Below are 144,179 nucleotides of genomic sequence, written 5' to 3'. Positions count from 1 at the left end.
ACGCTTTAAAAAGAGCACTCAGCACAGCCCCCGCACTACAGGTGCCAGATCCACTTTCCCCGTACGCTATAGAGGTAGCAAGCACCGACCGAACCCTTTCGGCCGTGCTCCTCCAGGAACGCCACGACCAGTTACGTTGCATACGCCTCACGCATGTTAGACCCCGTAGAGCAAGGATTTTCTGCCTGTGAAAGGCACCTGCTCACAGTTTTTTGGGCAGTGCAATACTTCGCATACATTACATGACTCAACCCCATCACCATCCTCACAGAACACACACCGGCACAGCTATTGTTAGACTGCCGACTTAAAGATGGCACAGTCAGCCAAATCGAGCAGCCCGTTGGACCCTTCTTTTACAGGGACGGGACATCACAGTAAAGAGAACCAAAACCCACACATTCCTTGCCGATAATCTGCAGTATACAGGCACCCCTCATGAATGTGATATCATCACCACAAAACAGAGCACAGGCCCATTTATTCCCAAAACACCCCCCAGGAAAACAGGTAGAACACCCCAGAGACCCCAGTCCACAGACACATGCGCACCCCTAAGGATTTATGTGGATGGCTCATCCACAGTGTTAAATGGAGAGAGAATTACAGGTTGCGGTATATATGTCGAGGATGTGCAGGGACGCGCCCTAGATGAAATTTCCTTGAAGTTGCCAGGACACTTAGGCTCGCAGGCAGCAGAGCTGGCAGCGATTGTGTATGTTGTAGACCACCCAAACTCGTTCCCGACCCCAGCAGAAATCTATTCAGACAGCTTGTATGTCTGTAATAGTTTGACAGAGTTCCTTCCACTCTGGGAAACAAGAGGATTTGTTCCCGCAGACGGTAAACCCCTACCCTCAGCCCCATTACTCATCCATATCTTAGAGACAGCGAAAGATAGGAAATACGGCATAATTAAGGTTCGCAGTCATCACCGTTCTCCCCCCCCGGTAATGTTAAAGCAGACACCCTAGCAAAGACAGGCTCCAGGCATGGTTATTTCTGGAACCCCCCCCCCCCGAAAGCACCCCAGTACACGCAGTTCAGGTCTCACAGACCAACATTCAGGATTTAGCGAAGGCCCAGAAAGAGGACGAGAAACTCAGAGAAGTTTTAAAGGGAACCTTCTCAGCCCCGTACGACATGTTTAGAAATGCAATCACCACACACGACGGTGTGATTTTAAAGGATGGCCTTCATAATTTCCCAGCCAGGACAGGAACCAGATCATTTGTCAGTTCCATGACAATCATGGAAACCAAGGTATTGAACCCACCCTAGCCCACCTCAGACCGCTTTGTTGGTGGCCTGATTTAAAAACCGATGTCACACACTACGTAGAGAATTGTTTGATCTGTGCCCAGAATAATCCGGACAGATATGCTAAAAAGGCTCAACTTAGCCATACCCGACCCGTTATTGGAACCTGGACAAATCTCCCAGATAGATTATATAGGACCCCTACCCCCTTGCAGAAATGGTTACAAGCATGTGTTGGTGGTCATGGACACCTTCACAAAATGGGTGGAAGCATTTCCGTCAAGAACTAATACGGCCAAGACGACGGCTAAAATATTAACACACCACATCTTTACAAGATGGGGCCTCCCACGCAGTATAGAGTCCGACCAAGGCTCCCATTTCACCGGACGTGTAATGAAAAACGTCCTCACGATTTTCGGAATTACACAAAAGTTTCATATCGCATACCACCCCCAGTCAAGTGGCACAGTAGAACGAATGAATAGGACATTGAAAGCCACCCTCAGGAAAATGGTTCAGCAAAATAATAGCACCTGGGATTCAATACTCCCATTTGCTTTAATGTTTTTAAGAAACACAGTATCCACATCCACAGGTTACACCCCCCACACCCTCATGACCGGACGCCCATGAAAGGCATTGAGTATTTACTCGGGCTGGATTTGGCCAGCCCCGCAGTTACAGCCCTCACACATGGAAACGCGGTCACACAACCAGTATAGAACATAAAGGCAGCCCAACGCGCCGCAGCAGTGAGACTTGGAACCAGGAAGAAACAGAGCAAGGCCTGTTTCGACAAAACAGTACACACCACTGAGTTCACAGTAGGGCAACAGTTATGCTTTCCCTTTACAACCCCAGTTTATTCCTCTCCCCAAAATTTTCCGGAGTGTACTCCATTTCGAACAAAGTCAGCCCCTCAGTATACAAAATAACCTATCCCAATGGTAAGTCTGCGTGGCTTCATATAAACCAGCTCAAGGCTTATGGCTCACAGAATAACCACACACACCACATCCTGCTCGCAGCAGCAGACGATCACACCCCGACGACAGATGACGTATTCCTACCCTCCCCCAACCACTCCAGCCCGCCCTCAGACACAACTTCAACTCCGCCCCCAGAGGCATGAGTCCGCCTCTCCCTTCCCTCAACCAGCAGCAACAGCGACAGTGATAGCGATCAAGATGACGATAGCCACAGCACACCACGTTACTACTACACCCCTGCACCAGGCCCCACTCCCAGTGAATCTGAGCATGATTCTACCGACCCATTTGAAATCACTTGTATCAAAGCCCCAGACCCAGACCCACCGCCCGATGATTACGGATTGAAGCACAGTAGCTCCAACCTCGACACACGATTCTGGCACTGAGACAATTCGTTCAGGCTCATCCGGAATGATGAGATGGACCGCAATTCGCCCCAAGCTGCTTTCGCACGGTTACTACAGACAAGAGTTTGGCAGCCGGGAGAAGATGATGACTTAGAGTCTGACTCCCACCAAACGAATCCCTTTGCGACCCTGTTTCGCTATTGAGCAAATGATGGAGAAAAAAGGAACCGATGGAGAGATACGGTGTCCTTTCTGATGGAACCTGCACCAGGTTTGTTGAACGTTTGTTCATTAGTGTTATCATTAAGTGTTGTGTGTAAACCCGGAAAGTTTTTCACAGCCTCACGTCACCATCCCCTTTGACGGCCAATGGCTGTTAAGAGGATCCAGTTTGTCCCCAGAAACTAGTGAATGGAACAAGTTTGTCCCAGACAATAGTTCAGAGGAACTAGTCTGTCGACAGAACCCGACTCATAGTTGCTCTCCTACTTCGAGAGGCAGCCCCCCACAATGACCACATTCTTACTCGTTCTTGCCGGTTGCTCAGGCAGTGGAGAAATGGCACTGGTCTCCGCCCTGTCTGAGGACCCCCGCTCTGGTCAGCTACGCTCGGGTAGAGCATATATGGCATTGATCACTGTCCTACCCGAGGATTCCACCCATTTCTTACCCCCTGCGGCCCATATGCACCCCATTTAGGCTCGTTATTTTCAAAATTCTTTTGTTCGGTTTTGGCAACCCTTAGGTTGCTTCCTATGCTATTTCCATCCTCAAATGAATGAAATGAAATGAAATGAAAATCGCTTATTGTCACAAGTAGACTTCAAATGAAGTTACTGTGAAAAGCCCCTAGTCGCCACATTCCAGCGCCTGTTCGGGGAGGCTGTTACGTGAATTGAACCTTGCTGCTGGCCTGCCTTGGTCTGCTTTCAAAGCCAGTGATTTAGCCCTGTGCTAAACAGCCCCTGTGAGTTGTTTAACAACACTGGGATGGTAAATCTCACAGGCTGCGAGACGGCTCGCAGTCCGGCAGTATTTTCTTAGATGTCTTGTCCAAATATTCGTTTTTTTTAAAAAATGAGGGAGTCACAGATGGTGACCAATTATAAAGGGAAATTGGCAGTAAAGGACAGACAGACAGACATACGAGATCTTAAGCAAGATAATAACAGAAATTATGCTTGTGTTCACAGAATTCCAGAAATCCATGAACCACAGAGGAAGACAAAGAAGTCCGACAAAGATGAAGACAGCCTTCGTGTTCACATGGATCTGAGCAGGATCTCTTCAGTTGCGCGCGGACGCTACCCCCCTGACCACTACCACACAAACCGTAAATGACTCTTACCCCTGCAATACACGGAACCCCGAGGTAACTAGCCCAGCGACAGCTAGCAATACCCCGACCTGGTGTGATACGTTTATCACCTGGTACTCACTCTCAATTGTAGTCGAAGCACTCTTAGTGCTGGCGATACTTTGCAGTGGCGTGCAAACGTTTAGAGTCAGGAAATGGCAAAACAGAGCATATCGCTCTCGCACCCCGGAATACAGATTTAGGTCCCCCATTTTCGGATTTCACCAGACCCCCGAACCTATTGGGACGGATTAAAGAGCATACATTTTGTTTAATGTATTCTATGGAATAAAGAGATGTAAACCTCTGTGTCTGACTGCCAGGCCAGAGAAATTTGTGTGCTGCTATTTAGTACAGTTTAAGATGTATAGATTATTTTTATATTGTTTAAATGAGGATAGTTTATTGAGAATAGTTAGAGGTTCCAGTTTTTTATTTCTCTGTAATGCATGTATTAATGTCATAGCGACCCGTAGAATTTTTTGACAATGAATGTATTTTAAATGGTTTAGGTAAAATTGTGTTGCATAGGATAGGACAGTGTAGAGCCTAAGCATGGGTGCCCCGGGGATCAGAGGATGAAGACGCCATGGTAATGTGATCCTTCACACTTCGCGTTGAGGATCACAAGGAGGGCTTGTAGCCATCTGGGATGGCCACGTCCCGATTACAAAATGGACACTTGCAAAGACTGCAGGGAAAATTGGACAATGCTAAGAAACAAGCAGGTGCAAGCTCTGTCTGTTGATTGGAACCTTAAACGCTCAGACAGGACAGAAACTACCAAACGATTTACATACTAATGAGCCATCTCCGGGGACAAAAGGGAAACATTTAGATACACAATGTTAGGACAGACTCCCCGGCGCCAGAAGAAGCTAAGACAAAGCTGACTGACAGTCACCAGGAGATGCCCAGCGATCAGGGAACCACCCCTCTATTGGATGAAAATCGATACCAATGATTGAGAAAGACCCAATTAGTTGAGGCCAAGCTCAAGGCCCACCCATAAGAGCGCGAAGCCCTTTTGGGTATAAAAGGTATCCCCCAAGGGAGAACGCCCTCCTTTGACTTTGGCTCTCAGCGAAGAGAGAGACCTGCCTACCAGTTACAGCAGACCAAGTAAGTCCCAAGTCAACGCACGCTACGAGATAGACGCTCCTAGTTGCTACGCTGTAAACAGCTCAACCCAGCAGCCTCAGAACCGAGCAACGGCCATTGTTCCTCTGACTGAGTGGGCGCCCAAAGCTAAGTATAGGCCTTAGTAATAGTGGCAGTTTAGTTTGTAGAGTTTATGCATGAGTAGATTTGACTGTGTGTAAATAAATGAGCATTGCTTTTGAACTTACTAACTGGTGTATCGAGTCATTGATCAGTATTCGGTTCTGAACCTTGTGGCGGTGTCGAAAGATACCTGGCGACTCTTGAGCAAACGTGATTAAATAGAGCCTAATTAAGAAACAACCAAAAGTTAGCAACAGTACTGTGGCCAACGTGTCTCTTATCATAAATATTCCTTCCTATTAAATAAAGTTTACATGTGTACACACCTTCAAGACAAGAGGCGAGATTCTCCGACCCCCGCCGGTTGCCGACTTATCCACCACCGGAGATTCGGCGGGGGCGGAAATCGTGCCGTGACGGTTGGCGACCCCCCCCCCCCCGCGATTCTCCGGCCCGGATGGGCCGAAGTTCCGCCGCTAAAATGCCTGTCCCGCCGACATAGATTAAACCAGCTACTTTACCGGCGGGACAAGGCGGCGCGGGTGGGCTCCGGGGTCCTGGGGGGGTGCCCCCACGGTGGCCTGGCCCGCGATCAGGGCCCACCGATCCACGGGCGGGCCTGTGCGATGGGGGCACTCTTTCCCTTCCGCCTTCACCACGGTCTCCACCATGGCGGAGGCGGAAGAGACTCCCTCCACTGTGCATGCACGGGAATGCCGTCAGCGGCCGCTGACGCTCCCGCGCATGCGCCGCCCGGAGATGTCATTTCCGGGCCAGCTGGCGGGGCACCAAAGGCCTTTTCCACCAGCTGGCGGGGCGGAAATTCGTCCGGCGCGGGCCTTGCCCCTTAAGGTTGGGTGCATTCCGCGCCTTTGGGGCGGCGCGATGCCCGACTGATTTGTGCTGTTTTGGGCGCCAGTCGGCGGACATCGCGCCGTTTCCAGAGAATTTCGCCCAAGATTTGTAAGTTTTAAATACGCCACAATGGAGTGAAAATGTTCAGATGATAAACTTGTGTTTCACAATTAGAACAAAGAACAAAGAAAATTACAGCACAGGAACAGGCCCTTCGGCCCTCCCAGCCTGCACCAATCCAGATCCTTTATCTAAACTTGTCTTCTATTTTCCAAGGATCTACTTCCCTCTGTTCCCCGCCCGTTCATATATCTGTCTAGATGCATCTTAAATGATGCTGTCGTGCCCGCCTCTACCACCTCCACTGGCAAAGTGTTCCGGCACCTACCACACACTGCGTAAGAAGCTTTCCACGCATATCTCCCTTAAACTTTACCCCTCTCACCTTGAAACTGTAACCCCTTGTAATTGACGCCCCCACTATTGGAAAAAGCTTGTTGCTATCCACCCTTTCCATACCTCTCATAATTTTGTAGACCTCAATAAGGTCCCCCCTCAACCTCCGTCTTTCCAACGAAAACAATCCTAATCTACTCAACCTTTCTTCATAGCTAGCACCCTCCATACCAGGAACATCCTGGTGAACCTCCTCTGCACCCTCTCCAAAGCATCCACAATCCTTCTGGTAATGTGGCGACCAGAACTGCACCCAGTATTCCAAATGTGGTCAAACCAAAGTCCTACACAACTGTAACATGACCTGCCGACTCTTGTACTCAATACCCCGTCCGATGAAGGCAAGCATGCCATATGCCTTCTTGACCACCTTCAGGGTACAATGGACCTGAACTCTCAGGTCTCTCTGTACATCAATTTTCCCCAGGACTCTTCCATTGACCGTATAGTCCGTTCTTGTATTAGATCTTCCTAAATGCATCACCTCGCATTTGCCTGGATTGAACTCCGTCTTCCATTTCTCTGCCCAACTCTCCAATCTATCTATATTTTGCTGTATTCTCTGACAGTCCTCCTCACTATCTGCAACTCCACCAATCTTAGTATCATCTGCAAACTTGCTAATCAGACCACCTGTTCCTTCGTCCAGATCATTTATGTATATCACAAACAACAGTAGTCCGAGCATGGATCCCTGTGGAACACCACTAGTCACCTTTCTCCATTTTGAGACACTCCCTTCCACCACTACTCTCTGTCTCCTGTTGCCCAACCAGTTCTTTATCCATCTAGCTAGTACACCCGGAACCCCATACGACTTCACTTTTTCCATCAACCTGCCATGGGAAACTTTATCAAACGCCTTACTGAAGTCCATGTATATGACATCGACAGCCCTTCCCTCATCAATTAACTTTGTCACTTCCTCAAAGAATTCTATTAGGTTTGTAAGACATGACCTTCCCTGCACAAAACCATGCTGCCTATCACTGATAAGTCTATTTTCTTCCAAATGTGAATAGATCCTATCCCTCAGTATCTTCTCCAACAGTTTGCCTACCACTGACGTCAAGCTCACAGGCCTATAATTCCCTGGATTATCCCTGCTACCCTTCTTAAACAAAGGGACAACATTAGCAATTCTCCAGTCCTCCGGGACCGGGACCTCACCCGTGCTCAAGGATGCTGCAAAGATATCTGTTAAGGCCCCTGCTATTTTGTCCCTCGCTTCCCTCAGTAACCTGGGATAGATCCCATCTGGACCTGGGGACTTGTCCACCTTAATGCCTTTTAGAATACCCAAACCTTCCCCCTTCCTTATGCCGACTTGACCTAGAGTATTTAAACATCCTTCCCTAGCCTCAACATCCGTCATGTCCCTCTCCTTGGTGAATACCGATGCAAAGTTCTCATTAAGAATCTCACCCATTTCCTCTGAATCCACACATAAATTCCCTCTTTTGTCTTTGAATGGGCCAATTCTTTCTCTAGTTACCCTCTTGCTCCTTATATATGAATAAAAGGCTTTGGGATTTTCCTTAACCCTGTTAGCCAAAGATATTTCATGACCCCTTTTAGCCCTCTTTATTGCGCGTTTGAGATTTGTCCTACTTTTCTGATATTCTTCCAAAGCTTTGTCAGTTTTAAGTCACCTAGATCTTATGTATGCTTCCTTTTTCATCTTAGCTAGTCTCACAATTCCATCCGTCATCCATGGTTCCCTAATCTTGCCATTTCTATCCCTCATTTTCACAGGGACATGGCTATCCTGCACTCTAGTCAACCTTTCCTTTCAAGACTCCCACATTTCAAATGTGGATTTACCCTTAAACAGCTACTCCCAATCCACATTCCCTAGCTCCTGCCGAATTTTGTTATACTTGGCCTTTCCCCAATTTAGCACTCTTCCTTTAGGACCACTCTCGTCTTTGTCCATGAATATTCTAAAACTTACGGAATTGTGATCGCTATTCACAAAGTAATCACCGACTGAAACTTCAACCACCTGGACGGGATCATTCCCCAATACTAGATCCAGTATGGCCCCTTCCCGAGTTGGACTATTTACATACTGCTCTAAAAACCTCTCCTGGATGTTCCTTACAAATTCTGCTCCATCTACGCCTCCAACACTACATGAGTCCCATTCAATGTTGGGGAAGTTAAAATCTCCCATCACGACCACCCTATTGCTCCTATATTTTTCGATAATCTGTCTACATATTTGTACCTCTACTTCACGCTCGCTTTTGGGAGGTCTGTGGTAAAGTCCCAACAATGTTAGTGCACCCTTCCTATTTCTTAGCTCCACCCATATTGCCTCAGTGCTCGAATCCTCCATTGTGCCCTCCTTAATCACAACTGTGATATCATTTCTGACCAGTAATCCAACTCCTCCACCCCTTTTACCTCCCTCTCTATCCACCTTGAAGCATCTATACCCTGGGATATTTAGTTGCCAGTCTTGCCCTTTCCTCAACCAAGTCTCAGTAATACCAATAATATCATATTCCCAGGTACTAATCTAAGCCCTAAGTTCATCTGCCTTACCTGCTGCACTTCTCGCATTGAAACAAATGCACCTCAGACCACCTGTCCCTTTGCGTTCATCATCTCTTCCCTGCCTACTCTTCCCCTTAGTCACATTGAGTTTATTATCTGGTACCTAACTGGCTTTAGTTGCTGCCTCTTTACTGACCTCTAACTTCCTAATCTGGTTCCCATCCCCCTGCCACATTAGTTTAAAACCTCCCCAACAGTGTTAGCAAAAGCACCCCCATGGACATTGGTTCCAGTCCTGCCCAGGTGTAGACCATCCGATTTGTAATGGTCCCACCGCCCCCAGAACTGGTTCCAATGTCCCAAAAATCTGAACCCCTCCCTCCTGCACCATCTCTCAAGCCATGTATACATTCTGACTATTCTTGAATTTCTACTCTGACTGTCTCGTGGCACCTGTAGCAATCCTGAGATTACTACCTTTGAGGTCCTACTTTTTAACTTATCTCCTAACTCCCTAAATTCTGATTGTACGACCTCATCCCGTTTTCTACCTATATCGTTGGTGCCTATATGCACCACGACAACTGGCTATTCACCCTCCCCCTTCAGTATGTCCTTCAGTTGATCTGAGATATCCCTGACCCGTGCACCCGGGAGGAAACCTACCATTCAGGAGTCTCATTTTTGACCACAGAAACGCCTGTCTACTCCCCTTACGATTGAATCCCCTATGACTATAGCCCTGCCAGTCTTTTTCCTGCCCTTCTGTGCAGCAAAGTCAGCCACAGTGCCATGAGCCTGGCTACTACTGCCTTCTCCTGGTGAGTCATCTCCCCCAACAGTATCCAAAACCTGTTTTGGAGGGAGATGACCGCAGGGGACACCTGCACTGCCTTCCTGCTCTTTCTTTGCCTTTTGGTCACCCATTCCCTGTCTCCCTCACCAATCCTAATATGTGGTGTGACCAACTCACTGAATGTGCTATCCACGGCCTCCTCAGCATCGCGGATGCTCCAAAGTGAGTCCATCCGCAGCTCCAGAGCCGTCATGCGGTCTAACAGGAGCTGCAGCTGGACACACTTCCCGCACATGAAGGAGTCAGGGGCATCGGCCACGTCCCTGAACACCCACATTGAGTACGAGGAGCATAACACGGGTCTGGGATCTCCTGCCATTTTTACACTTTATCTTAACTGATTACAAATATAATATCAAATAATGAATAAGTGAAAGGAATAAAGATTTTACTTACCAATCACAATACTTACTAACACATGATGAGTTAAAGAGGAAAACTTACCTTCCCGACAGACCCCTGGCCACTGCTCCCGCCGAAAATCTGAAGGCCGCTTCTCCGGCAGCTGTGTCTCCGCTGCTCTCCTCACATTCTTTTATCCTGTGTTCCCACCGCTCTTCTCGCGCTCTTTCACTGTGTCCCCGCCGCTCTCCTCGCGCTCTTTTACCCTGTGACCCCGCCGCTCTCCTCGCGCTGTTTCACTGACTCTCCGCCGCTCTTTCACTGAGTCTCTGCCACTCTCCTCACGCTCTTTCACTGAGTCCCCGCCGCTCTCCTCGCGCTCTTTCACTGCAGGCTGTGATGCCATGGTTCAACTTCTTTCTACTTCTACCTGCCCTCAAGTCTCCCTCTTGATCTTTACTCGGCTGGGATCCTTACAGTGATTGTCTTTTTTTTGGTTAGAGGAGGAGGTTGGGAGGGAAACACTGAAGAAGTGTTTCGGGTTTAAATGTCACTTGACAACAGCTCCTCCATAAACCACCTTCAAGATACGGTGACCGCAATGCACTGATGCAAATTTCCCCCGCAACAGCCAATCAGCAGCTCTGCTCTACTGCCCTCTGCTGGATGCTTGCCTTGAGTTGAACACCTAGGCTGTTTTGCTCAGGTACACTTTTTTGATGCAGTGACCGCAATGCACTGAAGCAAATTTTCCCTGCAACAGCCAACCAGCAGCTCCGCTCTACTGCCCTCTGCTGGATCTAATTAGTTCCCTTCCAATGCAAAGCCATGCATTGACAGTGTTCATTCTAATGTTGATGAACCTGCTAGCACAGCCCAAACATAGAAGGTACGGTGGTTTCAACCATATCTGGGAGGACAATAAAACAGCCTAAACAACAGTCGGATAAGATATTTACTTGGGCAACTTGGCAACTTGGTTTGGCTCAAAGGGTGCTTTTTACATTAAAAATAAAAAACTCAATTCATGGTCCTTTAAATTTTGTGCTAAACCAGCCCCTCTCGGGGGAGGGGCTGGTTTAGCACAGGGCTAAAGAGCTGGCTTTTAAAGCAGACCAAGGCAGGCTAGCAGCACGGTTCAATTCCCGTACCAGCCTCCCCGAACAGGCGCCGGAATGTAGCGACGCGGGGCTTTTCACAGTAACTTCATTTGAAGCCTACTTGTGACAATAAACGATTTTCATTTCATTTCATTTCAATTTGGGCAGGTTTTGCTTCTGTTGCAACATCCTGGGCCAGTGTGCAGTCAACTCCAGCATCACTTGACCTGCAATCCCAATACGGTTGAAAGCAACTTTTATTTTAAAATATCCGAGGTCTTTGGCTGCCCATTAACTACAGTCAGCAGGTTTGTAAATTTAAGCACAATTTTTTTTTACTGTTAACAGTAACTATAATTAAATATGCAACAAATACAACTGGTTAGCTAGTATTTAATCTTTAACCCCTCCCCCCCTTTTTAATTCACCCCATCCTCTACACACACACACAGACAAACAAACACAGCGGGGAAAGCAGGGTGTAAAATAAGGATGAAAGTAAAAGGTTAAGAGTCTTTGTTTCAGATGGATGCCTTCCATTTAGTTTTTTCTTCAATCTAGGCTTTCAGGTAGGCGCTATCTTTTCTTTCACCTTGCAATGGTTTTCACTGTAGACTCACAGAGAGAACAGGCAGCTAGCATTCAAGAGAGAGAAAGACAAACTTCTTCTTTCAGGGTCCATAAGCTTCAGCCTTCAGGCAGTAGGCATCAGAGAGAAAGAGAGAGAGAGAGAGAGCGAGAGCTTCTTCCACCTTGATAGTCCATTGGCTTATCCTGGGTTCTCTCTGAAAAACCCTACCTGACAGGAACCAATTGCTGTCGGTTGCTAGGCAGAAAATTGTCCCTGCCAATCCTTTGGCCACCAGCCAATCAATCAAAATGAACTCTTCCAGCTTCTTGGGTGCCATAAAGTCTCCTGCCCAAAATACAAAACTTTACAACACAGTCTACTAGTTAGTTGATTAATTGTTTTCAGGTTGAGGGAGGGTGTGTTAAATGTTAGTTTAATTTAATGTAAATTATGCAGAACATTTTGAAAAAGCTAATAAAAATATATATGTACAAGGATTAAGAAGCTAAAAAACTTTGCTGACGATGGAGGCGTGCCAAATATTAGTCACAGGCATCAAAGAAAACAACATTTAAATGTAATTTTCAGAGGAAACAACAGTGAAAAGAAGGTTGCCATATGCTCTGCTGGAAAGATCTGGAACATTACAGGGAGCACTGTGGGTAGCAAATACCATGCAATAATAGTTTAGAGCTAGCAGTGCTCGAAAACCTGGAAGGAAACAGGCTGATCTCATGCGTGGCTAGTTTGAAAAAAGAAGCAAGGTAATGCTAAAAAGATGGGTCACATTGTGCTTACGCAAGCTCTTTCCATAGTACAAATGGCGGAACAGTATGATGAGAATACCGAGCAGTGGAGCTCATATACTGAACAATTGGATTATTTTGTCTGAGTGAATAACATTGCAGTATCGAAGTCCCACCTTTCCAGAGTACAGCGGGGAGGGAATACATTCAACCTCCAGGGGCAGCACGAGGCTAGCACTGTGGCTTCACAGCTCCAGCGTCCCAGGTTCGATTCCCCACTGGGTCACTGTCGGTGCAGATTCTGCACGTTCTCCCCGTATATGCATGGGTTTCCTCCGGATGCTCCGGTTTCCTCCCGCAGTTCAAATACGTGAAGGTTAGGTGGATTGGCCATCATAAATTGCCTTTAGTGACCAAAAAAAGGTTAGGAGGGGTTATTGGGTTACAGGGATAGGGTGGATGTGAGGGCTTAAGTGGGTGGGTGCAGACTCGATGGGTAAATGGCCTCCTTCAGCACTGTATGTTCTATATTCTATGTTCTAAGTCAGGTGCAGCCAGAAAACCCAGGCTAGAAAACGTAAGATAAGATTGTGGCGATATTGAATGACCACTTCTCACCCAAACCTTTGGTCAACACCGCGAGGTTCAGGTTCCATAAATGTAACTAACAAGAAGGTGAATCAATCACCTAGTCCGGAACGGCTTGAAAGAAATTAGCTGAATACTGTTAATTTGGAGATGCCTTGAACAACACCATTAGAGACAGACTAGCGTGTGGGTTAAGAAGCAAAACTTTCCAAAATAGGCTGTTAACAGAAAGCAATTTGACCCTAAATAAGCCTTTTGAAGTCATGATTTCTATGGGGTTAACAGCTAAGGAAGCCCAACAATTACGTTTGAACACTAGAATCCATAAAATGTCTGCTGAGACAGAGACACAGGTTCAAAATTACCACGGATGCACAAAAACTGGTCACGGAGCAGCAGATGGCAGGTGCAAAGGTACAAAATGCATGAATCATGGTAAAAAGGGGCATATTTAATGTCCGTGTTGGGGAAAGAAGAAACAAGTTCCTATCAAAAATATAAAAAGCAGGAATCAAGTGTATCAAATGGAAAAGCAATAGAAGAAATAGGATCCATGTGACACCGAAAGTGTGTGAAAAAGATTCGGATTCACAGAAAGATGTTGAACTGTTGTTGAACGAACTAGCTACTGCAGGCACAACAGGCCATTTACTGTGTGGCCAACCGGTGAAAGTGGAAGTGGACATTGGAACATCAATTTAATTGGTACCAGAAACAGCTTACGAAGGGAAACTATTTTTTTTTAAAATTACTTTATCAGAGTTACAAAGCCAGAGCTCAGAGTGTGGACAGGGGCAAACCCCTAATCCAACTCCTTGCCTGCTCCAAAAACCAATTCAAACTGAATCCAATTCATGGTCCCCACAAGAGATATCACTTCTAGGCATTACACCTTACCTCACGCTCATCTTAGCCAAATGGCCGAGAAGCGATCACCAAGGTAAACTATGACATATCATCTTAAAACCCTCAAAGATAATACTAAAAACCTACACTGACAAAGTGCTTTCATTGAGGGGCTGTATCAGTTTAAATGTGTAGCTAAACGGACTGACCGTAGACTTGTCCCTGCACGTCGTTAAAGGTTAGCCATCCTCCCCTAATGGTGAGGATCTGGCTGGAGAGAATCAAGCTAAACTGAACTGAGGTGAATCTCATGTCGGAGTACGAAACAAGTCTACTGAAGATTATAAAGAAATATGCCATTTACTTTAATGGGGAGCTGGGAAGTAGGAAAGAGATCTCAGTCAAGCCAAAAATTAAGGACGAAAGCCAAGCAAGATGCTTAAAGGCTCGGTCACGCTACCAGGCCTAAGGTTGAGGCAGGGTTAGAGAGGTTAATCAAGATGGGGATCATCAAATGTTAATGTAAGTGATGGAGTCACCCCGATAGCACCCGTGATGAAGACATTTGGCTTGCTATGCATATGCAGCGATTTTAAAGTCACTATCAACCCAGCACTGCATGCAGAGCATTCCCCTGAGCCTTTAATTAATAATTTATTCTCTGGGTTGGCTGGAGGCCAGAATTTCAGTATTCCCAACAATATTTGGCAAGCTTGACACACAAAGGGCTATTCAGATATAAAACGTTCCAACGTTCCAATGTGCCACGGGTCAAATTCTAAGCACACTAGAAGGTGCTACTTAGACGATATCTTAGTTCCTGGAAATTTAGAAGCTACACTCCAGAAGATCATGGATTTAGAACACGGGAGGATAAATGTGAATTCTTCAAACCTTCTACTGAATACCTGGGGGACATCATAGATGCAAAGGGACTGTGCAAATCACCTTCAAAAATAAAAGCCATAACTGAGGCACCTGCACCTCAAAACTGTCAACCAACTTTGATCGTTTTTGGGCTCATTAAACTATTTTGGAAGGCTTGCCCTAATCTAGCAAGTATTCTCAAGCCTTTACACAACTTATTGTGTCAAACAGGAAATGGGAATGGGTGGATCAGTGTGAGAAGAACTTTGTACATACTAAAGGGCACTACTAATGTCAGAAGTCCTGGCACACTTTGATCCAAAGTTACCCTTGCAACTGGCTTGCGACGCATCACCTTAAGAGATGGGAGCAGTGGTTTCTCACATCATGCCAAATGGTGAAGAGAAGCCAATAGCTTTTGCATCAAGATTCTTGAAAAAAGCAGAAAAGCATGAGACACAGTGAGAGAAGGAATCATTTTCAGAATCAAACATTTTTACCAATACCTAAATGGACGGAAATGTACTTCACTAACAGACCATCGACCACTGTCAACGATTTGGGCCACACACCGGTATTCCATTTCTAGCAGTGAGCCGGATGCAGAGATGGGCATGGCTGTTGGCAGCACGATAAAATATCATCAATCAAATCTCTTTGGCAATGCTGATGGACCCTCTAAATTACCTTGACCTGATGAGTTGTCAATGAACAGTTCGAGTGGTAATATTTTCTATTTCGAAGAAGTCGATAACACTCCAGTCACCACAGGGCAAATAATTCACGACTGTCAGAAATTCTGGACGTGGTACTTTGTGGTAAGGCTACGGGAGCAGAAGTAATGCAGATGTCTCCGAGGGTCCCACTCTTGAATTGGTTTTACATTTTGGAAGCTTGTGAGGGAAAGTTTTCAGAACCAAGAGCAACTCTGCTGTGCAACAGGTGAGGAAGGAGAAAGGAAGAGCAATAATAATCGGTGATTCATTTGTTCGGAGAACAGACAGGTGGCTCTGTGGCCGTAGATGTGTCTCCAAGCTGGAACGTTGCCTCCAGGATGGTATGTTGCTTCCAGGATGGTATGTTGCCAGGTCCAAGGATGTCACAGAGCAGCTGCAGGACATTCTTTTGGGGGAGGGTGAACAGTCAGATGACATAGTCCACATTGGATATAAGTGACTTAGATAGGAAAGGGGATGCAATCAGAATTTAGGGAGCTCAGCAGAAAATTAGCAAGTGGGACCTCTTAATGTAGTAATCTCTGGGTTACTGCTAGTGCCACACGCAAGAATAAAAGGATAAGGCAGATGATTGCTTGGCTGGAAAGATGGTGCAGGAGGGATGGCTTTAGATTCCTGCGACAGTGGGATTGGCCCTGGCGGAGATGACACTTATATCAGCCGGGCGGGTTGCACCTGAACAGAGCTCCTTGTGGAGCATTTTGTTAGTGCTGTTCGTGGCGATTTAAACTAACTCAGCAGCAGTGTGGGATCCAACAGAATAACTGGGTGCACAAAATACAGGGAGAGACAGATAACACTTGCATAGGGAATAGTAAGTTAATAGCAAAAGGTGGAGTGAGGGAGAAAGCAATGCAGTCTAAATCAGGGTTACTGTGCATGTATAGGAATGCACAAAGGTTAGCAAAAAAAGACTGGGAAGTTACAGGCACTGATTGTCTTGTGGAAATATGATGTTGCGGTGGTAAGAGAGACCTAGTTCAAGTGTTAAATATTCAAAGAACAAAGAACAAAGAAATGTACAGCACAGGAACAGGCCCTTCGACCCTCCAAGCCCGTGCCGACCATACTGCCCGACTAAACTACAATCTTCTACACTTCCTGGGTCCACATCCTTCTATTCCCATCCTATTCATATATTTGTCAAGATGCCCCTTAAATGTCCCTATCGTCCCTGCTTCCACTACCTCCTCCGGTAGCGAGTTCCAGGCACCCACTACCCTCTGCGAAAAAACTTGCCTCGTACATCTACTCTAAACCTTGCCCCTCTCACCTTAAACCTATGCCCCCTAGTAATTGACCCCTCTACCCTGGGGAAAAGCCTCTGACTATCCACTCTGTCTATGCCCCTCATAATTTTGTATACCTCTATCAGGTCGCCCCTCAACCTCCTTCGTTCCAGTGAGAACAAACCGAGTTTATTCAATCGCTCCTCATAGCTTATGCCCTCCATACCAGGCAACATTCTGGTAAATCTCTTCTGCACCCTCTCTAAAGCCTCCACATCCTTCTGGTAGTGTGGCGACCAGAATTGAACACTATACTCCAAGTGTGGCCTAACTAAGGTTCTATACAGCTGCAACATGACTTGCCAATTCTTATACTCAATGCCCCGGCCAATGAAGGCAAGCATGCCGTATGCCTTCTTGACTACCTTCTCCACCTGTGTTGCCCCTTTCAATGACCTGTGGACCTGTACTCCTAGATCTCTTTGACTTTCAATACTCTTGAGGGTTCTACCATTCACTGTATATTCCCTAACTGCATTAGACCTTCCAAAATGCATTACCTCACATTTGTCCGGATTAAACTCCATCTGCCATCTCTCCGCCCAAGTCTCCAGACAATCTAAATCCTGCTGTATCCTCAGACAGTCCTCATCGCTATCCGCAATTCCACCAACCTTTGTGTCGTCTGCAAACTTACTAATCAGACCAGTTACATTTTCCTCCAAATCATTTATATATACTACAAACAGCAAAGGTCCCAACACTGATCCTTGTGGAACACCACTGGTCACAGCCCTCCAATTAGAAAAGCATCCCTCCATTGCTACTCTCTGCCTTCTATGGCCTAGCCAGTTCTGTATCCACCTTGCCAGTTCACCCCTGATCCCGTGTGACTTCACCTTTTGTACTAGTCTACCATGAGGGACCTTGTCAAAGGCCTTACTGAAGTCCATATAGACAACATCTACTGCCCTACCTGCATCAATCATCTTAGTGACCTCCTCGAAAAACTCTATCAAGTTAGTGAGACACGACCTCCCCTTCACAAAACCGTGCTGCCTCTCACTAATACGTCCATTTGCTTCCAAATGGGAGTAGATCCTGTCTCGAAGAATTCTCTCCAGTAATTTCCCTACCACTGAAGTAAGGCTCACCGGCCTGTAGTTCCCGGGATTATCCTTGCTACCCTTCTTAAACAGAGGAACAACATTGGCTATTCTCCAGTCCTCCGGGACATCCCCTGAAGACAGCGAGGATCCAAAGATTTCTGTCAAGGCCACAGCAATTTCCTCTCCAGCCTCCTTCAGTATTCTGGGGTAGATCCCATCAGGCCCTGGGGACTTATCTACCTTAATATTTTTTAAGACACCCAACACCTCGTCTTTTTGGATCACAATGTGACCCAGGCTATCTACACCCCCTTCTCCAGACTCAACATCTACCAATTCCTTCTCTTTGGTGAATACTGATGCAAAGTATTCATTTAGTACCTCGCCCATTTCCTCTGGCTCCGCACATAGATTCCCTTGCCTATCCTTCAGTGGGCCAACCCTTTCCCTGGCTACCCTCTTGCTTTTTATGTACGTGTAAAAAGCCTTGGGATTTTCCTTAACCCTATTTGCCAATGACTTTTCATGACCCCTTCTACCCCTCCTGACTACTTGCTTAAGTTCCTTCCTACTTTCCTTATATGCCACACAGGCTTCGTCTGTTCCCAGCCTTTTAGCCCTGACAAATGCCTCCTTTTTCTTTTTGACGAGGCCTACAATATCACTCGTCATCCAAGGTTCCCGAAAATTGCCGTATTTATCTTTCTTCCTCACAGGAACATGCCTGTCCTGTATTCCTTTCAACTGACACTTGAAAGCCTCCCACATGTCAGATGTTGATTTGCCCTCAAACATCCGCCCCCAATCGATGTTCTTCAGTTCTCGCCTAATATTGTTATAATTAGCCTTCCCCCAATTTAGCACATTCATCCTCGGACCACTCTTATCCTTGTCCACCTTTCCTGGGTGAAAGGTGTCCAGAATAGAAAGGAAAGGAAGGAAAGGCAGAGGGATGTCAGTATTAGTTAAGGAGAACATTGCAGTGCTGGAGAAAAAGGATGTCCCAGAGGGTTCAAGGACAGAATCAATTTGGTTTGAGCTCAGGAACAAAATGGGCACAATTACATTTCTCGGTGTATTCTATAGACCTCCAACTAGTAAGAAGGATGTGAAAGAACAAATCTTCAGGGAAATTACAGACAGATGCAACCATCATCACTGGCATGGTGACACAGTGGTTAACACTGCTGCCTCATAGCAACAAGAACCCGGGTTCAATTCCAGCCTTGGGTTCTATCTGCGTGGAGTTTGCATGCTCTTCCCGTGCCTGCGTGGGTTTCCTTTGGGTGCTCTGATATCCTTCCACAGTCCAAAGATGTGCAGGTTAGGTGGATTGGCCATGCTAAATTTTTCCTCGTGTCCAAAAGGTTAGATGGAGTTACTGGGTTATGGGCGTAGGGTCATTCAGTGAGTGGATGCAGACTTGGTGGGTCGAATGACCTCATTCTGCACTATAGTGATTCTATGATTATCGAGTAGCTACAATGGGGAACTTTATTATCTAAATGTGGACTGTGGTAACATAAAGAGCAGAGAGGGCCAAAAGTCCCTCGACTGTGTTCAGGAACATTTTCAAACAAACCGTTTATGTTCAGTCCATCAAAAAAAAGTATGCAATGTTGAACCTGGTACTTGCAAACGAGGTGGGCCAAGTAGGTCGAGTGATAGTGGGAGAACCCTTAGGAGACAGTGGCCATTGTATTGTAAGGTTTAAGATGATGATAGTAAGGGACAATAGGCAACCCAGACAAAGAATAATTAACGGGGGAAAGCCAACTTCAATGGGGCAAGAACGGAGCTGGGCCGATTGGACTGGAATAAGAGGTCGGTGGGAAAAACCAGAGTTGAACAATGGGCTACCTCCAAAAGAATAAATGGTTTGGCCGCAATCAAGTTTACCGAACTGACTACTTGTAAAGTTATAGAACATTAGAATATAGATAGTTCTTTTCTGAGGCACTTCTCACTCATCTTTGTCAGTGGGTCACGTCACTGTGACATGTGTACAAGCTCAGTGGCTACTATTACAGTGTGAGAATTAACCTTTGCTCTCCATCTCCCCCCACACTCGCGTGGCAAGTCTTTATACCTACATTATTATATGCACATCCTCCTTCACCTCTCCCCAAACTCTCTACTTTTAAAGGGACAGTCTCTTCGGTGGTTTCACCAGTTTCCCAGAATGTGTGCGGAGTTCCGTTTGAAGTTATTGCGATCTGTTTGCTCTGAGGTCAATCCAGCAGGTTGTCACTCCTTGTTTCCCTGCAGGGGCTGTTTAGCACAGGGCTAAATCGCTGGCTTTGAAAGCAGACCAAGGCAGGCCAGCAGCACGGTTCAATTCCCGCAACAGCCTCCCCGAACAGGTGCCGGAATGCTGCGACTAGGGGCTTTTCACAGTAACTTCATTTGAAGCCTACTTGTGACAATAAGCGATTTTCATTTCATTTCATGTTCTCCTGAGAATTAGGATATGCAGCTCAGTGTGCTGATGGTTCTCTGGTCTTAGACGCTCCTGTTCCTTTTGTTTCTTGAGACAACATCTGTTTCTGCCTGGACAAGACTCGGTCTCGGTCGTTGTGATTTCTTCACTCCAGTACCTCCTTGCTGTCAGCCTCTTATCTAAACCTTTCGAGAGTAGGAAGGTTGTTGGTTGAAATAGCAGGTTTGATCTGCTTTGTGACTTACTTCTATTTGTCTGGCATGACCATGGTCTCCTACCATGATGTTTGGTATCAATGTATGGGTCCTGAAACCGCGGCCCATTAATAGTTCGCAGAGGGCAAAACTGTTTTACAACAGTGTGGAACAATAACGGAGCAGGGCTAGGCCAAAGTCTTCATTTTTTTCTTTGTAGATCCTTTATAGTACATACCCCTCTGTCAGCCTCTCCATTGGACCGAGGGTATTTTGGCAATCTTGTGACTTGGGCCAATCAATATGATGCTGCAAAGCATTGGAAACGGGCATTGATGAATTGTAGCCCAGTATCAAAGATGAAAAGGTCCAGAATGCTGTGTCTGAAAAACATTCTCTTCAGGGAGGTTACAACAGCTTCTGAGTGTCATGATATTCAAACACACACATCATGATAGACACACCAACAGACAAATCAGAACACACAACACCACAACCAATCATAGACAAAGACAGGGACAGTATAAAAGGACAAACACGACACCTGGTGGGCAGTAGATCTGGGGACAAGGACAACGACAAGACCTGTAATAACATCACAGACAGGGAGTCCCCACGTGCAGAGTATCAAGACAAAACTGTAGATAGTAAGTTTGAATAAAACAGCGTTGTACCAAACACAACTGTGTTGGCTCATCTGTGTGTCAGAACGCCCAACACCACATGGTACAGGAGTGGATCGATACCTGCAGACTAACCTGCCATTCTGGACATGGACCTCACCAATAAACCGCAGCCGTTGCAAGTCGCAGGGAACCTTGGTACCAATTGGAAGCTCTTCAAGCAGCGATTTGACCTGTACATCCGAGCCAACGAGAAACAGAGTGCCTCGGACGAAACAAAGATTGCAATGCTCCTCTCCTACGCAGGTCAGCACGCCATCGATGTCTTCAACTCACTGGTGTTCGAAGAAGGTGAAAACCAATCCAAGTATGACACAGTCATCCTCAAGCTAGACCAGCACTTTAATGTTGAAGTGAATGAAAGTTTTGAAAGATATCTCTTTCAGCAACGCCTGCAAGGTAAGGAGGAGCTTTTTCAACCCTTTTTGACGCACCTCCGAATTCTAGCGCTGTCCTGCGGTTACGGCAACACCTCAGAGTCCATGATCAGGGACCAGCTTGTTTTTGGCGTTGCCTCCAGTGGCCTATGCCAGCAGCTTCTTAAAATCAAAAGCCTCACCTTAGCATCTGCAGTGGAAGCCTGTGTCCTCCACGAGAATGCAACCTGCCGTTTTGCCCGATTTCAGGCGTGGCACGGAGGGGGTCCCCAGCCGTCGAATTGGCAAGCCAGGCCGCCCACGACGCCGAACGCATCCAGGCCATCGATTATCTCCCGACCCACGGCCCCGACGAGAGCGGCCGCTTCCCGCGCTTTTCACGGTCTCCCGCGCTTGTGCGCGCCAAAACCAACGGCAACATCGAGGGACGCACCGCGCAGGCGCGTCCAATGCAAGATCGCACTGCGCATGCGCAGTGGCGCAGCGAGCGCCGTGACGTCATGACGTGCGGCAACTGTGGAGCTGTACACTTAAAAGGGCAATGTCCTGCTAAAAACCGACAGTGCCTCCGATGTGGCAAGATGGGCCACTATGCTGCCTACTGTCGTGCGGTTCAACCCATGGATCCTACACATCTCCGACAACCTCGCAGACACATCAGGACCGTCCAGCCCACGCATCAAGACTTCCAGCTAAATGATGCAGATGACCAGGATGCCTTCCGGGTTTCCGTCATCGATGTAAACAGGGTCAATGCCATCAATCCGGCCGATGAGTGGAGTGCCACCCTAACGGTCAACCGATCGCACGTCACCTTCCGTCTGGACACCGGCGCATCCGCCAACCTGATTGCATATTCTGAATTCCAGGCCATGAAGGTCAAACCACCCATCACGCCATCCCGGCTCAAGACGGTTGATTATAACGGGAACGTCATCCCGTCCATGGGTTCTTGCCAGCTACAGGTAACTCACAAAACGCACACGGCCACACTCCCCTTCGAAGTTGTTGGCTCATCAAAAGATTTGTTACTGGGCGCACAGGCGTGTAAGGTCCTTCACCTGGTACAGCGCATCATGTCTCTCTCTCTCCAGATGAGATATCCGACTTCTCGGATGCTGAGTTCCACGCAAGTCTCCATTCCCTCCTTGCTCACAACTAGGAGGTATTTGAAGGCATGGGGACATTGCCATACACTTACAAGATTCGCCTCAAACCGGACACCATCCCGGTCGTTCACGCAACTCGCAGGGTTCCTGCGCCACTCAAAGACCGCCTCAAGTTGCAGCTGCAGGCTCTTAAGGACCAAGGGGTCCTATCCAGGGTCACGGAGCCCACGCCATGGGTCAGCTCCATGGTCTGTGTAAAAAAGCCCTCTGGCGAGCTCCGCATATGCATAGATCCTAAAGGTCTAAATAACAACATTATGCGGGAACACTATCCCATCCCCAAACGAGAGGAAATCACCAGCGAGATGGCCCAAGCCAAAATATTTACCAAACTGAATGAATCCAAAGGATTTTGGCAGATCCAATTGGACCCGGCCAGCCGAAGGCTATGCACGTTTAACACCCCTTTCGGCAGATTCTGCTACAACCGGATGCCATTTGGCATCATCTCGGCATCTGAGGTTTTCCACCGAATCATGGAGCAGATGATGGAAGGCATCGAAGGGGTACGTGTATATGTGGACGATATCATCATTTGGTTCACCACTCCGCAGGAGCACATGCATCGTCTACGACGCGTCTTCGCCCGCATACGACAAAATGGCCTGCGTCTCAACCGCGCCAAGTGTGCCTTTGGCCAGACTGAGCTGAAGTTCCTCGGGGATCACATCTCACAATCAGGGGTCCGTCCCGATGCAGACAAAATTAGCGCCATCACAGCCATGCCACGGCCGGCTGACAAGAAGGCTGTCCTAAGATTCTTGGGCATGGTCAACTTCCTTGGGAAGTTCATTCCCAACCTTGCTTCTCATACAACGGCTATGCGCCATCTCGTGAAGAAATCAACAGAATTCCAATGCAACAATCGCACCAGCTGGAATGGGAGGAGCTCAAGCACAAACTGGTCATGGCACCAGTGTTGGCGTTCTTCGACACGGCTCGTCCCACAAAAATCTCAACGGCTGCCAGCCAATCTGGTATTGGAGCGGTACTCTTGCAGAAAGATAGCACGTCGTCATGGGCCCCGGTTGCATATGCCTCATGAGCCATGACCCCTACGGAACAGCGCTACGCGCAAATAGAAAAAGAATGCCTGGGCTTGTTAACTGGATTGGACAAGTTCCACGATTATGTGTATGGTCTTCCACGATTCATGGTCGAAACTGACCACCGCCCCTTGGTCAACATAATAAACAAGGACCTGAACGACATGACCCCTCGCCTCCAGCGCATCTTACTTAAACTCAGGAGGTATGATTTTGAACTGATCTACACTCCGGGGAAGGATCTCATCGTGGCGGACACGCTCTCCCGAGCAGTGAGTACACCACCAGATGCGGAGGGGTTCGTATGTCAAATTGAGGCACACGTTACTCTGACAGCAGCAAATCTGCCGGCTGACGACCCAAGTCTGGCCCGCATACGCGCAGAGACAGCGACTGACCCCCTTCTACAGCGAGTGATGCGCCACATGGCGGAAGGGTGGCTTAAAGGGCAGTGCCCGCAGTTTTATAATGTGCGAGATGACCTTACCAACATTGACGGGGTCCTTATGAAGTTAGACAGGATTTTCATTTGGCACAGCATGCGCCAGATGATTCTTAATCAACTACACGAAGGCCAATTGGGAGTCAAGAAATGCAGACGGAGGGCCCGAGAGGCGGTATATTGGCCGGGTATTAATGGAGACATAGCCAACATGGTGCTCAATTGCACAACCTGTCAGAGGTTTCAGCCGGCGCAACCTCCGAAGACGCTTCTACCACACGAGATGGTGACGTCCCCCTGGGCGAAGGTGGGTGTTGACCTATTTCACGCGCTTGGCAGAGATGACATCATTATTATAGATTACTTTTCCAATTACCCGGAAGTCATACCTCTGCACGATCTGACGTCGTCCGCAGTCATTGGGGCCTGCAAGGAAACATTTGCTCGCCATGGCATTCCAATGACTGTCATGTCAGACAATGGACCCTGTTTCGCCAGCCGTGAATGGTCGTCCTTTGCCGCAGCATATGGTTTCACTCATGTGACGTCCAGCCCTCTACATCCACAGTCGAATGGGAAGGCAGAGAAGGGCGTTCACATTGCCAAGCGGCTCCTCTGCAAGGCGGCTGCTGCCGGATCGGACTTTAACCTCGCCTTGCTGGCCTATCGATCGGCCCCGCTAGCCACGGGTCTCTCGCCAGCACAGCTCCTGATGGGTCGCTCCCTCAGGACGACGGTGCCATCCATCCTGGCACCAACAACGGACCATGTTACGGTTCTTCGTAAGATGCAAATGCAGCGTGATCGCCAGAAAAGTCTGTACGACAGACGGGCGACGGACCTGCCCCCCCGTCCTCCGGAGACAAAGTACGCGTCCATCTACCGCATGGTGGCTGGTCAGCACCGGCCGAAGTTCTCCGACGTGTGGCTCCCCGCTCGTTCCTGATACGCATGCCGGATGGTTCAGTGCGTCGCCGCAATCGGCGTGCCCTTCGCCGACTTCCACGCTCGCAGCCACACTGTACACACACGCCGGATCCTCAACAGGCTTCCGAGGATGACTTCGTGGAGCTGCCGCAGATCACGCCCCTTCCATCGCCACCCATGGCCAGGGTGGTGGGGGATCATTCACTGTGGGGGAGGGGGGGCTCATGGACGGCCAAGGGAACGATTGGGCGTCAAGGACCCGTGAACGCGCGCAATCTCGGGGGCCTACATTTTTGGTGCAGCTCCACGTTGTGAGTCCACCATGGCCGGCCACTGCAGTCCTCCGCCGTGCACATGCACGGACTCCCGACTGGAAGTGCGGGGCCCCGTATCCGCAGCCGGAGCTGCGAGAAGCACTCCAGAGCCCTGAAAGCTCCCTGCAGAAAGTCCCCTGCAGGACGTTCATAACAGTGAAATGCCAGCGTTTTTACGCTGGCATGGGGACATAGCCTCATTATTGGAGAATCCACACCCTTGTTCTTGTTTGTAGACTTCACCAACTTTAAGCGTTATATTCAGCCCTATCCAGGCTTTCCTACTCACAAAGAGCTTTCTTGATTCTGAATATTATACAGTGTCTCAGAAATGTTGCTATCTTTGTACTTTAGGGTTGCATCAAGCAGACCTTTAACACTTATCTTGATTCCTCCGGAACCTTGGATTTGGATTGATGAAGATTGCAGGGTAATTTTTTTTGTAGCTATTGAACTCTGTCAAGTAAAACTGAGATTCCAACAAATTTCAATTCTGTATGATGTCCATTAACTTCTGCTCCAGCAGTGGCTGGCATTTTCTTATATTTCTCCGAGAAATTGATTTCTTGCTTTTGTTTGTTGCATAGAGCTTCCTTTAAAGGATCTATCTTTCTGTTTTGCAAACACAGATTTCTCTGAATTACGTGTTGTTTTAAAATAACCAATCGTGCCACACCCATGTTACTGTGCGGTTCAGATAGATTGTTATTCGCGCCACAGAAGGAACTCTTGAAAATGGTGGTTGGCACATTTTAGCACACTTCCTTGTTTGCTACCACAATGTATTTTCACCTTTGCACCCAACAAACGAAATAGTTTCAGTGGGCTGAAATCCTGTGGGATTTCTCTTTCACCTCTTACAAACACTCGGTTTTGCCTTTGCTCTTCAGCTTGTCTAGCCAGTTACATAGCTTCACTTGATTTACAATTTAAATTTTTTTTTACAATGCAGAAGGAGGCCATTCGGCCCATCGAGTCATAGTTGCCACACACCGGCGCCTGTTTGGGTACACTAAGGGAGAATTCTGAATGTCCAATTCACCTAACAAGCATGTTTTTCAGGACTTGTGGAGGGAAACCGGAGCAGGCACGGGGAGAACGTGCGGACTCCCCACAGACAGTGACCAAAGCCGGGAATCGAACCCGGGTCCCCGGAGCTGTGAACAACTAGCCTAGTGGTTAAAAACTGGGCGGCTTGGACAAGTTGGGCTGAAAGGCCTGTTTCCATGCTGTAAACCTCTATGACTGTATGAGTCTGCACTAGCTCTTGGAAAGAGCACCCTACCCAAGCCCACACCTCCACCCTGTCCCCATAACCCAGTAACCCCACCCAATACTAAGGGCAATTTTGGACACTAAGGGCAATTTAGCATGGCCAATTTACCTAACCTGCACATCTTTGGACTGTGGGAGGGAACCGGAGCACCCGGAGGAAACCCCCACACACACACGGGGAGAATGTGCAGACTCCGCACAGCAAGTGACCCAAGCCAGGAATCGAACCTGGGACGCTGGAGCTGTGAAGCAATTGTGCTAACCACTATGCTACCGTGCTGCCCATTGTCAAATCATTGTCAAATTGATGTCAAATCTTCCCAAGTTTGTTGAAATTCTGACAAGTTTTCTCCTCAAATGCCTACAACTATTCTATCTTGATCAAGTCATCTTTTAATGTCCCATATTCACAATGATGTGGGGATGCCGGTGTTGGACTTGGGTGGACACAGTAAGAAGTCTTACAACACCAGGTTGAAGTCCAACAGGTTTGTTTGGAATCAGGAGCTTTTGGTGCATTGCTCCTGCATCTACCATGGAAGGAGCTTGTGATTCCAAATAAACCTGTTGGACTCTAACCTGGTGTTGTAAGATGTCTTACTGTATTCACAATGTCAGCCCACTGGCAGAGGTGGTTTCTGAATGAATTGATTCCTTCATCTTGTTTTTAATGGCGCTGATTGAATTTTTGCCCTCTCTGTTGCAATGTTTTGACAGAGACTAAAGTGTGATTCAAAGGCTCTGAGGCAATCCTTGTATGGTACTGTCTCCACCCCCCCCCCCCCCCCCCCCCCCCCCTGGTCAGTGCGTCATCCACAATGTTGCTGATGGCATACAATGAAGTGCAAACCTGGTTTTTGCAACTTTTTAGTCACAAAATCTGGAGTGTTGTGATACTGGATGTATTGCCTTCTCCAGTTTTTCCATTGCTCAGGCTGGCTGCGATTCTCTGTTTGATATACTGAAAGAGCTATTGCTCACCCTGGGTCATCGTTTTTGTTTCCCATGCTGCTTCCTTGTTAGCCACTGGGCTACTGGGCTGTCCTCATGTTTTTCCTCACTGGTTTCATTGCTGAGTTAGTCTTCACCCCCTGCTCTCCATCATTGCTCCTCTTCAGATTGTTTCCTGCCATTTTTAGCATTCTTTGGTGGGTGTATCCACTGCTGCCACCATCTGCTATTGTAGGCTTGTGTAAGAAGACATTGGCATCTTTGCTGGAAGCAAAGGTCTTTACTTTTATTTACATAACTGACTATATACAAGATAACGTACCATCAGGACATAGTTACAGCTCCTTTCTTAGGATCTGCTCACTTGTCTATCTTTGTGAGTGGCATCAAAATGACAGAAGCACATGCTCAATGGATATTATTAAATTGGTATTTAAAATACCATGTTGTGTATTTTAACGCTGTTTGGATTTGAAGCATGCCACTTTCCTTATCTCTTAGTCAGTGGAAGTGATTTTGACTCAGCAACCGGGTTATAACAGAACGACTATATCAAACAAACACCAGAGACATGGATCACATTATCGAGCCCAACACCTTCTAACTTTATTCAGCGTCAGTCAAAATGCTGACTTCAATCATTGCCATCTGTGAAAATGATCACATTGCTACCCCTCAGTTACTTACTGTAATTGTGCCGCCATTTAACTATGAAAGCTTTCAACCTATTGTTTGTGCAGAACTTCTACGAAATCACACTCCTTGCTGGATGATGATTGCACCGTTAAACCTGTTGCACAGCACTCAAAGCTCTGTTGACACATATGCAAGATGTTTCAGAAATTAGCTACTGCTGGGAATAAGATTGAGCCTAATAAAGGCTCTCACTTAATTAAATGCTTCTGTGGAGATGGGAACATACTGTAAACTGTAATTTAAACAGATACCTCATTAATCAGGATATGTTTTCTGATGTTTATTTTTCATCTTCCCACCATCAAAAAACAAGCAATATTATGTGGGATAAATTGGATTTGAGTCCAGTACGTCTTCCAGTTGAACACTCGAGAAGGAATGAGCTTGCATTTATGTAGGACGCTAGCAAGTCTTTAGGATGCCCCTGAATGATTTGCGATCAAGCAATTACTCTTGTCATGCAGTCGTTATTATTAATTGCAAAGACAGGGCGGCACGGTGGTGCAGTGTTAGCACTGCTGCCTCACAATGCCGAGGACCCGGATTTGTTTACAGCCGCAGGTCACTGTCCGTGTGGAGTTTGCACATTCTCCCCATTTCTGTGTGGATCTCACCCCCACAACCCAAAATTGCGCAGGTTAGGTGGATTGGCCACGCTAAATTACCCCTTAACTTGGAAAATATATTAATTGCAACAATAGCAGAGAAAGTGGAAATAACAAATCTCACAACCAACAAACAAATGAATTGATAATGGGGAAAGGTTCATTCACATCACGCTGCTTCTAGCAGTGCTGTACAAACTAAATTGATTCACTGGAGAGAGGTAGCACTCTCGGGTCTGACTTGCACACAGTCCTAGTGGGTTTCCTCAATGAGGTCAATGAAGAATCCCGCATGGATCAGCTCGAGGTGCCTGTCCCTGGGGAATTCACTTGTGGTTGAGAGCGCCACTCAAACCGGCACTGCGTAAAATCATTTTTCCCCCCCAATTGCTTTTTGTTGGCATTGGCTGAGGAAGAAATGTGATCCTAGTGACGAAAATAACCGACTGCAATTTTTTCAGATAATGCTCTAGTTTTGTTTAACCTCCATATGAGAAATTGATGAGGCCTGAATTTAATGTTTCTTCCTCAGGCAGTACGCCACACCTACAGTACTAAAGCATCAGCCACAATTATATGCTGTGCTCTGAATGATACCTTTCTACCTCAAATTGAAGGGGACTGTATTATTATATGACTGGGGTCTTGGTGCCAATGATAGAAGAGAGGTGGAAACCATGTTGTTGCAAACGAGTGAACATTTAATGACTATTCACAGAAAGAGACTGTAGCAGGAGTCTATTGGAACCTTCGTCCAGTTGCATGTGATGTGACATATTCTGACAAAGCTATGAGCCACGTGCTGGTAAATGGGATTAGGTGAGTAGGTCAGGTTTTTCTCATATGTTGGTGCAGATGCGATGGGCCGAAAGGCCTCTTCTGCACTGTGTGATTCTGTGACATCACAGGTGATGCACTCTAGCTATTAGCATCATAGGTGTTAACCCTTTATACTAATTTTTTAAAATTCATTCATGGGGTGTGGGCCAGCATTTATTACCCATCCCTGAGGGTATTTAAGAGTCAACCACATTGCTGTCATTTGTAGGCCAGACCAGGTAAGGATAACAGATTTCCTTTACTAAAGTACATTCGTGAATCAGATAGGTTTTTACAACAATCGACAATGGCTTCATGGTCATCATTCGATTTTTAATTCCAGATTTTTTAATTGAACCATCTGCCATGATATGAACCCGGGTCCCCAAAGAATAACTCTGGGTCTCTGGGTTACTAGTTGAGCAACAATACCACTATGCCAACATGCCTACTGCATGTACTAAGTAAAGTCGCCATAGTTCCAGATGACCATAGGCTGCTTTCCCCTTTACAGGGAGAGAGCTGACTGGTGGTGATTTAACTTGAGGATCACCACATCTCAGGCAAGAGGCAAGGTTGGGAATAACCATGAATAACCTCAGCCGGTATGGGAATTGAACCCATTCCTGTTGGCCTCACTGTGCTTCACGAACTAGCTGTCCAGTCAACTGAGCTAAACCGGTCCACTACAAGTACTAGCAACTTTGTCAAGTCTAATGACAGGTTATATTTAATGGGAGGCAAACGTGATGAACCAAGTCCATGATACAGAGCATCACCAAACTGTGAAAGAGGAGGAAAAGTCACACAAACTTTTTCCGACAGTAAGAGAACACCATGCTGGAGGTTTTCATACCAGCAGATGTCAGAAAGAAGTGGAGTTTCACACTTTCAAGACTTGAGAAAAGAATTGAGTCTCAGCGGGAAAAGTTCAAATAGTCTTCATTTGAGCACAGTGAAGATGCCAGGACGACGGCTGAGAACAAAATATTGTGAGCTGGGCCCCAACTGTTTTCGATCAACAGCAATCACATGAATCAGAAACCCAGCGGAGGCAATCAGCTGTGAGAAAACGGCTGTAGACCTGCAAAAGGAGGTAAAATGGTTAAAGCAGTTTCAGCTGAAACGTAATAGAAGTCAACATTAAGAACTGGACGTGAGCAGGAAAATGGGTGGAATGGGTGCACTATATATATGTTATTAAATATGCGTGGACCCATTTCAAAATTGATTTAAGTTGATGGCACTCATCACATCAAACTAATGTGGAGCAGCAATGGAGTAAATAATGTAGAACAGTATTGCAAGTACAGTGTAAATAACAACATGTCATGTTGATGCTGTGCAGTCATGGTCAGACCGCATCCTCGAGCGCAGACAATTAACATAGAAAGAACCACAGGAGGAAATGAGAATCTTAATCTTGAAGGCGATGACAAGAGTTGATTTTTATAAAGGTGATTGTAATATCCCTCACGAGACCCATGGGGACGACCCGATTGATCGCTCCTTCAGGCTCGTGGAATACGGACTTCCCTGCTAATGGGCTGAGGCCTATCAGCAAGGGCTCAGACAATCAATTCTTAAATGCCGGCCCATTTGAGACCGGCATGATAGGTAGTTCCGGTTGGGATCTCTGTGCTGTGCACTGCGTTGTGGCCTTTTCTTTTGGCTGAAAATGAACCGCTGTTTCAATTCACCTTCTCGGGCCTCCTGAGTTTTTAAAGTGATTAAAAATGATTGTAGTGCTTAAAGGTCATAGATCATAGCATTCACGGTGCAGAAGGAGGCCATTTGGCCCATTGAGTCTTCACCGGCCCTTGGAAAGAGCACCCTACCCAAGTCCAAACCTCCACCCGATCTCCATAACCCAGTAACCCCACCTAACCTTTTTTTTGGACACTAAGGGCAATTTAGCACGGCCAATCCTCCTAACCTGCACATCTTTGGACTGTGGGAGGAAACCGGAGCACCCGGAGGAAATCCACGCAGGCACGGGGAGAACGTGCAGGCTCTGCGCAGACAGCGACCCAAGCCGGGAATTTAACCCGGGACCCTGGAGTTGTGAAGCAACAGTGCTAACCACTATGCTACCATGCCGGCCACACTTGAGATAAATCTAGAATACTACTTGAAGGAAGCCACAGAATTCAGCCCTTCGGTGAAAACATGACAAAGAAACAAGAAGAACCAGCAGTAATATAGCACCATTCATATCCACAACCAAAACAACAAACAACCATGGAGTTACTTTTGATATCTAACAACTGGTGTGATGAAGCTGAAGATGACAGTTGATTTGTGCATAGTAAGATCTCATGAACAGGAATCAGTTGAAAAATTAGTTAATCTGCTTTGGTAACATTGACTAAAGACTGAATGTTAGCCAGGGCACCAACAGAGTTCCAGGGCATCAGCAGAGTTCTTTGTTCTTCTTTGAGAGTGTGTTATGAGATTACATCTACCTAAACTGACAGATGGGGCCTTGGGTTCAACAAGCCCATTGAACCTCGGAGCAATGCAACACTCTCTCAGAACTGTCGCCTCAATCTATGTGTTGAACCCGTGACCTTCGACTTAAGAGGTGAAAGGACTACCACTGAACCAAGCTCAAACTAAGGACAACCTGAAAGTAATGTAAGGTGAACATCTTCCTGCAAAAAGGGTAACCAAAATGTGGAATCGTCTTCTGAGAGCATGTATGCCTGCAAATATCTTTAGTTTCCTCCAAGATTCAAATGTTGCACTCGGCAGGTTTCCTCTGGGATAGAGGAACCATTAGGTGTCCCTCATCTGTTTTTATCTTGTGATTTACCCATCCAGCCATCAGAGCAGGTTGAGAAATTAACATTAAAATCAGCAATGGAACAATTGAACCCCTGTGCAATGTGGAATCATAGTCCCAAAATATCGTGTCAATGACACTGCAAGAATATAACACTGACGAGCTGACAGAAGGCAAGATGAAGTTTCTCTCGAAACAAAACTCCTGTATTTTAAACTATTAAATTAATTCCGTTTATTGATTGAGCAGATGCTAAGCTCTGTTTCTGAGGGCCTATTAGTCTGCAAAGTATAATTGTGAAAGATCTTAACCACAACTGTCCACACAAAGCATTGCCTAATGATCTGTGATGAGCATCACGACATTATGGAGATATAAGTGCCATTACAGACACAATTATCGATGAAACATGGCATTGAATATATTTCCAGAGATGGACTCGGGGGAAAAATGGATTCCAGTTCTATTTTCCTCTCCAGAAAGCAAGCAATTCCTTTCTTACATATTCAAAATGCTGCTAACACCATATTATAAATTAAGCCACACTGCATTACTGCTGACCTCGGTGCCCTTCATTCTTGATTTGGCAGGATAAGAACATTAAACTTAAGGCACTGCCAGAACAGGAACTAATGTCGATGAGTGTGCAAAGGAATAATGGTCGAACAGGATCCAGAAAGTTAAAACTAAAGTTACGATTTCAAGGAATACACATTACATTTTGTGCAGTAGAAAGCAAATGGGTTGCAAGGAACTGATTCATTCCTATCGTTGTACATATGGTGAGTCCTCAACGCACAGTCGAATGTGGGCATGCAACAAAAAAAGTCAGGCATTTCTCACGAGGAAGGGAAAACAAATTTGGGGTAATGGTCACCCAAGATCAAATCCACTGGTGGCTAACTGTGGACTTTGTGGCAGATTGCCATCCTCTGTTACCTATTGAGGCTCGCCATTCCAAGGTAACATATCACATTTCACTTTTTCGTACTAGAATCTGGTAGGCGGAGGGAAAGATGTGACTTTCTTTTAGGAATTTTAGGCTTTAGTACAGGACGGGGTGAGATTAATAGCAGGCACATTGCTTTGTAGACGTCACATATCAGCTTTTCCATGCCGGACCCAAACAGATTCCACTTCCTCAGCATCCAGGTGTGCGGCCACAGACAGAAAGTTATTCAGGCCAGTGCCTGATATCCTGGCAGCAGTCAGGCTGGCTGCCTTCATTCTGCAGAAGCCTACAGTGCCGGCATTTGAACCACCATGGAAGACTAGAGTGTAGTTAATAGGTGACAAGGGCTAACCACTTGTGATATGGCCGTTGACTCCTGTGTGTAAGTGACATACATGTATGCGATAGATGTTCATAGAAAACCATTCTGCCGCACACAATGTAATACATGGGATCAATGATATTCTGGAACAGTGCTCCTGGTGTCTGGACTGCTCAGTAGCACTCGGCACAGTAGATGTCAAGATCTATGTCGGGTGAGTGCATGTAGGCACCCTCCCATTGATTCTGTCTACACCTCCCGCTGCCTCAGGAAGGCAGACAGCATTGTCAGAGATCCCTCATGCCCAGGCTTTGCTCTCTTCCAGACCCTTTCATCAGGCAGAAGATATAGAAGTCTGAAGACCCGCACATCCAGACATCGGAACTACTTCTTCCCCACAGCTACAAGACTCCATTCCGTTGGACTGATCTGTTCCCAGTAAGAACACTATTCACGACGCCCTATGCTGCTCTTGCTCATGTATTTGCTTTGTTTGGCCCTTGTTCCACACTGTAACCAATCATTATTTGTCGATGTACTTTGTTGATTATTCTTTTTGTCTACTGTGTATGTACTGTGTACGTTCCCTTGGCCGGAGAAAAATATTTTTTACTGTACTTTTTGGTATGTGACAATAAATCAATCAATCAATCTCACCGGCATGAGCCTTTCCAGCCTTTGTCACGTGCAATACGGTGAGCAGTTGAGGAGCAGGAGCATTGAAAGAAAGAGAAAGGGATGAGGTGACTGATGCACGATCAATAACTACTAAAACGAGGTTGTAGTACAACTGAAGGCTTTAATAAGCTAGAAGTATTCCCCAGCAGCTCAGGTACAGAATGAGGGCTGCTGGAACGGCCCAGGTTCTTATACCCCGCCTATCAGGGCAGAGCTACCATACACTACAGCCAATGGTAAAACGCCTAGGTTTAACCAATGGCACTTCAGCCTCTCAGGTACCGTAATACCTGATAATACCACATTCACCCCCTGTTAAAAAAGAGTCCGGCGGGGGGTGGTGGTCAGCAACTACAAAATGTAACATGGTTTAATCAGTTATGGAGGTACCGTGATACCTCCTTACAGTGTTTAGTGATTATTTACAAGTATGTCAGACATGTACATTCAGTGTCTAAAATTTACAGATCAGTTAAAATGTTGCAATCAGTCGGTCGGGTGCCCTGGTCATCCTCTGTGATCGTCTGAGCCTCGGTGGTGACTCCGGTGGGGGCGCGGGCATCTGCGACTCCAGGAGCGTGGCTTCGGCCTCCATGGCAGCTTCGTCACCCCTAGACGGTGCTGGTGGGAAAAACGGCTGACCCAGGAAGGGGGCGTCTGTAGGGGGCGTCGGTGGGTGGGGGGGCCTAGGCAGTGGCGGCGGGAGGACTGATCCTCCTGTAAGGTGCTGCAGTGGAGGGGGGGTGAGACTGGTAGCTGGGATGTACGTGGGGTTCCGGCGGGCGCCAGGTCCCATAGGAAGACCGTATCTTGTCGGCCGTCAGGGAACGCCACGTAGGCGTATTGGGGATTAGTATGTAGCAGGTGTACTCTCTCGACCAACGGGTCCGAATTGTCCGCCCACACGTGTTTTTGGAGCAGGATGGGTCCGGGTGTTGCCAGCGAAGTCGGGAGCGAGGTCCCGGAGGAGGACTTCCTGGGAAAGACAAGGAGACGTTCGTGAGGTGTCTGATTGGTGGTCGTACAAAGCAGTGACCGGATGGAGTGGAAGGCCTCCGGGAGGACTTCTTGCCAGCGGGAGACTGGGAGGTTCCTGGACCATAGGGCCAGTAGAATGGTCTTCCAGACCGTTCCGTTCTCCCTCTCTACCTGTCTGTTTCCCCGGGGGTTGTAACTGGTCGTCCTGCTCGAGGCGATGCCCTTGCTGAGCAGGAATTGACGCAGTTTGTCGCTCATAAAGGAGGACCCCCAAACACTGTATATGTAAGCGGGGAAAGCGAACAGTGTAAAGATACTATGGAGGGCCTTGATGACGATGGTTGCGGTCATGTCGGGGCAGGGGATGGCGAATGGAAACCGGGAATACTCGCCAATCACATTCAGGAAATACGTGTTGCAGTCGGTGGAGGGGAGGGGGATTTTGAAGTCCATGCTGAGGTGTTCAAAGGGACGGGAAGCCTTAATCACGTGCGCCCTCTCTGGCCGGTAGAAGTGCGGTTTGCACTCCGCGCAGATTTGGCAGTCCCTTGTGGTCGTCCTGACCTCCTCGATCGAGTAGGGCAAATTGCGGGTCTTAACGAAATGAAAAAGCGAGGCGCCCCTGGGTGGCAGAGGTCCTCGTGGAGGGCTCAGAGGTGGTCCACTTGTGCGGTGGCACATGTGCCGCGGGACAGGGCGTCAGGAGGATCGTTTAGCTTCCCGGGACGATACAAGATCTCGTAGTTGTAGGTGGAGAGTCCGATCCTCCACCTCAAGATCATGTCGTTTTTTATCTTGCCCCGCTGTGCATTATCGAACATGAAAGCCACCGACCATTGGTCAGTGAGGAGAGTGAATCTCCTGCCAGCCAGGTAATGCCTCCAATGTCGCACAGCCTCTACTATGGCCTGGGCCTCCTTCTCGACTGAGGAGTGGCGAATTTTGGAAGCATGGAGGGTATGGGAGAAGAAGGCCACGGGTCTGCCTGCTTGGTTGAGGGTGGCCGCCAGAGCTATTTCGGACGCATCGCTCTCGACCTGGAAGGGGAGGGACTCGTCGATGGCATGCATCATGGCCTTTGCAATGTCTGTTTTGATGCGGCTGAAGGCCTGGCGGGCCTCTATCGACAGGGGGAAAGTTGTGGATTGGATCAGGGGATGGGCTTTGTCTGCATAGTTGGGGACCCACTGGACGTAGTAACTGAAAAACCCTAGGCAGCGCTTCAGGGCCTAGGGGCAGTGAGGGAGGGGGAACTCCATAAGGGGACACATGCGTTCAGGGTCGGGGCCTATAACTCCATTTCGCACTACGTAGCCGAGGATGGCTCGGCGGTCGGTGCTAAACACGCATTTATCCTTATTGTAAGTTAGGTTAAGGATTTTAGGGGTCTGGAGAAATTTTCGGAGGTTGGTGTCGTGGTCCTGCTGGTCGTGGCCGCAGATGGTGACATTATCGAGATACGGGAATGTTGCCCGTAAACCGTACTGGTCAACCATTCGGTCCATCTTGCGCTGGAAGACCGAGACCCCGTTAGTGACACTGAAGGGAACCCTTAAGAAGTGATAGAGCCGCCCGTCTGCCTCAAAAGCAGTGTACTTGCGGTCACTAGTGCGGATGGGGAGCTGGTGGTAGGAGGACTTGAGATCCACCGTGGAGAAGACCTTATAATGCGCGATCCTGTTTACCAGGTCGGATATGCGGGGGAGAGGGTACGCGTCCAGCTGCATAAACCTGTTGATGGTCTGACTGTAGTCGATGACCATCCTATGCTTCTCCCCGGTCTTTACCACCACTACTTGAGCTCTCCAGGGGCTGTTTCTGGCTTCAATGACCCCTTCCCTCAGCAGTCTTTGGACCTCTGGCCTAATAAAGATCCGGTCCTGGGCACTGTACCGTCTGCTCCTGGTGGCGCCGGTTTGCAATCCGGGGTGAGGTTCGCAAACAGGGAAGGAGGGGCGACCTTAAGGGTCGTGAGGCTGCAGACAGTAAGGGGGGGGTATAGGGCCAGCGAATTGGAAGGTCAGACTTTGCAGGTTACACTGAAAGTCTAAACCCAGGAGTATAGCCGCGCAGAGGTGGGGAAGTACATAGAGGCGGAAATTTTTGAATTCTCTTCCCTGGATTGTGAGGTTTGCTCGACAGAACCCCTTTATCTCCACTGAGTGGGAACCGGAGGCCAGTGAGATTCTTTGATTAACAGGGTGGATAAGGAGGGAACAGCGCCTGACTGTATCGGGGTGTATAAAGCTCTCCGTGCTCCCAGAGTCGATCAAGCAGGACGTCTCGTGGCCGTTGCTGAAGACAGTCATCGTTGCTGTTGAGAGTGTTCGAGGTCGAGTTTGGTCCAAAGTCACCGAGGCCAGACGCAGTAGTTGTGGATTTTGTTCAGGCAGTGCATGGTCGGCCGAGCTGGCGTCCTGGGGCCCCATCCAAGATGGCGTCTCCCATTGGTCGCACATGGTGGCCGGGTGTGCACAAAATGGCAGCGCCCATCCTTCCAGCGTGGTGTCCGAGGGACAAGATGGCGGCGCCTGGGGTCCGTCCGCACGTGGCCCTTGGATATGGGGGTGGTGGCGACCGCTGGCCGCACGGGGCCCGTGGAGAAGTTCGCTGTGGCAGTCCGGAGTCGCCGCTGGAGACCACGGCCACCGCTCATGCCTGGCAGACCACCATGAAATGGCCCTTTTTGCCGCATCCCTTGCAGATGGATGTGCGGGCAGGGCAGCGCTGGCGGGGGTGCTTTTCCTGCCCACAAAAGAAACAGCGGGGCCCATCGGGGTTGGCAGGCCGCCTTACAGCGCAGGCCTGTGGGGAAACGGGGAAGGTCTTTGGGTCGGCTGCTGCAGGATTCCACGCTGCTCAGGGGGCCACCGCGCGGTAGGGCACGTAGGCCCGTGCGTTCCTGGAGGCCACGTCCATGGACCCTGCAAGAGCCCGTGCCTCCCTAAGTCCCAGGGTGTCTTTTTCTAAAAGGCGCTGGCGGATTAGTGAAGAACTTATACCTGCTACAAAGGCGTCCCGGACTAGGAGTTCTGTGTGATCAATTGCCGAAACTTGCGGGCAGCCACAGCTCCTGCCCAGCACCAGTAGCGCACGGTAGACAACAAACGGGGGTTTGTTGTCTTGTTGCAAGCAGGTGACGAGCGTAGATCTGGTTTACTGGGCGAATATAGTGTCCTTTTAAAAGTTTGATTGCTGCATCAAAATCTTCCGCCTACTCGATGAGGGTGTAGATCTCTGGGCTTGCCCTTGAGTGCAGGACGTGCAGTTTCTGTTCCCCCGAGGGTGTGCCTTCAGCCGTCTCCAGGTAGCCTTTAAAACACGCTAGCCAGTGCTTGAAGATCGCCGCTGAGTTCGTCGCATGGGGACTGAGTTGCCGAGACTCTGGCTTGATTCGGAGGTCCATCCTTTCTACTTAAAGCTTATTAAATTGATGCACGATCAATAACTACTAAAACGAGGTTGTAGTACAACTGAAGGCTTTAATAAGCTAGAAGTATTCCCCAGCAGTTCAGGTACAGAATAAGGGCTGCTGGGACGGCCTGGGTTCTTTCCCACACCTACCAGGGTGGAGCTACCATACTCTACAGCCAATGGTAAAACCCCTAGGTTTAACCAATGGCACTTCAGCCTCTCAGGTACCGTAATACCTGATAATACTACAGCGACCTGGCAGCCTCTTATTGCCTGAGCTCCCTGTGAAGATCTAATGTGATTACAATACCAGTAACTGCAAAATTAAGTCCCCATTCACCTACAGTCTCACACATTACCTTCCCCCTGTCGCTGACCACCACAGCAACCACTTAGCTCCAAACAAAAATCAAACCCACAACAAAATAAATATTCCAAACCCAATTTATAAAAGAAACCATGCATATTGCATACAAATGTGAAAGAAACAACCTTGTTCATCCCCTTAATCTTTGCCTTTGCCAGTCCCAGTGTTCCCATGAATTGCCATACTAATGACTGGTGAAAGACTGCAGACTGCAGATGGCCTTATAGGAATACTTAGAGCAGCTCTCAGCTGAGAAGGGATGGCTGTGGATGGGCCTCACCATCCTGGCGGGGGTGGCAGCATTTGCAGATAACAGCAAGGGCCCCGGTAGAGCGGCAGGGGGACAAAGACAAATGTTGTCAACCTGAGAGCAGACAGTAGGTCTGTGCTGTTGTTTGCCACGTCACTCCACTGGGGCAGTTCGTCAGCAACCCGAGTAATGTGCCGAATAACTGAATGTTAGATTTCTCAGTGAATAGTAACCTAGGCCAGTGAGTGGGCTGCAGGAGTGGCCTTCCTTCATCTCAGTGAGCTGCAGGATTGAAATCAGGCTTGTTCACTATGACCCCATGAATAAGATTAAATGCATTTAAAACACACCGAATATTTAATAACGACTTATAGAAAATGCTTAATCGCTTATATATTCAAAGAACTCTGATCAACTTCCAATGCTAAAAACAAAATAAATGTGTACTCTCCGGACACAAAGGGAGTGCACGGCTCTCACAGACAATGTTGTTTGCGAGCAGCGTGCACCTCACTTCACTTGTCCTTTCTTTACGTGCAGATCACTTCAGTCATACTGATCGGAAAAAGACAATGTGGACAGAAACCAGGAGAATGTGGCAACCCTGCGCATCAACAACGGTCAACAAAATGTCTTGTGGGCAGCACTCAGAACCCAAAGGGGCCACATGTGGCCCAGGGGCTGCAGGTTGCCCACCACTGCCCGACAAGCCCTGTTGCACACTGTATTCTGCAGCAATGATGGCACTCGTCTGAGCTTCCACTATGGAACTCAGATGTTGGCTGCTGCTGTAATGAAAGCAGTAAAATTGGCCGTTAGACACTGCATATGGTCGTGCCCACAAGTATGCAAATATAGATGGCGATCACCTCCTTTGTCCAAAGGATGAGCTTCACGTTTTGCACAAAACCCTGTGCCAAGTTGGGGCTGGACTCTTCCATGCTTGTTGACAGTGACTGTGGGTTTCCTGACAACCATCCCAATACACCAGGCATACCCATCAGTGCCTCTCTGTAAGCTTCCCCAAAGGCCTCACCCTCCTGGAAGATGGCACCCAGTTTATCATTGTGCCCTGTCCTGGTTGCTGCCCACTGGTGTCGGGTGAGTTAAAACATGGGCGGCACAATAACACAGTGGTTAGAACTGTCGCTTCACAGCTCCAGGGTCCCAGGTTCGATTCTCAGCCTGGATCACTGTCTGTGCGGAGTCTGCACTTTATCCCCGTGTGTGCGTGGGTTTCCTCCGGGTGCTTCAGTTTCCTCCCACAGCCAAAGATGTGCAGGTTAGGTGGATTGGTCATGCTAAATTTCCCTTCGTGTCCCAAAAGGTTAGGTGGGGTTACTGGGTTATGGGGATAGGGTGGAGGGGTCGTAAGTGGGCTGTTCTTTCCAAGGGCCTGTGTGGACCCGATGGACCGAAAGGCCTCCTTCTGCACTGTAAATTCTATGTAAATCCTGCCTCCAATGTATTAAAGGAAAGACTTGCATTTATATAGCAGCATTCACAGCTAGCGATTATCCAAAACTGATTTACAATCAATAAGTATGACATAACTGCTGGAATGTAGGAACTATGACAACCAGTTTGCATGTAGCAAATTCCCACAAACAGGAATGTGATAATGACCAGATAATCTGAATTGAGGGATAAATATTGGCCAGGAAAAATCCCCTGCTCTTCTTTGAAATAAAGCCATGAGAACCTTTGCTCCCCAACCTTTAGTGTTTTCGGCTCACTTTAAACAAGACATCCTTGCTTTAAGGGTTCTGGGAAGTTATGATGTTGGGGTCCTGTTGATGAATGCAGTCAACAAACAGTGCAGTCAATAAACTGTACTAAGTCAATCATTCGAATGAGCAGGCAGCAGAAAAAAGCTGCACTGCCTGCACTTCAATCAGCAGATGTGGGTGAACTGAGCATCAAGATGCCTCTATCCCTTTTCAGGACTGGTTAATTTTGCCCCCAATATCTGCAGAGCCACTCTGAGCTGGTTAGCTGTCTGGTCAATCAGTCAGGAATGGTACATGTCTTGAAGATCTGGAAATAGCAGAGGAACATATAAGTTAATGCATTAAAAAGCCACCCTCCTACTTTGATTTCTTGCATTTTTACTTCTGTTAAAAAAGTAATTACAATTTTCAGCCCTGACTGTCAAGGAAATATACTCTATAGATCCAAATTTAATTAGTAATGATAAGGAGACAAGTCATTTCTTTTTAAGTACTATGATATCAGTAAGTGCAAAAAATTTACTAAATCTCTCCGGAACCCAGAAGAAATGTTGATGACAGATGACTTGAGCAATTAGTTCTAATCACCAAAGGTAAATTCAATTCCCTCAAGGCCGAAATTATTTCTATCCTGTAGAGCTGAGCAGCGTTAATTTCTAAATTATGAATTGCTAGAGCGCATCCAAGATTAAGCAATATCTCCTGCAAATAAACAGGTTGATTCAGGCTCTGTCACTTCGTTTCTACCCGACAAACTTAAAATTCTGCATCACTTGAGGTAAAAGTCAATACTAAACCATATAATCCCGACAGTGCTGAAGGAGGCCATTCGGCCCATTGAGCCTGTACCGACCCTTTGAAAGAGCACCCTACCTAGGCCTCTCCCCTGCCTCATCCCCGTAACCCCTAAACTGCACACCTTTGGGCACTAAGGGGCAATTTAGCATGGCCGATCCACCTAACCTGCACATCTTTGGGCTGTGAGAGGAAACCGGAGCATCAGGAGGAAGCCCACGCAAACACGGGGGGAGAATGCACAAACTCCACACAGATAGTCACCCAAGGCTAGAATGAACCCGGGACCATGGCACTGTGAGGCAGCAGTGCTAACTACTGTGCCACAAGGTGATACTTCTACACCTTTCAGCTCAGGACTGAGCTTTCCCTTTATCAGATGAAATTGAAGTGCAGAAAGTTGCCATTCATCCCACTGTGTCTGTGTCAGCTCTTTCAAAGAGCTAACCAAATATTCCCACTCCTGCTCTTTCCCCTTAGCCCAGTAAGTTTGCGTTTTCATGTATATCTCTAACTCCCTTTCATTGCTACTGAATTTGCTTCCACATAATCCAGGTCCTAACACATTGGACGGGAGTTTCCGACCCATCTCACCGGCAAGGTCTTCCAGCTCCAGCGGTAGGTCAGGCAAGCCACGCAAAATGCCAAATATGTAGGCGGGTCCAGAAGGTCCTGCTATTGGCCAATGAAATCACAGCGGGGGGGAGAGACTGATAAATTCCATCCACTGTGTGAAAAACATTCTAATTATGTTTCCTCTGGTTTCTTGGTCAATTAAGTCAAATTTAGCAAAATCTAGGAGGGTAAAGTTGAACTTACATTGCCCCAAGATTGAGAATCGTAAAGCATGAGATAGCTGTGGTGATATCATGATTGTGTTGTAATTCACCGACTGACAACTAGGAGTCTTATTAGTAGAAAAGTGAATGTTAGAGTTAGGTGACCTTAGACTGACTGGAGAACTGGGAGAGAGAGGTTGCTTGTGCACGATCATACAGTTGTCCATCTGTTGTTTTGTACATAGTTGACCCACAGTTAATATTAATAAATCATTTCTAGCTTTAGCTACAAGTATTCTGTAATATAAATCAGGATATCGAACAAGAACATTGCAATTGTTGCAAGTGAACTTCCCCCTGTTACGCAGTCTAGGTCAAATATAGCATTGAAGATTTACACAATGGATCTTAGCATTCTTAAAATTTCTCCTGGCTCTTCTCCGCATTTCCATACCGTGGCTGTCACAGACTTGCTTCCACGAAGACCCGCAGCCCAAGATTATTGTCAGTGGTGCTTTCCTGCACCATTTCCCTGCTTCCCTGTGGTGAATCTGTTGAGGAGCCTCGCCCCCATTAGATGCATCTCACTGACAATCAGCAGGACTTGATCAAGTGGCTGGGTGAGAAATCACAACCAAAAATCACAACCCAACCCTGGCATCATTTCAATATACTTCACAAAGCAGGTAAGGGAAGAGACGAGATCAATCTCTACCACATCCTCAAAAATTAGATCAGTGTCCTTCAACAAGTCTAATCTCGATCAAATAACGTCCAGAGAAATAATTTCCATTCTCCTTTCATGAATTAATTTTAAGAGACAATTATGGCAAAGAGAACAACTGAATGATCTGAAATATTCCTATTCTGACCAAAGTAACAAACAACATCTTGTCAACAGTTTATTGCTCTGCTACAGGAATCCTCCGTCTGTGTTGAATTATTGAACAAATAATCTCTCTCTCAAAGGATTAGGAAGGAACTCTGACAGGCTCAATTATAAATATTGCCAGGAAATATGAAGTTCTGGTAATAAAATGAGATATGAAAAGATCGCACAAACCTTATTACGCAAAGTAGGTTGTCCCCTAAGTGAGGCAGCTAACACAATGAGCATTCACAATACTGTTACATAAAAATCCTCCGCACAAACAGTTGCTGATTCTATGGGCAAGATGTATGTCCCAATATAAAGACACTGAGGGGGTGGGGAGGTTGTGGGGGGCGGGGGGGGGCACGGACACATTATTTCTGGCCACCAGTCAGAACCATCCCGCTCACAGCCCATTTCTAGAAAGGATGGATTGGAGGCAGAAGGGGCTTTGCACGAACAAACGGCGAATAGCTTACACAAAGTATTTAAAAGGCCAATTAAGGCCATTGATCAGAGGAGGACCGGGCTTTTCCAGTCAGCGTGTAGGCTCACAACGATGTAGGATTCCATCCAGGTAGGAATAAGCCTCCAGGCCGCACACTGGGGTGGGAGATTCAGTCTCCAGGATGACTCCCAGGCTTCCCGCTGCCGTACCCGTGGCAGCTGCTGCTTCAAGACACCCCGTGGAGGGGTTTGCTTTCTCTCTTTTAAGTGCAAAGGTAGTGCAAAGAGGGATTCCTTGTGACCCTCCAGCTTCAAGAGCCTATCTGCCATTCTTACTTGGATGGTGAGCATACCCTGCGGCCGCTAACTGGCCAATCCAGGCAAAGTCAATGTCGGATAACGACTCCTCATGCTCTGCAGGGCCGAGACATGCACTTCAACCCAACATCTGGGTCCCGACCCAAAATAAAAAACCCTGCCCAATGTTTGCAATATGATTTGCACTGGTCAGGGAAAGGACTTGAGTAACCAATTGCCCATAAGACCATAAGACATAGGAGCAGAAGTAGGCCATTCGGCCCATCGAGTCTGCTGCGAGTCATGACTGATATGATAATCCTCAACTTCACTTTCCTACCTTATCCCTATAGCCCTTGGGTCTCAGAGGTACAGAGAATACATAGAAGATAGGAGCAGGAGAAAGACTTTCGAGCCTGCTCTGCCATTTATCACAATCATAGCTGATCATTCAACTCAATAGACTAATCCTGCTTTCTCCCCATAGCCTTTGATCCCATTCTCCCCAAGTGCTATATCTAGCCGCCTCTTGAATATATTCAATGTTTTAGCATCAACCTGTGGTAATGAATTCCACTCCGGTGCTACGGTGCCGGTGCCACATTGTAATTTATTTTTTTAATTTATTTTTTAAAATTTAGAGTACCAAATTCATTTTTTGTCAATTAAGGGGCAATTTAGCGTGACCAAACCACTAAGCTTGCACATCTTTTTGGGTTGTGGGGGCGAAATCCCCGCAAACATGGGGAGAATGTACAAACTCCACACGGACAGTGACCCAAAGCTGGGATCGAACCTGGGACCTCGGCGCCGTGAGGCCGCAGTGCCAACCCACTGTGGCACTGTGCTGCTCGACAGTGTAATTAATTAATGGCAGAGCCTCTACAGCCCTCTGCGGTGAAGAATTCCACAGATTCGCTACCCTCAGAGAGAAGAAATTCCTCCTCCTCTCTGTCTTAAATGGACCCTCCTTACTCTGAGATTATGTCCTCTGGTCCTAGACTTTCCCACAAGGGAAAACAACCTCTCAGGGCTACCCTGTCAAGCCCCCTGAGAATCCTACTTCCTGCCCATCACTCTATAACGTGTTTCACAAAGAATTACATCAAAATGACAGCACAGAAACAGGCCCATCGGCCCAATTCGTCTCTGCCAATGGCGCACGAGCCTCCTCACTTTACTTCATCTCATCATGTAAATACATCCTGCTCTTTCTCCCTCACATATTCATCAGACTCCCTCTTAAATGCACCTCTGCTTTTCAGTTCAACCACTCCTGCGGTAATGAGTTCCACATTCCAAGCATCCTCTGAAAAATGGGCCGGATTTTCCAGCCTTGCCGTGGTGGGACCCGTCGCATCCCAAACGTCTGTTGACTTTCGGCGGGACTGCATGATCCTGGTGGCTGGCAGGGTGGGAAATTTCCACCCCAGGTTTTTTTTCCTGAATTCCTTATTTGGTTTATTTGTAACTCTCTTATATTAAGGGCCATTTGTTTCGGATTTCCCACAAGTGGAAACATTTTCTCTATATCTATCCGATCAAAGCCTTTTGTAATTTTAAAGTCCTCCGTTTGGTCACCCATTTATTTTCGAGAGAAAAGAGCTACCCCCCTCGCCTGCTCAGTTTCTCCTGACAGGTAAAGCCTCTCCATCCTGGTATCATCCTTGTAAATCCTGTGAGCATCCTCTCCAGCAATTCTAGCTCCTTTGCCTGTGAATTGGAGACTAGAACTGGGCACAGTATTCCACGGCCACTCAAACTTTGCTCCCAAAAAAGTTAGGCATAACTTTGCTTCCGATGTGGTGCGGAGGGGTGAATGAAACACAGAGCACAAGTGAGCAAGAGTGGTTGGTGATACTGAAATCCGAACGCAGGCATTGCAGACCAAAAAGATCAAAAGGAATAGCCTCTCCTGTAAAGGAGCTGCTCATTTTCAGCTTATGAGCCCCCACTCCCCGCACGTCTAAGAAAGAATGATGCTTCTCGAGCATTGTTCGCCCAGGTGTAAGAGGTTGTGCCAGACAAGATGCCGCAAATGCTAGTTCAAATGGAGGAAAGGTCACCTGATTTAATAGCCGCCAAGCCTGGTGGATGCAAAGCTACTTACTCACTCTTCCTGAGTGAGACTGTTTTTCTTCTGTTCCGTTTGGACCGAAAAGTATCATGGCCAAAATAACAAAGCAATTAGAAATGCTGACTTGCAACCAAGTTTTTTTGGTTGCCAGAGCTGGTGATGACAATGGACAGGAGACTCATGAATGTACAGTGATTATGATAAACTGGCACATGTTTATGGTCCAGCACCATTTGTGCCTTTGTTTCTTGCAACTCTATACGTTCTCACTCTTCCTCCTGATGAATGGTCAGGCGTTGGCCATTTTGAACGCCCATCAAATGGATCCTCGGTTACAATGAGTTTTGGAAGTAGTTTTGGCATTACGTTTTGAATGAAATTGTGTGTTTTGAGTCTCAAAGGTAATGTCCTTGCTGCTGAAATGGTGCCTGCTGCTCCAAACCAGTGCTCCCTTTTATTTTCCCTATTCATTCACTTGATGTGGCAGCATTTATTGCCCAAGATTAATTGCCCGTAAACTCTGAAGCCATTTCAGAGCCATCCACATTGCCGCAAGCCTGAAGTCACATGTAAGCCAAACCAGGTAAGGGAATCAGTGAATCAGATGGGGCAGCACAGTGGTGCAGTGGTTAGCACTGCTGCCTCACGGCGCCGAGATCCCAGGTTTGACCCCATCTCTGGGTCACTGTCCGTGCGGAGTTTGCCCATTCTCCCTGTGCTTGTGTAGGTTTCTCCATCGGCGGGATCCTCTACTTCACTGGTAGCGCACTCACGCCCATGGATTTCCTGACGACATGCAGGTGGCCACAACGGGATACCCATTGCCTGGCTGCCGGGACGGAGAATCCCGCTGCCGGTGGGGGTGCGTCACACCAGAAAATGGGCGTGGCAAGATGGAGAATCCCGCCCCATATTTTTATTAAATTTAAATTTCATGATTGGCCATGTTGAGATTCGAACCTGTGACTCCAGAACTTTGCCCTGGGTGTCTGGATTACTGGTCCAGTGACAATACCACCAATCCAACACCACCCCATTTGCTGAACGTTCAACTTGTACCCTTTGAGGGACTACTCCAGGTACTTCAAATTTGGCCCTCCTGTAAGATTTCCCGTTCACCAAGAGATAAGAATAGTCGGACCCTCGACTCCTTTGCAAGTCATTCTCACCCACTCACCCAATACACACGTCACTCCACCCTCTTGTACATTTTAAGAGGCTATTTACACATGGGAAGTGAAGTGTTGGGTACTCTGAGACACAGACGAACCAACACGGTTGTGATTGGTACAACGCAGTTTTATTTCTTTTAACTATTTATATAACAGACTCTGGTACTCAGCACATGGTGATTGTCTGAGTGTCTGGCTTGGAGGTCCTTGCCCTGAGCCGTCTCCTGCTGGACTGCCCAGGAAGAGTCGTGTTCCTTGTTTTGTACTGTGTATGCTCTCGTCTATGATTGGCTGTTGTGTTGTGTGTGCTAATTGGTCCATTGATCTGTCCATCATTATGTATGAGTGTATGAATATCATGACATCCCCCCTTTTTTACAGGATTATGTGCCTACGTGGTTATAAATAGAGATGTGTACTGATTGCAGCTAAATGTGTGTGTGTGTAATATTTGCTGCATGTACATGGGGCTTAACTATATACAAGGGGCGATGTCAGGTGTGACATAATAACGAGGTTGTACCATAAGAAAGAACGTGGAAATGTGGAACGATAAAACAAATTCCTGTAACGATAAGAACATAAACACGTTAAAACAGTGGTTGCATGAGTTCAACGTGTAAACAGTCTCATAAGTCCAGTCTAGTAGGTGGGCACCGAATTCGGGTTGACCGCCTCAAGGGTGGGTCTGGAACCACCGGCTGAGGTGCGGGCCTGGCCACGGGCGGTGACGGAAGGGGCAAGGTAGCAGGCGGCTCCACGAAGTCGCGATCAGGAACCACAGGAGGACACGGTGTCAGTGTAAGGTCTCGTTGCGAGCGTGGAAGTAGGCGAAGAGCCCGGTGATTGCGCCTACGCACGGATCCATCACGCATGCGAACCAGGAACGATTGGGGAGCCACGCGTCGGAGAACTTCGGCAGGTGCTGACCAGCCACCTTCTGGTAGGTGGATGCGGACTTCGTCTCCAGGGGCCAGGGCGGGAAGATCAGTTGCCCATGTGTCATATGAACTTTTCTGGCGACCGCGCTGCAGTTGCATCCTGTGCAGTACCGGAGCATGGTCTATTGTGGGTGCCAGGATGGAAGGCACAGTGGTCCTGAGGGCGCGACCCATCAGCAGCTGGGCTGGTGAGAGACCAGTGGCTAGTGGGGCCGAGCGATAGGCCAGCAGGGCGAGGCAGAAGTCCGACCCGGCAGCAGCAGCCTTGCAGAGGAGCCGCTTGACAATGTGAATGCCCTTCTCCGCCTTTCCATTTGACTGGGGGTGCAGAGGGCTGGATGTCACGTGTGTGAAGCCATACGAGGCAGCAAACGATGACCATTCCTGGCTGGCTAAACAGGGCCCATTGTCCGACATGACAGTCATCGGAATGCCGTGGCGAGCAAAGGTGTCTTTGCAAGCCCTGATGACAGCGGATGACGTCAAATCGTGCAGGCGTATGACTTCTGGGTAGCTGGAGAAGTAGTCAACGATGATGACATAGTCCCTGCCGAGCACGTGAAATAGGTCCACACCCACCTTCGCCCAGGGGGACGTCACCAGCTCATGGGGCAGAAGCGTTTCAGGAGGTTGCGCCGGCTGAAACCTTTGGCAGGTGGGACAGTTGAGCGCCATGTTGGCAATATCGTAACTGATGCCCGGCCAGTATACCGCCTCTCGGGCCCTCCGTCTGCACTTCTCGACCCCCCGTGGCCTTCGTGTAGTTGGTCGAGAACCAGCTTGTGCACGCTGTGTGGAATCACAATCCGGTCCAGCTTCAGAAGGACACCATCAATGACGGCCAAGTCATCTCGGACATTGTAGAACTGTGGGCACTGCCCTTTGAGCCACCCTCCCGTCATGTGGCGCATCACACGTTGTAGAAGGGGGTCGGCCGCAGTCTCTCGGCGAATACGGGCCAGACTGGAGTCTTCAGCTGGCAGATTGCCGATGTGAAGGCCACCTGCTCCTCGACCTGACATACGAACCCCTCCGAATCTGGCGGCGTGCTCACTGCTCTGGATAGGGCATCCGCAACGATGAGTTCCTTCCCTGGGGTGTAGACCAGTTGGAAGTCGTACCTCCTGAGTTTAAGTAGGATGTGCTGGAGGCGAGGGGTCATCTCGTTCAGGTCCTTGTTTATGATGCTGACCAGGGGGCGGTGGTCAGTTTCGACAATGAACCGGGGAAGACCAGATACATAATCATAGAACTTGTCTAAACCGGTTAGCAAGACCAGGCACTCCTTTTCGATCTGCGCGTAGCGCTGCTCTGTGGGGGTCATTGCTCGCGATGCATAGGCAACTGGGGCCCATGGCGCCATGTCATCCCGCTGCAGGAGCACTGCTCCAATGCCAAATTGGCTGGCAGCAGTCGAGATTTTGGTGGCACGAGACGTGTCAAAGAACGTCAATACCGGTGCAGTGGTGAGTTTGAGTTTGAGCTCCTCCCATTCCAGCTGGTGTGTGTGTTGCCACTGGAACTCTGTGGACTTTTTGACGAGGTGGCGCAGAGCTGTCGTGTGGGAGGCAAGGTTGGGAATGAACTTCCCCAGGAAGTTGGCCATGCCAAGGAAGCGTAGCACTGCTTTCTTGTCTGCCGGCTGTGGCATGGCTGTGATGGCGCTCACCTTGTCTGCATCCGGACGGACCCCTGACCGGGAAATATGGTTCCCCAGGAACTTCAGCTCGGTTTGGCCAAAGGAACACTTGGCTCGGTTGAGGCGCAGGCCGTTTTCCTGTATGCGGGCAAAAAAGCATTGGAGACGATATATGTGCTCCTGTGGTGTGGTGGACCAGATGATGACGTCGTCCACATATACGCGCACCCCTTCGATGCCTTCGATCATCTGCTCCATGATCCTTTGAAAGACCTCGGATGCCGAGATGATGCCAAATGGCATCCGGTTGTAGCAGAACCTGCCGAAAGGGGTATTGAAGGTACATAGCTTTCGGCTGGACGGATCAAGTTGGATCTGCCAAAACCCCTTATAGGCATCCAGTTTCGTAAATATTTCCGCCTGGGCCATTTCAGTCGTGATCTCCTCCCGATTGGGTATGGGATAATGTTCCCTCATGATATTGGTATTGAGGTCTTTTGGGTCAATACATATGCGGAGCTCGCCGGAGGGCTTCTTGACACACACCATGGAGCTGACCCACGGCGTAGGCTCCGTGACCCTGGATAGGACCCCTTGGTCCTGGAGATCCTGCAGCTGCTGCTTGAGGCGGTCTTTGAGTGGCGCAGGAACTCTGCGAGGTGCGTGAATGACCGGGATGGCGTCTGGTTTGAGGTGAATTCGGTAGGTGTATGGCAGTGTTCCCATGCCCTTGAATGCCTCCTGGTTGTGGGCGAGGAGCGATTGGAGCTGTGCATTGAACTCTGCATCCGGGAAGTCAGATGTGCCATCTGGAGAGAGAGAGTGGACTCGTTGCACAAGGTGGAGAGCCTTGCATGCCTGTGCGCCTAGCAGGGAGTCCTTCGATGAGCCGACTATCTCGAAGGAGAGTGTGGCCGTGTGTGTGTTGTGTGTCACCTGGAGCTGGCAGGATCCCATAGCCGGGATAACGTTCCCGTTGTAGTCGACCATCCTGCACCGGGACGGCCGGATTGATGGTCTGACCTTCATGGCGTAGAAGGCTGACCATGCTACGAGGTTGGCGGAGGCGCCAGTGTCCAGGCGGAAAGTGATCGGCGATCGGTTGACCGTCAGGGTGACACACCATTCATCACCCGGATTGATTGTGTTGACTCGGTTCCCATCAATGACCGCAACCCGGAAGGTGTCTCGGTCATCTGTGTCATTGGCCTGGATGTCGTAATGTGGGGGCTGAATGGTCCGCACGTTCCTGCGAGGTTGTCGGCAATGTGGAAGATCGACAGGTTGAGCTGCTCGACAGTAAGCAGCATAGTGGCCCACCTTGCCACAGCGTAGGCATTGTCGGGTTTTTGCGGGACATTGCCCTTTTAAATGTGCAGCTCCACAGTTGCCGCATGTCGTGACGTCATGGCGTTCGTTGCGGCACTGCGCATGCGCAGTTCGGTCTTGCGCCGAGCGTGCCTGCACATCACGTCCCTCAGTGTTGCCGTAGGTTTTGGCGCGCACAAGCGCGGGAGGCCTCAAAAGCGCGCGAACCGGCCGCCCTCGTCCGGGCCGCGGGCCGGGAGAAACTCGATTGCCTGGACCCATTCGGCCTCGTGGGGCACCTAGCTTGCCGATCCGGTCGCGTAGGACCCCCTCCGCGCCGATTCGGTCGCCTGAAATTGGGCATAGCGGCTAGTCGCATTCTCGTGCAGGACACAGGATTCAACTGCAGATGCTAAGGCCTTTTATTTTTAAAAGCTGCTGGCGTAGGCTGCCCGAGGCAACCCCAAAAACGATCTGGTCCCGGATCATGGACTCTGAGGTGGTGTCGTAACTGCAGGACTGCGCGAGTATGCGGAGAAGCATCAGGACTGACTGAAAGAGCTCATCCTTACCTTGCAGGCGCTGCTGGAAGACATAACTCTCAAAGCTGTCGTTGACCTCAACGTTGAAGTGTTGGTCAAGCTTGAGGAGGACCGTGTCGTATTTTGATTTGTCCTCACCTTCCGCGAACACCAGGGAGTTGTAGACATGGATGGCGTGCTGACCTGCGGTGGTGAGGAGGATGGCAATCTTTCTTTTGTCCGAGGCGCTCTGTTTTTCGTTGGCTTCCAAAAAGAGTTTGAAGCGCTGCTTGAACAGCGTCCAATTTACGCCAAGGTTCCCAGCGACTTGCAACGGCTGCGGTGTGTTGACGGTGTCCATGGCGCAGGATGGCAGATTTGTGGGTAGGTTTTAATTCACTTCTGGTACCATGAAGTGTTGGGTACTATGAGACACAGACGAACCAACACGGTTAGCGATTGGTACAACGCAGTTTTATTCTGTTAAACTATTTATACAACAAACTTGGTACTCAGCACATGGTGACTGTGTGAGTGTCTGGCATGAAGGTCCTTGCCCTGAGCCGTCTCCTGCTGGACTGCCCAGGAAGTGTCGTGTTCCTTGTTTTGTACTATGTATGCTCTCGTCTGTGATTGGCTGTCGTGTTGTGTGTGCTAATTGGTCCGTTGATCTGTCCATCATTATGTATGTGTGTATGAATATCATGACAGGAAGCATCACAGTCAGGTCTCACTCTATCCTCAACCAGCATTCAAGTTCCTGCACTTTCCAGCCCTGGTTACTGGGTAGCAATTCAATGAATTTTTATTTTCTTCCCAGCTCAGGGAACACACAACTCTGGCTGAAATCAATTTACTCAGCAGAGGCTGACAGGCAGATTTCTCCTGTGAGCTGCTTGTGGTAACATTATCATCATAGGCTTTCTAATCATACTAAGAGCTGGCAAAATGTGCCCACAGGAATAAAAGCTAGGATTTCATGCCCATTTTGTGAATCAGAAGTCAACGAGAGTGAAGAAATATCGGTGATGACCAACATGCTGTACAGAATAAAAGTGTTGAATACTCCCAAATCAAAGGCTCGATCAATCAAATGCAGAGCCAGAAGCTCCTGAATGTTTTTCCAATCATGTGTCTTCATGTCTAAAGTGGGGGTTACTGGGTTACGGGGATAAGGTACATGCGTGTCCTTGAGTAGGGTGCTCTTTGTAAGGGCCAGTGCGGACTTGATGGGCCGAATGGCTTCCTTCTGCACTGTCAATTCTATGATTCTATGATTAAGCCCGACTTAGGAAGACCCCCCCATCCCAGCCGTCTGCTCCCCCACCCTGTCGCGTTAGCGTGTTGTGTAAATTTTTTACATCACTAAGTTCAATCGCCCAGTCAGTGCCACTTCATCTTCAATATGGCACGTGGCTTGTGTTTTGACCTCAGGTCCCTGCGGGAATCATGTTGAGGCTTTTATGTTAATTCCCCTGCAAATCTTTATCTGTGACTCGATCCGAAACCCAATTCTCAGGAGTAAATAAGAGTGCTCCGTTGCAAACAGCGAACCGCAAATGTTTTTCTTTTGACAGTCTACATCTACTAAGGTGACCCCATCATTTCTCTTGCATGAGTTCCAAACGAAGCCACCGGAAATGCATTGATAGCCAGTTGCCAACTGATATGGTCAATGTCTGTTCAGGAGAATGGCCCTACAGCAAGAAAAATGTCCCTTTGTCTCAGCAATCATAATAAGAAAGCACTGTAGAATGGATGAAGAAAGTATTGTTCTTTAAATTACGAACCTCATGAAATGGTGTGCAGTAGTATATCAGTGATTCTGAAACATTCACTGTCTGAGGGGAAAGAAAAAATATTTGCTCTGCTTCTGAAAACAATGTAGGATAGAAACATTATGGACTGAACTTTACTGAAAAAAATAGCAGCACCTCGTTGCATGGGCGGCATGGTGGCACAGTCGTTAGCACTGCTGCCTGACAGCGCCAGAGACCCGTGTTCAATTCCCGCCTTGGGTGACTGTCTGTGTTTTTCACTTTCTCCCCATGTCTGCTTGGGTTTCCTGCAGGTGCTCCGGTTTCCCCCCACAGTCAAAAGATGTGCAGGTTAGGCAGATTAGCCATGCTAAAATTGCCCCTTTGTGTCCAAAGGTTAGGTGGGGCTACGGGGTTTCAAGGGAGTGGGCTAAGGTAGAGAGCTCGTTCAAAGGGTTGTGCAGACTCAATGGGCCGAATGGCCTCCTTTTTCACTGTGAGAAATCTATGACTACGACTTCTATTTCATGACTTGAAAAGTGCATGATGTTATCCATCTCGCAATAAGCCAACAATTTATGGTGAGAAAGAGATAATCTTTGAATGGAAAATTGCCACAATTTGCTTGGATATTCATTCCACTGCACCATTTGCTTTCGAAAAGCAGCATTCACCTAGGACCTCCTCATGATTTCCATGATTCTGCATTTTCAGATTAATTGCACTGCGAAGATGCCACAGTAAGTTAAGTCCAGTAATTAATAGCGTAAGTATCCTTCAGCAATATGGTAATTATGGATGATGAGTAATCAATCTGTCTAGCTCAGGAAGTGAACACTTCAAAATACAGAATCTCCATCCTTTAAGTGGTAAATTGTCATTGGAGTTTTAAAAAATTGTCAAATTTTAAAGTTGACATGAAGAACGGGATTCTCCAGTTGCCAAAATCGCGTTCGCCGATCGGCCGTAGAATCCCCGTTTCTGCTGAAATCGGACACACAGACATTCAACCAATAAGCCAGTAATATAGGACACGACCAATGGGCAGTCAAGACACACACAGAGGTGACACTACCACGGGGGGGCATTACACCAACCCATATATAAGGACACAGCACACATGCTCAGCCTCTTTCCAGTGGAGACACTTAGTGAGTACAGACAGGGTTGATTGAAACACATCACACCCACCATGCGGATTGTAGCAGACTGGTTAGTTAGCCTGAGTAGCTATAGCAGGATTAACAGGAGAGTCGAATCTAAGTAGGAGAATTGTTAATTGTTTAATAAATGTGTTAAAGCTTTCTCCACATCTGAACCTTCCTTTGTCAGAGTGCACATCAAGGAAGCAGCTTATGCTACGTCAAGAGCATACCAAAACAACACTAGGGGGAAAACAAAATGGAGGACTGCATTCATGTTCTGAAGCTGTTGAGCTCAATATTGAGCCCAGAAGGCTGTAAAGTGCCTAATCGGAAAATTAGGTTCTGTTTCTCAAACTTTTGTTGGGCTTCACTGGGACACTCCGAGTGGGCAAGGACAAGGGCAGAAATGTGAGCATGAGAGCAAGGTGGTGAATTGAAACTTCACGCAACTGAGAGGTCAGAGTCATGCTTGCAGACTGAACGGAGGTGTACTGCAAAGCATTCACCCAGCCTCCGTTTGGTCTGCCCAATCTTGAGCAGATCACCATATCGAGCAGCGAAGTACAACTAAATCACTAAGATTAAAGAATGTGCAGATCGAACCTATATTCAACAGAGTGTAAAAGAATGAGAGGAGATTGTTTGTTGCAAAATGGGAGATTCTAAGTGAGTTTGACAGGGTAGATGTTGAGAGAATGACTTCCCCTCATGAAGTCATCTAGAATGAGGGAGAACAGTTCCAAAAGAAGGGATTCTTGTTTAAGCTGGAACTGAGGAGGAATTTCTTCTCTCTGGGCCATTATAATGTGGAATTCTCTTCCCCAGAGAGCAGAGGAGGTTGGATCATTGAATATATTTGTGGCTGTTAGGCAGTTTTTTGATTGACATGAGAGTCAATGGTTATTGGGTTTTATAACCCCCATGAGGACCACGGGGAAACCATTATTGATCTCCCTGTACTCGTGGAGTACGAGAACTCTTGGGAGAGGGCGGAGGTCAACCACCTGGGTCTTGTTTTGAGCAAAGGTTAAAAGCAGGCCCAGATTAGGACCTGGGGAGATAAGTCCTCACAGCTAGGATTGCACTAGGAGTGAGATGCTGCGTTATGCAGACCCTTGTAAATGCTGGTTTACCAACAGCCTCCTCTGCATCATTATATGGGGGCTGTCAGCAAAATGAAGTTAAGGCCACAATCAGATCATCCATAATCTTATTGAATGGCAGAACAGGCTAAAGGATCTGAATGACTTACTTCTGCCCTTATTTCTTGTCATGATATCCAGATTAACATATCATGGTGCAATCACACACACACACTGATGGACAGGTAGATGGACCAACCAACACACACACAACATCACAGCCAATCACCAGTGAGAGCACACGCACTCTAAAACAGGGAACACCACAGTTCCCACTCATTCTACCAGGAGATAGCTCAGAGCACAGAGCTCACAGCGTGCCACTCAGACATACACCATGTGCTGAGTGCCTCACTAAGAAAGTGCTAGGGCTGGGTCCACAGGTTAGCTGGTGAAGTACGAACCACATCCAGAAGTTATTAGTTATTATTGTACAGAATAATAAAACAGAGTTGTACCATCTACAACCGTGTTGGTTCGTTTGTATATCGGAACACCCAACATGACATTTCTTATGTTCAACATCCACTCCAGGATGTGTGTAGCGTTCACCCAAATCGGCGACTGCAAAGTAGAATTGGCAAAACACGATCCTTGGACATTCATGAACTAACACGATTTGGCTTATCTGCAGTCGTAAATGAGGATTCCTATTTCGGTTTTATTACTTCAGTAATTCTTCCAACAATGACAAATAATATTTGGGTGAATTTAATTTTTTGAGCAAATATTAATGGAGCAGTCCCGCATCTTTTGGCTTACTTTGACAGTCTTAATCTTCCTCCCATGACTATCAATCCAATACACGTTAACTAACACATCCAGTGCCAACTACATTATGGTCTGTTAACACTGATTATTAAATACTGGGTAAATTCCAGAATTTGTTATTTAACTGGTAGCCGTGAAAAGGTAGAGGTCCAATAGGGAGATCAGAAGTGGTGGAACGATGCATCTCCTCCGTTTGAATCTACATAACAGTAAGTGTGTATCAGGGAGGGTGTAAAGAGAGGAGCAAAAGAAGAGATAATAACTGGAGGACAAGTAGGAATCAATTCTACACTCAACAGTATTCCTTCTCCTTGTTGTTGGTGGACAGACAATAAAGAGTGCTCGCTCCCTGCTGAAAGATGTTTGCTCAGTGAATGTCACAGTTCCAGCGGAATAAGTATATTCCTATCTGACAATCCGCATGTTCACAACGCTATGTGCAGCTTTTGACCGAATGCCCTCCTGCACTTTTTTTAAAAAGCTGTCCTTGGGATGATTAGAGCTGGAAGACCACAATTATTCGCCAGCCCGAGCTTCCCGTTATGATCCCCTCAGTGCAACGATATGTGTGTTCATCTACTGTATAGTACGACCAGCATTGCCCTTAGTGCTGCCTTCTTCTGCATAGAGAAGAATACCTACCGAGCTAATGGATATCTATCTTTAAAGACACAACTGACAGTCTTTGCTTTCATGTGTAATTTAACCTCACATGAAGTGCCTTGGCCACAGACTGTTCAAGGGCTTACTGAGTGGACTGAAATTGGCAGCTGTACTTGTGAATAATGACTTCAGTGTTTCTTATCTGGATTTTCCTTTATTGGCTTGCTCATCGATTCTCAATAATATTCTTCATTTCCCTTCATCTTGAAATTCCCAAATTGCAGGGATGCATTGCAAACTTGTATACAGTGCTGGATACATGTCTATGTGTAGTTCCCCAAAGCTGATTTCAGCATCCAGATTAAGCTGGAATCAACTTGACAGCTGAGTTCATTGAGGAATCAGTTTAATACTTCAAGTCCTTGAGGAATCAAATTGATATCAGAGAGTGAGATTTCCTGGCAGAGGAACGCCTACTTCAATTCACTTTGAGCTTAAGCCTTCACACCTAACTCACATTCCTTAGGAGAAGTGACACCTTTAAATGATTTGATTGTTATAAATGGCTTTCTGTGCAAAATGGCAGCATGTCTGCGAAGTTCCAGGCGGGCAACCGCACGGAAGCGATGACTGCAACAAAATCTCAGATTTATTTAACCTATTATTCTTTTTTTTAATATAAATTTAGAGTACTTAATTTTTTTTTTCCAATTAAAGGACAATCCCCCTAACCTGCACATCTTTGGGTTGTGGGGGTGAAACCCACGCAGACACGGGGAGAATGTGCAAACTCCACACGGACAGTGACCCAGGGATTTGAACCCGGGTCCTCAGCGCCATAGGCAGCAATGCTAACCATTGAGCCACGTGCCGCCCCCTTAACCTATTATTCTACACCGCTTACTCCCTGAAGGGTCTCCCGAACCCAGCCCATACTCGTAAAAGCTGTGCCGTTGTCTGTAACTCTTACTCCCTGAAGGATCTCCCGCACCCGGCCAATACTTGGCCTGGGGTATTTGTGTCCCAGTGGCCTCTGGAGTAAGGGGCTTGCTCCGCCCCATCATATCGGGAGATCGTACTCAGGTGAAGCCACAGGGGCTCTGGGATTACAGACCTGGTGGCCTTCGGTCAGGTTATAACATTATCCTTACTTGTGGTCATCCAGACTGCCCTCCCTAGCCTTGTCACACCATATCCATAAACCTGCAGCATGTGTTGCACACAATGCAAATTTGTTGCTGCCCCTTTCGGCCATTTGCTTTTCACTGTAGATCATGCCCAGTAAACCTTGGTTTATGCCACCAATGTTGTACCTCTACCTCACAAAGAACTTGCACCCCTTATTGCAGGCTTGGTCCAACAATGTAATGCTTATTCATGTCAAGTGTTTTTTTTTTAGCTTCATGAAAAATGAAATGAAATGAAAATTGCTTATTGTCACAAGTAAGCTTCAATGAAGTTACTGTGAAAAGCCCTAGTCGCCAGTTCGGGGAGGCTGTTACGGGAATTGAATTGTGCTGCTGGCCTGCCTTGGTCTGCTTTCAAAGCCAGCGATTTAGCCCTGTGCTAAACAGCCCAGTTGACATAAACTCAGCCGAAAACTCTGCTGTCATCATCCTAACTTTTACCAATTTAGCAGTCCTTTTTAAAAAATAAATTTAGAGTACCCAATTAATTTTTTCCAATTAAGGGGCAATTTAGCGTGGCCAATCCACCTAACCTGCTCATCTTTGGGTTGTGGGGGCGAAACCCACGTAAACGCAGGGAGAATGTGCAAACACCACACAGACAGTGACCCAGAGCCGGGATCACACCTGGGACCTTGGTGCCGTGAGGCAGCAGGGCTAACCCACTGCGACACCGTGCTGCCCAATTTATCAGTCCTGTGCGCGCTGATGTGCGATGGTTCCCAGAGTCTGGCAACTCCACACTATTCAAAATCTCAGCCTCATTAATTTTCTTCATTCTGTCTTGGGATGCAGGCACCATTGGCAGTGCCAGCATTTGTTGCCCATCCCTAATTGCCCTTGAACTGGAGTGGCTTGCTGAGGCCATTCCAGAGGGCAGTTACGAATCAACCACATTGCTGTGGGTCTGGAGTCACATATCGGCCAGACCGGGTAAGGATGGCATGGGCGGGATTCTCCGTTGCCCGACGCGGATATCATAATCGGCGATCTGGCAGAGAAGCTCTGTTTACGACTGAATCGGGGAGGGTGCCTGTTTTCGGATGCTCCGCACCCTCCACAACGGCGTCATCGAATAGTACGCCGCATGCCGTTGGGACGGCCTCAGGACGTTACCTGAAGGCCCTCCCCCGATGCTCAGCCTCTGATGGGCTGAGTTCCCGTCCGCGCGGGGCACGTGTGCTCTCAGTTTTCGTGAACCCGGTGTGGCGCTGGCGGACTGTGTCCAGCGCCACCACAGTTGAGCGGGAGCCGTGCTGCTGGCCGGCGGGGCTTCAGCAAAGGCTGGTGGGACTGGTGGGGGGGTGGCCCGGGGGTGGTGAGGGGGTGTCCAGGGGGGCACTATCTGGCAGGTAAGGTTCGCGGCGGCCGGTGCCATGTTGTACGGTGCGACTGCTGCAGGTCGTCGCCGTGCGCAAGCGTGGCCATGGACCCGGCAATTCTCCAGGCGTTTACATCGGGAAGGTTGTGCAATTTACGTAGCACGGCTGCTAGCCCCTCACTGGTCGGAGGATCGATGCGGGGCCGATTCCAACTTTTTCGCCGTGAAACCAAACACATCCTCCAGACATAACCCCTAAATCGAAGAATCCAGCCCCATATTGCTTTACTGAAGCACAAATAAACAAAATGGGTTTTTAATAGCAATCAATAATAGTTTCATGGCCACCATTACTGAGACTAGCTTTCAATTCCAACCTTTCATTAATTTGAATTTAAATTCTATCATTGTGGGATTTGAACTCATGTGCCAAGAGCAAGAATCTGGGCCTTTGGATTACTAGTCCAGTGACGAGTCTATTATGCCAAAATCTCTGCCTTTTATTAGCACTTTGAATTCTACCACGATTGTGTCCTCCAGCCTTTCAATGATTTGAAATCTCTGCCCTTTTCCAATGTGGCTCTCCACACATCCCAGACTCAACCCTTGGCAGCCTTGCCTTCAATTCTCAAGGCTCAAAGCTCTGGAATCCTCTCTGTAAATCTCTCCACCTCCCTTTCCTCCTGTGAGAGGTTCCTTAAAACCTATCTCTTCAAGCAAGATTTTCTTCACCTGTCCCTACATCTTCTTCTGTGGCTCTGTGTTAACATTTTCTTTAATAATGCTTCCGTGAGTCAGGTTGAGACATCGTTCTGTGTTAAAGTATTGTATCAAGCATAGTGTTGTGATTGTTCGGTAATATTACTTCAGCTCATTGAGTATTGGCTGCACAGCTCGGTGCACTTCTGGGGCTCCCTGAACCACAAACCACAAGGAGTGATCGATTGATGGTAGTCTTGTGTCGACAAGCCAGAATTCCCTTAACGTCCAATTTTTTTCAGAAGAGCTCTGCCTCATTTAAACCTAACCCAGACCTCGATAGAATGAACAGGAAACCAGGAACTGTTGAAAAGAGATAGATAGAGGCATTTGTAATGGTTTAATGTTGCTGAAAAAAGAAAAACTTTTTTGTCAAAGCTTTTAGTCTTGCACTCATCAGGACATTTCGCAAGAATCCAAATCCATGGAAGCAATAAATGTATACTGTATGAGAAGGGAGTGCTGATTGGTTGGCAAATGAACTCTGATTGGTAGAGGCATTGCCATGCAGAATTCACGGTTTGATGGTGCTTTCAATAATCTTCATTAGTGTCACAAGTAGGCTTACATTAACACTGCAATGAGGTTACTGTGAAAATCCCTGAGTCACGACTATATGGCACCTGTTCGGGTACACAGAGGGAGAATTCAGAATGTCAAATTCACCCGACAAGCATGTCTTTCCGGACTTTTGGGAGGAAACTGGAGCACCGGAGGAAACACACACAGACACGGGGAGAATGGTCAGACTCCACATAGACAGTGACCCAAACCAGGAATCAAACCCGGGTCCTTGGCTGTATGAAGCAACAGTGCTAACCACTGTGCTACCATGTTGGTGTTGTTTTAAATTTAAACCAGACAGCTTGACTCTGATTAGTCAAGGAATTGCCCTGAGAAATGAACCAGGGAATGGCTGTCAGTTATTTCAATTGGCTGAAACAGGCGCAATGTGTGTACATGTTCTTGCTGCCTGAGTATTAATGTGTCTTCCAGTATGCGCAAATGTACCACACTGTGAACCTGTGTTAAGTTTATTGTCAGCGGAATTTTTAAGCGCATTGAGGATGAATATTCAAAGTTTAATATTCAAAAAATGTTCATTCATTTTTGTTCTTCATTATATTATTGGTAAATTTATGAGAGTTTTGAAGGTGTTTAACTTGCTAAAAACTAAGTTCAGTTTATGTGCTGGAGATCTACTAAATTGATATGAGGGATGATAGACTTCAGTGAAATGAGGAGACGAGAGAAGCTGGGATTGTTCTCCTTAGTGGTGTTAACAGAGGTGTTCAACATAATGAAGAATTTTGATAGAGTAATTCCTCAACTGTTCCCAATGACAGTTGGGCAGTTATCAGAGGGCACAGATTTAAGACAATTGCCATAGAAACAAAGAGGAGAAGAGGAAAATAGTTTATTTATGCAGCGATAAATGACGATTTGAAATGCACTGGTGGAAAGGATGGTAGAAGCAGATTAAAGAGTAAATTCCAAAAGAATATGCGATAGGTGCCTGAAAAGGAAACATTTGCAGGGCTATGGGAAACAGAATAGGGGAGTAGGACTAATTGGAGAGATTAGTTAAAGAACTGGCAGAGGCGTAATGAGCTAAATGGCTTGCTTGTGCTGGAAGAATCTATGAAGTTGATGAGCTATGCGACTAGGCAACTTTTCGCAAAGGAAGCTAACCTTTACACCGTATTTCTTAAAGATACTTAGGTTGATGACATCATGACAACCTCCTTCCATACTGAATGACTTGGCGGGCACTCTGCAAAGAGTCAACTTCATGTAGCCGTTACAATTATTGGCCAGGGTCACGAGGGCGGCACAAAATGTTCGTCACTCGCAGTTCGGTGCCTGGAGGCATTGCTTCTCATCAGAAAATTTAATTTGAAGCATCTAACCATGAAACGGATTGTGCAAATAATAAAAACATTGGCAAATGTTGACATTTGGGATTTCCTCTTTCAGACTCTGACACAGTTTTCTTCCTTTTGCTAAAACTTCAGAGTTGAAAATTAATGATAGAGCAGATCGCCGGACACAATCAAAACTCTCCATTGTGCACCCAGCAGGTATTTTTGTTGCTGACAGTCTCTATTATTAATCTGATGGGATGCTGCATTATTTAAATTACACCTCCTGAATTCTTGCACTGTAAAAATACTCTGCACCCTTCGCATATTTTGATTGAGGACTGGGTTTTTTTTAAGAGTCAATTTATTATCAAGGCCTTTTTGGTATTTGGTGGAATATTAATTCAATGGTCCAAATCTATCTATCAGCCTCAGGACCACTGCGACCGGTGCCGATCAGATTGAAAGCTGCCCTCTTACCTGGAGATATGTAAAAATGCCAGACGTCCGATCCACAATGCAGAAGAACTCCCTTGGCGCAGGAATCCTTGGAGCGACCAGTGAAGAGAATCAACATGGATGGTGCTTTTGGGACACTAGCTGCTGCAAGATAAGCCTAAATGTCCAATCGGAATGCTAGTGAATGGGTGGTTGTCAGGAAATCATTTTTTTTAAATTTAGGAGCTATTTAGCGTTGTCAATCCACCTACCCTGCACATTTTTGGGTTGCGGGGGTGAGACCTGTGGTGGTATGCATCACCGTATATACAGAAGGGGTTAATGTAATGTCATGGGTCAGGGTTTAGAGAATCCCAAAGTGTATCATGGAGTTCACCTGACCTACAACTTTTAATAGATTGTGGTATGGGGAGCACACGGCTCACTCTACAGGTATGGTACAGCAGAAATGGACCAGTATTTTTTAAAACAGTAAAACAATGTTTATTCTATGAACTCAAGTTAACCTTTTTAAAACAAACAGTGAATATCTTAGCAACCATTAATTCAAAGATAACCTCCAAAGAATACAACACTAAGTAACCTGTATGCTGTCCTTTTACACCCAAAAGACTTAACAGACCTTCAAACAGGAGCACATCAGGGTTTACATTCAATACTGAAAACATTTATAATTCTGAATTTACCAAATGATTAAGAGATTGTTCTTCATGGCAGAGAGCTCAACAGTACAGCTGCTTTTTCTGACTTCAGCTGCAACACACTGAAAAATGAAACCAAAAAGACAGACACACCCAAGCTTTTCACAAAGTGAAACTAAAAAGCAGAACCAGAGCTCAGCTCCACCCACTCTCTGACATCACTGCAGTAACATGAGCAGCCAAACATTTCTTAAAGTGACATTCTCATGACAGTAAATATACTACAATTAAGTAAAATAGAGGGAGCACCGGAGATGTCATGATATGCAAACATGTAGCTAATGAATACTTAGAATAGGACACAACCAATGAGCAGTCAAGACACCCAGAGGTGGCATTATCATAAGGGGGCATTACACAACCCATATAAAAGGACCGGGCACACATGCTCTGCCTCTTTTCACAAGCGACACTTAGAGAGTAGGACAGGGGCATATCAGAAGCATCACACCCACCATGTGGCTTAGAGCAGACTGGTTAGTTAGACTGAGTTACTATAGCAAGATTAGCAAGAGAGTCGAACTCATAGAGAACTGTGCTAATGGTTCAATAAATCACATTGAACTTCCTTCAAAGTCCAGAGTATCTTTTGGTCAAAGCTGCATCGAATTGCAGCCTGTGTTATCCCAGAGTACATAACACATCAAGACCCACGCAGACACGGGGAGAATGTGAAAATTCCACACCGACAGTGACCCAGGGCCGGGATCGAACCTGAGGCCTTGATGCCATGAGGCAGTGGTGTTAACCACTGCACCATGCCACCCTGAATATCATGATAATATGAAAAACTCCAGGAAATCCAGTCAGTTGGAATGTATTCGGCTCAGTACACTATTTAAAGATGGAAGCTGTCTCGTGGCAGAGACAGTTTGGCTAGGTTCATGGGATGAGTGCTTTTGAGGTATTGATGTCAAGCAACCCTGCGAACAGATGTTTACCTCAGGCAAGCTGTTAACAATGGAGAATAGAATGTCAAGGGATTTGTGTAAGAGGAGGTGAGGTGCAAATTTGTTTGCCAGTGAAAGAAGTGAAGTGTGAATTTTACAATCACATTCTAAAAGATGGCCTCACGAAATGAAGATAATCAAGTGGGACATCTGGAGAGGTTGGTTCCGATAAGGTAAGATCAATAAGGAAAAAGGTATATCAGGAGCAATTTTAACCTCTGTAAGTTAGCTGTGTTGAGAACTCAGCCTGCAGCAGGAAAAGCTGAGTGAACTGTGTGTCTGTAGAAAAGCATGTTTAAAGAACCAGTTGTCCTCCCACATCAGAAGCAACCCTGAGATAGATGGAAGTGCCTGGTTTTGTAACCAATAATGACATTTGATTTTTATTTTTATTTAAAAATCTATAGTTATTGTCCAGGGAGGATTAGCTCTGAAGGGAAATAATTTGGAACTGGGTAAATTTAGGCATACTGTGTAGAACAATTGAGTTAGTTAAGTGTATTTCCAGTTGACTTTCTGGTTGTGTACTTTATTTTTTAATGAACATTTATTTTGTTTAAAACCAGCACTAAGACATCTGGGGCATCTTTCTGTGGTTTTCATATCTTTCCTCACATTATTCTAAATTGCAAAAAATACAGTTGAGAGCAGATGTTTCAAACTTCCCTTCTGGGATTTGGAATACCCAAGCATTTAACATTAGCTGTGCTCTTAATTGTTGTAACTAAACATTCGCTAATGGGCAGGGTGATATGATGGCTATGTGGGTGAGGTAAATGGGTAAGTGAATAGAATGGCAGGTGGGTGAGCTGGTAGGGCAATAGCAGTTGGCTGTGGTGGATCAGATCAGGAGGTGTTATCAGATGGGTCTTGGAGGATAGTCCTCGCAGAACACCGGGATCTGACCGTATCGCAAATATGCCCTCCCGGCAACCCCAATACCGCAACTCCACCAGACACAACCACATTCCACATTTCTCTTATCAAACCCCAGGACCATCCAACCGTAGCCGCCTGTCATGTAAGGTACACTGGCATAACACTGGCTGCAACTGGATGCAGCATAGATCAAATAGATGCTCCAGACCTTCAAGTTAGTTCAATCAGGTTTATTGAACTAATAGCACAGTTAGCACAGTTCTCTGTGAGTTCGACTCTCTGCTAACTTAAGTGTGGTTACTCTGTCTGACTGAACCAGACTAGCTCTTAGCCACGTGGTGGAGGTGTGAGATTGTAACAACACCCTTGACTGACTCTCTAGATGTTCATCAGTGGAAAGAGGTGGAGTGTGAGTGCCTCGTGTCTTATATTGTCAGATCCCACACCTGAGTGTCCTGCCTGCTGATTGGTCATTTCCTGTTCTCTGTGTCCATTAGCTGCTTGTCTGTGTATCATTATGTGTGTGTCCGCATATCATGACATCTCTCTGTTTTTTTAATGTTTGGATGACATATGTGAACGTATATACAAGAAAAGGCCAATATTAACATATATACATGCAGTGGATGTGAACATATGTACATGTGAAAACAGCTGTCTAATGCAAGAACACAGAACATAGCAAACAGAACAAATGTTCATAAGTCCAGTCTCTGTGACTTACGTCTGATCCTGGTCGACCGCCGGAGAGGTGGGGTGGGGGCGACAGCGCCTTGATGGGCGGGATTGAAGCCTGACTGGTGGCCTCGTGAGTCGAGGTATCTGGAGGTGGCAAAACAACAGAAGGAAATGGAGAAGAATGTGGTTGCGGGCAGGAAACTTTGCGCAGTGCCCGCCTGTTTCGTCGCACAACAGAACCATCAGCCAGACGCACAGCATATGAGCGGGGGGCAGCCTGTCGAACAACGACAGCTGGAGCTGACCAGCCTCCATCAGGGATCTTGACCCGAACAGTGTCGGACGTGGATAACATGGTCATATCGGTGGCATGAGCATCATAGCCCTGTTTTTGCCGGTCTCGGAGTTGCTCCACCTTCTGCAGCACCGGGAGGTGATCCAGGTTTGGCACGTGTATGGCTGGAAGTGTCGTTTGCAGGTCCCTGTTCATCAGGAGTTGAGCCGGCGACATGCCAGTGGACAGTGGGGCCGCCCTGTACGCAAGCAGAATCCGCGGCCTTGCAGATGAGCTGCTTCACTATGTGCACCCCTTTCTCAACTTTTCCGTTTGACTACGGATAGTGTGGGCTGGAAGTGAAGTGTTTGAACTGATACGACTGAGCAAACAGAGACCATTCATGGCTGCTGAAGCACAGGCCATTGTCACTCATGACAGTGAGTGAGATACCATGCCTGGAGAACGCCTCCTTACAGGCCTTGCTGACGGTCCGAGATATGAGGTCTGAGAGCTTCACGACTTCAGGGTAATTGGAAAAATAATCAATGATTAACATGTAATCACGACAATTTGCATGAAAGCGGTTGATGCCAACCTTGGATCATGGAGAGGTTTTGATTTCATGCTGCTGAAGTGTCTCCTTACTCTGCGCTGGCTGGAAGCGTTAACAGGTAACACAGTTAAAGACCATGTTCGCTTTGTCCTGGCAGATCCCGGGCCAGTAGACAGCCTGCCTGGCTCTGCGTCTGCACTTTTCCACACCCAGGTGGCCCTCATGGATTTGACGGAGCACCAAGCTCTGGAGACTGTGTGGAATTACAATCCGGTCCAGTTTGAGGAGGTTGCCACCATCATGTCGTCCTTTACATTGAAAAATTGAGGGCACTGCCCTTTTTGCCAGCCATTGGCGAGGTGCTGCATAACACGCTGCATGAGGGGGTCTTTGGCTGTCTCCTCATGGATAAAAATCCCCTTCTCATCAGACGCCGGGAGGGAGCCAGCACACAGCTGCACCTGTGACTCAACCTGTGATTCAGTTTGCCGGATGACGTTCAGTGGTTCACTAGGCACAGTGATAGGGCGGGAAAGAGTATCTGCAATGATGAGCTCCTTGCCAGGCATGTAGACAAGGTCAAAGTCGTACCTTCTGAGTCTGAAGAGGATGCGCTGCAACGGAGGCGTCATGTCATTAAGGTCCTTGTGGATATGTGGTCCAGGGGCCTGTGATCCGTCTCGACTGTGAATATCGGCAGGCCGTAGACATAGTCGTGAAACTTGAGAATGCCAGTGAGAAGGCCCAGGCATTCCTTCTCGATTTGAGCATACCTTTGTTCGGTGGGCGTCATTGCCCTTGATGCGTAGGCAACAGGTGCCCAGGATGAGGTGTCATCGCATTGCAGCAGGACCGCACCGATGCCATCCTGGCTCGCATCTGTCGAGATTTTCGTTTCCCTGCCTGGGTCGAAAAATGCCAATAGGGGTGCAGTGGTGAGCTTGGCTTTCAGCTCCAGCCACTCTGCCTGATGGGCCACCTTCCACTCGAAGGCAGTGGACTTCTTCACTAGGTTTCGTAGGGCGATGGTGTGTGAAGCCATGTTTGGGGTGAACTTGCCCAGAAATTTGACCATGCCCAGGAAGCGTAATACCGCCTTCCTGTCTTCCGGGACCTTCATGGCTGCGATGGCCTTGACCTTGTCTGCACACGCCCTGCTGAGAGATCTGGTCACCAAGGAACTTGAGTGTCGACATGTCAAAGCAACATTTGGCCCTGTTCAGCTTCAGGCCATTGGCATGGATGCGGCGGAATACCTGCTGGAGACGAGAAACATGCTCCTCAGGGGTCATGGACCATATGATGACGTCGTCCACGTACACACGAACCCCTTCGATGCCGTCCATCATCTGCTCCATGATGCGATGAAATATCTCCGATGCCGAGACGATGCCGAACGGCATACGGTTATAGCAGTATCTGCCAAACGGTGTATTGAAGGTGCAGAGCCTTCTGCTGGACTCATCCAGCTGGATTTGCCAGAATCCATGTGACGCATCTAACTTTGTGAAAAACCTTGCATGTGCCATCTCACTGGTGAGTTCCTCCCGCTTCTGGATGGGGTAGTGATCACGCATTATATTCTGGTTGAGATCCTTGGGATCAATGCAGATGCGCAGGTCTCCAGAGGGTTTTTTAACGACCACCATCGAGCTGACCCAGTCAGTCGGTTCGGTTACCCTGCAAATGATCTCTTGCTGCTGCAGCTCCTTGAGCTGTTCCTTCAGGCGCTCCTTCAGCGGAGCCGGGACCCGGCGTGGTGCATGGACCACTGGCTTGGCATCAGGTCACAGTTGGATCTTGTACCAATAGGGCAAAGTGCCCATCCCGTCAAACACATCTGGATACCGAGAGAGGATGTCGTCAATGCCAGCTTGAAGATCCACGTTGGAGGATGTAGTTGAATAAACCCGCTGCACCAGATTTAGCTCTTTGCAGGCATGCGTGCCCAGTAGGGATGCCCTGTCTGGCTTGACAATTTCAAACTTTGGCCATGCATGGGTGCTCCGGTTGGAGACCATTAGATGGCAGGACTCCAGTGCCGTGATGGCATTACCATTATAGTCCAGGTGCTGGCAGGCTGCTGGAAGTACCTTGGGGGGCTTCTTGATGCGTTTGAAGTCTGCCTGTGAGAGGAGGTTGGCAGAAGCACCTGTGTCCAGCTTGAACTGGATGGAGCAGCGGTTGACCTGCATCACCGGATGCCATTCATCCTTCGAATCCACAGCAAGGATGGACTGAATGCGAGATGAGTTTGGTGTGGCAGGTTCACATGTAGTAATGATGCCCACTCAGTAGGCGGACTCCAGGCACTGGTCCTCTGGATCCGTTGTACTGCCAGGATCAGAATCCTGTAATCGTCATTGCACATTCTGGACGCGCCGTTGTCAGAATTGGGAGCGCTGGCCTGACAGGTGGTGCAGACCTGCACAAGGCTGCATAGTGTCCAGGCTTCCCGCAGTTTTAACATCGCCTGCCTCTTTCAGGACAGTGTCCCTTTAAGTGGGTATTGCCGCAGTTCGGGCACGTCATGACGTCGGCGTCGTGACGCGGTGTACGTCATCGCACTTGCACAATGCGCTCGGCAGACGTCTGCACCTGCGCAGTGTTGGTGTCGGCCGCTTCGTTATCCCTTTCGCATCGCGCATGCGTGGGGCTCAGGGAAATGCACGCGAGATGGCTACTGTCTTCAATGCTGAGTTGCTGCATCCGGGAGATGGCTTGCACACTCTCTGCCTCGTGGGAGGCAAGTTTCTCATTGTCAGCCGATTTGTATTGGGAATACCGATTTTTTGCATGCTCTTGCGCTGCACATGTTTTAATCGCGACTGAAAATATGCTTGATTTTTAAGAGTTGCTCTCTCAGAGGATCAGAGTGAACTCCAAACATGATTTGGTTTCTATCATGGAGTCAACAATATCACCAAAGTTGCAGGACAGCGCTAGCAGGCGGAGGCTAGTTAAGAAGACACTGAAAGATTCATCTTTAACTTGAAGATGTTGTTTGAATATGTAGCACTCGAAGATTTCATTGCTGTCCACTTCACAGTGACTATCGAACTTGCCCAGGATGGTCTGAACTTTGTCTTGTCCTGGCCTTCGGTGAAGTTAAATGAGTTGTCGAGTTTGATGGAGTGATCACCCGCTGTCGAGAGGAGAAGCGCGATCTTTCTTGCATCAGACGCACCCTCGAGGTCTGAAGCTTCGATGTACAGCAGAAACTTTTGCTTGAATGCCCGCCAGTTGGCACTGAGATTGCCGAAGGTCCTGAGCTGGTGAGGAGCCTGAATCTTCTCGATGGTGCCGGGTTACATTTGCTGGTCATCCCGGAATGGACTGAGGTAAACCACCTTAAATTAGTCGTCTCCTAATATCACGTTGTGATAGGTACACTGGTATAACACTGGCTGCAACTGGATGCAGCATAGATCAAAAAGATACTCCAGACCTTGAAGTTAATTCAATCAGGTTTATTGAACTAATAGCACAGATAGCACAGTTCTCTGTGAGTTTGGCTCTCTGCTAACTGAAGTGTGGTTACTCTGTCTGTCTGAACCAGACTAGCTCTTAGCCACGTGATGGGGGTGTGAGATTGTAACAACACCCTTGACTGACTCTCTAGATGTTCATCAGTGGAAAGAGGCGGAGTATGAGTGCCTTGTGTCTTTCATAGTCAGATCCCACCCCTGAGTGTCCTGCCTGCTTATTGGTCATTTCCTGTTCTCTGTGTCCATTAGCTGCTTGTCTGTATATCATTATGTATGTGTCCGCATATCATGACACCGCTGACCGAGGAAGCAAAAGAAACACGGCGGTCTGCAGGTGAGACTGAAGCAACACGGTTTCAAAACTCCTCTCCCCAGCATACTCCTGACAAATGTCCAAGCAATCGAAAGCAAGCTGGATGAATTTAACACCAGACTTACCTCTCAGAGGGAAGTAAGAGACTGCTGTGTGCTTTGTTTCACAGAGACATGGCTCACTCCTGCCTCACCGGACTGTGCCACCAGGCGGACTGCACCGTATCATCAGGCAAAGCGAAGGGTGGAGGGGTTTGCCTCCTCATCAATTCCTCCTGGTGCTTGGATGTGGCGACCCTGGCGACTTATTGCTTCCTGGACCTGGAATACCTGACCGTGAAGTGCCGCCCATACTACCTTCCACATGAGTTCACTTCAGCCAATATCACTGCTGTCTACATTCCACCCCAGGCATAAGTGCAGAAGGTGCTGGACAAACTGTACACAGTTATAAACAACAACGAAACAGAACACCCAGAGGCCTTGTTCATCGTGACCGGGAACGTCAACAAGGCCAACCTCAAGAGTGTACTGCCAAAATTCCACCAGCATATCTCCTGTCCCACCAGCAGTGACAACACTCTTGACCACTGCTACACAAAAATCAAGGGTGCCTACCGTCCATCCCCCGAATGCACTTTGGAAAATCAGACCATAAGACCGTGTTCCTTCTCCCGGCATACAAGCAGGAACTTAAGTGGGAGAATCTGGCTCAGAAGGTCGTGCAGTGCTGGTCCGAGGAAACAGAAGAGCTCCTACGTGATTGCTTGGAGACAGTGGACTTGTCCATATTTAGGAACTCAGCGACCAACCTAAATGAGTATGCCACCACCGTCACAGACTTCACAAGTAAATGTGTGGGCGTCTGCGTGCCAAAGAAAACAGTACGTTCGTTCCCCAACCGGAAACAATGGCTTAATCGGGAGACTGACTCCCTACTGAAGGACAGGTCTGAGGCGTTCAAGTCAGGTGATCCTGACCTACAAGAAACAGGTAGCACGGTATCACAGTGGTTAGCACAGTTGCTTCACCGCTCCAGGGTCCCAGGTTCGATTCTCTCACTGTCTGTGTGAGATTCTATGAAGAAATCCAGGTACGGCCTCCGCAAAGCCATCCAGGATGCCAAGAGAGAATATTAGATCAAGCTAGAGTCACAGACTAACGTTTACAGACTCTCGGGCTCCAAAGCGAAGCCAAGCAGTATCTCTGGCACCAGCGTACTCCTCCCCAATGAACTCAATGCATTCTATGCTCGGTTCGAGCAGGAAACCATCAATCCATTGTCAAGTGCCCCAGCAGCACAAAACACACCCATACCCACCTTCACAGCTTCCGAAGTCAGATCGGCCTTCCTGAAAGTGAACCCTCGGAAGGAGACCGGTCCGGATGGGATCCCCTCCCCACCTGCTTTTCTTTTTGCATAAAGTGTCAGATGTTCTGCTGAGGAAACCTGGCCACCCTGGTTCCCAGTCAAAATGGCACTTCGCCATTAACACTCTTCCTTTCTCCTCAAATGCACTCTGACCAGCTGAGGGGAAGGGGGAGGAGATGGTGATCTGCATAAGGTTGGTATGTGGAAGAGAGTGATGGGAAAGCCATCATAGTGTGAAAATACAAGACATGTGGTTCTGCGGTGCTACCAATCTCGGAGAGAAATCAAGGATGCCCCAGATTTTGAATAGGCCTAACATAGAGAAAATATGATGTGGAGATGCTGGCGTTGGACTGGGGTGAGCACAGTAAGAAGTCTTACAACACCAGGTTAAAGTCCAACAGGTTTGTTTCGATGTCACTAGCTTTCGGAGCGCTGCTGCTTCCTCAGGTGAATGAAGAGGTATGTTCCAGAAACATATATATAGACAGATTCAAAGATGCCAGATAATGCTTGGAATGTGAGCATTAGCAGGTGATTAAATCTTTACAGATCCAGAGATGGGGGAACCCCAGGTTAAAGAGATGTGAATTGTGTCAAGCCAGGACAGTTGGTAGGATTTCGCAGGCCAGATGGTGGGGGATGAATGTAATGCGACATGAATCCCAGGTCCCGGTTGAGGCCGCACTCATGTGTGCAGAACTTGGCTATAAGCTTCTGCTCGGCGATTCTGCGTTGATGCGCGTCCTGAAGGCCGCCTTGGAGAACACTTACCCGGAGATCAGAGGCTGAATGCCCTTGAATGCTGAAGTGTTCCCCGACTGGAAGGGAACATTCCTGCCTGGTGATTGTCGCACGATGTCCATTCATTCGTTGTCGCAGCGTCTGCATGGTCTCGCCAATGTACCATGCTTCGGGACATCCTTTCCTGCGTATTGGAACTGTCGATCAGCAGCTGCCACAGCAAAAAACTGCACCGACCTCCTCAGAAGACAAACATGGGACACAACTGACAGAATACCCTTCGTGATCCAGTACTTTCCCGGAGCGGAGAAACTACGACATCTTCTTCACAGCCTTCAACACGTCATCGATGAAGATGAACATCTTGCCAAGGTCATCCCCACACCCCCACTACTTGCCTTCAAACAACCGCGCAACCTCAAACAAACCATTGTTTGCAGCAAACTACCCAGCCTTCAGAACAGTGACCACGACACCACACAACCCTGCCATGGCAATCTCTGCAAGACGTGCCAGATAATCGACATGGATACCACCATTACACGTGAGAACACCACCCACCAGGTACGGGGTACATGCTCGTGCGACTCGGCCAACGTTGTCTACCTCATACGCTGCAGGAAAGGATGTCCCGAAGCGTGGTACATTGGCGAGGCCATGCAGACGCTGCGACAACGAATGAATGGACATCGTGCGACAATCAGCAGGCAGGAATGTTCGCTTCCGGTCGGGGAACACTTCAGCATTCAAGGACATTCAGCCTCTGATCTCCGGTTAAGTGTTCTCCAAGTCGGCCTTCAGGACGTGCAACAATGCAGAATCGTCGACCAGAAGCTTATAGCCAAGTTCCGCACACATGAGTGCGGCCTCAACCGGGACCTGGGATTCATGTCGCATTACATTCATCCCCCACTATCTGGCCTGCGAAATCCTACCAACTGTCCTGGCTTGACACAATTCACACCTCTTTAACCTGGGGTTCCCCCATCTCTGGATCTGTAAAGATTTAATCACCTGCTAATGCTCACATTCCAAGCATTATCTGGCATCTTTGAATCTGTCTATATATATGTTTCTGGAACATACCTCTTCATTCACCTGACGAAGGAGCAGCGCTCCGAAAGCTTGTGACATCGAAACAAACCTGTTGGGACTTTAACCTGGTGTTGTAAGACTTCCTATAGAGAAAATAGCTCAATAGGGAAGTGTTGATGGCTGCAATTATGAATTGCACACTATGCAAATGGACATATTATTTTTCTGTAAATATTCATCATGGATACAACTATATTAAAATGTATACACTACTGGGCAAAAGCTCCTCTTTCATCAGTGACCTGCTGGTACATTTTTGCTAATGACGGCTGGCAGACTCCCTTCCTTGTGGTATAGCTAAGACTGGGAATGTCCTTGAATATGTCAAGCCACACCCAGGTGTTCAGTGAACATCAAACGCTGGGGAAATGAGTTAGCCCCCTGCATTTTTTTCTGAATAAGATCCTTTGAGGCTTTGAACCACAAAGGTCAGACCTGTTGGCTCAAAGACCAGATTGTCTGCACACACCGTACCTGAGCTGCTTCCTGCAAGAGAGTTCATGGTAACCGCATTATATGCTTAGTCAGTCCATTGGAATGTTTTGTTACTTCCTACTTGCATTAATGCCTTATAGAAAGATGCCAGGTGCATGGCTAAGAGTGGAAACAATTACACTTCTATTAGGTCTCCCTGCTCTGTTGGTTTAAAAATGGATGAGATTTCCAGTAATGTTCAAATACCGTGCTTCATTTTGCATACAGAACAGACATAAAATACAGATATATCCCAGTTAACTAATAATTAATTATTTGGAACACAGTTGCATGCTATCATTAGTGAATGTTTTGAATTATAATGTAATCAATCCAAAGTTTATTAACTTAATAAAAGCTGTCATAAGCAGAAAATCCAACTTGAATTAACAGCACAAATGAAAATCTGGCTCTGTTTCATTGAGACGTCTTCCCACCAGAGCCGGAAGGTTGTTCAAGTCTTCTCTCTAGAGCTTGAGCAAGTCTTCTTTGCTGATTTTTCAGACATAAGACAGATACTATGTCAACTCCAGCATTTAATAGGTCAATCCAAGGATAGGATTTGGAGACGTTAGCAATTTGAACTAAGAGAGGGTTGAATCACAGAACTTAGTGGTATTGTCACTAGACTAGTAATCCAGAGACCCAGGGTAATGCTCTGGGTACCTGGATACGAAGCCTACCACAGAAGATGTTGAAATGGGAATTCAATAAAACTCTGAAATTAAATATCTAATGATGACCTTGAAACCATTGTCGATTGTCCGTAAAAAAAAATCTGGTTCACTAATGTCCTTTAGGGAAGCAAATCTGCCATCCTTACCTGGTCTGGCCTACATGTGACTTCAGACCCACAGCGATGTGGTTGACTCGTAAATGCCCTCTGAAAAAGGCCTCAAAGGACACCCTCATAAACATTGCATCCCTTGTTGCGTGGCTGAGCACAATATAGAATCAGAGGGAAATGCTCTTACCCAGTAATGGGAGAAAAAACCCAACTGCTGTTCTATAAAAAGGCATGGATGGAGTTGACTCAGCAGGAGACCAACAGGAACCTGGGGCCACACTCCTGGATTTAGTACAGGAACAACTTTAATGACCTAACCAGGTCATAAAGGAAAGTTGCACACTCACCAACATTCTGCTGTGTACATTATCCCGTCCCTTCACTCTGCCTCATGCTTGCTTCATCACATCTAGGCACCTCCCCCCCAACTTGCCGCGCAAGTGTGTCCGCCCTTCTCTTTTTATGCACTTCCCTACATACTCATCTGTCCATCCACCACTGCCACTCACCCTGGTCCTTATGAAAGTTGACGCTTCTCCCTGATAGCCACCCCCAGTAAATGCACTGCCTTCAACTGGATCAGCAAATGCCACTGCGCTCACTGTTTTGTCGTCCGGCCCCCATAAGTTAGAAATAATCACACTTTACACTCAAAATGTTGGCGCTTCATCAAGTCCTTCTGCTCTCCATGCAACTGGTGAACTAATAGACTGAGATGTCAATACTCGGCACATGACTGCAGGGCAATAGTGAATCTGGCACCCCAGGGTGCATGATCACTGGACAATTAGTTCCTAGCTCCTTGCAAATAATACAATATAATACTCACTCGTTGGTTTGTTCTTCCCCTGTTTCAAAAAAAGAGAGTGCCACACATAAGGGGTGGTCCTCTATAGATTGCACAATTGAAAGCTGCAGAGACGGAAGTGCTTTAGATTAGTACCATTTAGGTATCCCTAACCAGTGAAGATGGAGAGATAGAAATCTCCCAGCCACCTGGTGACAAAAATAAATATCAGCGACCCGCATGTCACACAACACTCCCAAGTCATTTGACTTCTTTTTAGCAGTGTGTGACCTTCATAATACTAAGTTGCATCATTCATATCCTTGTTAGTACAAGTTCATAACATTTTAATCTGCCGGGACCTTGTGTGCAGTCGCAGCCAGTGGACCACCTGGATGACATGTCCTCAAGGGACTGCTTCCTTCAGAGGGTGCACCACTGCAGGAATCATGCACCAGTGGAGATATTCGTACTTTGGAGGGAGCAGTCAGGCAGAAGGTTGGGTTTTCACTTGGCGCCTCATACTTCACAAATCAGCAGGAACGTTCAAGGTGTTGAGGAAAGCTGTGGAGAGTCTTTATTTCAGGGGCAGCCCTCCTAAATCTCTACTTAACCGGACACATGCTGTTTGATGGAGACCTTCAATGAACAGGAGACTCATTGAGGAGCAACAGAAAAGCTGTGGTGTCCTGGAGGGTCTTCCAAACACGTTATGCATGACTACAAAGGGAATGGAGGGGTCGGCCTTACGCACAAATAGATTGTTGACATAGCGCACTGCGAGGATGTTTCCTTCTGCTAATGGCTAAGGCTGTGGAACTTCAATCATTGCAGTCACTGAGGCTTGACTACGCTGTGGATTACCAAGCTGCATACAGTCAATGGCAGTCTGTACACCGGTGGGCAGCCAGGGAGAAAAGCAAAGCCTGACTGGCATTGTCACAGAGGAGCTTAACATTAATTTGTTGGCCCTGGCAAAGAAAGTCATCAGTAAGCTACCTTGAGCATTTATGTCCAACTGGCTGGGAGATCCGGGATATGGCTCAGGCAGAGGAAGATTTTGGGAGGCAAATAAGTTGATGGTGGCGATTACTTTCACAGCCACTGGGAATGTGCATCTATCAGGTTCAGCAGCCAGCATGCCTGTCTTCTATGAGGGGATTCTGTTGGGACTTATAATTTTCTATACATACACAAACCACCTTCCCAACAATTTAAAAATCAGGTTTGACGATTGCAGATGTTTGGGTGTTTTACACATCAGGAAAATCTCAAGAATTCCTCCAAAGTGCACAACAAACCCTTTCCGAGTGGATGTCACGATGCGAACAATTTGCATTTACTGCTGTTGTACGTCTGACTTTTAAGAGGTTCCATCCATGGATAACTGATTAGCCTTCCTGCCTTCTTTTCAGTGGCAAGTTTCAGGATACATTTAGATGTCAGGCAAAAGGTCATTGATATACACTGACATAAATACTCAAACTGCTAATTCTGGATGGGAGTTACACGCACTCAGCCGTACATCCCTGAGTTAAACCTGCAAGTTGTCAAGTCAACAGCACGGTAGCATAGTGGTTAGCACAATTGCTTCACAGCTCCAGGGTCCCAGGTTCGATTCCCAGCTTGGGTCACTGTCTGTGCGGAGTCTGCATGTCCTCCCTGTGTGTGCGTGGGTTTCCTCCGGGTGCTCCGGTTTCCTCCCACAGTCCAAAAATGTGCAGTTTCAGTGGATTGGCCATGCTAAATTGCCCTTTGTGTTCAAATTTGCACTTAGTGTTGGGTGGGGTTACTGGATAGGGTGGAATGTGGGTGAATTAAGTGGGGTGCTCTTTCCAAGAGCCAGTGCAGACACAATGGGCCGAATGGCCTCATTCTGCACTGTAAATTCTATGATTCTGTGACGCCATCTTCTGGATGCGATCACATTTTCACCAAAATGTATTCCTCCTCCTGCATCTGAAGCCACTCTTCGATGTTCAGATCACAGCACTGGTATAATCAATTATAATAAACAAGGGCAGTGGAGATATCACCTATATGTGTGCCACCAAGACTAATTCAACTTTGTGTCAAAGTAATAAACAACTAAATCATACTTCCAAAGTTAAAATATTCATGGTTTTAATGGAATATAGACTAGATCTCTGCATCTTTAGCAGATGATTACTTAATGTACCCCATGCACCCAAGTATCAATGGATGCACGCAGCCATCCACAATAACATGGCAATATATTTATTCAGCTCAACTAATCCTTGTACAAATGAGGACACAATTATTTCATTGGTGCAAGGGTGTCTTGAGAATACTAACATTGTATTTTTCACAATCTATGAGACGTAACAATCCGGCATAATAAGCTTGATTTGTTAATTAGAAAACATGACAAAGCTCATGCAACTGCCCCTATATTAAATTTATGCAAGATATTTTTACAAGTTTGTTTATGGAGCAAACGTAATATGTCAAATTACTCTATTATGTTACTGCATACATGTCGCGGCAAAAAAACTTTCCAGTATAACCATTGCAATTATAGAGTGTCAAATCAAGCTGAAAGTCAGAAAGTGCTTTACATAATGAATTATCATTGGAGTACGGTGATGTTTATGTAGATAAACACAATATCCATCTGTGTAATTAACAGCCACGGACAAGTAATCCATGTATCTTCCTATTGTGGAAATGAAAAATTTGGAGGAGCGTAAATGGGCAGCCAAACCCATACAATCCAACCTACATCATCACGAAAACTTAAATTGATGCATAATAGGGGCTGGTTTAGCACAGTGAGCTGAACAGCTGGCTTGTAATGCAGAACAAGGTAAGCAGCGCGGGTTCAATTCCCGTACCGGCCTCTCCGAACAGGTGCCGGAATTTCGGCGACTAGGGGCTTTTCACAGTAACTTTATTGAAACCTACTTGTGTCAATAAACAATTATTATTAACAGTGTCACTACTGAGCACCATGTTGCATTATGGGTTTGTTTGTGGTGTCTCATTTATGAGAAGCTTGTATATTTAAACATGAAACATATATTGTTAATCTTTAACTATTTAGAGACCCCAGATAATTCCATGCATTAAGCTATCCCATGCGGGTTGTTTCTAGAGTGTTTTATGAGTCTATTACCATGTGACTCCAAACATCATATTATTCTCCAGTTCAACATTAACCCTTGCTCTGCCAGCAGCTTTTCATTACAACGCCATGCAGGCACATAATATAACAGCGCCTTTCTTCTCAAAGTAAAACTTTCCTCCCTTCCAGCAATAAAATCTTTACTTGCGCTTCCTTCCTGAGCCTCTGCAATTCTTCCACATCTTGGCTTGTCACATTTGAAGGAATGATAGTAGTATGCAGTGTTTCTGGCACTTGTTCATCTCCTTTTGATTGGCTTCTGATTATTTATGAATGCCAAACTTGTCAACCTTGCCCCTTGCCTGGGTGTGTTGATCCTCAGGTTAAATCACAACCAGTCATCTCTCCCCTCAAAGGGGAAAGCAGCCTATAGTCACTTGGGACTATGGTAATTTTACCTTAACTGCACTCCATCAAGTTGCGCCTCTCTTCATAACAAGTTTGTTGTAACCGCCACGAGACCCACAGGAACGACCTGATTGATCTCTCTGTGCGACTTATGGAATTAGAGCTCCACCATGAGGGGCAGAACTCATCAATTTCTCCCAATGAAAGCCGGCCCAGAAAGGCACTGGCATCTTCGGATAGTCCCAGTTGGGACAAGTTGTGCTGTCCTCTACTGTCCGGCCTTACTTTGCACCAGAAATAAAACTTCCTGGGCTAGCCTTTGCAGGACTTCTCGTGACTACTATATTGGCGAGGAGGACAAAACAGGACTACAAAATGGCACTGCTGGACATCCAAACCACGGCTGCATCTCATTACAGAGGAGCAAGGTTAGCACTGATTTTAAAATGTCACTCTTCGGGAGGTTCAACGCTTTTGATGTGAGTATAGAAGAATGAGGTGTAGGACAAGCTGGGGGATAAGGCGTTATGGGGAGAAGGCAGGAGAATGGGGATTAGAAACACATCAGCCATCATTGAATGGCGGAGCACACTCGATGGGCCAAATGGCCTACTTCTGCTTCTATGTCTTATCGTATTAAGCAGGGGCTAGGGGAACACCAGAAAGTGAGATGAGCACCAACAGGGTGACAGGAGCATCAGGGGGGTGAGAAAAGCAGTGCAAGCAGGTGCAAGAGAAGTAGCAGCGGGGTGGGAGGAGCAGCAGCGGGGTGAGAGGAGCAGCAGCTGGACGAGAGGAGCAGCAGCGGGGCGAGAGGAGCAGCAGTGGGGTGGGAGGAGCAGCAGCGGGGTGAGAGGAGCAGCAGCTGGATGAGAGGAGCAGCAGCGGGGCAAGAGGAGCAGTGGAGCGAGAGGAGCAGCAGCGGAGCGAGATGGACAGCAGCGGGGCGAGAGGAGCAGCGGAGCGAGAGGAGCAGCAGCGGAGCGAGATGGGCAGCAGCGGGGCGAGAGGAGCATCGGCGGGGTTATAGGTTTGAGACTTGTATGTTTAAGCATAAATCATATCTTGTTAATCTTTACTGGTTTAGAGATCCTCGATATTGCGATGCATGGTGCTTCTTCATGCAGGCACTTATTGAGTGTTGTATGAGACCATTATCATGTGACTCGATACATCATGCCATGGCGGAGCTCTGCTCTACTCTCACATTAACTCTTGCTGTGCCAAGAACCTTTTCATTACAATGGAACACAGGCACATAATACAACATTAATGATCCCCTAAATGTGTTGTCAGACTCAGTTGATCTTTGAATTGGTAGAATTTGCAAATATGCCAGTGATAAATATTTCAGAGGACCTCACGGCACACAAAATCAATAGGAACAGGCTATTTTGGTGCAAAAGAAAATCACTTTTCAAGTTGTGAATCAGCTGTTCACATCTGTCCAGTAACAGTAAACTTTCATATCTGCATCTGAAATGTCTATTGTTACCCTCCTTTCCTGATTTGCAGCAAAATTCAATATGTATATATATATACACAAACAAATATTTGCCTTTTGTGATCACTGTGTCCAAAGTTCATAGCAAACTCATTAGAATCTTGACTTTGCAAATCATAAGCCTGCAAGCTCATTTTAAATTCAACCATATAGTAGGAGATTTCTTTCCCTTCTCATGCTTGTCATAAGGCTGGAATGAACTCACAGTTTTGTCCAGCAGTTAAGTTACCAGAGGTCAACTTAGTGCAGAGCTCCCATAAGTGGATATATATTTCTTAAGTATCCAGCTTTAAGAACAAGCTGCATAATATGTGCACTGCTGTTAACTGCTTCTGTAAATTATAGAGTGGGAGGTTTATTTTTGTACTGTGGCCCAGATTTATAGATGCATTGCTTGAAAGGATAGATAAAAATGTTGCTGACGCTGCCATGGTGCGATATATGGTTATGCCATCAAGAGATAATGTGAATCAAAATGTCAATTTTCTTGTATCCCAAAGCATGAGCAACATCGGATGTCACGAAAAACACATCCGTTACAGCAACTTCTCTAGCAAAATAGAAAGGGGTGCTGATGTGCGATTTACAATAAGCAAACTAAAACTCTACTGCTCATCATTCCATGGAAGCACACACTGATACAATGTAACCTCGATGTGCTGAACAGTACAAGTGACCTTAATTCCAATGCAAAGACCTCTTCACGATGAACAACTGGAATGTAATTATTAATTTAAGCCCCCGATTATTGGATTCAAGGATATACATGTTGAAGTGAAACTGCAGTGCAAAACTACCTCCGATTTTAAATGGAACCATTATATGACTGGAAAATGCATTGGATTCGCATAGCATGTGCTATTTATCTAATAAATGGATCCGCTGTCATTTCCGAAGATCCGGTGGATGAATTTCACATTCAGCAAGTCTTGAATGTGCAGAATATATCTTATTTATATTTCAAAGGAATATTTTAAAAATGTATTCTTTTGCGATGGCCAGAAATTTCACGTCAATTCAAAGGGAATTCAAACTTCATTCTCGATAAACAAAATACACCCATTTAACTCTGAGCATAAAAAAGATGCATTGTGCAGCCAATGCTTCCAAATTATATTTTATTTTCTCCTTTGCTACGTACATTCACATGGACTGCTGGGAATTTCCAAACGATTGACTTACAGTTTCTCTGGCAATGAGAATATTTTGTTTATTAAATGGTCTACAGTAACAAAGATTTAAAAATCAACTACGCAAGATTCCACATATCGCTTTAACCATTGAACAACAAGGAAACGTCACCATTTCATATTGTTACCAATGCAAAGCTGTATCAGCTCATTTTCACAGAAAAAGTCAAAAGCATGGTATCACCCGTCGCAGGCTCCTAACAGAAACGGAGGATGAGCCTGAGAATGTATTATCATGTCCAGAACCTTGACTTAGAAATGATCTGTCCATCAATGTGTGAATTATTCCACATATCAGTGCCATTCTCCGTCCAGGAGCAGCAGCTGTGCAGGCCCCTCCCACGCCGCCCAATTTCACCCAAACCAAATCCTGGTATCCACATATTCCACTGACGCTCAAGGTACAGTTGAACATCTTTAACCCAGCGTGTTGAACCCACGGTGAGGTGCCAGTTACACAGAACACTCACCACACCACCAATAAAAGCAACAGCAATCTGTGAAAACATTTCTTCAATGGCGTTAGCAGGTGGCCCATTTGGATCAATGTCGCACACCAGTGTCTTCGTGCTTCAAGCCAGATTGCCTTCTGGACTCATATATTAACCTGAACCCGGTGCTCCAGGACCCTTATCTTAGAAAAAATTGTCCTCCTTTTCGGCTACAGAAAAGGAAGGAAACAGCAACAGCAGCCTCCAGGCACCTGCAGCCACCAGCAGGAGCAGCATTGACGATGAGAGCAGGGGGTGAGCTTATATAAGGAAGCAATGGACTTGATGGCTTCTTTTCCTTCATTCTGAGAAGGAATCGCACATCAGCTAACAGAATGAAAACTCTACAACTAATTTAGTCACAACCAGGGAACAAGCAGCAGTATGATTTGAAGCAATTACACACAGAATCTTAAATGCTTGGCAGATATCTATAAGGGTATAATTTTCTTTGTTTCTCCTTGGAGCTCATGAATAAATATCATTAACAATAAGGTTCTCTGCAACAATTCCTGAGGACATTTCAATCGGCAATTCCAATTAGAAGTCAAATTATTGTAATTAACCTAGGTCCTATTTTGCAATCAAATCATTATTCAATTTGTAATTCTCTTTATAAGTTTTGATTTGAGATTGCTCACAGCCTTGACCGTACCCTGCTTAGAGAATTGTCTTCATTTTGGACACTGCCTCTCAGGAAGGATATACTGCCTTTAGAAAGAGTTGCAGTGTAAATTCATTGGAATGATACTGAGTCTCAGAAGATTAAGTTAAGAGCACAGGTTGCATTGGATTCTATTCTCATGACTATGGAAGATTGACGGACATTCTGATTGAAGTGTTTACAGTGATAAAAAGATTTGATCAGTTCGGTGCAGAGAAGCTATTTCCCCTGTTGGCAGAACCCAAAATTTGGTGGGGAAAGTAATCTTGAAACGAGAGCTCGGTCATTTAGGAAGTAAATCAGAAAGCGCCCTTTCTCAGGGAGGGAAGTAGAATTGTGAAAGTCTATCCCACAAGAAGCTGAGGATGGTGCTACAATTAGAGGTTTGGAGGCTTGGATGGGCCACAGCAGACAACTCAAAGCACTGGACAAGTAGCACCAGTGGTTCCTTTGCAAGATCCTTCAAATCTGGTGACAAGAAAGGTGATCCAACAAAAAGTGTCCTCTCCTAGTCCAACTTAACCAGCATCGAGGTGCTAATCACTCAAAACCAGCTCTGCAGGATAGGATATGTTGTTCGTACAACTGACACCAGATGCCTGAAACAACTGCACTACTCAGAACTGGGTCGCAGCAAGTGGACAGCCAAAACACTTTGAGGATGTACTCAAAGAATTCTTGAGGAAGTCAAACATACCCCTTGACTCATAGGAGTCTCTAGCTTGCGACCAATTGAAATAGGGAAGCCAAATTTCAGGAAGACATCGAACACGACGAAAGACTTTGGCTGGGAGTTTTCGCTTCCGTCTGGGGAGGTGTCATGGCAAGTGGGAGTGGAAAATATCGTGAGATGTAAAAGATCAGCCTGACGTCAGCCGAGAAACAGAATCCTATAATTCGCTCTGGATTCAATGGCAGAGTGTGTTTCCCATGCTCATTGTCGGGATTGCCACTTAAATATTTAAATATCTTGAACACTCATTATAGAACCTGCTCGAAGCTATCTTCTGTCCAAATTGGACCAAGAGCTGATGCAGTGTCTGATTAGTCTGATATGTTTCACAACTGATATAAGTGACCTTCACCTGGCAATCAGCACTTCACTCATGACTTTGGGGTTTGTTCGCCTACTTTTCATCGTGTAGCACTCGCATCGCCTTGACATTGCACCAGGCTTCGCAGCAGCATCACGTCACTCTCAGTGGGGTATTGCGTGCAAGATTTTACCTACCTGTATGGTGAGTATACAGGGCAAAGCCCCCACCAGAAGGGGACAATAGAGGACAAGACGTTTTGGAAGTGACTGCAGGGCAAGTCCTCCATTGGGAAGGGGGAAATAGTGGACAGAGGTTGTGGATGATGAGGCCTCGGGATTGCGGCCGACCCTTAAGATGGCACAGTGGTTAGCACTGCTGCCTCACAGTGCCAGGAACCCGGGTTCATAGAATTCACAGTGGAGAAGGAGGCCGTTCGGCCCATCGAGTCTGCACCAGCCCTTGGAAAGAGGACCTTACCTAAGCCCACGCCTCCACCTTATCCCCGTAACCCAGTAACCCCAACTATCCTTTTGTTTTGAACATTAAGGGCAATTTAGCATGGCCAATCCATCTAACCTGCACATCTCTGGACTGTGGGAGGAAGACTGAGCCACCCGAAGGAAACCCACGCAGACACGGGGAGAACGAGCAGACTCCGCACAGACAGTGACTCAAGCCGGGAATCGAACCTGGGACCCTGGAGCTGTCAAGCAACTGTGCTACCGTGCTGCCTCCATTCCAGCCTTTGGTAACTGTCTGTCTGGAGTTTGTACATTCTGTCTGTGTTTGCGTGGGTTTCCTCCAGGTGCTGCAATTTCCTCCTACAGTCCAAAGATGTGCAGATTAGGTAGATAGTCCATGCTAAATTGCCCCTTAATTTCCAGAGATGTTCAACTAGACTACGAGGATACGGTTGGGTGGATGGTTGAGTGGCCCTGGGTGGAGTGCTCTTTCAGAGGGTTGGTGGAGAATTGATGGGCCAAATGGCCTCCTTCTGCACTGTAAGGATTCTATGATTCTATGATGTGACCTTGCTCAGATAAGGCTCTAACAGGAGAACGGTCCTGGCATCAGATATTAGAAGGTGTTGCTTCTCCATGTGTCTCTCCAGCATGTCACTTACTATGGCAGCCTAGTGGAGGCAGGCGATGCTCTACAATCCTCAGTGCACCAGTCGCTATATACCGTCAGTCTGACAATCCTCGGCAACGTGATCTATCTCCAGAAATGGGACAATGCATTATGACTCCCCTCGATGGAGATACTGAGGTGCCACTTGCACAAAGGCAGTCAAGGGCATAAGGCCATGAAACATAAGAGAAGAAGTAGAACACTCGGCCCATCGAGTCTGCTTCTCCTTTAATGAGATCATGGCTGATCTGATATGATCCTCAACTCCACTTTCTCACATTTTCCCCTTAACCCTTGAATCCCTCACTAATTTAAAAATTGTCCATCTCAGCCTTGAACATACTTTACTACCAGCCTCTACACCTCTCTGCAGTAAAGAATTCCACAGATTCACTGCCATTTTATTATGCTCTCTGGTCCTACACTCTCCTACAAGAGGAAACATCCTCTCAACATCCACACTGTCAAGCCCCAAGAGAATCATATATGGCTCAGTGATGTCAATTCTCATTCTTCTAAACTCCAATGAGTACAGGTCTAATCGACTCAACTTCTCCTCATAAGAAAATCCCTCAATACCTGGGAACCTTCTCTGGACTGCCTCCATTGTCAGAATATCTTTCGTTAGATATGGGAACCAAAACTATTCACAGTATTTCAGCTGTAGTCTAACCAGTACCTTGTATAGTTTTAGCAGGACTTCCCTATTTTTATCCTCCAGTCCCTTTGAAATAACAGCCAACATTCCATTTCCCTTCCCAATCACCTGCTCAAATTGCACACTAGCTTTTTGTGATTTATGCACGGGGACCCTCAAATCCTTCTGTGCTGCAGTTTTCTGCGGTCTTTCTCCATTGGAATAATATTCAGCTCCTTTATTCTTCCTACCAAAGTGCATAACTTCACATTTTCCGACATTAAAATCCATCTACCTAGTTTTTGCCCACTCACCTAACCGGTCTATATCCCTTTTAGACTCCTTGGGCTGGATTCTCCGATTCTGCGGCTATGCCCGTAGGATCCGTTTCGTCTTATGACCAGAAAGTCGATGCCGCCCCATAAAGCCCCCAGCTTTACCCGTGGATATGGTCGCGGAATGGCCGAGTCCGTGGCTGCGCATGCGCACAGAGGCGGCCTGTGGTGGCTGCGCCGCACAACATAGTGCCGGCCACGCGTGGACTCAATTGCCAAAAACAGTCCCCCTGTACCAGCCTCGTCACCCCCAGACCACCCCACACCAAGGCCCCCCCTGCCCCTGCCTAAGCCCCCCATGCCAGTGGAACGGCTCCCCACAACTCTGGCGGTGTTGGACACAGTCTGCAGCAACCTAGTGAGGTCCCTGAAAGTTGTGAGGACAAGTGTCCCACGCCATCGGGGATTCGGCCCATCGGGGGTGGAATACTCCTCAGGTATGCCATTTTTGAGGGGGAAGAGCATCGGAAAAACACCACCGTCCCTGATTCCAGCGAAAAAATTGATTCTCCGGCTGATTGCCAAATGCGATTGCGGGTTCGGCGATCAGAGAATCCAGCCCTTTGCGTTATCCTCACCACTTGCCTTCCCACCTATTTTTGTCTCAACTACAAACCTGGTAATAGTACATTCACTTCCCTCATCCAAGTCTTTCATATATATTGTAAATAATTGTGGCTCGAACACAGATCCATGTGGCACTCCACTAGTTACAATTTGTCATCCTGAAAATGCTCCTCTCATCCCAACTCTCTGTCTCCTAACATTTAGCCAATCCACCAGCCATGCTAATATACTAGCCCCAACACCATGGGCTCTTATCTAATTAAGTAGCCTCTTATGTGGTACGTTATTGAACACTTTTTAGAAATCCAGGTATACTACATCTACTGGTTCCCCTTCATCTACCTTGCTCATTACTACCTCACAAAATTCTAATCAATTTATCATGCATGATTTCCCCTTCATGAAGCCATGCTGACTCTGCTTGCTTATATTATGTATTTCTAAATGCTCTACTATAATAGACTCTAACATTCTTCCAATGACACAAGGTAAGATAATTGGCCGATAGTTACTCGTGTTCTGTTGGCAGTTTTCCAATCCTCTGGGACTTTTCCACAATTTAAAGATTCTTGGAAAATTGCTACCAGTGCATCCACTATCTCTGTAGCCCCTTCCTTTAATGTCCTTAGATGTTATACATCGGATCCAGGGGAACTATTAGTCTTTAGCCCCGTTAGTTTCCATGAGTACTTTTGCCCTCGTGATTGTTATTGTATTTATTTCCTCCCCACACTTTTGCCCATTGATTATTTAATATTTTTGGAATGTTATTAGTGTCTTCCACTATGAAGATTGATGCAAAGAATGTGTTTAACTCATCTGCAATTTCCTGGTTCCCCGTTATTATTTCCCCAGTCTCATTCTCTAAGTGGGCCTATGTTTTAGGGGCTGGTTTAGCACACTGGGCTAAATAGCTGGCTTTTAAAGCCGACCAAGGCAGGCCAGCAGCACGGTTCAATTCCCGTACCAGCATCCCCGAACAAGCGGTGGAATGTGGTGACTAGGGGCTTTTCACAGTAACTTCATTTGAAGCCTACTTGTGACAATAAGCGATTTTCATTTCATTTCATGTTTACTTTGGCTTCTCTCTTTCTTTTTATATATTCTAAAAACTTTTTCTGTCTATTTTTATATTACTTGCCTGTTTACCGTCATAATTTATCATCTTTTGTGGTTTTTAAAACTTTTCCAATCCTCTGGTTTACCATTAACCTTGACCACATTATATGTTTTTTCTTTCATTTTAATACTATCCTTCATGTCCTTGGTTAACCATTGTTGATTTATTCCTTTTCTACAATCCTTCTTCATCACTGGGATATTTTTTGGGACTCATGAACAATTTCAGAAATGCCTGCCATTGTTGATCAACAGTTTTTTTCCACTAAACTCCTTTCCCAGTCCACGGCAGCCAAATATGCTCTCATACCTTTATAATTACCCTAATTTAAGTTTAGCATAGTTGTTTCTGACCCAGGTTTCTCACGCTCAAATTGAATGCTAAATTCTATCATGTTGTGGTCATTGCTTCCGACGGGGTCTTTTGCTCTGAGATTGTTTACTAAACCTGCCTCATTGTACATTACCAAATACTAAATAGCCCGATCCCTGGTTAGATTCAGCAACATATTGTTCCAGGAAACTGTCTTGAACACACACTATGGGTGGCTTTCTCCATCCCGCCATCCCCGTTTTCCAGCACGGCGCGCTCAGCCAGCAGCGAGATCCTCTGTCCCCGCAGCCTGCCAATGGGGTTTCCCATTGTGGGCCACCCCATGCCATCGAGAAACACACAGGTAATATTTTGAATTGATCCCATTCTAATAAATATCAATATTTTTCCATTAAAGTTGTCAAGCAAACAGAACATAATTTTCACGATTGGATGTCGGGCCATTTTCTGAAAAATAAGAATGAAAAATATACTGCCTGTTGCCCTGAATTCAAAAGATGCCCAGCAGTACACCCCTTATTTCATTTTTATCGACCTCCTTTCCTGAGTCCGTGTAATATACAAAGGCTGCAGGCTGGATTCTCTGTTTCAGCGGCTAAGTGCCGGGACCGGCGGAGCATGTGTGATCTTTTACGGCTAAAATATTGGCATGGAACCCTCACCGATTCCGGGACAGGTGAGTGGCTAGCACTGGAGCTGGTGAAGCTCCTGTCTCCCATGCCGAAAACAGCTGGAGAATGGGCAGGTCCCGGGCCGCGCATTCGCACGGCTGACGACCTGCAGCGGTCGCGCGGTGCAACATGGCGCCGGCCGTGAATGGACCCAATTGGCCATCGACCTGGCCACCTCCCCCCCCCCCCCCCCCCCCCCACTATTTCCTCCAGCATCGCAGAAGACACCCCCAGCCAACGACATGGATCCCGGGTGAGTGTGGCAGCGCTGGACACAGTCCGTAGACGTCTTGCTTTGAGTGGTGAATGACTTCACAAGGGTGCTGTACAGGTTCTTCACTGGGGGCACAAGTCGCATTAGATAAAACATAAGTGTGTTTACAGATAACATTTGGTCCATGTCATATCTTGGACTGGTTTTGTTTGTTGGAGGGGGTGTCATAGTATTATAGAATCCCCACAGTGCAGAAGGAGGCCATTTGCCCCTTAAGTCTGCATCGACCCTCCAAAAGAGTACCCTATTTAGGCCCCCTCCCATCTCTCTAACACCACCGAGAGGTAGAGAGGAATTTTTCCAAGTTTTTATTCTCGTTACTGGCACGAGGTTTTTCCTTGGGGTTTGTTCTTTACAAGAGATTAAGAGAGGGTTGAGCAAGAAGCAGGGATGTGTGGTGGAGAGGGGTGGGGGTAGCCCTGGACATCCAACTACACTGGAGCGAGAGGGGCAACGTTGCTCAAGGAGGGAGTCTTTAGTCCGCCTAGTGCGAGTGTGGTTTGGTCTTGGTGGATTAGTTAGTCCTTCCCTCCCCATCGGTTTCATATGTTGTTAAATTTGTAATGGAGGTCTTCAAATATAATTTACAAATAGAGTGTTTGTAAAATTAGCACATTGAATGAAAATCGCTTATTGTCATAAGTAGGCTTCAAATGAAGTTACTGTGAAAAGCCCCTAGTCGCCACATTCCGGCGCCTGGTACGGGAATTGAACCATGCTGCTGGCCTGCCTTGGTCTGTTTTCAAAGCCAGCGATTTAGCCCTGTGCTAAACCAGCTCCTACATTGACTGGTGTGATATTAAAACTTTAGCCTTTATCTGGGAGGGATTCAAAGCAACAGTGGCTTGTGACTATGACATGAGGCTGAATGGCAATTTGCACTGATGGGTGCGACTTTGACAGACTCGGGCATGTTAACTGACACCAGTACGAAAGGGACACAAGTATTTGCCAAACGTTTCAACATCATCATTCGCAGCGAAAGCTTGAGGAAATTCAGCCCAATTTGCACACAGGGAAGGACAGGCTGTCACTTCAGTTAAAATCTCAAGTGACAGTGGGACATGACAAGCCCAAGGTCAGCTGCAGAATATGTCACCGAGAGGAGTCTTCCTGGAGACGAGACTAGAATCAGCTCACCAGATAAGACAAGGTGGCGAAAGATACTTCAACTGAAAGACACAAAGAGTCCGATGTGTGCAATGCCACTGAACTCACTGACAGAAAATCATCTGTGTTTGATTGTCAGTTGACATCGCACAGAGTCTATTACTGTCACTGCGGGACAGCATCCAATAACGATGGGGCCCTTGTGATTCAGAAAAGGTGATGTGACATTTCAGGCCGACCAATCTAAACATAAATCTATTGATTCCTCGAGGTGCAACCTCAAAGATCAACACTGGGTTATGTTTCATGAGACACGTGGCTGAAAATATGGTTCATTCAATTCACCTCAGCCCAGTTTCTAATTTTCAGAGAAAAACAATGATCGATAGCACCTTCCCCAAATATATTGAGCCAACTATCCTGCTTGTCTGATATTCTGATAGTTTCAATGTTCATTTTAAACCTTAAGCAAGTTACCAAATAATTACAAATTGCCTGCTGCTGAGTCATCAGAAAAGGTTTGCATTTTATGAAAAGCACAGAAACTGTTGTATGAGGCCATTGACTAGCACCCGCTATTTGTTCGACTTACAGTGGCCAATTTAATATCCATGATATGTACAAGTAGAAAATAACACGGCGACTTCGATACAATATTTATGATGAGTGAACTGGACAAGCAATGAGATACCTCCTCATCCAATCGGATCAAATATATCGTGAAATCAACAGCGTAGGGTCTGAACAAGGAAATGTAGGTTAGAACGGATGTATGCAATATCGAGTCAGGTACAGAAAGTGAGAGGAAGAAATATTGGTTGATGAGAGAGAGAGAAAAAGAAACAAAGAAAACTCACTTTTTTTAATGTTGCATTTAAAAATCTTGTCAACAATAAACAACAATGGAATGAAATAAGACGACAGGCAGGATCTTGATCGAATTTGGTAAAGAATTGGGTCAGAATTTGGTAAAGTTGTCAGGCTCAGACAGAAAACTGGTGTGTAGCTCTCCAGTTGCACAGACCAGTTTTTTCTCCAAATATTGTGCATCTTAGAGCAAAAGCAAATGAGTGGGTGTGGTTTATGCCATTATGCTGGCAGAGCGTCGCCTCATCGAGATGGTTATCAGCTCCAAAGACATCGGGACGTGAGCTTTAAAGGGCACCCTGTTCGGGGCTGCAGCCTAACGGCCCTCAGCTCCCATCACGGAAATACTGTGGGCTGTCCCAACATTCCCGATATTTCTTGCTGGTATTCCATCGCCCCCCACCGGCAGTCCTCGTTGGAACTCCATCTCTCCCGACACTCATCCCTATCGGTGGAGGGTGCGGACAATGGAGAAACCCGTTGACAGCGCCGGGGCTGGAAGATCCCACCACCAGCCAATGGTAGCCCATCTCACCACTGCAAAACAGCAGTGGCGGGGCTGGGGGAGGGCGACTGGTGGAAAATCCCACCCCATAGTTAACTGCTTGCTAGGAATTGTAGCCCAGAGAGTTGTTTTGTTTTTGGGAGTTAGAGCTATATTAATTTAAACACCGGTTTAGCTCAGTTGGCTAGAAAGCTGGCTCACGATGCAGAGTGAGGCCAGCAGCATGAGTTCAATTACAGTACCGGCTGATGTTATTCATGAAGACCCCGCCTTCTCAACTTTGTCCGTGCCTTAGGTGTGATGATCCTCAGGTTAAATCACCACCAGTCAATTCTCCCCCTCAAAGGACCAAGCAGCCTCTGGACACTAGGATTATGGTGATTTTGCCTTTAATAATAATCTTTATTAGTGTCACAAGCAGACTTACATGAACACTACAGTAAAGTTACTGTGAAAACCTCCTAGTCTCCATGCTACGGCGCCTGTTCGGGTACACTGTAGGAGAATTCAGAATGTCCAATTCACCTAACAAGCGCATCTTTTGGGACTTGTGGGAGGAAACCGGAGCACTCGGAGGAAACCCACGCAGACACGGAGAGAACATGGAGACTCTGCACAGACAGTGACCCAAGCCGGGAATTGAACCTGGATCCCTGGCGCTGAGAAGCAACAGTTGTAACCACTGCGTTACCATGCCACAGTTTGCTGACTTTGCATTGTAAAGTTTGTTTTGTTTGTTTAAAACCATGGAACTTTGCGGCATTATTCAATCAGTAAGTACCTGAGATTTTAAACTTGGTTGACGTTCAACAAATGTTACCAATCCCTAGACGAATCATAGCAACACTCACCTTTAAAATGCTACTTAGATCTCAATAGGAGATGAGCTCCAGCTATGACAAGTTTAGTCCATCTACTGTGCAAATATGCAATTGAATGCTGAGCCTTGCAGAGAGATGCTATTTTCCTGAGAAACATCTCAGGAAAACTTTTACGATTTCTGCATTTAAGTGTCTACCTGGCCTTGCCTGAAGTTGCTGCAGCATTGTTAAATAAATAACAATGAGGGCTACTAGCCTCATCATGTTTTTGGACAGGAACGTTTGGGCCATTACCTTTCACTGCCTTAGGACATCCCATGGAACTTTACAACTAATGAAATAGTTTCTGAAGTATAAGGGGCAGCACGGTAGCACAAGTGGCTAGCACTGTGGCTTCACAACGCCAGGGTCCCAGGTTCAATTCCCTGCTGGGTCACTGTCTGTGCGGAGTCTGCACGTTCTCCCCGTGTCTGTGTGGGTTTCCTCCAGGTGCTCCGGTTTCCTCCCACGGTCCAAAGACGTGCAGGTTAGGTGGATTAGCTATGCTAAATTGCCCTTAGTGTCAAAAAAGGTTAGAAGGGGCCGTTGCGTTACAGGGATAGGGTGGAAGTGAGGGCTTAAGTGAGTCTGTGCAGACTCGATGGGCCGAATGGCCTCCTTCTGCACTGCATGTTCTATGTTACATAGACTATAGTTCTATAGTCACTGCTGTAATGTAGGAAATTCGGCACCCAATTTGCTCACAAATAGCAATGAGATAAATAATCAGATCATCCATTTCTAAGTGATGTTCATTAAATATCAATAACCACTTGATCATAAGGAACTTGAGTATTGCTGAAAAAGACACATTGTCAGCCAATCTGCAATCTCTTTGCATGGATTATACACTTTACATTTGGTATTGTTGGAAATTGTCTTGATGAGTGCAAGATGAAAAGCTTTGACAATATGTTTCCTTTTTCAGAAATTCTCATATTAAGTTTTGGTCAGGACATCAGGAGAGCTACCCTTCACTACTTTAAAGGCACCATGGGATCTTTTTACATCCACCTGACAAGGAAAATGAGATGTTGATTGAATGTATCTTCCAAAAGATGGCATCTCTGCCAGTGCAGCACTCCCTCAGTACTGTACAACAGTATCAGCCTTGAATTTAAGTTAATCTCTGTATTGGGACTTAAGCCGACACACTTCGGAGTCAGGTGCAGGTGTGCTGTCACTGAGCCATAGCTGACACAAAGTTTTAAGTAGAACTACTGGACTGCAATTATTTCCAACTCACATGGAGCTGCCCAATGATAGAATGTCAAGTGACCTTAGGACAACCTTTGGCCTCTTTGCAGTCCAGATTGGACTGATTCCTTTTCACCTGTCGTACTGTGCCTCACGCCACCACAGGTGCTACACCTACCAAACTGCTGATAGACAGGCGCATTAGAACGCATTTACACAGGTGCCCTTATTTGCGAGATGAACAAAGGACAAAACAGGTTTCGCAGTCTAACGCAATTTTATTCACAATTCTATAACTCAGGAAAATATGACTCAGACTCACAGCTGAGCTTTGGGTTTTACCCGCGCGAGTAAAGGAGGCTAGCAGGCTTCGTTCACTCGATATTGATGAATTCTCTGAGTGCGAAACGCAGAGCCCTTTATTCTTGCGATGGTTGTGCCTGAGCAACTCCCAGCTTCTCTCTTGAGATCTGTTCGATGCTGCTTTCTTATACTGGGAAGCTTGGATTGAGTCATATGTATATGCCTATTACTGGCCATTGTCCGAGCCAGATCCCAACTGGTTAATGGGAAAGACAGGATACTCCTGTTTATTGATGGTGGTTCAATCAAGACCCATTGTCCTCTGAAACTCCCTTTATCTGACCAGCCATCAGCTCATTAAGGAGTCTGATGGCTTCTTTTGTCTGTTATTCATCCTGCTGCAAATTTGATCACCTGTATTTGGATGTTTGTTACATATTCATAGACTTGGAGTGGGCATTTAACGTCCATATAGTAATAACAGATTCATGCCTTGACTTGAGTGCTTTTGCAGCCAATATCGATTCCAGCCAGGGTTTCATGGGGCTGTTTCTGTTTCTGGCCTAAAGGTATCTTCTCAGCCTGATTTCACGACCACAATAGATAAGAGCATGTAAAAACCCTACTGTTCACTTCCAATATTTAGACTATAAAAAGGATTTTTAGAAACATTGGATTCACAGTAGTATTTCTCGAGGGAAAGGTATAGCTGCTGTAACATAGCAATGATAGTTCTCCCCTTAATTGGAATGGAGGTATCTCTTGGCAGCTTTCTACCAAGGGATTTCAGGTAAATACGACTTTAAACATTGATGGAGATCTTAAATAACTCTCTGCAATTTTAAAACATGGATTCTCTAATTATGATCAAAAGTGAACTGCATATTCAATTCTTTATTAAAGTTTTATATAATTCAGAAAATATATTGTCTCATAAAGCCTTCTGTATCTAAAGTCAGAAAACTGGGGCGTCATTCTCCGACCCCCCGCCGGGTCGGAGAATGGCCGTTGACCGCCGTGAATCCCGCCCCCGCCCCCGCCGAAGTCTCCGAAGGGAGAAAAGTCAGCGGGGCGTTTATGGCGCCGCTGCCGCGGAGAATGTCACGGGTCTGCGCAAGGCAGCCGATTTTCGGCCTGCCGATATTCTCCCTTCCGGATGGGCCGAAGTCCCGTCGACGTGATGACCGTTCACGTCGACGTGAATCAAACCTCCTTTTCATCGGCGTGACCCGGTGCTCCAGGCTCATGCCGACCAGCGAGGAGGTGAGTGACGGCCTGGGGGGTTGGCTCTGGGCAGGAAATGGCGTGGCCGCAGGCTGATTGCGTGAGGAGAGGTGTGTCTCGGCTTGTGTGTGTGTGCGGCGGGGGGGGGGGGGGGGGGGTGGTTAGAGTAGGCTGGGCTCCGGGGGAGTGCCGGGAGGGGGTCCGTGCCGGGGTGGAGGTTGGGGGGGGGTCCGTGCTGGGGTGGAGGTTGAGGAGGGGGTCCGTGCCGGGGTGGAGGTTGGGGGGGTGGGGTCCGTGCTGGGGTGGAGGTTGGGGAGGGGGTCCGTGCCGGGGTGGAGGTTGGGGAGGGGGGTCCGTGCCGGGGTGGAGGTTGGGGGGGGTCCGTGCTGGGGTGGAGGTTGGGGGTTGGGGAGGGGGTCCGTGCCGGGGTGGAGGTTGGGGGGGGGGTTCCGTGCAGGGGTGGAGGTTGGGGGGGGGTCCGTGCTGGGGTGGAGGTTGGGGAGGGGGTCCGTGCCGGGGTGGAGGTTGGGGAGGGGGTCCGTGCCGGGGTGGAGGTTGGGGAGGGGGTCCGTGCCGGGGTGGAGGTTGGGGGGGGGTCCGTGCTGGGGTGGAGGTTGGGGGTTGGGGAGGGGGTCCATGCCGGGGTGGAGGTTGGGGGGGGGTCCGTGCCGGGGTGGAGGTTGGGGGTTGGGGAGGGGGTCCGTGCCGGGGTGGGTGATGGGAGGGCAAATGAGTTGGTCCACCTGGCCAGGTGCCAGCCTCCAACAGTTGGACCCATGCGGTCCATGCCACCTGGCTGGGGGGAGGAGGGGATATGGGCAATGATGACATGTCGTCGTTCCCCTCCCCCCACCAGGCCGTCATGTTTTCAGACCATCCAGCGATGTTGGCCGCCGTGGTGGCAGCAGCTCATGTCTATGTTGCCCTGGATGAGGAGGAGGAGGAGGAGGAGGAGGAGCGTGCCAGAGAGGCGGCGCAGGCTGCCGCAGAGGGGCAGGCGGCAGCCGCCCAGGCTGGAGGGACACCTGACCGACAGGACGAGGAGGGGGAGGAGGACGTCGTGGCCCCACGGCAACGGAGGCACCCGAGGGCGCCCCGTGTGTACCGGCCCCGGCAGTCATACCAGGACCTCACGGACCGGGAATGCAGGAGGAGACTCCGGATGAGCCGGGAAACCGTGGCACACATCTGCCACCTGCTGGCACACCTGTCACCGCGTGGCACTGGCGGGGGACACCCTCTCCCCGTGTCCGTCAAGGTTACGGTGGCCCTGAACTTTTATGCAACGGGGTCATTCCAGGCACCGAGTGGGGACCTGTCCGCAATATCGCAGACATCGGTGCATCGGTGCATCCGGGCAGTGACAGATGCCCTTTATGCCATGGCGCACCGCTACATCCGCTTCCCCGTGGACTGGGCCAGCCAAGATGCCCGGGCTGTGGGCTTCTCTGCCGTTGCCGCGTTCCCCATGGTCCAGGGCGCGATCGATGGGATGCACGTCGCCGTGCGGCCACCTGCAGAGAACAGGGCCGTGTTCACTAATAGGAAGGGGACCTATTCAATGAACGTACAGGTGGTCTGCGACCACCGCATGATGATCCTGCACGTCTGCGCCCGTCACCCAGGCAGTGTACACGACTCATTCGTGTTGTCGCGGTCATCCATCCCCGGCATGTACGAGGGACGCCATCCCCGGCTGAGGGGCTGGTTGCTGGGCGACAGGGGCTACCCATTGCAATCGTGGCTGATGACGCCTATATGGAGGCCACGCAATGAGGCAGAGAACCGCTACAATGATGCCCATGTAGAGACAAGGGGAGTGATCGAGAGGTGCTTTGGCGTGCTGAAGATGCGTTTCAGGTGCCTGGACCTCTCTGGTGGCACCCTCCAGTATCGGTCAGATAGGGTCGGCCGCATCATTGTGGTGTGCTGCGTCCTGCACAACATAGCCCAGCAGAGGGGCGATGTGCCGCAGGCAGAGGAGGGCGGAGTGGAGGAGCAGCAGCAAGAGGCCCAGTCCTCCCCAGATGAGGGGGATGGGGGCAATGGTCAGGGCAGACGGGGTAGACACAGGCGGGTGGCTGTCCACCGTTACCGGCTGGCCCAGCGGGCACGGGACAGACTGATAGACGCCCGCTTCACTGACTAGATGGGCATGGGAATCGGGTAGTATGGCCACAGACCGCACACCATGACAACAGCCGACCACCCACACCCCCCACCCATCCACCCACCCAGCACCCTCACCCCCCTCCCCAACCCCACACACCCCACCCGCATGCACACCACTCCCCCCCCCCATTGCCGATCCACCGGCGGCACAACGGGCCCGGCTCACCCAGTTGCGGGTGGACGCGTGTCTATCGCAGGCCATGGAGGATGATGACAACCCGCCTCCGATGAGCTCCTGGCTTTACATCGTTGGACTATGTCTGACCCATGGCCACAGTACCACCATCCATCCGGACCATCCCTGCATGCGGCTGTGACACTGCAGCGCACGGTCCCGTCCTCTGCCCGGAGGATGTTGATGGCGGCCCAGGGGGAAGGGGGCAGACTCACCTGGGGCTGAGGTAAGACCACCCGTCACACACACACTTGCGCTCAACGTACATGACACGCCCGCACACTTTGGACAGAGCACAAAGGCAGCTTCGGTAGGTGTAACATTGACTTTAATAACCAAAGGAGTACATGCACGTGCCCTAGCCCCTAAAACTCATCTGTGCCCTGCACCCGTGCCAACTTACTCAGTGTCTAATTGTTTGGCCTTACGGGCCCTTTGACTACGTCTACGTGGTTCCCCAGACGGTACAGCAGAACTGGAGGTGGACTCCTGTGATTCCTGCCCTCTGACACCGGATCCCTTTGGCAGCCGTTTCCTGCGGCGTCCTGGCCTAGATGGGCCAGGCTGCGGCCCGGGCGACTGGGATGGCGAGCTGCCAGCCTGTCCTGCTCGTTGCCCACCCGATGCACCTGGGACGGAAGGGGGGGAGTCCGAGGTGTCGCGGTGTACCGGGACCTCCCCTACAGAGGGAGCCGGGACGGACCACACCACCTCCTCATCCCTCGGGGTGCCCGATGGCCCCCAGGCCTCTACATGGGTGGGGGATGCGAACGGACTGGCCATCCGACGCGCCCCCGACATCTGGCGCTGCCAGTCCTGGAGGCCCGTGCTGGTATCGACAGGGGTCTGCAGGTTTGCAGCCATGGAGCCCAGGGGGTTGTCGAAACCTGTCTGCGACAGTGCGACGCCAGCTCGCACATGGCCACTGGCGCCGATGCCCTCAGCGATGGCCTGCTGAGACTGGGCCATGGCCTGCAGAGACTGGGCCATGGCCTGCAGAGACTGGGCTATGGCCTGCTGAGACTGGGCCATGGCCTGCTGAGACTGGGCCATGGCCTGCAGAGACTGGGCTATGGCCTGCTGAGACTGGGCCATGGCCTGCTGAGACTGGGCCATGGCCTGCTGAGACTGGGCTATGGTGTTGAGCGCCTCTGCCATCTGGCGCTGGCACTGGCTCATGGCCTCCTGTGAGAGGGCAGCCATTTCCTGGGCCACAGACGCCGCCTGCACGGAAGGCCCCAGGCCTCGCAAACCGTTCCCCATGTCTGACACCGTCGCACCCATTGCCTCCACCGCGGACGCCACCCGTGCGGTGTCAGCCTGGGTGGCACGCATGACCGGGACCACTCCCAGCTCCTGGACGCGGGTGGACTCCTCCACCTGCGACCGCAGCCGCCGCACGTTACCCTATTCGCTCGTCTCCGTGTCGGTGGTTGCATCGGATCTATGTGTGGGTGTGGTAACTGCAGGAACCCGGGATCCATCTGGGCGGCAGATGTTCGCTTGCCCTGGGCTGCCCTCCGACCGCCCGGTCCCTCTGCTGCTCCTACCTCCACCTGCTGTACCGGGACGGCTGTGTTGTGCGCACCAGTGAGTGTACCAGACGCCTCATCACTAAAGTGCCCAACCGTGGTGAGTGTTTCTGCGATGGTGGAGGGTGTTGGTGACAGCAGTGGCGTTGTGTCGTGCTCTTCGTCCCACTCTGAGTCCATGGCACTTTGGGGTGGGGGTTCGTCTCCACCCATCCACTCTGAGTCACTGTCCGGTATTTCGTCTTCCCGGGTAGGGGTGTCCCGGGTAGTGCTGTCCCGGGTAGTGCTGTCCCGGGTAGTGCTGTCCCGGGTAGGGGTGTCCTGGGTAGTGGTGTCCCGGGTAGGGGTGTCCTGGGCAGTGCTGTCCCGGGTAGTGGTGTCCCGGGTAGTGGTGTCCTGGGTAGTGGTGTCCTGGGTAGTGGTGTCCTGGATAATGGTGTCCTGGGTAGTGGTGTCCTGGCTCGGATGTGACGGGGGCCTGTGGCTGCCCCCCTCATCGCTGGGTGGTCGCTCCCGCACGTGACGGGGGTGTCGTCTCCCTGTTGCTCCAGGTCTCTCCGTCTCCCGTGGTGTGCGAGGGGCATCCTGCGGGCGTCGCATGCTGGAGGGTCCGGGTCTCTCCGTCTCCCGTGGTGTGCGAGGGGCATCCTGCGGGCGTCGCATGCTGGAGGGTCCGGGTCTCTCCGTCTCCCGTGGTCTCCGAGGGGCATCCTGCGGGCGTCGCATGCTGGAGGGTGCGGGTCTCTCCGTCTCCCGTGGTCTCCGAGGGGCATCCTGCGGGCGTCACATGCTGGAGGGTGCGGGCCTCTCCGTCTCCTGTGGTCTCCGAGGGGCATCCTGCGGGCGTCGCATGCTGGAGGGTGCGGGTCTCTCCGTCTCCTGTGGTCTCCGAGGGGCATCCTGCGGGCGTCGCATGCTGGAGGGTGCGGGTCTCTCCGTCTCCTGTGGTCTCCGAGGGGCATCCTGCGGGCGGTCTGCATCTGCGGGGATGGGTGCCTGGACGTTTGGTCCTGCGATACACAATGAAGCATGCATGGTTAGACATCAGGCAGTGATCAGGTGATACGGGGGAGGGGGATATAGGGGAGGGGGGATATGGGGACGGGCTGTTGGTGGCTCACTTGCTCGTGGGGCCCCGACCTCTGCATCAGCAACCTCCCGGTCCTCAGGTCCGCCAGCCAGTTCCAGGGCCCTTTCCTCGTGTACGGTCAGTGGCCTCTCATCAGCGGGCCCTCCTCCAGTCCTCACATGCTCCCTATTGTGTGCGCGCTTCTCCTGTGGGGGGGGGGGGTGGTGGTGGCAGGGGTAAAAGGCAACAGTGTTAGGCAGGTATATGAATGCACGCCATCGGTTGCGCGTGCATTGCAGAGGTTAAGGTTAGGGCTGGATTCACTTGGGGATATGGGGGATATGGGGGAGGGGGGATATGGGGGAGGGGGGATATGGGGGAGGGGGGATATGGGGGAGGGGGGGATATGGGGGAGGGGGATATGGGGGATATGGGGGAGGGGGGATATGGGGGATATGGGGGAGGGGGGATATGGGGGAGGGGGGATATGGGGGATATGAGGGAGGGGGGATATGGGGGAGGGGGGATATGGGGGATATGGGGGAGGGGGGATATGGGGGATATAGGGGAGGGGGGATATGGGGGAGGGGGGATATGGGGGATATGGGGAGGGGGGATATGGGGGAGGGGGGATATGGGGGAGGGGGGATATGGGGGAGGGGGGATATGGGGGATATGGGGGGAGGGAGGATATGGGGGAGGGGGGGATATGGGGGAAGGGGGATATGGGGGATATGGGGGAGGGGGGAATATGGGGGATATGGGGAGGGGGGGATATGGGGGAGGCTCACCCTGCCTGCTCTGACGAGGTCGTTCACCTTCTTGTGGCACTGGGTGCCTGTCCGTGGTGTTAGGGCCACAGCGGTGACGGCCTCTGCCACCTCCCTCCACAGACGCCGGCTGTGGCGTGGGGCAACTCTGCGGCCGTGCCCGGGATACAGGGCGTCCCTCCTCTGCTCCACCGCGTCCAGGAGCGCCTCCACATCGCGTGACTCGAACCTCGGGGCTGAGCGACGGCCAGCCATCAAGTCGGGTGTTGCGGTCGGGTGTTCCGGTCGGGTGGGGGGGAGCTGCGCGGCCTTATGAGCCGTCACGCCGTGCAGCACGTATGACGCTGCACGGCATGAACCACTGCGCAAGCGCGGATCCCGTTACGTCGCTGCTAGCCCATTTCGGGCCGGAGACTATCGGCCCATTTTTATGACGTGACGCAAGTGGGATTTGCGCCGTTTTTTGCGCCGATCGGCGGAGTTTCCGCCGATAACGGAGAATTTCGCCCCTGATTTCCATACACTCTTCAGTGTAGAGATACATTGTTGAGGCAAGATGCCTGGACCCTTATGATATCCAGTTTGTTATAGTCAGCCTTTTTAACACGTGTTAGACAATCTGGAAGATGGTAATATTCCCAGGTGGTTCATTTCCATCAAAGATAGTTAGACCAGTTCTATAGACCCAGGTATGTGTCTGTGGGACCTGTCTTTCTCAAACGTAGGCGAGAGCGATCATCCGAGGTCTATTGCTGATCTGGACTAGTCCCAAAAAGGGGCTAGGATTATAATCCATTTGCTCAAGGAAGTCGAGAAATCAGTGGTCTAATAAATTACTAGGATTACTGAGGTGCCGTCCTAGAGGAATGGCAGTGGCTTCATGGAGCACAAACCTCCCCACTGAAAGTCAACAGTTTTCCATCAGCTTTGCTGTAGCCATTGGGTTAACACTCAAGGAGAACTTTTAACTTACAAAACCGAAAGTGGTTGGTGATCCCATGAAATAAAGCTGAAAGGGGCACTTGCTGCTGCTGATGTTGGAGTGTTGAGCTCCAAAAATGGCATTAAATCATGTTCTGCCAGCTCTACATACTTAGATCATTGTACGTATGCTAATGCCCTCTCCAGTATGGTGCCCAATGTGGTTTTCCTCAACAAAGTGTGCACTCACGCCATGGATGCCATTTTGGAGATCTAATGGCACACGTAACCACTAAAGAACAGTCATTAAATGCTTTATTTCTTACCTTACATCTTTCATTCTGCAATAACTATTTCCACTCTGATTGAATAAAATATTCATTTTCTTTTGAGCAGATAGCTGTTAGAAAATATGCAAGTCAGTGCTGAGTGATGCGCATTGCTGAATGCAGTCATGTTCTTTGAAAGCACAATCCAGAAGCTGTCATTCCCCCAGCCGCAGGGATAACAACACCCCGGACGAGATACTCCCTTCTGGGGACTAAGTCCTGTAGCCATCTAAAATGGCCAGCTGCAAAGGACCATGGGAATTGTGGTCGACTTGGGATACAGCCTCTGTGTATTGTGCAAAGAAGCCAGATCTGACAGAAACTTGCACCGATTAAAGGTCAATCACCATTTCTCCAGGACAATAGAACTCGAATCAAGGAACGGCAATGGTAGCAGACTAACCGGCGCCACTTCCCCTTATTTGGACAGACATACGTGCCTGGGACAATATCAGCTAGGACACGCCCGCCATTGAGGTATCCGCCCCATAATTGGCCAGGATCAATGAGGGTGATCGAAACCCTATCGATCCATTGGATCTGGAGTTAGGACCACCCTAAAGAGCGCAAAAACCCAGGGGAATAAGAAGAACACACGGCCTCTTTTGGACCGGCCTCTGTGCGACCAATTGCAGCAAATCAACCAGCCAAGTTCAAGAACCCGCGATCGCTAGCTGAAGGACGAGCCCAGCCGAGACAAATCTGATGACTTCCAACCGACCCACATGGACACAGATGAAGGCCTTATCCCCCGCACAGAACCAGTTACCCCGAAGTTAAATAAAGGTCATCTTAGTTATTAGGTATAGTTTAGTGCGTAGATGCGTGCATCATTGCATATAGAAATAAATCTCGTGTTTATTAATAAACTGTCTTTGAACTAATATACTGGTTGTGTGGTCCTTTAGCCAATATAAGAAATAGCTTGTGGTTCACATAGAAATAAAGAAGTCAACAGTCTCCACGCCCGCCAGAAAACGGGCGAGAATCACTCCGGACATTTTCCTCGAAGGTCCGGGATGATTCTCCATTTTCCAAGGGGCTAACAGAGCCCCGCCGTGCGTCCTGCAGCTCTGGCTGCCGGCGGGGCCCTGCAAGCCAGACCACGCGGCCCCGCATGCGCACGGCCACTGCAAGCGGGTCTGCGCATGCGCACGGCGGCCCACCTCGATGTGGGCGCCGCCATCATGGCGGAGCCACACAGCAGGCCCGCGCGGAGGAAGGTAGGTCCCTCCCAGATCGCGATGGCCCGCAGATTGGTGGCACCCGATCACGGGCCTGGCCACCGCTGAGATACCCCCGCCCCCTAACAGGACCACCACCGTGGCCGTGGGTCCCAGCTCCCGCCGGTTGGTACCACATGTAAATCATGCCGGTGGGAGTTCGGCCAGTCGACCGCCGACAATCACCTCAGGGGCCTGTTTCAGCAGCCCCCGAATGGCGCCGCGTTGACCCCGTGCGCGGGACTGGCGGGTCCGTGGAGAATCGTGAAAGCGCTGTCGCGCCAGATTTCCGAGGTGAACGGCTATTCTCCGCCCCCACGCGGGGCGCGATTCCAGAGCCGAGGGTGAGAGAATTCCACCCCCCTTTTTAGAAGTCCTTAAACTCGTACAACTTCAGAGACCTCTCGAAAACATGCCATTGCATGATACTAATGGCGAACCTCATCACTTGAGCCTCCTTGGTTCGACCTGTGCCATTTGTTACTCTAATTATGCAATCTTATCTATGGCATTTGCTCTGCCAAATTGTATGGCAGTTGTCATAATGGCAATATTTTCTAATTCATTAACTTGTGATCGAGCCAGCAATTTCTGATTATTCAAGCTTCATTTGCAGATATGGAATCTCCCAACGGATTTGGAGATTAAGAAGAACTCCTTTTAATGACTTTCTAACTGCCTCACAATCAAGTCTCATTGCGCCAGGTCACATGCTCTTGATTCATTCCCCTCAGGCGATGCGTTTAGTTTCGCACAGCATCTGACAGACTTCTCTTTCAAAACGAATGAGAGCAAAACTCATTGAAGTCAACAGAATAAGGAATAGAATTAATCAGCCTTCTTATTCGATAACGTTGTAAAGTAGGCAGGCAGTAGTAGGTAAGCAGTAGGTAAGCAGGCAGCACGGTGGTGCAGTGGGTTGGCCCTGCTGCATCATGGCGCTGAGGTCCCAGGTTCGATCCTGGTCACTGTCCGTGTGGAGTTTGCACATTCTCCCCGTGTTTGTTGAGTGATTTTAGGGGCTGGTTTAACACAGGGCTAAATCGCTGGCTTTTAAAGCAGACCAAGCAGGCCAGCAGCACGGTTCAATTCCCGTACCAGCCTCCCCGAACAGGCGCCGGAATGTGGCGACTAGGGGCTTTTCACAGTAACTTCATTGAAGCCGACTTGTGACAATAAGCGATTTTCATTTTCATTTCTCATTTCAAGTAGCCTTTTTTCTCTTCGCAGGAAGATCAGCAATTTCGAAAGGTAGTTCTCCATTTGCTATAATGTGGAATGCACTAAGATTATTTACAGTACGATTCATTGTTCAGCTTGCTCATTCAAGGAAAGATTAATGGACGTCCCAATTTCAAACCATTTTGCATGTAAAGATTATTTTGTCATAGAATTTTTTTTTTCATAGAATTTACAGTGCAGAATGAGGCCATTCAGCCCATCTAGTCCGCACCGACTCTCGGAAAGAGCACCCCACCCAAGCCCACCCCTCCACCCCATCCCCATAACCCAGCAACCCCACCCAACACGAAGGGCAACTTTGGACATTAAGGGCAATTTAACAGGGCCAATCCACCTAACCTGCACATCTTTGGACTGTGGGAGGAAACCGGAGCACCCGGAGGAAACCCACGCACACATGGGGAGAACGCGCAGACTCCGCACAGGCAGTGACCCAAGCCAGGAATCGAACCTGCGACCCTGGAGCTGTGAAGCAGTTGTGCTAACCACTATGCTACCGTGCTGCCCCAAACGTGTTGCTTGGCCAATAAGGAACATGATCAAAAGGCTCGTCCGGGATTTGAACCCGTGACCTCTCACATTCTCATGTAGCACAAACCCCCGATGCGAGAATCTTACCCCGAGACCAACGAGTCAGTAAAACAGCCCTGGGCAGTATCCCAGTGGTAAACGGTTACCACATTTGCATTGTGCCCAGTGTTCGTTAGGCTGAGGGGGTTAACACACGCTTCCCACTGAGTCCACTCACCCTAACTTTGCCAGCTAGGGTCTTGGGATGAAGTTACTAGGAGACAACTTTGAATACACAACATTACTCATTGCCCATAGAACATAGAGTGCAGAAGGAGGCCATTCGGCCTATCGAGTCTGCACCGACCCACTTATGCCCTCACTTCCACTCTCCCCGTAACTCAATAACCCCTCCTAACCTTTATTTTGGTCACTAAGGGCAATTTATCGAACCTGGGACCCTGGCATTGTGAAGCCACAGTGCTAATCACATGTGCTACCGTGCTGCCTTTTGAGAATCTCTTGTATTTTCGTTTTGTCACTAATAATGTACTAAAAAGGGACCTCTCAGAGTATGGCGGGAAAGCTGCTTCATTCGTCAAGTTACCACATTTGTTTACAGTTTCCCAATGGACTGGTTGATAAAAACATTTAATCAATAACATATTGTGCAATATGGGTTTGACTCTTAAGTTGGACTGAGCCAACTCATCACAGCCAGGCCAGTGGGCGAAGAAATATAATTGGCGTCAGTACCCCGTGCTCGAGGCAGAAATAATTAGCTGAGGTTGCCTCTGAGCAATTCCTGCTGGGAAGTGCGCCTGGATGTCTAGTTAAGACAAAATCAGGGTCAACACTGTTTCTTCCATGGGTGGCTATCACACCAGCTAGCACTGTAGGGACTGAGATAATGGATATGCCAGTATAATCACTTCCTCTGTAACAAAACCCCATTAAGTCTCAACACAACAAGAAAAAAAATGGAATAAGTCACCACTTCAGCTGAGTTGGTATGAATGCAGAATTTAAATAAGGAAGGTTTCATGTTTGGGAATTTCTGGGAAATGTTTTACCTCTTCTTCTGCATAAAGGATTTGGAGTTAGGGGGTAAGTTAAATACTTTCCTTCCTTACAGCCATCTGCATTCACACATTTCTGAAGTGAAAGATTGGTGAAGTGATAAAGAGTTTTGAAGCTGTTTCCCCAAAGACTGGAAACAAGAAGAAACATTGTAATTTGCCTCAGGAACACCTCTCATACCTGATGTGTTCTCAGGTCGGTTTGTTCTCCAGCCCTCTCGGGTTGTACACACAAGGAGCTAAAAGTCAAAGATAAATATACTTGCAGTCATCCGGCCCAAGAGTAATGCCTGCAAGGTTTCACAATCATCTGGACTCCCAACACTAAATCACTGCTGGCAATGATCTACTAATCTCTTCTCTATGATATCAACAGGTTAAACCGGTCTTCATGCAAGGTTATTACTTGGTACAAATATCCTACATAAAAGAAAGTTCATTAATGACTTCAGTTTTGTTGTACACCATCATTTTGTTCTTCCACTTATAGCACCCCTCAACAAAATTCTCAAGATTGAAAGCAGCATGGATTCCAGTCCTGTGCCCCAGTGGGAGTCTGCTGGTCACTGCACTTTACTTGGAACTAATGTTATTGACAACCTGCCATTTAACAACCCACACTAACTGTGATTTGCTGATCATGGGCTCCCCCTTAGCATATCACTTAAAAAATAAATTTTAATATAATCATCCTGTATTATTGCAGTAAACCACTGTTAGTGCATTAGATGTATTGTGGTAAACTGTCCATGTACTACATGTATTGTGGTAAACCACTGCCTGATGGCTCCGCCTCCCCTCGGGTTCGGTATTAAGGTGGCTGACCTCCGGCCCTGCCCCAGTTCAGGATCAGTGGCCAGGAGGCCACTGTTTAGCTTATTAAAGCCACAGTTTTGTTCACTACTCGTCTTGTGTTAATTGATGGCACATCAATTTAATAAGCTAAACTTTTAAGATGAATTCATCACTCAAGCCTGATCGCCTGGAGCTGGACCCACAAGCAGCCGACGCCACTGCGACATTCGAGCACTGGCTAAGCTGCTTTGAAGCGTACCTCGGATCCTCCACCGACAACGTCACCAACCTCCAAAAGCTTCAAATACTCAACGCACGGGTGAGCCCGCAAGTTTTCCTTCTTATCAGAGACGCCCCCTTGTATACGGAGACGATAATGCTGCTAAAGGGACAGGACATAAAGGCAGTAAACGAGGTGTACGCCAGGCACCTACTTGCCACGAGGCGACAACGTTGCGGAGAATCACAAGCCAAATTCCTATGTGCCTTGCGGGTACTCGGCCAGAACTGTGCTTGCTAGGCGGTATTGGCTGTCCAACACACGGAGCTACTGATCAGAGACGCCTATGTCGTGGGCATTAAATCCAATTACATCCGCCAGCGCTTGTTAGAAGAGGGTATACTCGGCCTCCCAGAGACAGTGCAGCTCTCAAACTCACTGGAAGTGGCTTTCCAGTACTTGGAGGCCTACACCTCAGACCACGCGGCACGCTCGTGGACATCGTGGGTGCCGCCATCACCCGACTTGAGTGCGGCGCAAGCCTGTGCCTCGCAGCAGCCCGCCAACGCCGGAAGCCCAAAATGCTACTTTTACAGCCAGGGTAAGCACCCCAGACAACGCTGCTCTGAATGGAACGCGATTTGCAACGGGTGTGGGAGGAAGGGCCACTTCGCCAAAGCCTGCCAGGCCCGACCTGTCCCTAAAGTTCCTAGGCCCAGCAGCGCTGCCTGTTATCTGTTGGGACTGCCCTCATCTGCCGCGCCATGTGCTACCCGTGGGGGCCGGCATCTTCGCTGCCATCTTTGATTCCACCCGCCATGCGCTACCCATGGAGGCCGCCATCTTTGACGCCACCTTCGATGCCACCCGCCATGCGTGACCCATGGGGCCCGCCATTTTGGAACCACTCCGCCGCCTTCCAGGACCCCTGCTCACCCGGTCATACGCTGGCCACCGCTATCGCCGACTGGCCCACCCACCACCTTCCGAAGCTCGCCTCCATCACACTCGACCAGTCTCAGCCTCATCATCTCATGAAATCCACGATGACCGTCCAGATCAACGGGCACGAGACGACCTGACTCTTCAACTCCGGGAGCAGACAGCTTTATCCACCCAGATACGGCAAGGTGCTGCTCCCTCCCAATTTTACCCGCGGCCCAGAAAATCTCCCTGGCTTCCGGATCACATTCCGTAGAAATCTGGGGTCACGACCCTTTCGGTACAAGGCGTAGAGTACACTAACTTTAAACTCTACGCCCTCCCCCATCTCTGCGCTGCCCTATTACTGGGGCTCGACTTTCAGTGCCACCTCCAAAGCCTTACCTTAAAGTTCGGTGGACCCCTACCCCCCCCTCACCGTCTGTAGCCTCGCGACACTTAAGGTCGCCCCACCCTCACTCTTCGCTAACCTCACCCCAGACAGTAAGCCCGTCGCCACTAGGAGCAGACGATACAGTGCCCTGGACAGAGCCTTTATCAGATTGGAGGTCCAGCAACTCCTACGAGAGGGGATCATTGAGGCTAGTATCAGCCCCTGGAGAGCCCAAGTGGTGGTCATCAAGACTGGTGAGAAGCACCGGATGGTCATCGACTGCAGTCAGACGATCAACCGGTCCACGCAGCTCGATGCGTACCCCCTCCCCCGCATATCTGACATGGTCAATCAGATTGCGCAGTATCGAGTCTTCTCCACAGTTGACTTGAAGTCCGCTACCACCAGCTCCCTATCCGCCTGGAGGACCGCCAATACACTGCCTTTGAGGCAGATGGCTGCCTCTACCACTTCCTCAGGGTTCCCTTCGGCGTCACCAATGGGGTCGCTGTCTTCCAGTGAGAAATGGACCGAATGGTTGACCAGTACGGGCTGCGGGCCACTTTCCCGTACCTAGATAATGTCACCATCTGCGGCCATGACCAGCAGGACCATGACGCAAACCTCCAGCATTTCCTCCACACCGCCAAGCTCCTTCACCTCACATACAATAAGGAGAAATGCGGTTTCCGCACAACCCGCCGAGCCATCCTTGGCTATGTTGTGGAAAACCGAGTCCTAGGGCCCGACCCTAACCGCATGCGCCCCCTCCTGGAACTTCCCCTCCCCCACTGCCCCAAGGCCCTGAAGAGATGCCTGGGGTTCTTCTCTTATTATGCCCAGTGGGTCCCCAATTATGCGGACAAGGCCCGTCCACTCATTAAATCCACTATTTTTCCCCTGACGGCTGAAGCCCGCCTGGCCTTCAACCGCATCAAGGCAGATATTGCCAAAGCCGCAATGCACGCTGTGGATGAGTCCATCCCGTTCCAGGTGGAGAGCGATGCATCGGACTTTGCCCTGGCCACTACCCTCAACCAGGCGGGCAGGCCCGTGGCTTTCTTCTCCCATACCCTCCATGCCTCTGAAATTCGAATATTTAATAATACACAGCGGGGCAAAATCAAGAACGACAAGATTCTGAGGTGGAGGGTCGAACTCTCCACCTACAACTAGGACATCTTGTACCGACCTGGGAAGTTCAATGAGCCACCAGATGCCCTATCCTGCAGTCCATGTGCCAGCACACAAGTAGACCGACTTCGGGCCCTCCACAATGACCTCTGCCATCCGGGGGTCACCCGTTTTTTTCATTTTATCAAGGCTCACAACCTCCATCGAGGAGGTCAGGACCATGACCATGGACTGACAGGTCTGTGCAGAGTGCAAACCGCACTTCTATTGGCCAGACAGAGCGCACCTGGTAAAAACCTCCCGCCCCTTTGAGCGCCTCAGCATAGACTTCAAAGGGCCCCTCCCTTCCACTGACCATAATGTGTACTTCCTGAACGTTGTTGACGAGTACTCACGATTCCCCTTTGCCATCCCATGCCCTGACATGACCTCTGCCACCGTCATCAAGGCCCTGCACAGTCTCTTCACCTTGTTCGGTTTCCCCACCTTCATCCATAGCGATCGGTGTTTCTCCTTCATGAGCGACGTGTTGCGTCAGTTCCTGCTTAGCACGGGCATCGCCTCAAGCAGGACGACCAGCTACAACCCCTGGGGAAACGGTCAGATGGAGGGGGAGAACGCGATGGTCTGGAAGGCCGTCCTTCTGGCCCTACGGTCTAGAAGTCTCCCAATACCCTGCTGGCAGGAGGTCCTTCCCTATGCGCTCCAATCCATCTGGTCGCTCCTATGCACAATGAGACCCTTCACAAATGTATGTTTGCCTTCCCTAGGAAGTCCACCTCAGGGGTCTCATGCCTGTCCTGGCTGACAGTCCCAGGGCCCATCCTCCTCCGGAAGCATGCGAGGCGTCAGAAATCGGATCCCCTCGTCGAGAAGGTCCTGCTCCTCCATGCCAACCCACAATATGCTTACGTGGCACATCATGACGGGCGGCAGGACCCAGTCTCCTTCTGGGATTTGGCACCTGCAGATTCCCCAGCGACCATCACCACCACCACCGACCCTACACCATCTCCCTCCACCACTACCCGGCTACTTTGAGATTTGGCACCCGCAGGCCCACCGGCGACCATCACCACCACCCCCGTCCCTACCCACCCCCCCCCCCCCCCCCCCACCCCTCCACCGACTCAACTACTGGGCGAAGAAGAAGACAACACACTCCCGGACGCGCAGGTCTCGACACCAGTGCACACACCACAGCCGGGACTGAGGTGATCACGGCAGAAGGTCAAAGCCCCCGACAGACTCGACCTTTAAGTCCACTTCACTCCCACTGGATTCTTTTTTTTAACAGGGGGTGAATGTGGTAAACTACTGTTTGTGTGTTATATGTATTGTGGTACTGTTACTATACTACATGTATTGTGGTAAACCACTCCCTGATGGCTCCGTCTCCCCTCGGGCTCGGTATAAAGGTGGCTGACCTCCGGCCCTGCCCCAGTTCGGGATCAGTGGCCAGGAGGCTTTCTGTTTAGTTTATTAAAGCCACAGCTTTGTTCACTACTCGTCTTGTGTTAATTGATGGCACATCAATTATCAAACTCAACGATTATATTTCATAGGTTTATACCTCTGACTGTAAATTTAAATCTCATCTCATCAGAGTCAAATGCAGTATTTATGTTTATTTATCATTTTGCGTCTGATGGGGACAAGAACACTGAGTTGAAAAAGAATAGCTGCGGGATTGTCCGTTGACAGAATCCTCCGCTTCGCCGGCAGCGGAGTGTTTGGTACAAATCGAGTGTTTGGTACAAATTACAAGGAAAAGATTTAACCAGTTGACTTGAAGATGTTTAGAATTGCACTGTAAAGCTCTGGGGCGGCATTCTCCTGCAATCGGCAGGGCGGCCCGTACCGCCGCCAAGAGCGGCATGAACAACTCTGGCGTTGTGCCACCCGGAAGTTACGGAATACTCCGCACTCCCGGGGCTAGGCTGGCGCTGGAAGGGTTGGCGCTGCGCCAACCGGTGCCGAAGGGCCTCCGTTGGCCAGCACGAGTTGGCGCATGCGCAGGACTGCCAGGGTGTTCTGGTGCATGTGCGGAACTACTGGTTCCTTCTCCGTGCCGGCCATGGCAGAGCCTTACAGAGGTCGGCACGGAGGGAAAGACTGCCCCCACGGCACAGGCCTGCCCGCAGATCGGTGGGCCACGATCGTGGGCCAGGCCACCGTTGGGCCCACCCCCCAAGAGGACTCGGCCGGATCACCCCCCACCCCCGCCCCCCAGAGGACTCGGCAAGCCGCCAGATCCCGCCGGGATGGACCATGTCCAATCCATGCTGCGGGACTGGCCGAAAACGGATGGCAGCTCGGCCCATTGGGGACTGGAGAATTGCCGGAGGGGCCGCTGCCAAGGGCCCCTGACCGGCACTGCGCGGTCCCCGCCCCCGCCCGAAGACCGGCGCCGGAGAATTTGGCAGCCAGCGTCGGAACGGAGGGGCGGGATTCACGCCCCCCACCCCCCCCCCCCCAGCGATTCTCCGAAAAAGTGTGAAACTTTTTAATAGACAAATGATGGATAATTTCCCAGCAACACCATATTTACAGTGCTTTCTACATTCACTGTTGTAGTTGTTAATTCTTGGAGTTTTCAGTGGTTCACTGAAGCCTACTGAGTTCATGTATTGCACTTTAAATACCTTAGACTGTTTCTTGTCTTGCTAATTGTCATAAACTACGTCCGCATGGGACTTCTGAGTTGGGACAATTGTATTCCTTGTGTCCTTTATGGTATACAATCTTCCCCGCTAAGGAGTCAGGGGAAGTTTACTTGCTATTGCATATGTCAGCCAGTCGGGGACCGGCCACTCAGACCTGATTGGGTATCACCGGGAATAGTACACCTGAGGCCTTCTAAATAACCTTTGATTCCTTTATTCCACTCAGTGTAGACACCGTGAGCGGGATTCTCCGACCCCCCGCCTGGTCGGAGAATCGGGGGGGGGGGCGGCGTGAGTCCCACCCCACCGCCCCGACGCCGGCTGCCGTATTCTCCGCCGCCGGTTTTCAGGCGGGACAGTATTCATGCCACGCCGGTCGGGGGCCGTTGGCAGCGCCCCCCCCCCCCAGCAATTCGCCGGGTCCCGATGGGCCAGGCAGCCGCCAGCTTTTGGCCAGTCCCGCCGGCATGGATTGGACATGGTCCCACACGGCAGGACCTGGCAGGTAAGTTGGCTGGTGTAGTCCTCGGGGGGGGGGGGGGCGCGAGGGGATCAGACCCCAGAGGGGCCCCCACGGTTGCCCGCAATCGGGGCCCACCAGTCTGTGGGCGGGCCTGTGCCGTGGGGGCACTTTTTCCTTCCGTGATGGCCCCTGTCGGGCTCCGCCATGGTCGCCACAGAGAAGACACCCCCCTGCACATGGGGCAGAATACGGCAGCCGGTCTGCGCATGCGCGAAACCACGCCGGCGGTTCTGCGCATGTGCTAACTCGTGCATTCCCTTCGGTACCGGCTGGGATGGCGCCAACCCCACCGCAGCCATCCTAGCCCCTGCAAGTGCGGAGAATTCTGCAACCTCCGGTCGGCCGGATGCCAGAGTGGTTCGCACTGTTTTTGACGCCGGCGTCGGGCCATCGCGCCGATCGCGGAGAATCCCGCCCCATGTCTTCATAAAACAAATAACAGAGGTGCATTTACACGTGACAAGCTCAGTGTTATATAATGTGCTAACAATAACGTTCGGACGCAAATCCGATGCCAAGGACTAAACCAATTCCAAAGCAAAATGAAGTGAGACTGCCTCCTTTCCTCCAGAATGACTCTGGTTTCAGGTCAGGGGCTAACGCTGGATTATTGTCAGAATCTGTAGCCTTTGTGGAAAGACACACTGCTTTGCACTGACTGCAGCTATAATAGGAATGACCCATAAACAGAACCTTTTGAAATGTAATAACTCTCACAACCCAACTGATCTCCCCATGAGGCTCCTGGAATACGTGCTTCCTTGCTAACGGGCAGAGATCCATCAGCCGAGGCACATAGAATCTGTTGTGTTAGGTACACTGGTCTAACACTGGCTGCAACTGGATGCAGCTTAGACCAGAAAGATACTCCAGACCTTGAAGTTAGTTCCATCAGGTTTATTGAACTAATAGCACAGTTAGAACAGTTCTCTGTGAGTTCGACTCTCTGCTAACTTAAGTGTGGTTACTCTGTCTGACTGAACCAGACTAGCTCTTAGCCACGTGGTGGAGGTGTGAGATTGTAACAACACCTTTGACTGACTCTCTAGATGTTCATCAGTGGAAAGAGGCGGAGTGTGAGTGCCTCGTGTCTTTTATGTCAGATCCCACCCCTGAGTGTCCTGCCTGCTTATTGGTCATGTCCTGTTCTCTGTGTCTATTAGCTGTTTGTCTGTATATAATTATGTGTGTGTCCACATATCATGACAGAATCAACCCTTAAAAGCCAGCCCGGTTTGGGCCCAGCATGATCGGTAGTCCCGGTTGGGAACTACGTGCTGTATGCCGCTATGCGGCCTTTTCTATTGGCTGAAAATAAACTGCCATTTTGATTCATCTTCTCAGGTCTCCTGAGCTTTTACAGGAAGAAATGAGTGTTTGTACAATCATTTTCCAGCATTGGGAAGTCAGTGTTTTGCCCGCCTATACTTCACAGCTTGTGCTGGCATGAAGAACTTTCCGGCTTTGCATCGTCACCAACTCTTCGGTGAAATCCTGGCAAGAAGCCATCTGAATCGATTTGGGCCGGCGGTACGATGCCACCACCGAGAGGAGGTCACACTTCATGCTGACAGCAGTACAGGGGCAGTCTGCTGTAAAATCAAATTCAACAGATTCTCAGGCATTCCACCCAAGGTTCTGGGAACACGTTTAAAAACTCTATTTTGGGTATGTTTTTTAAATGTTAGCAGAAAGTTTGCTGTCTGGTCTAGCCTGTTTGGAATCATTAACGTTTAAATACCCAGTGCATGAAGAAAGTACTTAAACCCATGAGCAAAGCCTCACATTCCCAGCCAGTTGCCTCACACTAGTTGAATTATTCAGGAATATCGACGCTGCAGCAATCTAAATCCGTAAATATAATGGCCTCCTTCTGAACTGTAGGGATTCTATGATTCTACGAATTAAAACAAGTAAGTTGTTATTGGTCAATCTGCCCAGAAACCAATATTTTGACTGTCTTCGGGACAAAATTGCAGGCTTCAGTTGTGTAAGATGCAATAAATTCCATGCCCATTTAATCCCCCTCACTGTCTGAGGCAACCTGGATTCTTTGCAATCTTGGCAACCTACTTTGCTTGAGATTATCTTCTGGCCCATACTCTCTCCACTTCTTTATCAGCTGCTGATTTTCTCATCCAGAACTTTGTTCGCTCCAGACTGACCATATTCGAATATTCAATGCTCGCCCGACTGGCTTCCCATTGTTACAAACAGGTGGAGACTTTTCCACTTTTCGCACTTTTCCCTCTTATCGATTGACCGCAACAGGTTTTCTTTGTTTTGAAAATTATATACTTGCTAGTTTAGAGGGTACTTAACTGTTTAGACGCACAGTAGCACAGTGATTAGCACTGTTGCTTCACAGCAAAACACCCGGGCTCAATTCACGGCTTGGGTCACTGTCTGTGCAGAGTCTGCACGTTCTACCCGTGTCTGCATGGGTTTTCTTCAGGTGCTCTGGTTTCCTCACAAGAGTCCCGAATAACATGCTGTTAGGTGAATTGGACATTCTGAATTCTCCCTCAGTGTACCCGAACAGGGGCCGGTGTGTGGCGACAAGGGGATTTTCACAGTAACTTCATTGCAGTGTTAATGTCAGCCTACTTGTGACACTTCTAAAGATTATTATTATCTTAAAATAGGTTTTCTTGAGTTAAACAAAGCTGGAGGTTTACTTTATTATATTTAAAGTGATCTAACTAAAACTATAAAATACTCAGACACAAACATACATTGGAAGGATAGTTTGGACAAAGTAGAGCCCATAAAAATAAAAGGAATGTACAGCAACTTTCCTCCGATGCTTCCGATTTAAAGTTGAAGTCGATTCAATTTGCTGTTCTCCTGGGGATGGTAGCGCTGGGTTGGATTCTTTAAAGAAGCCTCTGACTGCAGCAGAGGCATTCCTCAGTTGCGACAGTGAGAAAAAACAGGGTTCAAAGCTTGCAAGCTGGGTTGGAGAGAGAGGCTGGAAGGTAGGATCCCACTTGTGGCTCTTCTCATCAGTGTCTCAGCCACTTGTTCTCTTAGCGTAGAGAAACCAAAGGTTCAAAGCACACAAGTTATGGGCCTGTTACATGACCATCACCTAGTCGTTCAAACATGCTCATCACTTGCGAATTTTCCCTTGCAACAAGAATCAGTTCATGTCTGGAAATCTACCTTACACAGCGAGGGTCCTATTTTTCAAGTGATTGGGTTTGAGACATTCTCATTATAGGTCAATGAGTTCATGTCTGGGGACACCCCTCTCAGCTAGGATTCTAATGCCCAGGTGATTAGACTTATTAATTTATCTCCAGTGGTTGAATATTTCAAATGATTGCCTCGATGTCATGTTAATGGAAACAGGATATGTGGTTCTGTCATGTTCCCCAAGTCAATGTCTTTGGTGAGTTCTCTAAGATGTGGGGCTGGATTCTCCACTGTCGAGGTTCTCTGTTGCCCCGACAGCGTGTCCACGCCCGGGGATTTTCCAACAGCGTGAGACTGCCCACAATGGGAAACCCAATTGGTCGGCTGGTTAAATGGAGAATCGCGCCCTGGTTTTTGAAATGTGGAGAGTACAGCGGTACAAATTAGGATAGCCATCTTTGTTGCAAGCTCAAATCAAACCTCTCCTCTGTGTCTTAAAAAGTCTCTGGGTGGGATTTTCCGTCCCGCTGCACCAGATTTCAGGTGCGGCAGGCCCCCGGGATTCTTCATCTCGCCAGCCGGCCAATGGGTTTTCCCATTGTGGGCGGCCCCACGCCAGCGGGGAACCCCTGGGCTGCTGGCGCAATGGAGAATCACGACAGCGGAGAATCCACCCCTCTGTTTTTGAAAGTTCAGTTTGGCTTTCCAGACAGTTGATTAAGCGTATCAATTTGCATGAAGCATGTTTTTGTGACACCTTCTTCCATAAACTTTAGCTTATCCCAAACTGCAGTCTAGGCCCTAAGGTCAGGAATTCCCTTGCTTAATCTTTCCGGTTCACCACCTCTTTCCTTTCCTTTAAAATGTTTCTTCATGACAACTTCTATAACTAAGATTTCATGTACCCTTCCTAATATTTCTTTCCTAGACTTGGCATCAATTGTTTATAACTGAATACACATCTGTGAAGAATCTTGGGGTGTGCTTCTACATTCAGGACCCAATGTACATACATGTCAAAATTATTGCAGTCAAGTTGTCACACATAAGGACACGGTACAGTCATGACCTAGGTTGAGAGGCAACAGAAGGAAAATGCAAGATTCCCTGAGCAGAAATGCACCTTTGGCTGTGTGTGTTGCAAATTGCAACAGGATTTGACCATTGCGATCAAAAGTGCACGTTCGTTCTTTAAACACCAAAGCTACTTTCCAAGATGGTTGCAGTGACTCTGAAAAGGTAATGCCGACACAAACCTGATTCTGCATTTGTGCTACTGCTCAATCCACCCTCTCAACCTCTCTTCTGAAGACCATAAGAAATAGGAACAGAATTAGGCAACTCGGCCCATTGTGTCTGCTCCGCCATTCAATCATGCAATCATGGCTGATATGTTTCTCATCCTCATTCTCCTGCCTTCTTGCCATAACCCGTGATCTCCTTATTAATCAAGAACCTATTCATTCTGTCTTAAAGACACTCAGCGATTTGGCCTCCACAGCCTTCTGCGTCAAAGAGTTCCACGGGGTCACCACCCTCTGGCTGAAGAAATTCTTCCTCATCTCTGTTTTAAAGGATTGTCCTTTTAGCCTGAGATTGTGTCCTCTGCTTCTAGTTTTTCCTACAAGTGGAAACATCCTCTCTATGTCCACTCTATCCAGGCCTCGTAGTATCCTGTAAGTTTTAATAAGAGCCCCCCTCATCCTTCTAAACAAGTACAGACCCAGAGTCCTCAACCGTTGAAGATCAGTGTTTAATGATTAGTCTAGATTTAACTTGGTTTCGTACCAAATGAACACAAGGGGGGCAGCACTAATAGGTAAACTAAAAAGCGCCCTCATCCTGAATAGTAACAAATATTCTTAAATAAACACCGATACAGCTTTACTGCGAGTCCATCTACTCGGCTGTCCAATAATCGCTGCACTGCGTTCCACTCAAGAGTGTCAGTTTGGGTTAAAATCAAGTCGATTTTAAGAGGAGAAGGTCAGTATCTGATTGACCAGCTTTTTAAAGCATCGATCTGTGCTGAGTACCATTACTCAGGGGAAATTGGTTTTAATCTGTTGGTTAAAATAATGATCAATTAGGCTCGGAATATTATCAGGATCTACTCAATAATTACAGCAGTAGTTATAAGACAATGCTTGAAGGATGTACGGGAGACATCCTGAAAATATCAAACAAAATTAATTAACTGTGTCTCAAATATATATATATGTATATATATATAATACCTTTCTTTAGTGAGCAGATAAGTTTGATTACGTATTTGCAGACTGACAGAAAGAAACAGAGCAGTTGGAAATTTAGGGAAAACTCCTATAAAAATGTTACCAGCCCTCGGACATTTTTTCCTTCTTTTGAAGAAGTGCCTTCATTCAGTACCTTCCCCATGTTAGAGTGGATAAGATCATTAATTTAATGGTGAGGAAGATTAAATCTATGTCTTGTCGCTCCATGGTTTTAATATTGTCCCAACAGTATATTGGATGAAGATTGCTTAACACCGAGTCTTGTGGGAAATTACACGGTTCAAAAGATAAACCTCAAGTCCACTTGCGTGCAAGGGATGTACAGGAAGAATCACTACGTTTATACATCTTCCATTGTGAAATATAATATATTGACAAAAAGAACAATTTACATTTCCACGCTTGGCTTGAAATGTAATGTCACTGATAATTGACAGCAGTCATTAACTATTTGCAAAAGCAATGCCTTCAATATAGTGCTGCATTATAAATGTGCTCGAAAGCACTTTTGATTGGAAAGGTTATTGCCATAACTTCCCTTCGCTGCAACCCAACTCCATTTCAAATGTTCTTTAAATAATGCATTAGCTCCACAATGCTGTGCTTACTGTGTGCTGACATAACCGTGTGTTATGAACGAGGGATAGTTTAAGTAAGTCAAATGTGTGTGTATGTTGGGAAGAAGGCATAGCTTTAAGTTCAAGTTTAATTTGTTTCTATTTGTGGGTTTGAAAAGGTGAGACAGGTTCTAGTTGCATTTAGAGTGGAGGCAGCAGGATTGGAGCTTGGTTTGTATGCTTCCACTTTTAATTAATATGACCCTTGAAGTGGGGTTTAGGGAAATTAAAGCAAAGTAGAAAAACTGGACTGTTGCCCAGCAACAGTTGACCTACAGAGACACAGAAAAACCCCAGAAAAGCAGTTTTAATTCAGGTGGAAGCAAGTGCCAGAAGGAGAGGGAAATGGTTGATTGGAGATCTCCCAAAAGAACAGGAGATATTCCCAGAAACCAAGGAGTTGGACAAAAGGACAGGTCCAGAAAGACTATTAAGTCAAGGAACAAGACAGGATTCTGAGCAAAGTTCTGCTTCGTGAAGTTGAAGTAAGTGTCAGAGCAAGGCTCAAAATTAAGGTAGGAAAGCTGTGAGAAGCAGAATCAAGACAAAATGGACTTGCGAGAAGCCAGAAGATCTGACAAGACAGTCAAAAATTGCTGACTCCAGGGCCCAAGAAATAGTAGTGTTTGGGTTGGTGTGGCTGAGTATTTGAGCTGTGCATGGAAGGCAAAGCTTGAATGCTTGTGGCGATCCACAGGAGGAGAGTTTCAGTTCCTGGATCCATGCTGAAGATGGCCAAGTGCAAACAGAGTTTGCAAGAAAGTTTGTAGCAGAGAAACTGTCACACTCAATGGAATAAGGATTCAAAGTTATTTCTCAGGTTAAAAATATTACTAGTCAGCTGTGACTTCATGGCAGCAGCCTCGTTTCTGGGTCAGAAAGTTGCAGTTTAAGACCAGACGTTTGAATACATAATTTTGAGTGACACTGAAATGAAATGAAAATCGCTTATTGTCACAAGTAGGCTTCAAATGAAGTTACTGTGAAAAGCCTCTAGTCGCCACATTCCGGCGCCTGTTCGGGGAGGCTGGTACGGGAGCAAAGGGAGTGTGCATGAATTAATAATCTTTATTGTCACAAGTAGGTTTACATTAACACTGCAATGAAGTTACTGTGAAAATCCCCCAGTCCCCACATTCCAGCGCCTGTTCGGGTACACGGAGGGAGAATTCAGAATGTCCAGACTACCAACAGCATGTCTTTCGGGACTTGTGGGAGGAAACCGGAGCACCCGGAGAAAACATATGCAGACAGGGAGAACGTGCAGACTCTGCACAGACAGTGACCTAAGCCGGAAATCGAACCTGGGACCCTGGTGTTGTGAAGTAACAGTGCTAACCACTGTGCTACTATGCTGCCCATTATTGGAAGAGATGTCATCCTTTGATGAGATTTTTTGCCGAGGCTTCCTCTGCCCTCTCAGGTGAAAATAAGAGATCCCACACTATCATTTAAGGAAGTTTCCTGGCCAATATCTATGCCTCCACCGATACCTAAAAAACCGCTGATCTGGTCATGATCACATTGATAGTTACAGCGTGCTGCTGTGCTCAAATTATCAGACATAATTCCTATATTACAACAACAATTTCAAAGTATTCCTTTGGGTGAAAAGCACTTAGGGATTACATGACGTCATAAAATACGCTATGCAAATGCACGTTTTTCTTTTATAATTCTCCAGAATGGGTAACACAAAAAATCGTTTGAAACTTTCAGCAGACTTGTCTGTGACCGCTACAAGGCATATCAGAGCACATCAGAATCATTGATACGCAAAGGAACATACAATATCTTCATTGGTATCTGCTGCAGACAGACACACAGCACACAGTTAAAGAGCAGCTGGGGACAGTGACTATCACAAATGTTCCTCATTGCTATTGCAGTGGGAAAATGCCTGGCATTCCATTCACATCATGATCAAATGTGTACAACGAAGGAAGGGGAAGCAGGAACACAGGGCAAAGTCCCAATTCTTACGGCTGCAACCAGATGCAGGCTTAGCAGAACTGGCTAAATAGCGATTCACCTGGCTGATCAAGTGTAAAGGCTTAGAACGGGGAGCCTTCATTTCTTCCGTTATTACTTCAGCCAACAATTTAGAGTCATGGCAAAAAAAGAAAGCATGAATCCTGACTATGCTCAATTATGTTCACACGGTCAAGAATATTTAAAAAAAACAAATGGTAAAACTGCATTAAATGTTGAAGATAATGTTACACATCAATCTGGGCATTTAGAAATTGATGGGACTCAATCAAAGCTGCAATATTCTGGGTGTAGTACAATTAATAATGGCTTTTATAATTTTCAAGCATTCTAATCGACATTGCATGTTCAAAGCCCTCAGCGCTGCATTCTCAAATGTCTCATCTATTCTGTGGGGAAACTTAACATAGAATGTTCTGACTCAGCTGGAGACGGGAGCCAATTTAAACTGGATTGTTACCTGATGTGCATACTAATTTCAGACTTTAGGTTATGGAGTTTTATCTGACAAGTAGGTTTGTACTAGATCATATAAAACATAGGAAACGTATGAGGATTCACCATGTATGCAATGACAAGAACTTGAGCAGACCATTGAGAAACAAGGCAAAGTATTCGCAAGATCTGGAGCACTAGAGCAGATAATGTTGCGCAGTTTATTTCAAAGGAGTTTGAGGACTACTTGAAAGGGAGCAGAATACACCATTTCAAGTCAGCTCCATATCATGCAACAATGAATGGATTGTCCAAACGTTTTGTTCAATCATTAAAGCATTCTATCAAAGCGTCAAAGGACCGGGGACATTATCAAGAAGAATAAATACGATTCTAACATCTTATCGGAACACTGTACATGCTACCAAGCAAAGTTCACCAGCAATGCTGCTGTTTAAGAGGAAACTACGAAGGTAGTTTGCTTTGCTTACTCCATCTGATACTTCAGAAATTGACAAATGACAACAAGAAGAAATTGCTGGAAGTGAGAAAATCTCTTAAAAAAACGAGCATTCAACTAGGGAGAGAGAGTGCTGGCTAGGAGTTGCACCACCAGCGGGAAATGTGTACCAGCTATTATCCTAACAAAGACAGATCCAATAGGTTACACTGTACATAGGTTACACGGATCATAGAATCCCGACAGTGCAGAATGAGGCTATTCAGCCCATTGATTCTGCACCGGACCTTGGAAAGAGCATCCTACTCAAGCCTTTGCGTCCACCCTATCCCTGTAGCCCTTTAACTCCACCAAACCTTTTGGATACTAAGGGACAGTTTATCATGGCAATCCATCTAATCTGCACATCTTTGGACTGTGGGAGGAAACCAGAGCACCCGGAGGAAACCCACGCAGACTCAGGGAGGAAGTGCAAACTCCACACAAAGTCACCTGAGGCCGGAATCGATTCTGGGTTCCTGGAGCTGTGAGGCAGCAGTGCTGATCACTGTGCCACTTCTATGATGATGAAAGAGTTTGTCAACATCATGCTGATCAATTACTTACTGCATAAAGTGAGTTTGCAGAAAATTCTCAGGAGATCTAAAGACGATCTAAAGAGCTACATTTAGAATGGAGACCAGAGCCTGTAACGAGTTCAGGATCTGTTCCTGAGGACTTTTCAATGCCTATATTATTAGGACACCCTGAGCTAGTACATGGTTGATATCAGCCCCACAGACCCCAGAGCCCCAATTCAAGTGAATTAACCAATAATTTGCATAAAGTTTCTGAATTCTTTGGTCTTTGACTGCTTCAATGACTTACAGGCACCAGATTGAAAGTGAAACACAACAACTGTTTTTTTATAATGAAAATAGAGATAAGACATGCATATTATAATAGAATAATACCCAGCTAATCTACTGTTCTCCCCTTTCACCATCCCACTCCATACCTAAACACAGACAAGACGGACACACATAGAGGAGGGGTAAAAATAATAAGAGGATTAATGTGACAATGAAAATGGGTGTCCTTCCTTCAAATGTTGAAGTTTTTGCAGCTGCAGGCTGTCCTTCCAGGGCGCGGTGTGATTGTAACCACCGGTTGTATTGCCACCAAGGATCTTCTGGCAGTTGCACTCAGTCAGAACCCCCAGACTTGAGGGTTTCCTCTGGAGAAGTCACTTTCACTTTTATTACCCTGAGCTTTCACTCAAAATCGTTGTTAATATCTTGAAGACTTTGATCAGATCACCACTTAGCCTTCTAAATTCTAGAGAAAACAGACCTAATTTGTAAAATCACTCCTTATAACCTAACCCCTTAAGTCCAGACACCATTCTTGTAAACCTACGTTGCCCTCCCTTCAAGGCCAAAATATCTTTCCTAAGGTGCGGTGCCCAGATCTGCTCACAGTGCTCCAAGTAGAATCTGACCAGGGTTTTGTAAAGTTGCAGCATAATGTCTGCGCCCTTATACTCCAGCCCTCTATATATAATGGGCAGCATTCCATTAGCCTTCTTGAGTACTTTCTAAACTTTCTCATGGCATTTTAAAGATCTATGCACCTGAACCCCCGGGTCTCTTTGGACATGCTCTGAATTTAGCTTCATACCATCTAGAAAATACCCTGATCTATCATTTTTTGGTCTATACTTTCTTATGTTGAAATCCATCTGCCACAGCTTTGCTCAGTAAGAAGTCTCACAACACCATGTTAAAGTCCAACAGGTTTGTTTGATATCACAAGCTTCCAAAAGCCTCTTACTGTGCTCACCCTATTCCAGCGCCGGCATCGCCACATCACAGTTCTGCGCATTCATCTAGTCTGTCAACATGCCTTTGTAATTCCACAGTACGAAGTCTTCCAACACCAGGTTAAAGTCCAACAGGTTTGTTTCGATGTCACTAGCTTTCGGAGCGCTGCTCCTTCCTCAGGTGAATGAAGAGGTATGTTCCAGAAACATATATATAGACAAATTCAAAGATGCCAGACAATGCTTGGAATGTGAGCATTAGCAGGTGATTAAATCTTTACAGATCCAGAGATGGGGTAACCCCAGGTTAAAGAGGTGTGAATTGTGTCAAGCCAGGACAGTCGGTAGGATTTCGCAGGCCAGATGGTGGGGGTTGAATGTCCTGCGACATGAATCCCAGGTCCCAGTTGAGGCCGCACTCATGTGTGCGGAACTTGGCTATAAGTTTCTGCTCGGCGATTCTGCGTTGTCGCGCGTCCTGAAGGCCGCCTTGGAGAACGCGTACCCGGAGATCAGAGGCTGAATGCCCTTGACTGCTGAAGTGTTCCCCGACTGGAAGGGAACATTCCTGTCTAGTGATTGGCGTGCGATGTCCGTTCATTCGTTGTCGCAGCGTCTGCATGGTCTCGCCAATGTACCACGCTTCGGGACAAACTCTCCTGCAGCGTATGAGGTAGACAACGTTGGCCGAGTCGCACGAGTATGTAATTCCATGCTGTCATCTGCATGGTCTACAATGCCAGCCAACTTTGTGCCATCAGCAAATTTGGATTTAACTTTTTGTGCTATTATCCAAGTTGTTAACTAATAATGTGAACAGTTGAGGCCCTAACACAGATCCCTGTGGGACACCACTAGTCACATCCTGTAAATTTGAGTACCTACCCATAGTACTGCATAATAATGAAAGTGGAAAACAACAGGATAAGGGGTATGTTTTAATTCAGGATTGTGGTAGTATGTATTGGGGGTCATGTGGGACTGGAAGCCCTAATGTCATTGGCTGACAGATCCCGGGTCCTGGTTGGCCGTTGACCTCATACTCCGCCCTGAAGGCGAAGTATAAGAAGCCGGTGCCTTCCCCCGCATGCCAGTTTACTATCGGGCTGCTGGGGAACAGACACGTTTAATAAAGCCTCATCGACTTCACTCTATTTGTCTCATGGAGTCTTTGTGCGCCACAATTTATTAAGCGTGTCTAAAAAGGACTATGGAGCTCAGGATCATTCCAGAATGCCTGAGGATCAGCCCCCACGCAGTGAATGCGGCAGCAGCCATCAAACACTGGCAGACTTGCTTCGAGGCCTACATCACATCGACCACAGGCCGAGTCTCAGACGAACAAAAACTGCAGGTCCTGCACTCGAGGGTGAGCACGGAGATTTTCACCCTCATTGAAGACACCCGCGATTTCCAGACGGCCTTCACAGCACTGAGAAGTCTCTACGTTCGCCCAGTTAACCAAATCTACGCTCGCTACCAGCTCGCGACAAGACGGCAAGCTCCCGGAGAATCGATGGACGAGTTCTACGCCGCGCTGCTGATTTTGGGACGAGCCTGCAGCTGCCCGTCGGTGAACGCAAACGAACACACGGACATGTTAATGCGCGATGCTTTTGTTGCAGGTATACAATCCTCCCAAATCCGCCAAAGACTTCTAGAAAAAGAGTCACTAGGACTCTCAGAGGCACGGGCCCTGGCAGCCTCGCTGGACGTAGCCGCGCGTAATACCCGCGCCTACGGCCCCGACCGCGCGGCAGGCCATTGGGCCCCGTACGTACCCGCCGCGGCAAACCCCCTACCCCCCCCCCGGACACCCCACAGGCTTGCGCAGTCCAAACGCCGAGTCGCACCGGGGGCGCCCGCTGTTATTTCTGCGGCCAGGCGAAGCACCCCCGACAACGCTGTCCGGCCCGCGCAGCCATCTGCAAAAGCTGCGGGAAAAAGGGCCACTATGCGGTGGTGTGCCGGTCCCGCGTGGTCACCGCCGTCCCGGGAGAACAGGGAGCCCTACAGGCAGTCTATGCCTCCCAACCCCCCCAGCACGCCATGTGCGACCCCCAGGCGCCGCCATTTTGGGTCCCGACCACCGCGGCCCCGGGAGAACTGGGAGCCCTGCACGCCGCCTACGCCCCCCAACCCCTCTCCCCGCAGCCCATGTACGACCCGCCGCCGGCGCTCCCGATTTGGGTGCCGGCCAACACTCTCCACGGAGAGGAAGGGGTTTTTCGTATCCCGAACGCCACCCTCACCCCCGTCCCGCGCCCCACGCCTGACCCGCCAGCGCTGCCGACCTGGGCCCTCGCCCCCGCCCCGCGCCCCACGCCTGACCCGCCGACCTTGGCCCTCGCCCCCGTCCCGCGCCCCACGCCTGACCCGCCGGAGCCGCCGACCTGGGCCCTCGCCCCCGTCCCGCGCCCCACGCCTGACCCGCCGACCTTGGCCCTCGCCCCCGTCCCGCGCCCCACGCCTGACCCGCCGGAGCCGCCGACCTGGGCCCTCGCCCCCGTCCCGCGCCCCACGCCTGACCCGCCGACCTGGGCCCTCACCCCCGTCCCGCGCCCCACGCCTGACCCGCCGGCAATACAACTTACCTGGACCCCGATCTCCGTCCCCGGCGAGGGACCTCCTCACGGTCCCAGCGCTCGCAGTACTGACCTGCCGGCCTTGGCCCCGAACACCGCGGTCCCCAGCGAGGGAGCTCCGCGCGGTCCTAGCGCCCGCGGCCCTGGCGCTCGCAGCCAAGTAACTCCGCGCGGTCCTAGCGCCCGCGGCCCCGGAACTCCGCGCGGTCCTAGCGCCCCCCAGACCCCCCAGCACTCAATGTGCGACCCGCAGACGCCGCCATTTTGGGTCCCGACCACCACGAGGGGAGGAGGGGCCCCGCCATCTTGGACCGCCCCCGACCTGTACGACGCATGGGGGCGGCCATTTTGTCCACCCCCGACGCCATCTTGTGACCCCTCATCTACGGGCGAGGTATGGGGGTGGCCATTTTATCCATCCCCGACGCCATCTTGGACGGCAACAACGGACCCCACCCCACTACTACAACCACGGCTCGCTTCGGTTACACTCGATCAGGCTCGGCCCCGGACTCTCCAGACGACGACGACAACGGTCCTAATTAACGGCCACGAGACGCCATGCCTAGTCGACTCCGGGAGCACGGAAAGTTTTATACATCCCGACACGGTAAGACGCTGTTCCTTAACTACCTACCCCAGCGCACAAAAGATTTGCCTAGCTGCAGGATCCCACTCCGTACAGATCCAGGGATTCTGCATAGTTACCCTAACGGTACAGGGGAGGGAATTCAAAAACTACAAACTTAACGTCCTTCCCCAACTCTGTGCCCCCACCTTGCTGAGCTTAGATTTTCAATGTAACCTACAGAGCCTTACGTTTAAATTCGGCGGCCCCATACCCCCACTCACTATCTGCGGCCTCGCCACCCTCAAGGTGCAACCCCCGTCCTTGTTTGCGAACCTCACCCCGGATTGCAAACCCGTCGCCACTAGGAGCAGACGGTACAGCGCCCAGGACCGGACCTTCATTCGCTCCGAAGTCCAGCGGCTACTAAAGGAGGGCATAATCCAGGCCAGCAATAGTCCCTGGAGAGCGCAGGTGGTAGTAGTGAAGACAGGGGAGAAACAAAGGATGGTCATTGACTATAGCCAGACCATCAACAGGTACACACAACTAGACGCGTACCCTCTCCCCCGCATATCCGACATGGTCAATCGGATTGCCCAGTATAAAGTCTTCTCCACCGTGGACCTCAAGTCCGCCTACCATCAGCTCCCCATCCGCCCAAGTGACCGCAAGTACACAGCCTTCGAGGCAGACGGGCGATTATACCACTTCCTAAGGGTCCCTTTTGGCGTCACAAACGGCGTCTCGGTCTTCCAACGGGAAATGGACCGAATGGTTGATCAACATGGGTTACGGGCCACGTTCCCGTACCTCGACAATGTAACCATCTGCGGCCACGATCAGCAGGACCACGACGCCAACCTCCAAAAATTCCTCCAGACTGCCAAAGCCTTGAAGCTCACGTACAATGAGGACAAGTGCGTTTTTAGCACCGATCGGCTAGCCATTCTGGGCTACATAGTGCGCAATGGGATAATAGGCCCCGACCCCGAACGTATGCGCGCACTCATGGAATTTCCCCTCCCGCACTGCCCAAAAGCCCTGAAACGCTGCCTGGGGTTCTTTTCATACTACGCCCAGTGGGTCCCCCAGTACGCAGGCAAGGCCCGCCCCCTAATACAGACCACGACTTTCCCGCTGTCGACAGAGGCTTGCCAGGCTTTCAGCCGCATCAAAGCGGACATCGCAAAGGCCACGATGCGCGCCATCGACGAGTCCCTCCCCTTCCAGGTCGAGAGCGACGCCTCTGACGTAGCTCTCGCGGCTACCCTTAACCAAGCGGGCAGACCCGTGGCCTTCTTCTCCCGAACCCTCCACGCCTCAGAAATCCGCCACTCCTCAGTGGAAAAGGAAGCCCAAGCCATAGTGGAGGCTGTGCGACATTGGAGGCATTACCTGGCCGGCAGGAGATTCACTCTCCTCACTGACCAACGGTCGGTTGCCTTCATGTTCGATAATGCACAGCGGGGCAAGATCAAGAACGACAAGATCTTGCGGTGGAGGATCGAACTCTCCACCTTCAACTATGAGATCTTGTACCGGCCCGGAAAGCTGAACGAGCCGTCTGATGCCCTATCCCGCGGGACATGTGCCAACGCACAAATTGACCGCCTCCAAGCCCTCCACGAGGACCTCTGCCACCCGGGGGTCACTCGGTTTTACCACTTCATCAAGTCCCGCAATCTCCCATACTCCTTAGAGGAGGTCCGTACAGTCACAAGAGACTGCCACATCTGCGCAGAATGCAAACCGCATTTTTTCAGGCCAGATGGAGCGCACCTGATTAAGGCTTCCCGTCCCTTTGAACGCCTCAGTCTCGATTTCAAAGGGCCCCTCCCCTCCACCGATCGCAACGCGTATTTCCTTAATGTAGTGGACGAATACTCCCGCTTCCCTTTTGCCATTCCCTGCTCCGACATGACCGCGGCCACAGTCATTAAAGCCCTGAACAGCATATTCACACTGTTCGGTTACCCTGCATACGTCCACAGCGACAGGGGGTCCTCCTTCATGAGTGACGAGCTGCGCCAGTTCCTGCTCAGCAAGGGTATAGCTTCAAGCAGGACGACCAGCTACAACCCCCGGGGGAACGGGCAAGTAGAAAGGGAGAACGGCACGGTCTGGAAGGCCGTCCTACTGGCCCTACGGTCCAGGGATCTCCCAGTTTCACGGTGGCAGGAGGTCCTCCCGGACGCTCTCCATTCCATCCGGTCGCTATTATGTACGAGCACTAATCAAACGCCTCACGAGCGTCTCTTTGTCTTCCCTAGGAGGTCCTCCTCTGGAACGTCGCTGCCGACCTGGCTGGCGGCCCCAGGACCCATCCTGCTCCGAAAGCACGTGCGGGCACATAAGGCGGACCCGTTGGTCGAAAGGGTTCACCTCCTCCACGCAAACCCCCAGTACGCCTACGTGGAGTACCCCGACGGCCGACAGGACACGGTCTCCCTGCGGGATCTGGCGCCCGCCGGCACCACGCACACACCCCCGGCACCATCAACCCAACCGTCCCCCTTCCTGCCACCGCCGCACCCCGCGACCGCCCCCTTCCCAGGAGGATCAGTCCCCCTCCCCTTTGCACCAACAGCTAAAACCGTGCGGTTCCCGGAGGCGACAACGCTGGTACAAGCACTACCACCACCGCCGGGGCCGAGGCGATCGACACGGACGACCAGACCGCCCGACCGACTCGTGGCGTCGATGTAAAACAAAGATGGACTGTCCAATGAACATTTTGTTTTCCTATATCCTCTGTAAATAGTTGTAACAGGACGATACTGTCCAATACGGTACTACCATGTAACTGTTCTCTCCTCCCAGGACCAGTACTGTAAACCCTTACCACCATACGAAGCATCACCCCGCCGGGTTCATTTTTGACAAGGGGTGAATGTGGTAGTATGTATTGGGGGTCATGTGGGACTGGAAGCCCTAATGTCATTGGCTGACAGATCCCGGGTCCTGGTTGGCCGTTGACCTCATACTCCGCCCTGAAGGCGAAGTATAAGAAGCCGGTGCCTTCCCCCGCATGCCAGTTTACTATCGGGCTGCTGGGGAACAGACACGCTTAATAAAGCCTCATCGACTTCACTCTATTTGTCTCATGAAGTCTTTGTGCGCCACAAGGATATACCAGATAAGACCAGCTTACAGCCATTTCACGGAGGCCTCCTTCAACAGGATCAATCTTTCACTATTTCATGGGCAGTTGTATCATCACACAGTGCTTAGGATTTCAACTGGAAACAGTATGGTTGAATTTTCCACGGACAATGTCACAGAGCTTCAGTTTAAATAGTGTGACAATCTGCACAACATTTTGATTTCATGAAAAATCAGTCAGCGTGATCTGATGTAGAAACATAGAATCATAGAATTTAAAGCGCAGAAGGAGACCATTCGGCCCATTGAGTCTGCACCGGCTCTTGGAAAGAGCACCCTACCCAAGCCCAGCCCCCCACCCTATCCCCATAACCCAGTAATCCCACCCAACACTAAGGGCAATTTTGGACACTAAGGGCAATTTAGCATGGCCAATCCACCTAACCTGCACATCTTTGGACTGTGGGAGGAAACCGGAGCACCCGGAGGAAACCCACGAACAGACAGTGACCCAAGTCGGGAATCGAACCTGGGACCCTGGAACTGTGAAGCAATTGTGCTAATCACTGTGCTACCGTGCTGCCCACATCAAGAGAATACTGAACTTACCCCAACATATTGGGCGGGACTCTCCGATTCCCCTCACGGCCAGTTGTTTCTTGGCCGTGCACCGTTCACTGGCAGTGGAATTCCTTTTTCCTGCCGCTCGTTAATGGGATTTCCTTTTGAACCATCCCACGCCGCCAGGAAATCCACGGGTGGGGGCACTGCCAGCTGGAAGAGAGAATCGCAATGGTGAGAGCATAAATGTTGCACTGAGGCTTTGGGATGAAGTCTCTGATCCATATGGAACTATCTAGTTTCCCCTACAATTACTATCTAACCAATCATTGCAATCAAACTAAACTTAAGCTAAGGATGAGAGGCGGTGTGGTGACCACTACGATCAAATAACCTGCTAACATTCACCATTGAGACTTGCAAGATGTTTGAGGTACTTCTGAGAAAAATACAGTGGGATTGGCATCAGTCAGGGCCGACAGTAGAAGAGGAAAATAAGGAGGGAAAAATAAATAAAACGCATCAACTTAGGAATCAACTAAAAACCTTGTCCCTTTCATTCGGCAAAGGGCAAAATTCCCCTGTTCACAGATTCGTGAAACGAAGCACTGAAATTAAACTTGTGAAGGTTTTCAAACTAACAGCCAGCATGACTGAGGAATTTATCACTTCATTTCACAGGAAAAGCAATTTTGCAGAACCATGTGTGACACAGGCAGACAATGCAATCAGTTACCATCAGATACTGCGTGGTTCCAAAACTCATTGATAAATAACAGTTATTTTAAACTCACATTGACCAAAAGTGAGGTACTATAACATCACTGGCACCGGTGACAAATTATGTTCACTGGCAAGCCCTCCAGGTTATCAGTGTTAGTTCTGCACTGACAGTATTGGTCAAATACCGAGAGCTCTAACTACCTTCTTTTAGTCCATCATTTTAAACTTGCCTCTCTCCTCTCAACACCCAGCAACTCAAGTCTGCTTGAGTCAAGTAGCATGAAGGAGCTAAGTAACTGCATTGATGCCTGTACTTTTTCTCATGGGTGGCTAGTTAGTCTCAATTTCTGCCGGCATCACAATGTCTCTTTTAATGGCAGGCAGCAGCTCTGCAGGAGCCAGTACTTGTGAAGCCAGGGCCAATTTAGATAAGACAAAGCTTTTTGCATTGTCATCTCCTTTGCCTGTAGCCTAATCAGTGATAAAGCGAAGATAATAAAATTCAAATACCTCAGAATGTGGATATAGCACCTACAATGATAATACATTTTCATTGTGATGGTATGCATAAAGTAGTTATGTACATAATGTCATACATGACCTCCGACCACCACGTGGCAGTGTTAACCCACCACATGACTCTGGTTCGGGAAGTTGGGAGTAGGTCGTGCTAGGAGACAAATGCATTTTGCAGTAGCTCTACAATAGTTAATTAGTGTTGGTAGTTCATTATATTATTTATCTTAGTTATCTTGATCACATAGTTGTTAAATAATAAATTATTTAAATTAGATGTTCTGTAGTTTATCATTTACTTCGGCCAGTGTGCAGAACATGACATTCATCATTCCTGATAAGGCAGGCATTTATTGCCCACTGCCAGTAGATGTTTCTGACACTCTGATAGATTCACACTCACCTTCACTGATTCTACAGGGACCTCAAATGAGATGCAAATTCTCTGATTGTTTTGTTAGGATTTTCACTCTCAATCCCTGGATTATTCTAGTTCAGAGTTACGAGTTCAGAAGTATAACAACACTGTACATTGTTACATTTTTGACAAATAAGTCCAGTTGTGTGATGAATACATATGGAGGGTGTACTTCCAGCTCGTCATTCAGCAGGTATCCAAGGGTGGACTAAGGTGATTCTTTCTTCCCAATGGTATCATCCTTGACTTTTCCTCTTCTGTCCTAACTCTACAGGTTCAGCTGAGTTTGATTGCAACAAGTCACTCTGGTGCATATTTCAGATTTGCATTTCAGTTGCTGTCAATAACTATCTGCCCTTATAGAGAAGCTCTGAAAATTATGTTAAGGTGTTCGAAGGTCAATTTGATTGGGGATTAAAACGTAAACAAAGCAACTGAATGGACTGAGGATCTTGGAAGTGGGGAGACAAACAGGGCCATGGTGACCAAACATTTAGCTACAATAGAGGAGCAGATAGGGAGGGCAACAGATCAGAATGAGAAGAATGGGGGGTCTGCAGTAGAGCTACGGAGGAATTTAGCAGGCAGTGAGCATGAGGTGCAGATAATATCTTCATCATGCTGTTCCTGTTCTATCATCAACACATGAGAAACATTCCTCTGTCAATGTGTCATGTGAAGTAGAGCAAATGCATTGTTTAAATAGTTGTTTACAGTTCTGCAACAAACACTAAACTGTCTGCTTGAAAATCCAAGGGAAATTTGGGACTACCTCTTTGAAGACAAGCGTGATTGGCCGGCGCAGTGGGACAATGGTTAGCACTGCTGCCTGACAGTGCCAGGGATCCGCGTTCGATTGCGACCTTGGGTGACTGTATGGACTGTATGGACTGTATCGTCTTCCCGGGTCTCTGTGGGTTTCCTCCAGGTGCTCCGATTTCCTCCCACAGTCCAAAGGCATGCAGGTTAGGTGGGGTTATGGGGATAGGGTGAGGACTAGGTAGGGTGCTCTTTCAGAATGTCGGTGCAGACCTGATGGGCCAAATGGCCTCTTTTTTCACTTTAAGCATTATAGGGATTCCATGTGACATTGTATGGATTCCAGAGGACAAAGGTGGGAGATAATGTGCCAATATTTCCTCAAAATCCAGCTCAAAAAGGTCATTGATGTTCCTTTGAAGCTGTTAGGAAGCAATATTTCACATTCAATATAAAACATGAGGTGGGAATTACCCCTGGGCTTTACCCCACCCCATCATCATATAATAGCAGACCTGTTTCAACAAGGCTTCACACAAAAGTTCAGGGATTGAACAAGGGTTGCTGCAAGAAAATGCCTGGTAATGGTTCCTTTCTCTATGAAGTCGATGACGATATGACACCCAGTACAATGTGACTGGGCAGTATCAGCACATTTATATTACTTGAACATAATGCCAAGAGAAGCAGCAGTCTCTCACATTCTTGAGTGAAATCCAATCAATCTTTCACATTCCCATTTAACAAAACACATTTAACATTATAAATCGTGACTCGCTAATAGATGGGGAGATGTCTGAAATACGTTTAATTCAATTAAACTAAAATGAGATGTCAACTCTGAATAGTAAGAAATCGATTACAATCGCGTCCCCTGGGCTCATCTTTTTTTGAGAACTAAAGATCACTTTAATCCATTTCCAGCAATATTCCGACCCGCAGGCAGTGAAAATTAAACTTCTGTAAAATAATTAGGAACGTCTCCAGTCGCTTCGGAAGATTGTCCGTTACATTCTGCATGAATGCTGGTGGCCCGCAGACAAGCCCATGTTTAGTGGCCAGGCCTGGTCCTTAGCTTGACACTAGATTTCTGAAATGTTACTATTTCTCCCAATAAAGTAAACGCAGCAGAGATTGGAAGGATTAAAAAATATACAGAAACTAAACTATATTCCCCGGCAAGTCAAGGAGTAACTGTGTGAAATAGTGCTAAATGGTGTGTCATCTGGAGAAGAATGATCATTAGGAGAAACAAGCCAATTAAAAATTGCATTCTTATAACACCTCCTCTGGCTACCACACTCTAAAAAGCCAGTGGTGTCCATAGACTTCTCCATGATTATGTTTGGCAAAGTACTGCAGTGGCTTGTCATTGTCTTCTGCGGTATGATGACCTGGAAACTCTTACCACATGTCATCAGGCATGCAGCAAGTATTTCCAGGTAAATCAACCTGTTTGGTTAGGTTAAGAATACATCAGCTAAGGCCTCAAGTTACGAAGCACGGTGTGACCCCAGAGCTTCTCATCCAGAGGTAGAGACACTACCACTCTGCCAAAAGTGTCCAAAAAGATTAGGAGGGGTTATTAGGTTACGGTGATAGGGTGGAAGTGAGGGCTTAAGTGGATCGGTGCAGACTCGATGGGCCGAATGGCCTCCTTCTGCACGGGATTCTCCAACCCCCGCCGGGTCGGAGAATCCCCGGGGGGGGTGAAGCGTATCCCGCCCCAACGCCGACTGCCCTATTCTCCGGCACCGGTTTTCATGCCACGCCGGTCGGGGGCCATTGACAGCGGCCCGCCCGGCATTTCATCGGGCCCCGATGGGCCGAGCGGCCGTCCGTTTTTGGCTAATCCCGCCGGCGTGGGTTATGCATGGTCCCACACGGCGGGACCTGGCAGGTAAGTCGGCTGGGGCGGTCCTCGGGGGGCGCGGGGGGATCTGACCCCGGGGGGGGCCCCACGGTGGCCTGGCCCGCGATCAGGGCCCACCAATTTGAGGGTGGGCCTGTGCCATGGGGGCACTCCTTCCTTCCGTGCCGGCCCCTGTAGGGCTCCGCCATGGCCGGCGGGGAGAAGGGAACCCCCCGCGCATGCGGCAAAATACGGCGGCCGGTCTGCGCATGCCGGAACCACGCTGGCGGTTCTGCACATGCGCGAGATCACGCCCTTTGGCGCATGCGCAAGCTCGTACAGTCCCTTTGGTGCCGGTTGGAGCGGTGCCAACCTCTCCGGCGTCCACCTAGCCCCCGAAAGTGCAGAGAATTCCGCACTTTCGGGGGCTGTTGACGCCAGAGTGGTTGGCGCCGGTTCTCCCGCCGGCGTGGGGACTTAGTCCCCAGAAGGGAGAATCTCGCTATATATGTTCTATGTTCTATATGTTCTACGCCACAAAGTGTGCCTAATTGCATCTGTAACATAGAAATAAGCATAAAGCCTACTTCCAGTCTGTTGCACTTAAACTTACCGACACATTATAATTGCCCTCACTGGAGTGCTCACAGCTCCAGAACCTTGTTGTCTCTCTCAATGCCGAGGTTCAAGACATCTGTTCCCATTCTTCGTTGCTGTCTCTCATTGCTTTCTCTCTTGCCATGAGGGAAAGAATGATTTGCGAGCCAACAATAACATGATTCAAGTTGTTGTGTTGTTAAAGGCACCAATCACTTACAAGGGTGTCAGTAAACATGCTGTGGGTTTATTTATTTATACTGGGTGCAGAAGAACAGCCGCAAATCAGCAGCAAAGCTGTGTGTATTTGTGTGCTCTGCTCAAAGGTAAAAGTGAAAGTAAGACTAGGGCCACACTTCCCTTCTGGTGATTTCATGCTGTTATCCCTTAAAGGCATATCACAACACCATCTAACTGCAGTTCTGAAGACTGTGGATGGGATTCCACAAAGGCGCTTTAATGTCAGTGCATTGGGCAATCTGCTCGTGTTCTAAAAGTACTCAATGTATTTATATTGTCACTTAACTAGATCAACTATTTAATTAATATGTTGATAAATAATATTTAACAAATAAATTCAATTTATTCAGGCTATTATCAAGCAAATAAATTAAACAGAGTGGAGATCGTATGGCAAACATGTGTCAGAACTGTACAAGGGAGTTTGTGGACAGTGAGACTGTCTAGGATTTCCACACCTGAAGAAAGCATCTCTGCCTTCAATCACCCTGGCTCAGCTGGAGTGGGAGTTAGAATCCCTGATACAGAATTGAGGGAAAATAATTTCTGGACAGGTTTAACCAGAGCACAATCACACCCCAGGGGAAAGCACAGATACAGGAAAAGCAAGGTGTGACTCAGAGGGACCTGGAGAGTAAGGACTTGAGAATGACTGAGAAGGATGTCCCACAGATCCTGGTCCTGTCTGACTGGCATCATGCACTGGTTAGCTTTAACAACAAGGTGTGATGACCTATGTGCTTTGGGCAGGGTACATTTTCTTTCTGTGCAATGTCACTTTAAGGACAAAATATGCTGTGGAGTATTTTGAAAGAGAGTTAATTAGTTTCCTGACCCTGATTCCAAACATTGACCTGGGATTGCCATGGAGATTAACAACTAAGAAGAAAAGGGTAAAGATTCTGACTGACAGATTATAAGGAATTTGGCTTTAAATTGAAAAGCAGGACCTAGAGGATAATAATATCTAGATTATTGCCGAAGCAAAATCATATTGGCACAAGACAAGGGATGGCAGGGAAGGGAGTGCAATGTTCCTCCTGCAGGATGTTTGAGGTGAGGGATGCCGTTAGTGTCCCTGCTGATTTTACCTGCAGGAAGTGCTGCCATCTCCAGCTCCTCGAAGACCGAGTTAGGGAACTGGAGCTGGAGTTGGAAGAACTTCGGATCATTCGGGAGGCAGAGGGAGTCATAGATAGCAGCTTTAGGGAATTAGTTACACCAAAGATTGGAGATAGATGGGTAACTGTAAGAGGGACTGGGAAGAAGCAGTCAGTGCAGGGATCCCTGCGGTCGTTCCCCTGAGAAACAAGTATACCGCTTTGGATACTTGTGGGGGGGGGACTTACCAGGGGTAAGCCATGGGGTACGGGCCTCTGGCACGGAGTCTGTCCCTGTTGCTCAGAAGGGAAGGGGGGAGAGGAGCAGAGCATTAGTAATTGGGGACTCGATAGTCAAGGGCACAGATAGGAGATTTTGTGGGAGCGTGAGAGACTCACGTTTGGTATGTTGCCTCCCAGGTGCAAGGGTACGTGATGTCTCGGATCGTGTTTTCCGGGTCCTTAAGGGGGAGGGGGAGCAGCCCCAAGTCGTGGTCCACATTGGCACTAACGACATAGGTAGGAAAGGGGACAAGGATGTCAGGCAGGCTTTCAGGGAGCTAGGATGGAAGCTCAGGACTAGAACAAACAGAGTTGTTATCTCTGGGTTGTTGCCCGTGCCATGTGATAGTGAGATGAGGAATAGGGAGAGAGAGCAATTAAACACGTGGCTACAGGGATGGTGCAGGCGGGAGGGATTCAGATTTCTGGATAACTGGGGCTCTTTCTGGGGAAGGTGGGACCTCTACAGACAGGATGGTCTACATCTGAACCTGAGGGGCACAAATATCCTGGGGGGGAGATTTGTTAGTGCTCTTTGGGGGGGTTTAAACTAATGCAGCAGGGGCATGGGAACCTGGATTGTAGTTTTAGGGTAAGGGAGAATGAGAGTATAGAGGTTACGAGCACAGATTTGACCTCGCAGGAGGGGGCCAGTGTTCAGGTAGGTGGTTTGAAGTGTGTCTACTTCAATGCCAGGAGTATACGAAATAAGGGATGGGGAACTGGCAGCATGGGTTGGTACCTGGGACTTCGATGTTGTGGCCATTTCGGAGGCATGGATAGAGCAGGGTCAGGAATGGATGTTGCAGGTTCCGGGGTTTAGGTGTTTTAGTAAGCTCAGAGAAGGAGGCAAAAGAGGGGGAGGTGTGGCGCTGCTAGTCAAGAGCAGTATTACGGTGGCGGAGAGGATGCTAGATGGGGACTCATCTTCCGAGGTAGTATGGGCTGAGGTTCGAAACAAGAAAGGAGAGGTCACCCTGTTGGGAGTTTTCTATAGGCCTCCAAATAGTTCTAGGGATGTAGAGGAAAGGATGGCGAGGATGATCCTGGATAAGAGCGAAAGTAACAGGGTAGTTATTATGGGAGACTTTAACTTTCCAAATATTGACTGGAAAAGATATAGTTCGAGTACATTAGATGGGTCGTTTTTTGTACAGTGTGTGCAGGAGGGTTTCCTGACACAATATGTTGACAGGCCAACAAGAGGCGAGGCCACGTTGGCTTTGGTTTTGGGTAATGAACCAGGCCAGGTGTTGGATTTGGAGGTAGGAGAGCACTTTCGGGACAGTGCCCACAATTCGGTGACGTTTACGTAAATGATGCAAAGGGATAAGTATACATCGCAGGGCAAGAGTTATAGCTGGGGGAAGGGCAATTATGATGCCATTAGACGTGACTTGGGGGGGATAAGGTGGAGAAGTAGGCTGCAAGTCTTGATAAGTATGTACCGGTCAGGCAGGGAGGAAGGCGTAGAGCGAGGGAACCGTGGTTTACCAAAGAAGTGGAATCTCTTGTTAAGAGGAAGAAGGAGGCCTATGTGAAGATGAGGTGTGAAGTTTCAGTTGGGGCGATGGATAGTTACAAGGTAGCGAGGAAGGATCTAAAGAGAGAGCTAAGACGAGCAAGGAGGGGACATGAGAAGTATTTGGCAGGTAGGATCAAGGAAAACCCAAAAGCTTTCTATAGGTATGTCAGGAATAAGCGAATGACTAGGGAAAGAGTAGGACCAGTCAAGGACAGGGATGGGAAGTTGTGTGTGGAGTCTGAAGAGATAGGCGAGATACTAAATGAATATTTTTCGTCAGTATTCACTCAGGAAAAAGATAATGTTGTGGAGGAGAATGCTGAGCCCCAGGCTATTAGAATAGATGGCATTGAGATACGTAGGGAAGAGGTGTTGGCAATTCTGGATAGACTGAAAATAGATAAGTCCCCGGTGCCTGATGGGATTTATCCTAGGATTCTCTGGGAGGCCAGGGAAGAGATTGCTGGACCTTTGGCTTTGATTTTTATGTCATCATTGGCTACAGGAATAGTGCCAGAGGACTGGAGGATAGCAAATGTGGTCCCTTTGTTCAAAAAGGGGAGCAGAGCCAACCCCGGCAACTATAGACCGGTGAGCCTTACATCTGTAGTGGGTAAAGTCTTGGAGGGGATTATAAGAGACAAGATTTATAATCATCTAGATAGGAATAATATGATCAGGGATAGTCCGCATGGCTTTGTGAAGGGTAGGTCATGCCTCACAAACCTTATCGAGTTCTTTGAGAAGGTGACTGAACAGGTAGACGAGGGTAGAGCAGTTGATGTGGTGTATATGGATTTCAGTAAAGCGTTTGATAAGGTTCCCCACGGTAGGCTATTGCAGAAAATACGGAGGCTGGGGATTGAGGGTGATTTAGAGATGTGGATCAGAAATTGACTAGCTGAAAGAAGACAGTGGGTGGTGGTTGATGGGAAATGTTCAGAATGGAGTTCAGTTACAAGTGGCGTACCACAAGGATCTGTTCTGGGGCGGTTGCTGTTTGTCATTTTTATCAATGACCTAGAGGAAGGCGCAGAAGGGTGGGTCAGTAAATTTGCAGACGACACTAAAGTCGGTGGTGTTGTCGACAGTGAGGAAGGATGTATCAGGTTACAGAGGGATATAGATAAGCTGCAGAGCTGGGCTGGGAGGTGGCAAATGGAGTTTAATGTAGAGAAGTGTGAGGTGATTCACTTTGGAAGGAATAACAGGAATGCAGAATATTTGGCTAATGGTAAAGTTCTTGGAAGTGTGGATGAGCAGAGGGATCTAGGTGTCCATGTACATAGATCCCTGAAAGTTGCCACCCAGGTTGATAGGGTGGTGAAGAAGGCCTATGGAGTGTTGGCCTTTATTGGTAGAGGGATTGAGTTCCGGAGTCAGGAGGTCATGTTGCAGCTGTACAAAACTCTGGTACGGCCGCATTTGGAGTATTGCGTACAGTTCTGGTCACCGCATTATAGGAAGGACGTGGAGGCTTTGGAGCGGGTGCAGAGGAGATTTACCAGGATGTTGCCTGGTATGGAGGGAAAATCTTATGAGGAAAGGCTGATGGACTTGAGGTTGTTTTCATTGGAGAGAAGAAGGTTAAGAGGCGACTTAATGGAGGCATACAAAATGATCAGGGGGTTAGATAGGGTGGACAGTGAGAGCCTTCTCCCGCGGATGGAAATGGCTGGCACGAGGGGACATAGCTTTAAACTGAGGGGTAATAGATATAGGACAGAGGTCAGAGGTAGGTTCTTTACGCAAAGAGTAGTGAGGCCGTGGAATGCCCTACCTGCAACAGTAGTGAACTCGCTAACATTGAGGGCATTTAAAAGTTTATTGGATAAACATATGGATGATAATGGCATAGTGTAGGTTAGATGGCTTTTGTTTTGGGGCAACATCGTGGGCCGAAGGGCCTGTACTGCGCTGTATCGTTCTATGTTCTATGTAAGACAAGGTCCATCAGAAGAATTAACCCATGTATCGCAGAATCACAGAAGGTGATTCGCCAGGCCCACAACGATGTGTCTCTCAGTGATGCGTGGTTCTCTGTTCCCGCTGCTTATCAATGGGATTTTCCATTGAAGACACCACACACAGTCAGGAAACCCACGGGCGGGGGTGAGCTGACGGCAGGAACAGAGAATCCCAACGGCCGGAGAATTACGGCCATCATGTATTTGGTCTGCTGGACTGAATGACCTTTTCATGTACTATAAGTATTTTGCAATACTATTTAGGTGGGAGCTGACCTCCACGAATCATGTTGCCAGAGCTGGAGGTGCATGAGGAAATGGAGGTGGACAAGAATGGATAGTTAGCAATGTCAAAGTTAGTAACACAATGGTAGAAAAATAAGCTATTATTGGTGATCTAATAAGTAAGATTGAACTCAGATGAGTGAAGCTAATGGAATTGAAAAACTGAGCAGAGGCATTAGATGGGACAGCATGGTAGCATAGTAGTTAGCACAGTTGCTTCACAACTCCAGGGTCACAGGTTCGATTCCTGCCTGGGTCACTGTGTGCGGAGTCTGCACGTTCTCCCCGTGTCTGCGTGGGTTTCCTCCCGGTGCTCCGGTTTCCTCCCACAGTCCAAAGATGCGCGGGTCAGGTGGATTGGCCATGATAAATTGCTCTTAGTGTCCAAAAAATGATAAGTGGAGTTACTGGGTTACGGGGATAGGGTAGATGTGGGCTTCAGTATGGTGCTCTTTGTAAGGGCCGGTGATGACTCGATGGGCCGAATGGCCTCCTTCTGCACTGTAAATGCCATGATTCTATGCCGGCATGACTTTTAAAAAAATATAAATTTAGTGTACCCAATTAATCTTTTCCAATTAAGGGGCAATTTAGCGTGGCCAATCTATCAAACCTGCACATCTTTGGGTTGTGGGGACGAAACCCACGCAAACACGGTGAAAATGTGCAAACTCCACACGGACAGTGACCCAGAGCCGGGATCGAACCTGGGACCTCGGCGCCGTGAGGCTGCAGGGCTAACCCACTGCACCTCCATGCTTCCGCATGCCGGCATGATTAACCATGTCAAGGACTACAAACACGTTGGAGTAGACAAACAAAGACGGTGTTAATATACCCTAGTCACACGGTGACATAGAATTTCGTCAATGACTTTGGGTTATCTGGGGGCAGTGTGATCAGCAGTAGTTTGACTGGATAGTGTCAGAGTTGAAGAGATAGGCATGGGTCTGGGTGACAGCAACGCACTGATGGTCCTGAGAGAGGGAAGGTCTGGAGTTGGGTCAGTGCTTAGGCAGAGACATTTGGAGGAGGGTGTTAACCTGTAATTGATGTTTTAGAAACCTGGATAACAATTATGCCAAACTGCGAGGGAAGTTTTTAATGAATTTTTACAGCTTTTGACAGTCAAGTAATGTGTCTGTGTTGACGACTGAAGGCGGCAGAAATCAGAAGAACAGGAAAGGGAAATCTGCAGAGAAGCCAGCTCAAAGTTTCCAAGCTGAGCCCAGGAGAGAACCCCTGCTTCATCTAACCAATAAGGAAAGTCTAAATTATTTTTTTTAAACCCTTCTTGATCTGCTTTGGCTTAGCTTTCTCTGGCAAGCTGAGTACTGATGTCACTGCTACACACTGAAATTGTGTTGCAATGTCTCCGGATCCCAATTTTTGCATATTTATGCTGGCCAGCTTCCTAAAACATGCCAGTCAAATTGGCAATGGGCGTGAATATGGAAAGGCAAGGGTGCTACCTCCCGTTTACACCCCTGTTACCAGTCGCCCATCCTATACACATCCTACCTCCATTTGCAATGGGGCTGTGGTGGGTGATAGTTAAATTAAGGCAGGATTTCCCGCACACCCTCCTCCCTGCAGCATGTTTTGCGGTGTCAGCGGCAACTCGTCACTGGTTGGGGGACAGGATCTTTTGGTCCCACTGCTGTCACTGGATTTTCTTGTTGTTCGCATCCTCTGTCGCCAGGAAGCCAACATTGGTGTGACTGGAAGATCCCGTCAGCGGGAACGGTTAGAAATTCCCTAATTTCTTCAACAGGAACTATTCTCAATTGATAGGCCACCTGCCCATTTGCTCGATCTAGTGTCCCTGTTAAAGAATTAGTATTTTATCACAAAATGCGCGCACAGAAGAAAATATGTCCCCTAAGCTCAAAACTTTCTAGTTTGCTCCTTTACCTAACCCAATGCTGAAATATCTGAGATAATAAAGTATGTCTGGCTGAAGTTTAAGGCCAACTTCAATCATCTGCGCTGGAATAAATGAACGCTATTTTATTCAGCCGAGTGTGGGTGGGTGAATTATAGTGAGGCCTCCACACCCACACAATCTCTTTAATGGTAAATGGGTTTGTTTTGAATTCATGAACTTCAGGTTATTTTTCTTCAAGTTTTGTTTCTGCCAAAAAAAAAATGAAATCAGAATCTCTTTCAAACAAAATCCTGCTGATCTTTAAAGCCTTGCTATTTCAAAATGATACTGGCAATAACAGATTATCATTGCTGCTGTAACATTGACCAGGCCAAAAAGCAATTTCCACTTGTGTAAAACTATCAGTCAGCAAGATATCACCGCCAAAAGCATTAAATTGCTACTTATTTTCCTTTTGTTTTCGATTTTTCAACAGACATCCTAAATTGTACTTATCAACAAATTTATATTTTTCCTTTACAATTAAGACATTTATTGTTATTAAAAATTGGGGTGTGTCATTGAGAAACCTTCATAATTACTCAAATAAAAATAAAGTCACCACAGTACCAGATGACCATAGGCTCCTTTGAAAGGGGAGTGCTGACCGGAGGTGATTTAAAGTGAGGATCACCACACCTCAGGCGAGGTGCAAGGTTGAGAAGGCGGAGCCATCATGAATAACCTCAGCCAGAACTGGAATTGAACCTGTACTGTTTGCCTTCATTCTGAAACACGAACCAGCTGGCCCGCCAACTGAGATAAACCAGCCCTCAATTGCTCGAATACCACAGGTTAGAAAGCACTGGCCTACAAACATATGGTAGGAAATGATGAATGTTAGTGGATTGGTGAATTTCAAAAAAGCAAAGAATTTCAGCAAGATCTTTCTTTCAAATAACTAAGCGAGAAGTCACTTAATGGCATCACTG

Source organism: Scyliorhinus torazame, chromosome 22 (genome assembly GCF_047496885.1).
Source record: "Scyliorhinus torazame isolate Kashiwa2021f chromosome 22, sScyTor2.1, whole genome shotgun sequence".
In the NCBI taxonomy this organism is placed as follows: domain Eukaryota; kingdom Metazoa; phylum Chordata; class Chondrichthyes; order Carcharhiniformes; family Scyliorhinidae; genus Scyliorhinus; species Scyliorhinus torazame.
The sequence above is the reverse complement of the archived record's forward strand: the minus strand, read 5'-3'. Positions refer to the sequence as shown.